General features: G+C 41.3%; 1 protein-coding gene and 1 non-coding gene across 5 annotated transcripts; one reads left to right on the top strand and one right to left on the bottom strand.

Moving 5' to 3' along the window:
• Positions 1-66,701: 66,701 nt before the first annotated feature.
• fign (fidgetin) lies at positions 66,702-142,275 on the bottom strand. Of its 4 annotated transcripts, none has more exons than XM_061842346.1 (4): positions 142,151-142,275; positions 98,872-99,113; positions 98,095-98,129; positions 66,703-74,209 (listed from the first exon to the last, which is right to left on the bottom strand). In XM_061842346.1, exons 3-4 carry the CDS (start codon positions 98,117-98,119, stop codon positions 71,961-71,963), a joined length of 2,274 nt encoding a protein of 757 aa, XP_061698330.1. In that variant the 5' UTR covers positions 98,120-98,129; positions 98,872-99,113; positions 142,151-142,275; the 3' UTR covers positions 66,703-71,960. The 4 variants fall into 4 exon arrangements, with proteins under 4 accessions (XP_061698333.1, XP_061698330.1, XP_061698331.1 ...); XM_061842347.1 differs by lacking the exon at positions 142,151-142,275 and adding an exon at positions 109,128-109,178; XM_061842348.1 differs by lacking the exon at positions 142,151-142,275 and adding an exon at positions 99,894-99,944.
• Positions 130,683-130,755, top strand: trnas-gga (transfer RNA serine (anticodon GGA)). Its single transcript has one exon. It is a non-coding gene; the product is annotated as a tRNA-Ser (tRNA).
• Positions 142,276-144,179: the final 1,904 nt, after the last annotated feature.

The raw sequence follows: 144,179 nt of genomic DNA, 5'->3' as shown, positions 1-144,179 counted from the left end.
ACAATGTGGCCGCCGGGTGTACTGTTGCCCTGATCTGTGTGTGTGTGTGTGTGTGTGTGTATGTTTGTCTTATAATCAATTCCAGGACTCACTCAAAATCCCGTTTTACAGAATTAATGGAGGAGAATTACAGGAGGAATACTTGCTCAAAAACCTGCGTGTACACTCCATGGACGCGTGACAATATGGAACACAAAAGAGGTGACAAGTCCAATGTTATTGTGTGGTTGTATTGTTAAGTGTGGCCTGGGCTACTAGTGGCTAGTTCTGGACGTTTAATGCATGTGTTGATTTTCTCCAGGTACTCCACGTTCTAAAACATGTTTCTTATTGCACACTCTAAAGTGTGAACGTGAGTGTGATTGGTTGTTTGGTTGTGTGTGATTGGCTGACAACCAGTTCAAGGTGGACCTCACCTCTCGACCGAAGTCAGCTGCGATAGGTTGGAGGGATGCAATATAAAATAATTTCATGCACTTTAAGAAACCCAACTGGTCACAATATTGGGTGCACGTTCTTAATCTTAATACATTGTAACAAAATAAATCTGCTTTTACAAAGATAATGACGCAGGGGTGATAAGTATAATGACGATGCATCTGTTAATGTCTTTTTTTTTGTTTGCAGCGGTCAATAATAAACTTTTCATTGCAACAATATTTTGCGAAACGTCAATATAGAGAAACACTTTTTTTAAACAGGTAAATTAGATTTTTCAAGGGTGTGTGGTCAAGTCAAGCTTTGTGAAGTTTGAATGGAAGAAAATCAAATATATATAAGTTGAAAAGGGTTTCTGAAACTGTCAAAACTACCAAGTAATATAAATATATAATTTAGAGTAAATAGTCTTCTTGGATAGGCTTCTCTCTGGTCATCCATAGCCCTAATGAGATAAAGCCTCATACTGTACAAAATCAACCAAAATGTAGTGTGAATAAATATAGACGTGATCATTAGTGTGTGTGCATGGCCACACATGAAGTATATGTCCAAATAAACTGTACCTAATCTTTTGGCTGGTACATGTGCATTTCTGGGTATGTGCGTCAATGTTGTCATATGGTCTGTGTGCGTGTTGATCAGCCAGCAATCCTCCCCCTTATTGCAAAGCAAAGATGAGGGTCGGATGAACAGTCTGATGGCGGGTTATTGTTGTGGAAAAATGAAAGCATATGCACAATTTGCATTTTAATGAGCGAGCCAGCGAGTATAAAACAAACTGTTGAACAGCAACTCTCACGAATAAAGCAGAGGCTTAATTAAAGCGATCGGATGTATCATCAACACACACTCGGCCGCATTTGTAGATCATTATTTCATCAGAAACACTTGAACGTGCTTTTATTTTGGGTGTGTGGTTGTCACATGTGGCGCCACAGCGTTGTGTTATTTTGCAAATCGCCTTTGATTGTGACACGCATGAGTCAGTCATGCATAAAAGGTACGCGTGGCTGATGCAAAGGCCTTTGCCAAACAAAATGCTGTTCAATTAAAACCGAAGTAATGGTATTCTATATAATGGAGGATATCTGTGCATACATAAACTGACAGAAAGGCACCATGGCTCATTCTCTCCTGCTATGTAATTTACTTAATGCGTTTCCCCTCGCTCTTTAAAACACTTGCCCATTCAAATTTGCCATCATAATCTGCGGGACAGAGGACATTAATTATGTTCGTTGGCTGATTGCGGTTTCGCCACAACATCTTTGATTAAAATTTCACACGTTGTAATGATGTGCTTCAGCTCTAGAAGCTGTGAAATGTACTACTCTTGTGACTGCGTCTGTATTCCCGTTCTTTGGAGGTTCGCCTGTTTTATACAGCGTTGACCCAAAATCTTTTTTTTCCTTTTTTTGTGTAATGGTTAATGCACCAGTAAAGTGGTGACTTGTCTTGTGCATCAAGATGATTGGGGCTCCCAATTGTGTGTGCGATGTGGTGGTGGTGGTGGGGGAATTACAAAACAGTTCAGCAGACAGAAACAAAGAAAGGTTTCTCAACTACTGTAAGTGACTCAGTAAGCTGGAGTAATATTAGGATGAAGAATGCATGGCTGTCAGTCTTGTTCTATTGTTTGTCTGTGAGTGTTGATGTGCCATTTGTGTTCATATATCCTTTGCTTTGTGTTACAACACTGCTACATAGATGCTATTTTAGCCCATGTGTTCGTTTGCATTTTTTGTGAGCATTAAGATAAGAACACATTTAGGCCAGGTGTGGCTCAATTGTTGGAACGGGTGGTCAACTGACCGAGGGGGTCAGTGGTTTGAATCCAGGCTCTCTGACTGTTTGCTACTGTCGAAGTCTCCTTGGGCAAGACAAGAAAACCTAAATTGCCTCCCTGTTGGGATTGTAAATGAGAAACCGTTCTCAGGGGCCTTACCTGGTTCAAAGAATTATAATTTAACAAAATGTGTAGAAATACAAATAGGACAGCTCAGACACATTAAAGGAAACACTTTATTTATGTTTACAGAGCAATATACACATCTTAGCTACTTGTTCATTAGAATTCTGCGCAAATTAGGGCTGTAACAAAACTTCTCTCCAGACGTGCGTTTAAATTTCATGTTTGGGAAGTTTAATTAAGCAATAGATTATGTTTTGAAAGGAGCGTTCACTTTAATGAATCCCCAAAGAGCACAGATAAACACTGCGATGGTTTCAAAGCATTCATCTCTTTAATGGATGTGAAAATTGGGGATGCAAATAGCTTGGTGCCTTAGTTTTATTGCACATGGGAATAGTAACGTGACACTTATGTAACCTACATGAGACATAAACGTTAGATTTCTCACTAATGGTTGACCAATTTAGGGACAGAACATGAAATGAACTTAAAACTCTAATTTGAATGGTAATGAAACTTGATTAGCAACAATAAATGTAGACTATTTTAAAACAACACTGTAATAATTAAATCCTAAAATACATCCTCACAATCATGTCAATAACACGAGTATGAAGTGTAATAATATTTCTGTCGTTGCCATGGAGAACCCACATAAACCTGTTTTTAGGTCTGTGTTGCGAGAAGAGCCAGGTCAGATCTGATTTTGTGTGAGAATTAGCATTGGTGATCGCATGCGAGATACAAAATGTAGGCACATGCTAAAATTATTTCATCATTGTTTTATTTTTTATAATGTCACATTTATCATAAAAAACAGTAATTATAAAGTCGGCATTATGACAGACAATTTTGTACATTTACAATAAAAGGCGCTCATTCACAAGAATGAACTCTTAATTTGTTAGTCTTAATTATCTCTTTCCCCAGTTATACAGGAATTATAGAGAAAAGGTATTATGTAAAAACTACTTTGAAAAATGGTTGGTTAAAAAGAACAAGATACAGCAAAGGCTTGAATATGCAATGTAGGGGGGGGGGGCTACAGTGACCGAGCCTTTCTGCAAATAGTTAAAATCTATTTTAAAAAATTACAACGCTCCAAAAGGCGTAATGATTGTCTCATTCCAGTTCCTTTGCACCGAGAACCCACATGATAGCAGAAAAGGACATATTTTGTCGAAGTGAAGCTCCTCAACTGAATGCAACATAGTTCCTTAGCTCACTAACTCAATTCAACATTGTTCCCTGGCACACAGATACCACAAGATGGCGGCAAAGCAATACTTTTGTCTAAATAAAGCTCCTTAACTCACTTCAATATAGTTTTTTGGCACAATGATCCCACAAGACTGCTGCAAAGCAATATTTTGGTCTAAATGAAGTTCCTCAATTGACTTTTCAACATTGTTCTTTGGAACCAAAACACAAGATGTCATTGAATTCAATTATTGCTTCTTCGTGAGTACACAAACAGCAATTAATGGAGGGTAGGATCCAAAAAAGAATATGCAAATGGATGAAATTGCAAATGGCGAGCCGTGAACGTGCAGGCGTTCACCATACGCACATTTCAAGCTAATTTCAAACTTACTGTATTTTCCGACCCCCGTCACATTGGAATAAGCTTAAGTTTGAACATGTAAATACAGAATACGGCAGTCTGTCCTGTGAACATTTCTAAAAGGATGTTTGGCTGCACCTCTCTATTGGGCAGCGGCGAAAGCACTCCAGAGCCAGTCAACCCTGGCGCATGGCGTGATGGAGGAGCGCTACGTGCCCAACTCTCCCCTCTGCAAAGCTGGCTGTTGTTTATCCCCGTAATGTCCATTTTATTGGGAATCTCAGCGAGCCTTCACGCGACCTGCTGTGCTCAGCAGTGTGGAGAAACCAGCGCCGGCAGAGTGGTGGTCAGCGCCTGTCAATCATGATCACAAGGATCAGTCGGCAGCCATCAAGCTGGAGACGCCACACCAATATCTTGCCCGTCTCCCATCTTTTTGTGTTTGTGATAACACAAGCCAGCGCATCACTGCTGGCTATTTATTCCATTTTGATCGTATTTAACATATTACAGACAAGCTGAGAACACGTGGATCGGTTGGGTTTGAAATGAGGACAAAATGTATTATTTTGATGCCCAAGGGAGGCTGCATGGTGCTGTCTCTGTATTGGCGCCTATAAAGAGATGGCCTGCACCGGTGAAGGGAGCAGTCAGAGGTGATAAAACGAAGCATGACAATATACACCGGTCGCAGTAAAACAAACACAAAACATTGATTATATCATCTTTACCGACACCTGTGGATCAACACGCGTCGTGTTTACCTGACATGAAGTAAACAGCACTTGGGCTGGACACTTCTTATCTGCATTTCATTTGGCGCCTTGCTCCCCGGTATACGTTCGTCTGTGACCCGTTCTCGCCAGTAATTTCCCCCACCGCATTCAGAGCAGAGTCTCCGACAGTCAGCTTCATTACAGCCAATATCTTAAATCACCTCTCGTGTGTTTCCCAACAGTTTGGAGCCCGGTCTCCTCTGAACGGCAGTCATTTAGATGTTCCTGCACTGATTGCGAGTGCAGGTGGTAATACATTAAGGGACTGAGACAGCCAGTGGCACAGCGCTGAAAGACCTTTCTCCATTTGCGCTAAGTTTCCCCTCATATTCGAAGGCATGCGTTCTAATTAGGGAAATGGTTTTGACTATGGCCATATTCATATGGGACGGCTCACTTTAAGTTGTCCGACAAGGTTATTTTACATCACATATACTCCAGCGGGTCAATAGATGATGGTGAGGTCGAGGGAATTTCGACAAGAAATTGTACATTAATGAAAGCGGAGAATGGCTACGCAGAAGATTCGCAACTGCATTACTGCTTTTTTTTCCCTTTCCATAACTTAAGTGTACTTCACGAGAGGTGATGTATTGACCGTGAAATACCTCCAAAGTCAAATGCAGGCCATTTCATGTCGTTAGCTGACTTCCAAGTAGTTCTGTTAAAAAAATAAAAATCTTATTGTCAATAATGTGTAATTAATTCTGTCCTTCTCTTGAAAACCCTTGAAGACCCTGCAAAATAAATTCCGAAATTTGTCTCTAAATACAGGACATGTGCATGTTTGATTAAGATGACTGGGAAACATGAAAAAAAAAAAAAACGATACCTATGTAGAACTTAGTTGTGGAGGCACGGCTCTTTAGTGTGACTTGTCGTTGCAGCATGAATCTACTTCAGCCATTGGAGGCTTTAAGCAGTTATATTTACAAGCCATGAGGAAGACATCGCAAGGGTGGACGGCTTCAAATACTTGGGGTCAACAATCCAGAGGAATGGTGAGTGTTGTAATGAAGTGAAGAAATGGGTCCAAGCTGGGTGGAACAGTTGGCGGAAGGTGTGTGGTGTTCTATGTGACAGAAGATGCTCCGCTAGGATGAAGGGCAAAGTTTATAAAACAGTGGTGATACGGATTACAGACGGTGGCTCTGAAGAAACAACAGGAAGCAGTACCGGAGGTAGCAGAAATGAAGATGCTGAGGTTCTCGCTTGGTGTGAACAGGTTGGATAGGATTAGAAATGAGCTCATTAGAGAGACAGGCAAAGTTGGATGTTTTGGAGACAAGATTAGAGAGAGCAGACTTTGATGGTTTGGACATGTTCAGAGGCGTGAGAGTGACTATATTGGTAGAAGGGTGCTGAGGATGGACCTGCCAGGCAAAAGAGCGAGAGGGAGACCAAAGAAAAGGTTGATGGATGATGTGAGGGAGGACATGAGGACAGTGGGTGTTAGAGAGGAGGATGCACGAGATAGGCTTAGGTGGAAAAAATGACACGCTGTGGCGACTCCTAACGGGACAAGCCGAAAGAAATAGAAGAAGAAGAAGGAAGATGCTGGACAAAGTAACATCTGTTATTCCACATTGTAATGATGGTATTTGATTAACATTTGACAATTGGGCAAATTTTGTTTCAGCATCTTCAGTAAATGAGAGCTGAAAGAATGGCTTAGTTTTGAATTATGAAGGCTCACTATATGCATTTGGTGAATGTTTTTTTTAACACTCTATTTGGCAGGGTTGTTAATGCTTCTGGTGGTGTGTTAAAATGGGAAGAAATTAAATTGTACTTTTCCCCAGGATTGACAATGTAATTCGACATTCAAGGTTTGAAGTGCCATCTTGACATTATTAAGCCCAATATTAGTCCAAAGAGAAGTTAACCATGCTGAAAAGAGGATCACCACATATTAAAATATCAGACAGCAATTGTTCAAAAGCAAACACAATATTTTTTATTGGATAGTGCTTTATTAACATTGAACAGTCAGAGATAATATTTTTATTTTTTTAAAAAAGTCATTATTTGAATCAGAGTGAGTTTTAGCTCTCGATGATGAGCTCTTCTTGCAGGTAAAGCTTCAAAAAGCCCCCTGGTCCATTTCCATTCTAGCTTCCAGCGGTGTGAGTGGTATGACAGCCTCTTGGGGCAAAGGGATTATCGAGATCAGGCCTCCCCCAGCTCTACGCCTCTGGCCGAGCCCGTCAAGCCGGCCCAGTCAGTGCCACAAGCTCCCCCCTCCCCCAGTGCCTTTACAGAAGAGCCCACCAGGCGCACACAGAGCAAAGAGGCACCGGGGACCCCTCTAATTGTCCATGCCCTGGGCAGCTCTCAGGCAAGCCGGCATGAAGAAGGCTGCGCCGTCTCCAGGCTGCTCCATCGCTGGGCATTGGGAGACGCTAAGGACGATACATCTGCTCTCGGGCTTTATGTTTCTGAAGCTTCCTTACACTGAAGATGGAAATGGAGATTTTTATTTCTTTATTTTATTTTTTTTGTATTCATGACACAGTGCTCAGTTTAGGCAAGGTTAGAGCTACAGGAGGATCACATTTTTCAACATCTTGAATGAGTTTAATAGATGATTGAATAAAATGTGAAATTATGTAAAATATAAGTCCATCAATCTATCAGTTTATCGTCTGAGCCGCTTATCCTCACAAAGTGCTAGAGCAGGAGTGCCCAGACTTTTTTACCCCAAGATCTACTTCTCAAGCATCCAGCCTCTCGCGATCGACAGGTTGGGCGTGTTGGGGGGGGGGGGTGTTGACATAATTTTTTTTTTTCTTTTTAGAATGACCAAGTCACAAAGATCTACCCACTACAAAAATGCAAAACATATTTATTTTAAAGTATATTGAGGATTCTTTATGTGTAGATGTATGTTTGTGTGCCTAAAGGCTCCGTTACACCATGATGTTCTGGTCAACGTCCTCTGAACATTTCAATCGTACTATTTTTCAGCATTCTCAAACGCGGATGACACATGTGGCGTGTGATTAACGTGTGTCTAACGCATGACTTAAAGTGTGTCTAACGCACGAAAAGCATGTAACAGGGACCAAATAAGATACCACTAAAAACCATTAGCGTGTGCAAACGCGTCATTGGGGCGCGACGAGCGATTTGTCAACGTAAGACGAGTGTGTTGAGCGTGTGACCTATGGGTGACTAACAACAGAAAAGCGTTTTGCTGGCGTGGAAGTTTTACAGTGGAACCGGCACTAAAACGTTGGAAAGTTCATAGTCACTTCAGCTGTTGTCGTGAGTTAGAACAGTGAGCATCATGCCGCCGAGAAGAAAAAAAGTTGGGGCGCGGACTTCAGCAACTAGTGCTGCTAGTAAGAAAGCTAAGCCTCTTTCATCACGAGCAATGTGTTTGGAGGAAAAACAATAGCAGGAGGAAGAGCACGTCCGTGAAGTCACGCACCATGTGACACCCCCTGGGGACCCTAAACACCTTGCAAACCCCAGTGAGGACGGTCCGACAAAGAGACAAATCCCGGCGACCATGGGCGACTACCAACTTTTCCTCAAATGCTATAGGACACTGCCCAGAACGTCATGGTGTGACGGGGCCATTACATAACTGCAGGAGCCAATATTGCACAACACAACATAAATAACTATAAACATTTTTTGTAACTATCTGAGTTCACATTGAAGATCACTAAACGGCACGCGAATGAAAATGCACACCTGGGTTGTGTCACTCAAGTCTGGATTCATCCAACTGCAGTGAGAAACACTCACAATCTGAGATGTCCTTCCACACATCAGACATGGCTTCACACTGCTGTGTAACTATACAGCTGCAGAGATTTTATTGAAGATAATATTTTTAAAAGATCAGAACAACAAGTTAGCTATGCCTCTTTTCTCATCTTTGAAGGACCTCTTGTTATTAACGATGATGCATTGTCATCCTGCTTTTCAGTGGAATGTTGTTGTCGTATTTTCCATAAACAGTTAAAAAATGCCACGACACATTTCACTACATGGCCAGATGAGGCAAACCCACTTCGAAAATGACATCATTAAAAATTTGTCTGCCTCCCATTCCTTACGAAAGTGATACGAAAATGTCTTCTTTAATGTAGCATCCATACTCGTGTTGTTAAGATTTCTTTAGCGAGAGCTTAAAATAGGAGGGAACTCATTGACAGCATGTTTTCCTTTGCTGTCATTGTTTGCACATGCGTGGTGAGCTAAAGGAAAAAAAATATATATATGGCTGATGTCTTTTTTTTTTCTCAGCACGTCATCGCGATTGACCAAATGTGCCTCACGATCGATGCATTGAGCACACATGTGCTCAAGCCTATTCCAGCTATCATCGGGCATAAAGCAGGGTAGACCCTGAACTGGTTGCCAGCAAATTGCAGGGCACATGGAGACAGACAACAGTTGCACTCACAATCACACCTAGGGGCAATTTAGAGTCTCCAATGAATGCATGTTTTTGGGATGTGGGAGGAAACCAGAGTGCCCGGAGAAAACCCACGCAGCCACCAGGAGAACATCTAAACTCTACAGACGAGGCTGGGATCTGAACCCTGGTCCTCAGACTTGTGAGGCCAACGCTCTAATCAGTTACTCCATTGTTCCGCCGACAGTATATGTATATTTTAATTTAATAGGTTTTACTTTATTTTTTTTCCATAGTCACAGTCATGGCCATAGTCATGAACATGTTTGTAGTGGTGCCTAAGTGAGTGTCATCATAATCTAGTGCCGGAAATATCAATTTTATGTAGTGCTTGCCCTCATTAGGTTCACAGCTGACCTGGAGCCTCTCCATCCAGCCGACTCGTCGCCAGTCAACGGCAGGGCACATGCTATGTAGACAAACAGCCACTCGCATACTCCTGCACACCTAAGGACGATTGAGTTTTTAATGAACCTCAAAGTATGTTTTTCGAAATGTGGAAGGAAGCCGCAGTACCCGCAGACAAAAGTTTTTTATTTTTTTTTTTTAACTCGGATCCTCAAAACTGTGTGGCAGATGTACTGACCACTCGTCTACGACTGTACTACCTCAAACATGTTTTTGCCAAATAATTGTAATTCTTTGCATTTAAACTTTGGAGATTAAACAAAACAACGAGCTAAATGCAAATATGAAACATGAATTCACTTTTTATCTGTCTGAAAATGTTTGGAGGAATGTTGTCGGGCATTTCTTGGCATGTTTGCCAATCACTATAATATTTTGTTCTTCTATTCTACTATTCATGTACTGTAGATCCACTTGTTCTCACACAACTGCTTTTCCAAGAACAAGACAGCTCTCCAAAATGTTCAGATTCAATGGAATATGTAATTTTCTCAAGGAGTGTTAGCGCTCTACTTCTATAGGTGTGGTAGATAAGGTGATGGCGGTAATGATTAACACACATACACACACTGACTGACATTTTTGAGAGTCAGGGGAGTTACTGTAATGACTTACATGTGAGACTGTCCAATGATTTTAGGAACCGTGCGTGAAAACTGTCCAGTTAGGCCATGCAGGAAGACAAAGTGAAACAAAAGCCCCAAAGGGGCCGTAGAATGCTTGTAGATGGAAGTATCTCCCGGCTTGTGGATTTGTGGTTATAAGTTCTGTTTACTACAATGATTGTCCTCAATAGGGTGGCCGCTCAACTGGAGCCTTTCTTAGATGACATTGGGCATTTTGGGGATGTGAGAGGAAGTTGGGATTACCCGGAGAAAACCCACACACGGACTGGCAGAATACGCACACAAATTCAAACACTGCAACTCTGAACTCAGCTCATGTCAATGTGCTGCTCCAAATAAGGTAACCATTACGTTACAAACAGCCCCTGAGAACAAAAGTCGGCAAACTCAATTTATGTCATTTTGCAGGAGAGTAATTGTAAGTTTTATGGCTGCGATCAAATTTGAGAAATTGATGTCTTTGTGATTTATATAGCAATGATTACCATTTCTGCATACTTGTTTTTACAGAGCCATTTTGACAAATAATAATTTTGAATTTGGTGCAATTTGATGACTAACAGTCCTTTCATCGACTTCAGTTTCATCCAGTTGTATTCCAGTCAGTATGCTTGGAGAATGAAAACAACCAAAAAAAAATCAACACCACATTGTCCGGGGCTAACGAAGCGGGCGGCGGCAGGCCATGAGTCGATGCGGTGGAGGCCGATAGCTAGGCTAAAGGACGCTACCACCACCGAAGCACGGCTAAAGGCAGCCGGCCCCCGCAGCTCACTCGTCAGACTCCGCGTCGTTCCCGTCTGAAGAACTATCCGCGGCTGCCGCCCCAGAGCTCCCAGGGGCCTTTGTTTACTCACATATGTCGCGCGTAGGCCTCCGAGTAGTCAGACTCCGGGTCATTCCGCCCAAAGAACCATCCGAATATTCAACATTAGTTACAGCCCCTGGTTCAAATCTGTATGGAGGTATTCCTCCGTCTTTCCCGATCAACCGATACTGCCATTTCTTCATCAGATGAGGATAAATCCGAGAAATCAGCGCTGGGCATGTAATGCAGCATTTGGAATGGCATGGTACACGTCACATACGCCCATGTAAATCATGTGACTCGGGAAAATGGCAGCGCCATCTCCAGTTGGAAACGACCTTGATGATCTTAATGGTAACCTATGCAATAGAAAATGGATACATGAATGAATGAATGACAGAAAGAAAAGAAAATGACCTGCAAAAGGTTGAACACAGCATTTAAATGTTATTCAATGTCAGACTTGTGATCGCAAAACTCAGTCCTATATATATATTTTTTTGACATTGTTAAAATAGAGCAGGGTTGTCTTTTCAAAGGCAGAATGCTTGATTAAGATGTCGCTTATTAAATGTCATTAAATTGTCTACCTAATGTTGTCGCTTGTGAGTGTATATACATTTACTGATTCATTACATCGATCTATAATCGTGTGCGTGTAAAATTACCATAATAATTGGTACATTAGTGCTGTGAGTACAGGCTGTAATGAAAAGCATTTTAAACCTTCACACGTGCTTTGTCATTGCGACGCAGTCCCCTTTGCAATGGCGTCTCGGAGCTCGTGAAATGAAGCTGCGTTATGCTAGCGGCGGATTCTGGATGAGGACCGACAAGGCCAACCGTACAAAGGAACGGCCAGACACTTGTCTTGCAGCAGTCGTGGTGGGAGGTGGGCCGCTCAGATCGAGGAGGATAAAGTGGAGCTGCACCAATATGCCCGTTGCCTTTGACGCCCACCGCTTGTTGCTGCTGCGGCGGCCATCAGGCTTGACAAGCGCCGTTTAAATCCGTGGAATGATTTAAAGAATGAATCATATCGTTTATAGAGTTGGAAATCACGACGGCGACGGCGTGACAAGACGGCTGCGCCAAGCTGACTGCATGATCAACCAAATGGAACTAAAAGCAATTATGCACCACAATAACATTTATGTATGCATAAAGTTTTAAAGATTGACAAATGATTGTAATTACCGCGGACGCATTAGCGACATCGGCTTGCACAACCTCCTTAGCGATCCAATTAAAGTCATTTCCTTTTCCTCAAAGCAACATAAACAATGTGGTAGGCATGTGTGTGTGGTGTGTGTGTGTGTGTGTGTGTGTGTGTGTGTTTCACACACGTGAGGCCTTTGGCTGTGTGCATTGGGTTTTCTAATGTGTATTTTCTGATGCAAAAGACATTTTGGGCTGCTATGAGTGGCTTTTTTTTCTGGGTGGTTCGTTGGTGTGCATGAGTTTTTTGTATTTGTTGTGTGATTGCTTTTTTTTTTGTTTATGTGAATTTTAGGGTCTTAGTTTGTTTTTTAGAATGAGTGATTGCTTTTAGTTGTGCGAGATGGCTTAGTTGGTGTCTGAGAGAGGTTTTTTTGTAGATTGTGGGGTTTTTGGAGTGAGAGGGATATTTGTGGTATGTATGAGATGTTTTTTGTGCGAATGAGAGTTTTTTTGCAAGTGTGAGAGGTACTTTTGTTTTGTATTATTTGGTATTTTTGAAAATTATGAGTGGGAGTTTTATTGGTAAGGTGTAACAAAGTTTTTGTGATGTGTGTTTTTTGGTTTTCTCTGAAACGTTTTGATGTGAGTATGTGAGAGTTTTTTTTTAAAGTATGAGTAACAGTTTTTGGGGCCATATGAGTTTTTTTGTGTGTGTGAGTGATTAGTATATTGTTATTATGAGACTTGTTTTTTGTGAGTTTTTTTGTTTCTGAGACATGTTTGTTGCTACGTGTGAGAGTTATTGGTGAGCGTAAATCATTTATTGGTCCTTGTAAGTTTTTTGGGGGGGTGTGAGAGGTTTTCTAGCATGTCAAAAGGTCTTTTAATGTGAGTGAGAGTTTTTTGTGTGAGAGTTTTCTATTTTTACGTGTGTGAGAGAATTTTGTGGTGTGACTGGCATTCTTTTGGTGAGACTGAGAGTTTATTTTGGAGGGCTTTTTTCTTATCGTGAGTGTTCTTCAGTGCTCAAATGGACCTTCTTGTTGGTGTGTGTGTAAGTTTTATTGTTTGAAAAAGGTTTTTGGTCTGTTTGATCGTATGAGAGCTGTTTCGTTTCACGTGAGCGGTAAATGTAATTTTTTTCCCGCACGGCATATTGCAGAGGAACCTGCAAATGATTTGAAAGCGTTAGCGTGTCCTTCATCCAGCGTGGCAGCAACACCGAACAAATATGCCATCTCAATAAAGGCTTTGCAGTCGGTCATGTCGGCCAATCGCAACCGCACCGAGGCGAGCGAGACACTGGCACCTATCTGGATGGCGGCAGGGTAATTATTGCCTGCACATAATAAAATTCTCTTTTCATAAGGTCACTTCGAAAGTGTAATTAAAAACGGCATTATAGATTATTTTGATTGAAGCAATTAAAGGCAAAAGCAAAACGTAATTAAATGGGCCTCTAATAACAGTGTTGGTCAACAGCATTTGTTTTGAAAGGGGATTTGCCAGGCTCCCCTTCACCAACGGCCAAAACATATGCTTCCATTTATGCTCCATTTAGTTCAAGTGTTCTTACCGAGTGAAAGTTTGAATGGGATTTAATGAAATCTTTATCAAGAGTGATAATTGTTAGTAAGAGCTTGATTTGAATTATTATCTTTCTCCATGTGCCGAATTAATGAATCGTTACCATTGGCAATAGCGGTTTATAATTTTGTTAAATTGGCCGCCTTATCAGCAGTCAAAGACTCGGGATTATCGGCGTCTTGACCACGTGGACCGTGCCGAATTCCTTGCGGATGTACGTCTGTTCCCTGCACAAAGCCAAAACGAGAGATAATAACGGAAGGTTAAACTCCACAATTTTCTCTTAAAAGATGTAAGAAGAGCTACTGCACAAATGTGCCGCCGCTTTATGAGGCAAATCAGACCGGCGGGTCTGCGGGGCATTAACATCCACTTGACTTTGAGAGCAGCCCATTTCAGCGGCCAACACATACGTGTGGCTGACGCATCAACTGTGTTGATCTCTGCAATTGTGTCAGCTACCTGAATTCAGATGATATGCTAATGGCGAGAGAAAATATGTTGCCCTTAGTTAGCGTTACAGGCCACTTGCGTTTTCACAAATGTATTTCTCAGATGTGCTTGCATATTTTCTGAAAATCACATTAATAATGTAATTGTCAAGAGGGGGTAAAGGGTACACTCAGGTAAAAGGTAAAAAGGAAGGAAGACATATTCTTTTGGAAATCAAATATGGGTGAATGACACGGAAAAAAAGGTGATCTCTTGAGTGTGCATGTCATTAATCAACATGTGCTCATGAGAATTTAGTGGGGAATTGTCCCCCCCACCCCACCCCAAAAAAAAAAAAGTTAAGTGCTGCACTACCTTCCGAATGGAATATTTTCCAGCAACATGAGCTTGAGTGTGCATGGTTGGGCTCAGTGTGCTTGGACAAACCCCTGCAGCGATGGGGAGATCCGCTGCAACCTGCGACACAAACGCTGCACGGGCTGAAAAAGAAATCAAATCAAATTGCTCATTCGTCACGTGAGGAAGTGAGTGACTGTCAGAAAATGAATGGGGGGGTAAAAATACCCAATAAGTTTGTTTTGTATTAACTGCATTGTAATCACACCAAATCCTTACTTATTTCCTTTAAGTGAGAATGTTTTTTTCACTAAACAGATTCAAAGTTAGTTAATATCATACTAAATCCCCAATTTGGAGAAGGAAAATGGAACATTTAAAAAAAAAAACGTGCTTTCGGTTTGACTAATGGCAACACTTTCTGCTACAGTAACATACGAAATTGTGAAATCCATACAATATCCTGACAAGATCATGTAATTTTTATAAAGCACATTCATAACCACTTTTTAAGTACACCAAAAGATGTTGCTTTTCTGCGAATTATGCTTTTAACACAAGGTTTTTTTTTACCATAAAGCATGGTATTTCCTTAAAATGTATTTTGAAACACTGTATGTATTAGTTTTTCTTGTAATTATTTATATTAATTGGCATTTGTTTTGAACAACATAATACTATGTGTGAGACGGCATTTTTGAAAATGTATTTATAGACAACAACATTTCTGTGAAAATTCATACTGAATTACCAGTTCAGGACATTTGCATAACATAGTGCCTTTAAAAAGTATGTCACCCCCAAAATTTTCTCTTTTTCACTAATGACAGCCCTATGCGTACAAAATCATAAAAAAAATCATAATAATGAAAAAAACATCAAATAAGTCAATTTTCCACAAATTACAGAGCTTTTTTGTACAGAATCCAACTACATCCTGTTGGGTAGCACATTATTAATAAGTGAGAAATGTTAATAATCCAACAACATTCATTCTGGAAATTTATTTTCATAAAGTTTATTTGGGGAACATCGATTTTAAGTGATATAAAAATGCTGTTTAGCAAGTGATCCTGGCAATTTTGTGCACATAGCAATAGTTAAAAGAAATACTCATTGTCATGTTACTGATACTGCAAAGATAGATAGATAGATAGATAGATAGATAGATAGATAGATAGATAGATAGATAGATAGATAGATTAGATAGATAGATAGATAGATAGAGAGATAGATAGATAGATAGATAGATAGATAGATAGATAGATAGATAGATAGATAGATAGATAGATAGATAGATAGATAGATAGATAGATAGATAGATAGATGATGAATCGGTTTTGTAAAAGAAATCCTGCTTGTATTGTTTATAAACATAGGACAGAGACAGCCAAACAGAATCAATTAATCTGTAATGCCATCGAAGGTCAATACATGTGGCATGTGCCACACTTGGGAGGAGGAGAAAAAGGATTGGGGGCGACTAGTGAGATTTGACGTCAAAATGTCCGATTTCCTTTTGTTCCACGCTCTGCCATTGGAGCTGTGAACAGCAGAGGGCAGCTTGAATACATAAATAAAAATGGGATATGTGCATGTGTGCATCCTCAAAAGTGTGCGTGGATTTCCATGTGTGGGTTCCCACTCCTTGTCTGACAGTTGTGGGCTTCTTGTAGGTGCCGTGATCACCGTGGGCACATAGACAGTAGATGTAAAAGAACCTCCCCAAGTGACACGTCATCGGCTAACGGTGGCCTTATAATGTTTGATGGCCCGCTGTCAATTTTGGAAGTCCTGGAAAAAGTGAAGCATTCGTCTGCGTGTGTGTGCATGTACGTTCTTTTTTCTTCTTCTTCGTTTCACTCCATCGTCTGCCAAAGACAGTTACGGCATCCTGCTGGTGGTGGACAAACCTCAAAGACAAACTGTCCGCTGTTTTTATTGTTAAACCTGTGCTCAGCTACCCTTCTTCTATCTTCCCCCTCCCTCCCTCGCTGCGACTCAAGACGAATCTGCCAGCATGTGCCCGTGCTCTTCATCACTGTCAGATGCCCCATGGTGGTCGTCCTCCTCCTCTTTCTCAAACTGGGCACCAACTGCTGGCTGGAATTATTCCTCACCTCCAAAAACTCTCCCTGCCGTTTCCAGATAAATGTGTCTGTAGTGGCCGAGGAGTGTTGCTCATCCATCTTTGCACTGTGGAGTGTTTGTCGAAGTACACACGGGCTCTAATAAGCTACACAGTCAGTGTCAGGATGGTCAGTGTTGACTGGACTGACCACCGCAGTGGAAAAATGTGAGACGGCACCATTTTTTTCCCCTTTTGGCGTTATTGAAGAGAAATGTTCCTCAGCTCTGAACGAGAAGCAGGAAAACGGAATACATCACCAAAAGGAAAGCAAAACCTTCCATTTCACATTGATTTTTCTACAAAATGCTCATAATATCTCAACATTATCATTTTGGATATATGGCAATTTGAAACTTTCACAAGAATCATGGTAAACGTGATTTGCCTTCGCAGGCCATATAAAGTCATGTGGTGGGACGAATCTGGCCCCCGGGCCTTGAATTTCACATCATGGGGTAAAACATCCAAAATTTAACTATCTCCAAGTTCATTGTTAGTTTTGCAACAGAAAGTGAAAGAAAAGAGAAACGATATGTACAACTGTCAAACTGCTGTCATCCAATATTGTATAGTAATGATAATGAACTAAGTAATACATTCATGTTTTAACTGTGTTTGGAAAACATGTAACAATACATGCATGCTGAGCCATCAGACTCATATTGCCATAATTAGTAGTTCTAAATTGAGCAAGAACTTAGATCTGGTCAGATTCATTATTCCAGAACCTCTGAAATAACTCAGTTTTCTATATAATCAATTAACAAACGTTTCGTCATATTAGCATTTTGTGAAAAAAAATACTTTCAATAAATGAATGAATGAAGTCAGATTTCGAGTGATTTCACTGCTTATCCAGCTCAGTTCTATTGAAAAAGTCACTTAATGTGCATTCATCCATCCATTTTCTGTGTTGATTATCCCCACAAGGATTTCAGCATATTTGTGGTCATTTTCGACCTCATTGTCTTTCGTATTTAAGAGTTTTAAAAATCCAGTCAATCGCGAGGCAGTCTTGGTCAATTCCGGGACAGAGTGCCAAAAAAAAAAAAAAACGTCACCCAATGTTCCCTCGAAACTGCGCGTGGGCAATTGTGCACCGCTCATGCACCGTCTTCACAGACATTTTGCATTGTGCGCAAAAAAAATCCAATGCGAATTGAAAGTATAACATCCAGCTATTCAGTTTGTAGCATTTTGCAATGTGATGCAATGAGTGAGGGATGACTATTTGTTACATCAAATGGCACAATTCACATACGTACTGTAAAAAAATAAGAAGCCGCTGGTTTCTTTTAGGCAGCACACGGATCTTTCTCTGACAACGACCGCTGCTTTGCCGCACTCTTTTTCAAGTTTATCTTACACCCGTCCCGTCCCCAAAAGACGTACACTCGTAATTACAAATGTTACAGTACTTTTGCAGCCCATCAATGTGTGTTATAATGACAGCATCCACCACCGCAGCTTTAGTTGGCAACATAGTCTGGGCAAGGTAGAGCAAAGACGAGATAGACATGCTTATGATAGACTTATGTTCACTTTTGCTATTAATGGAGAAATTTAAAGAAAAAATGCTGTTGTTTTAAGATGCAATAACTGTGGTTAAAAAGGTGGTTAAACTGAATGAGATTTTCTGTTTTTCCGATTGGGAAAGGTCTGGTCTGAAGCCAAAGTAGAAAGTGCAGGATGAGATAGTGTGCAATTTTAAAATTCCGCCTGATCCGGGATGAAAGCACAGAAAATACAGTGCACAAAAGTTAATTCTGTATTTTAAATATATAGATAGATAGATATAGATAGATAGATAGATAGATAGATAGATAGATAGATAGATAGATAGATAGATAGATAGATAGATAGATAGATAGATAGATAGATAGATAGATAGATAGATAGATAGATAGATAGATAGATAGATAGATAGAATAAGATATCACATAAAATTGGGAACATCATTATCATCCCCCACCTCCTGTCACGGACGAGACTCGGGGGTGGACCCAAATGCACGACTCAGGTGAGAGGTAAGCAGTGCGGAATACGCCTTTATTCGTTCCAATGTCGGTTACCAGGGAGTCAGTCCAAACAAGCAGCAAGATCAGTAACGGCAGGCTTACGGGGTAGGTCGGGAGACAGGCGTTGGTCGGTACACGGGAGGTAGACGTCAGGAGTACGGTAGTGCGGGAACGAGGCATGAGAGGCAACGATCTAGCAGAGTAATAGTCGTCCCCCGGGTCCTATATGTACTGGGTCTTAATCAAAGGTCATGAGGCGTAGGTGTGCACCTTTAGATTAGCTGGCCACGCCCAGCCCTGGCTGGAATCCAGGAGCATGACAGAACCCCCCCCCCCCCCTCAACGGCCGGCTCTGGACGGCCCAGGAGTATCAGGGTGAGCCGCGTGAAAGTCCCTGATGAGGGAGCGGTCCACGACGAAGCGGGAGGGGATCCAAGAGCGCTCCTCCGGGCCATATCCCTCGCAGTCCACCAGGTACTGGACCCCCCTTCCTCTGCGACGGGAAGACAGCAACCGGCGCACAGTGTACACCAACCCACCGTCGACCATGCGGGGGGGTCGGGGGGATTTGAGCGGAGGAGCCAGCGACGATGTGCGATTCGGGCGAAGTCTGCTGACGTGGAACGTCGGGTGCACCCTCATCGACCTGGGCAGTTTCAACGAGACGGCGACCGGGTTAATAACTTTGGAAACCGGGAACGGGCCAACGAACCTGGGAGCAAGTTTGCGGGATTCCGTCCGCAGCGGGAGATCTTTGGTGGAGAGCCACACTCGCTGTCCCACTCTGAGCTCAGGTGCGGCCCTCCTCTTGCGGTCTGCTGCGGCCTTGTAGGTGCTGCTCATGCGCAGCAGTGTCCTCCGAGCTGCTTCCCAGGTCCGTTTGCAGCGTCGCACCACGGCCAGGGCCGACGGAACTGTGGATTCTGTGACCAGTGGAGGAAACAGGGACGGAGGATACCCATGCACGACATGGAGTGGAGCCATACCTGTTGAAGCGGAGGGTAGAGAATTGTGGGCATACTCCACCCACTTGATGTGCTGGCTCCACGTGCTCTGGTCCCTGGATGCCAGACATCGAAGACCGGTCTCTAATTCCTGGTTAATCCTCTCAGTCTGGCCGTTAGACTCTGGGTGATGACCCGATGTCCGACTTGCTGAAGCGCCGATGAGGTTGCAGAACTCCTTCCAGAAACGGGCGCTGAATTGCGGACCCCTGTCCGAAACGATGTCCTGGGGTATGCCGTGGTAACGGACGACCTCGTCTAATACCAACTGGGCTGTCTGCTTGGCCGACGGGATCTTCGGAAGCGGCACGAAGTGGACCATTTTGGAAAAACGGTCCACTATGGACAGCACCACTGTGTTCCCTTGAGAAGGCGGCAGGCCGGTGACGAAGTCCAGCGCGATGTGTGACCACGGACGAAAGGGGATGGACAGGGGTTGCAACTCACCAACAGGCCGTCGGCGGGAAGTTTTATTGGCAGCACACACCGGGCAGGCGTTGACGAACTCCCTTACGTCCTTGCTGAGGTTAGGCCACCAGAACCTTTCTTCGACCACTGAACGTGTCTTCGCCATACCCGGGTGGCAGACCGTCTTGTTGGTATGGGCCCAGTTGATGACGTCTCCCCGCAGAGATGGGATGACGAACAGGCGGCCCGACGGACAATCCGCGGGTGACGGTGTCTCTCCCAGAGCCTCCTTCACCCGCGACTCGATCGCCCAGGTGAAACCGGCCACGAAGCACCCCGCTGGCAGGATAGTAGCGGCGTCTGAATCCGTGCGCCCTCCCTCGTGGATCCGCGAGAGTGCATCCGGCTTGCCGTTTTTGGAGCCTGGGCGGAAACACACCTTAAAGTGGAAGCGGGTAAAAAATAGGGCCCACCTGGCCTGACGGGCGTTCAACCTCTTCGCCGACTTCAGGTATTCAAGGTTCTTATGGTCCGTGAAGACAACGAACGGTACTTGCGAGCCCTCCAGCCAGTGCCGCCACTCCTCCAACGCGCTCTTGACCGCCAGCAGTTCCCTATCTCCCACGTCGTAGTTCCTCTCTGCCGGGGTCAACTTTCTAGACAGGAACGCGCACGGGTGGATCCTTCCATCCCTGGGACTCCTCTGCGACAAGACTGCTCCGATTCCTGAATTCGATGCATCCACCTCCACCACAAACTGGTTATCTGGGTCCGGAATAATGAGAACGGGCGCAGTAGTGAAACTTGCCTTGAGCCTGCTGAAGGCCTCCTGGCAGGTCCCGGACCAGTCGAAGAGGGTATGTGGCGAGGTGAGCGAATGCAGAGGAGCAGCCACGGAGCTGAAGTTCCTTATGAATTTCCTATAGAAATTGGCAAATCCCAGAAACCTCTATGTCCCTCCTGTTGGTGGGGGTAGGCCACCGCAGCACCGCGTCGACCTTCCCGGGATCCATCCGTATCTCTCCCTCAGCCAGGACAAAGCCCAGGAAGGACACGGATGCCCGATGGAACTCACACTTCTCCATATTCACGTATAATTGGTGCTGCTGCAGACGCCGGAGCACCTCTCTGACTTGTTGAATGTGAGAGGTTAGGTCTGCTGAAAAGATGAGAATATCATCCAGATAAACAAAGACAGATCTGTTCAAGAACTCCCGAAGCACGTCGTTGATGAAGTTCTGAAAGACGGCCGGAGCGTTAGTCAGTCCGAAGGGCATCACCAGATACTCATAGTGCCCTGTGGGGGTGTTGAATGCCGTCTTCCACTCATCCCCTTCCCGAATCCGCACCAGGTGGTAAGCGCTGCGCAGGTTGAGCTTGGTGAAGATCCGGGCTCCCTGGAGGAGTTCGAATGCTGTAGAGATAAGCGGCAAAGGGTACCTGTTCTTGACTGTGATGTCGTTCAGGCCTCGGTAGTCGATGCAGGGTCGCAGCGTGGAGTCCTTCTTCTTGACAAAAAAAAACCTCGCACCGGCTGGTGAGGATGAGGGGCGAATGAGTCCGGCTGCCAGCGAGTCCTCGATGTAGTCCCTCATGGCTTGATGCTCTGGTCCGGTTAAAGAGAACAGTTTCCCTCTGGGAGGAGAGGTGCCTGGCAGGAGTTCAATCGCGCAGTCGTATGACTGATGTGGCGGCAGAGACTTTGCTTTAGATTCAGAGAAGACCTCCCGTAGGTCATGGTAGCAGGAGGGCACTGCGGTCAGGTCCAGGGCGGTACTAGGTTCTGTTAGCCGAACCGGCGCAACTTGAATACCCCTGTCTCTCCGGATAGCGACACAGCGACTGAGACAGTCCTCTCCCCAAGTCTTGATCTGACCCGTGGCCCAATCTATGTGCGGATTATGTTCTTTGAGCCACGGGCTGCCCAAGATGATGTCGCTACTACGTGCGTCGAAGACATGAAAGCTAATACGCTCCGAGTGAGCGTCCGGAAAGCTCATACGTAGCGTCTGAGTGCGATGTGTAACCCGACAAAGGAACTTGCCGTTGGCGGCATAGGCGTGACGAAAACGTTGCGTGGGAAAGGTTGCTGCCCCCAGCTCCTCGACCACGCGGGGATTTATCAGGTTTGCATCCGACCCGGAATCTATGAACACAGTCACAGTGCATGAACGGGAGTCCGTTCCCAAGGTGAGGTGAAGAAGGGACCTCCCTGACCCCGTCGCGGTGTACCGCACACTCACCGGAGTAGCGATCCTGATGTCAGAATGCCCTGGTCGAGTTGGGCAACGGGCGATCAAGTGTCCCAAACGCCCGCAGTAAAAACAGCGTCCCTCTCGTCGCCGACGTAAGCGCTCCTCCGCTGAGCTGCCAAGCCCCTCCACTTGCATGGCTTCCGGTGAAGCTGACAACACGGGTGGGCGGGAAGCGGAAACAACCGGACTGCGACTCTCCCTCTCCTCCTCCCTCAGGCCCTCCATCTGTCTCTGCACGGTGAGGCGCTGGTCCACCTTGAGGGCCAATGGGATGAGGGAGTTAAGCGAAGGCGGAAGATCCATGGCCACGAGGTGACCACGGATCTGTGGGGACAGTCCCTCGTAAAACGCGTCATGGAGGGCTTCCTCATTCCAGCGGCTCTCGGCAGCCCGAATCCGGAACTCGATGGCATAGTCGGACACGCGGCGACGCCCCTGGCGAATTGTCATGAGTGACGACGCCGCCTGGCGTTCCGGAGCCGCATACTGGAACACCTGGGTGAGCGCGCAGACGAAGCTCGCCCATGAGCGGCAGGTCTCCGAGTTACGGCTCCACTCGGCGGTGGCCCATGCCTCCGCCCTCCCTGTCATGTGGGAAATGACGAAGGCGATCCGGGAGCGGTCCGTGGGAAAAGCGGAAGCTTGCAGCTCAAAGTGGAGATCGCACTGCGCCAGGAAGGGCTTGACGTTACCGGAGTCGCCTGAGAACCGCTCTGGTCGAGAGAGCGGAGTGATGGTGGCACGGGGAGGCACAGGAGCGGCCGCGCTAGCTTTGGGAGGCTAGCCACGGTTGCAGCTGGGTGCAGAGCTCCTGGATCTGGTGAGTCATACCCTGGAGAGCAGCCTCTTGCTCACCCAGGCGTTTGCCCTGCACTTGCAGCGCACGGCGAATGGCTTCAGAGTCGGCGGGAACGAGGCATGAGAGGCAACGATCTAGCAGAGTCTCTGTCGTCCCCCGGGTCCTATATGTACTGGGTCTTAATCAAAGGTCATGAGGCGCAGGTGTGCACCTTCAGATTAGCTGGCCACGCCCAGCCCTGGCTGGAATCCAGGAGCATGACACCTCCACTATGTCGTCAGAAGCTCGCGAGAGGCTAGCTGCTTGAAAAGTAGATCGTGGGGTAAAAAAGTCTAAGAATAAAAACGTTTTTCAGTTAGTTTTTTAGTTTAATTCATCAATTCCATTGTTTATAATTATTAGATTATATTTCTTTACTGAAATGATCTATCTATCTATCTATCTATCTATCTATCTATCTATCTATCTATCTATCTATCTATCTATCTATCTATCTATCTATCTATCTATCTATATCTATCTATCTATCTATCTATCTATCTGATGTAAAGTTGGACAAAATCTTCGCAAGTTCGCAAAAGTATAAATCCTGAAAAGAAATACATAAACACACGCACACTCACATATATATATATATATATATATATATATATATATATTTTTTTTTATTATTATTATTATTTTTCAGAGCCGCTTGTGCTCACAAGGGTCGTGGGGAGTGCTGGAGCCCATCCCAGCTGTCAACGAACAGGAGGCCGTGAACACCCTGAACTGGTTGCCAGCCAATTGCAGGGCACACAGAGACAGATAACAGTTGCCGTCACATTCACACCTAAGGCCAATTCATAGTCTCCAATGAATGCATGTGTTTGGGATGTGGGAGGAAACCGGAGTGCTCGGAGAAAAGCCACGCAGGCACGGGGAGAACATGCAAACTCCACACAGGGAGGGCTGGGATTGAACCCTCGACCTCATACCTGTGAGGTCAATACTCTAACCAGTTGCATCACTGTGGCGCTTATATATATATATATAATATATATATATATATTATATATATATATATATATATATATATATATATATAATATAAACACTGGCCAAAAGTGGCTACAATCAAGCCCTAACATATAGTTTTATAGTTTTACATAAACAATTTCAGATTTTATTTATTTAAAAGGATGAAGTTGGAAATGACGAAATCAGAAAAAATCCCCACTCTAGAGAATAAAAAAAATAAAAAATACAATTTTTTAAAACTATCAATATCACTTAAAACTCTCAATGTCAGAATCATCTTTTTTTCACCTAGTATATCAGAAACATGAAAGGAATTTGTATCTGGTAGTTGTAGCCACTTGAGTATGACATCCATGACGACAACAATCAATTGAGACATAAAGACATTGCGGTAACAGTCACGGGCCAATAAGGATTGCTCGTCATGTGGCAATGATGGAATTTTGTATTTTTTTTACAATTGTGCAAAGGATGCAGTGTCCTCTAGCATTTTGAGCAGTGAGAATGCCTACTAGACCAAAAGTCAAGCGCAATGACCATTGTACAAAGGGCATTGAGACTTCAAGGAATGTAGCCGGTTTAAAGTCAGTAGTTGTGTGATTATCTAGGACAATGTTGATTGTGCAAATGTTGCAGATAGTCCTCAATCAATTGTGCAAATGGGGCAGATACAACGAAAGGATTGTATTGGTTAACAAAAGATGGTGCAGCACGGTGAGACTACTACAGTGAACGCACTAGTAACATATGAAATAATAATAATAATAATTGGCCTGGCAGAATCCCCTCCTCGAGCCGTCACCTTATCGTGGTAGAGGGGTTTGTGTGTCCCGATGATCCTAGGAACTAAGTTGTCTGGGGCTTCATGCCCCTGGCAGGGTCACCCATGGCAAACAGGTCCTAGGTGAGGGACCAGACAAAGTATGACTCCAAAACCCCTATGATGACTACAAAAATTGGATCTTGGTTTCCCTTGCCCGTACGCGGGGCACCGGGGTCCCCCTCTGGAACCAGGCCTGGTGGTGAGGCTCGAATCCAAGCGCCTGATGGCCAGGCCTGCACCCATGGGGTTTGGCCAGGCACAGCCAGAAAGGGTAACATGGGTCCCCCTTCCCATGGGCTCACCACGTGTGAGGGGTCGGGTGCAATGTGAGCTGGGCGGGGACCTTGGCGATCCGATCCGTGGCCACATAAACTAGCTCTAGGGACATGGAATGTCACCTCTTTAGCAGGGAAGGAGCTCGAGTTGGTGTGTGAGGTCAAGAAGTTCCGACAAAATATAGTCGGACTTGCCTCGACGCACCACTTGGGTTCTGGCACCACTCCTCTTGAGAGGAGTTGGACTGTGTTCCACTCTGGAGTTGCCCACGGGGACAAACGCCGAGCAGGTGTGGGTATACTTATTGTCCCCGGCTCGGGAGCTGTACATTGGGGTTTACCCCGGTGTATGAGAGGGTAGCCTCGCTCCGCCTGCAGGTACGGGAACGGGTCCTGACTGTTGTTTGTGCTTATGCACCAAGCAGCAGTGCAGAGTACCAACACTTTTTGGAGTCCTTAGAGGGAGTGCTGAGAGCGCCCCCTCTGGCGACTCCATCATTCTGCTGGGGGTACTTCAATGCCCACGTAGCCAATGACAGTGAGACCTGGAAGGCCGTGATTGGCAAGAACGGCCCCTCGATTAGAACTCGAGTGGTGTTCTGTTATTGGACTTCTGTGCTCATCATGGATTGTCCATAACAAACACAATGTTCAGGCATAAGGGTGTTTGCATGTCCACTTAGCACCAGGACACCTTAGGTCGCAGTTCAATTATTGACTTTGTGGTCGTGACATCGGACTTGCGACTGCATGTCTTGGACACTTGGGTGAAGAGAGGGGCGGAGCTGTCAATTGATCACCACCTGGTGGTGAGTTGGCTCCAATGGTGAGGGAAGATGCCAGTCCGACGTGGGAGGCCCAAATGTATTGTGAGGGTCTGCTGGGAACGGCTGGCAGATTCCCCTGTCAGAAGGAATTTCAACTCCCACCTCCGAAATAACTTTGCTCACGTCCCAGAGGAGGCGTTGCGACATTGAATAAGAGTGGACGATGTTCCGCGCCTCCATTGCTGAGTTGCCGACTGGAGCTGTGACCTTAAGGTGGTCGGTGCCTGTCGTGGCGGCAACCCACGAACACGTAGGTGGACACCAACAGTGCTGTCAAGCTGAAGAAGGAGTCCTATTGGGCATTTCTGGCCTGTGGGATTCCCGAGGCAGGTTATAGGTATCGGCTGGCCAAGCGGAATGCAGCTTTTGTGGTCGCTGAGGTAAAAACCCAGGCATGGTAAGAGGTCGGTGAGGCCATGGAGAACTACTTCAGGACGGCTTTGAGGAAATTCTGGTCCACCGTCTGGCGTCTCAGGAGTGGGAAGCAGTGCACTGTCAACACTATGTATATGCCGCTGCTGACCTCAACTCGGGATGTTGTGAGTTGGTGGGAAGAATACTTCGACCTCCTCAATTCCACCAGGCAGGCTCTTCTATCTCTGGGGTTGAGGTCACCGAGGTAATTACAAAGCTCCTTGGTGGCAGGGTCCTGGGGGTGGATGAGATTCGCCCGGAATTCCTAAAGGCTCTGGATGTTGTGGGGCTGTTCTAGTTGACATCGCGTGGACATCGAGGACAGTGCCTCTGGATTGGCAGACTGTGGTGGTGGTCCCCCTTTTCAAGAAGGGTGACCGGAGGGTGTGTTCCAACTATAGAGGGATCACACTCCTCAGCTTCCCTGGTAAGGTCTACTCAGGGGTACTGGAGAGGAGGGTCCGTCGGCAAGTCTAGTCTCGGAATCAGGAGGAGCAATGTGGTTTTCGTCCTGGCCATGGAACAGTGGACCAGCTCTACACTCTCACCAGGATCCTCGAAGGTGCATGGGACTTCGCCAACCAGTCTACATTTGTTTTGTGGACTTGGAGAAGGCTTTCGACCGTGTCACTCGGGGAGTCCTGTGGGGGGTTCTTTGAGAGTATGGGGTACCGAATCTCCTGATATGAGCTGTTCAGTCCCTGTAGGACCACTATCAGAGTTTGGTCGGACTCGTTTTCGGTGAGAGTTGGACTCTGCCCAGGCTGCCCTTTGTGATTTTGATTTTGTTCATAACTTTTATGGACAGAATTTCTAGGCACAGCAAAGGCGTAGAGGGTGTCCAGTTTGGTGGCATCAGCATCGCATCTCTGCTCCTTGCAGATGATGTGGTTCTGTTGGCTTCATCAAGCCATGATCTCCAGCTCTCACTGGAGCTATTTGCAGCCGAATGTGAAGCACCTGGGTATGAGAATCAGCACCTCAAAATCCAAGACTATGGTCCTCAGTCGGAAAATGGTGGCGTGCCCTCTCCAGGTCGGGGATGAGATCCTTCCCAAAGTGGAGGAGTTCAAGTATCTTGGGGTCGAGTCCACAAGTGAGGGAAGAATGGAGCGGGAGATAGACAGACCGATCGGTGCAGCATCTACAATGATGCGGACTTTGTATCGGTCCGTTGTGGTAAACAGGGAGCTAAGTCACAAGGCGAAGCTCTCAATTTACCAGTCAATCTACGTTCCTACCCTCACCGATGGGCATGAGCTGTGGGGCATGACCAAAAGAACAGGATCCTGGATAGTGTCAAGCCGCTACTCCTCTGCATTGAGAGGAACCAGATGAGGTGGCTGGGGCATCAGATTCGGATGCCTCCCGGACGGCTCCCTGGTGAGGTATTCCGGGCATGTCCCACGGGAAAGAGACCCCAAGGGCGACCCAGGACACGCTGGAGAGACTATGTCTCTCGGCTGGCTTGGGAACACCTCGGGATCCCTCCGGAAGAGCTGGAAGAAGAGGCTGGGGAAAGGGAAGTCTTGGTATCCCTGCTGAAGCTCCTTCCCTCGCAACGCGACCCAGAAAAGCGGTAGATCATGCATGAATGGATGGGCCTGGCAGAATGTGACAACAAACTCAAAGCAAAAATTGACAGCATGTTGCAGTCGAATCTTAAGTGAGCTGTTTAAGAAGTCAATTCCGAGGGGGAAGAAGCTGTTGAAGAGCATGCTAGTTTTGCTTTACATTCTTGCCTACCCGAAGGAAGGAGTTAGAAGAGTTGGTGACCAGGATGTGGATTTTGTCTCCTCTTGTCTTAGTTTGCCCTGCATGCAAGTCCAGGAAGATGGAAAGGGGGGTACCAACAATCCTTTCAGCAGGTTTGATTGTCCAATGCAGTCCAGACTGTGATGGAGATACACAGCACTGATTCGATTATTGCTGTAGTTAACTGTCTCAACAGCTCTTGTGGCAGGACATGCTTCCTTAGTAGCCACAAGAAGTATATCCTCGGCTGGGCCTTTTTGAGGATGGAGTTGGTGTTGATCTCCCACTTCAGGTCCTGTGAGACTGTAATTCTGTGGAACTTAAAGGTCTCGGCGGTTGAAACAAACCCGATAGTAATACGTATATGATTAAAATGAACTGCAGGAGAAAAAATAATGCCCTCTCTAGCCCCATCTCGTGCCTCTAATTTGATTTGCAAAAAATCTCTACACCTAAGGAGAAACAACCAATAAGAGACAAAAGGTTTCAATAACAAGGTTTCAATCATTTCTATTTATGAAGTGTAATTAAACTGTTTATGTGCATTTGTTGACAAGATAATTGAGGATATCTGACTAAATAGTAACTGTAATGCAAGACGCTAGTGCTAATTGGCCCAAGATGTGTCTTGGTTGGTCCGCCATTATGGTGGGTGATCCACGATTGCTACGTATGACTCACCCTTCCCCTTGTTAAAATTTATTTCCAAAACACAACTGCGGGTGTTGTGTTCAGGTACCACGATGACATATTGTGACTATAAACTTCATTAAATGAGAAAAGCACCTGCAGTACAACTTGATTAGCAGCTAAATGGAACGGCCTCCTATATAAAACCTTCAGTTGATAACTGGTGATATGCGTCTTGCCTTTTTCTGAGCAAATCTCAGCCAGTCACGATTAATATGCATTTTCTTTAACGCGGCCAACTTCATTTTTGAAATGGTTTTGTAATTAACAAGTACTGTAAGCCAAGCTTTAAGATGTCACATTTATTGTATTTTCATATCTCTGAAATTCAGTCCTGAAACAGAATGATGTGTGTTTTATAGCAGCTGTGATAAGAGGCTTACGGAGTGAAAATCTCTATATAGATCATTTGACCAACGTCTTTGGTGGCCGCTCGTTAAATTGGTTTCACCCGCATATTTGGGCCTTATTTAAAAGATATCTTTGAATAATGGTAAGCAGTTTAGCTCATCTGAAAAGAGAAGGGTGATGCAAATGAACTCCATTTCACTCGCTTTTGTTTAATCTATAATATTGTACGTTTTCCGCAGCCCTTTTTTTTTTCCAATGCAGTTTATAGCTTTTACATTCTAGCATGGATTAATACAGCTTAGGCACACCTATCTTGAATTTAAGTCAGCCTAGAACGCCTTGTTGCGTTACAAGGACATATGAGCGGACACATTATTAAGTACACCTGCACAATCTAATGAGCTCTGCTATAACTTTTACCACACACACACACACACACGAAAAAAGGCATTTGCAAACATAATAATGATGGGTTTGGACTGACAGGTATTTGATTTGTGTCTGCATACATTATACGTTTGAAGGAAATTGGCGAAAATGTGAAAAGAGAACTATGTACTACTGAATTGAACTTTAAACTGTTTTTTTTTTTTTTAAATCAATTTTTTGTTGCTGATTTTAGGGCATGGCTAAAACAGCCCTTGGGTCGCTTGCATGAGTGGCCCCTGCCTCACTATAGAAAAACTTGAGCAATGGCGGCTGATAAAAAGAGGGCGCTCTGGTACTGCCCCAACCAGTGAACCTCTTTGAAGACAAAAAAAGGGAAAAAAGTAATTACTAATAAAATGTGTGTGTAATAATAATAATTGGAAAAACCTTTTTAAAGGGTAGAGTCAGAAGTCTGTTAGCTTGCGAGCTTGGTGGTGGCTAGCGCCTCTTGCTAGACGAAGTAACGTAGTTTTCAGGTGGGTGTGATTTCACATCTCCAGCGGACACGCCCATAGAATTTGAGAGCGTCGAGAATTGCTTGATTTTTCACAATTTTGAAGCCTCACGTTACATACTTAATTTTGTATAAACTATACAAACTTGGCAGGGTTGTTAAGAAACTCTTCTCTGTGGTGGGTCAAATTTGTAAGGCATTTATTAGAGGAACTTTAACATTATGTTTTTTAATGCGGTTTAAGTATCCAAGGCTCTACAACAGATTTTTATTTATTTAACTCCGTGAGAGAAATATATTCTGGATTCTGATGCAATGCCCAGCAACCACAGGCCTAAACATATTGTTAGTAAGTAACAACTTTCTTTGTAAAGTCATGCCATAGATTGGATTAGATTGTGCCTAATCTAGGGACTAATTGTGTGTATTATATATCCATTGCTTGGATTTATACATCAATGAATAAAATATGACAAAGCAGAGCTCCTCTCAGAAACTCATTAAGATGCTGCTAATTCCATTAATATTTATTCAGATGAAATATTTAAACATGTCTCATTATGCTACTAGTAGTCTCTCCGAAACCGTTGCTGTCAATACACAAATGTGGAAACAATTGAGCAAAAACATTTTTTTTTCCACTCAGTCCAATCAAGACGTTAGCAGCCTGAACGCTGGGCAGGTGAGATTTAAACGGCGCCGTATACTGACTGTGTTTAAGCTTGTCACGCTCACATCTGTTTGGAATAACAATGTGCATCTGCTGACAATCACTATATGTGAAGCAGCTGTACTTTGCGCAAACACACAAGAACCGCAGGAAAATGTCTTCCAAAATGTAAACACTCAATCAGAGACAGAGAGCAGGCTGGTGTATTTAAAAATGAAAAAAAAAAAAAAAAAAAAGTCCCACTTTTTTTTCTAAATCAATCAGAAAGTTACTTATGATGAGTACATTTTAAAGTTCAAGGTTTTTTTTTTTCAAACAACCGTGATTACAAACAATCGGCATTTTCATGAAAAGGCCAAAATGACAGAATTCTCATCTGAAATTGACTTAACCTTTGACCCCTCAAATCACAATGACTGCTAATGTTATTTACTAACATCATCTTCCAGTAAAACGACAAAATTGTTGTTGAATTTGAATGTAAATAGAAAGCTCATTTTTGAAGAATTGCTTACTATCTGCCAAATTGCCATCAGTCATAAAGAAAGTCGCATTCATGAATCCGCAATTTTTTGTTCGCATTTCCATGCAAAATAATGACTGCTCCCATACCAAAAAAATGAAACATTTATGGTCACTTGAGGCACCGCTCTAGACCTACATGTAAAATCAGCCATTAGTGTCATTTGAGCCAGAAGCTACGCTGCATTATGTTTGTTTGCTAACAAGTCTTGTGACAGTTACACTTTGTGCCACTTACTTAATATTCTACTATCACTACTATTACTACTACTATAAATAATAACACTAATACTACAAGTTCTAATAAAAGAAAGAATAATAATGCTATCGTTATGATTTTTATGGCATTAAAGTTTTGCCACTCATTTTCAGGCAAATAAAATAATATGGAGGGCCTTCATTTTGACACCTGTGCATTAATACTACAAATCCCAAAACGCACTCCAATAGTGTACCACTAAATAGCATACAAAGATTTAAAAAAAAAAAAGATACAAAAAAAACCACTTTTTTTCCTTTTTGTGTTTTAGGAACTTTGTTGTTTTGAATTGTTACATATTCTCCAGCATAAATATAAAAAAAAAGGAATATCCAGTCATCCCATATCATCACACGTGTGAATGATTTATTGTTAATGACAAAATATTAGCTTGAACCAGGACCATGACTAATGTCATGTTAGAGATTCGTCTCTTTCCATTCATTGTCATCTTCTTCCTTGTTCTTGTGCACTGCAGATTGCGTCAAGGAGCACTTTTTTTTTTTACCTTGGAGGTCGGCGCCCCTGAGCTATGGTTTTGTAGTTCATTCTGAATTATTATTAGATAATACAATTGACCATTTCACTAATTTGGTTTATTTTGTAATTCTGAATTGAGGTTTACAAAGGTGAACGGTAAGATATTTTTCAGATACTCTTATTTTCCATTATTCCTTTATTTTTCTAATTTCGTAATGAAAAAAAAATAGAGAAAGAAATGGGATTGCTTACTTGACACTCTCATCCGAAGTGGTCAGATCCTTAAATGGCCTCTGTTATGTTGGTAAAGGTTAATGCATATTTTTATTGTATATCTCTAACAAGTGACCTATTCAGTTAAATTTGGTTTGAAAGAACTTCAGTTCCAAGCCATCCAAATGTCACTTTTCAGACCCTCAAAACGCGGCAGCTGCATTCACGTATTTGTAAGCATTTCAAGCACCTTAACACAGAATAGTTGTTAAATTGTACTTTATCATATCAAATCTGTATCCAAATATTTTATGTGTTGGGGGAAGTGGGGAGGGGGGGTGAAGGGGGTGTTTGAGCGGGAAGCATTTTAGCCCGGCCGAAAAAAAAAAAAAAAACAAAAAACGCTGGCTGTCAACAGAGTTCCCGTCATAAGCGGCAGTACCATCCAGTGCCTGGAGCGTGTGGCTGTTTACTCTTTTTCAGCCAGAGCACATTCTGGCAGCCGCACGCATGCACACTGGCCGAGGTCAAAGCTGTCACTTCAGAGGGCATTTTGGAATCTCAGCCGGTGCTGGATAATGTGGGAGTGCTCCCTACAATCACCCAGATGTTTTCAATCGGCCTCACCCTGAAAAATTCAGAGGACCACTGGAAGCCTCCTTTAAAAGTCGGAGAGAACGCGCGACTGATTAATTGAAACCTTTGCTGACACCTTAACCTGGAACTCTGCGTTTTTAGCCTCAACTCGTAACCTCACATTTGCATTTTTTTCCCCTCCAAAAATTAAATACGGAAAATTCTTTGCTGATAATGAACCATTTGTGCACCATGAAACTGATTTTGCCTCTTTTACGACATGTTTCAAGGACAATAATGTTATGACATTTTTCCTAGCACTAATTAGAAGAATTCTCTCAATTAGTGGTGAAAAGAGGCAGAGTGAGAAGTGGGCAAAAGTCTTCGTCCAATGTTGTTTTAATGGCCTTTTTTTTCTTTTGATGAAGTAAAACACAAACATTTAACATATTACACAGCCCCAAACCTTGAAGAGTCCTGGTTCACGGACTAATGAAGACTCATGCACATTTTCTTAAACTCTGGGAAAACATTTATTTTATAATTACGACCATAGAATCGTTAAGGACCCAAAATAATTTGTTATTGGGTTGTGATTGTGTGAGTAAAACACTGTGATCTATTTTGTAGTTCATGATTCTTTTTGGTTGTGTTAATTTAATTCCCGTTATGTTATTTCTTGTTATGAGTTGCACATTTAAGTATGTATAAAACTTCACAATTGACTCTGATGCACTAAATAAATAAACCTTGGAAATAAATATCTTGCTAGGTTTACTATACACTTAATATTTTTGTGGAAAGTTGTGCTTTGTTCAACAAATGTGTATATAATATTATGTTAACTTTCTGATCTAAAAAAAGGCAATTATTTCATCAAATTTTTAATTTTTAATAACACATTGAATTTTTATTTAGATATTTATATTACAGTGGTGCCCCAAGATACAAGTTGAATTTGTTCCGTGACCACGCCCGTAAAGCAAAACACTGAAATCATCATTGCCCATTGAAGTGAATGGAAATGGCATTAATTCATTCCAACTTTAAAAAAAAAAAAAAAAAAAAAAACATATTTTTGTACGTGTTTTAGGAAAATAGCACTCTATAATTTAATTGAGTTATTCATTAAAACATTACAAATCCATTCATTTTCCAAGCCGCTTATCTTCACGAGGGTTGTGGGCGTGCTGGAGCCAATCCCAGCTATCATTGGGCAGGTGGCGGGGTACACCCTGAACTGGTTGATGGACAATCCATTAAAACATGGTAACAGAATAATTCTACATCATTAAGACAATTAATAAAATCATATCATAGATATGGATCTAACATACATGGAGCTGATCACAGCTAAGCTCCGTAAGGTGGAGTAATATTAACTATTTCGCAAGGGTTAAAGAACCTATGCCTGTGATTCTCATTATATAGTTTGTTTTCATGTGTTGCTCCTCTGTTAGTGTTCAATTATGTGTTTATTTGAGTGATTAAATTCAGCGTAACAGAAAACAGGGTTGATCAAGTTGATCTTTGGCTTATTGTGATAAAAGCATCCAAAACACATGAGAAATGATCTGAATTGCTGGGGGGAAAAGTTTCTTTAATTCCTGCCACTGTCACGCTGACATGGTCCACAATTCATTCGGAGTAGAGTTGTTGAATTGTACTGCAGCAAGTGAAGTGCATCACAAACCTTGGACGTCGCATAGCAGCAGGCGAAGGGTCAATCCGAACACTTTTTTTGGCCAGGAGCCCTCGAACATGTTAATCCCACCATACTAGTGAGCGTCATTGTTTCCAAAGAGGGCATGAAAGTCACGTTTTTCCTCCTGTGCCACAGAAACTCAAGATAAATGCTTTGTTTCATTGTGTGGAAATTACAGCTCCCCGCGCAAATAAATAAATAAAACAAATGTGATGGATGACAATTTTTAATTCTATATACTTGCACTTCACAGAGCATAAATGAATCATCCTTGACTTCACCACAGCGAGACAAGGCGTGCCTTTTCCACCAAATGCAAATTACTACAATTTGGAGTGTTGTATTCAGCGGGAGACCGTCGCTAAATGGTCATACAAGCTTGTCACAGATATTAAAATAAATTATGTCTGATTTGAATTTTAGTCACGCCACATTAACTAATAGAAAGTTATTAACATTTCAAAAGAGGAAGGGAGGAAAAAAAGCTTTTGCCTGCAAAATTAACGGTGGCTGGGCTGACCTGCGTGCCATGCAGCCTGATCGGCGTAATGACGGCATAATGGCATATTTACATTAAAATCTGGCCAGCTAATATGGGATTCAGAATGGGCGCCTCAGTCAAGGATTATTTAGTGTGGCCCGGTGGCCTCCCGCTCAGTGTTTGAGTCTTAACTTCAATACAAAGTAGAAAGTTCTCATTTCATGACTATTTATGTGCTTGGTCTCTGTGGCTTGTTGCCTCTCTGCCATCAGCACCCCCCCCCCCCCCCCACATTCCAACCCTCAAACTTCTCTGTAGTTCCAACCGTTTAGCTTTCATCTCCTCTCGCTTTTCCCGCTTCGGCCTTTGAAGGCAATTATCTTTACACTTCACAAATGTCAAAATCCTACTTCCGCTGTATCTTGACGAGCCTTGTTGGAATGATTGAAATTCTTAACCGCAAAAATGGGCGGCTGTGCTAATCTTTTGACGTGGCGCTCTTTGAAACAAGAGAACAATTCCCTTGAATCTCCTATGTTGCTTATTCATCGCTCATTCGGATCTCCCAGTCACCCATTCATTCCTTCTTCGATAGCGCCTTTCCTCACTCGGAGCCTGGGTGAGCCGGAGTCTACCTCAGAGGACTTTGGGCGAGGCAGAGTCCACCCTAGACTGGTCCCCACCCATTCACGTGGTTTAATAAAAACACATGGATGATTCCGATTGCTCAACTGACCCAACATTCATATTTTTTAAATGTGGGAGGAAAAACCCGATGGAAGTTCTGGAGAACACGCAAACAAGATTCAACCTCAAAATTAAGACACACCACGCTGGAGGGTACACCCTGAACTGGTTGCCAGCCAATTGCAGGGCACATAGAGATAAACAACCACACCTCAGGACAATTTAGAGTGTTCAATTAATGTTACATGTTTTTGGGATGTCGGAGGAAACCAGAGTGCCCAGAGAAAACCTACACAGGCACGGAGAGAACATGCAAACCCCACACAGGTGGGGCCGGGATCGAACCCGGGACCTTGGAACTGTGGGGCCAACGCGTTCCAGCCGAGCCACCGCTTATATGTACAGAGCTGGGAAAGAATACTGGCCCCCTTCTCAATTATTTTCCCTTTTTCTTTCCCCACTTTATTATTACTTTACTAGATCACAAATGACAAAAGACAAATCTCACCCAAACAAACTTAAGGCTGCATTTAAAATTGTGATTTCATTTACTAAGGGGAAAAAAACCCGTTACCTGTACCTGTGCGAAAAAGTCATTCACAAGCCCCCCTTAAATAGTGCATTAGCTATGGCTAATCACAATTTTGGGTGAATTGTAACAGGTCTAGAGGCCTGTTCAGTCAAGAAATCACCTAAAGAGAATCTGATTTGACCAAAGTTCTAAAAAAAAAAAAAAAAAAAAAAGCTTCAAGAAAATATCACAATCTAAATAAATTCCAGAACAATTGAAAAATAGTCATTGACATCTTTTGGTCTGGAAAGGATGACAAAAGCCATCTCTAAACATTAAAATTTTAGCAAAGCATAGGGAGAGCCATTATCCTCACACGGAGAAAACAAGAGAATAATATTGCGCCTGCTGACCAAAAGCAACATAAAATTCTGTCTTACTTTTTGGGGGAAAATAATTATTCTCGAGACTTTTGGGAGAACATTACATGGACTGATAAGAAAGTCGAGCTTTTTGGAAGATGTGTGTAAATTATATCTGGCATAAATGTAGCACATCATTAAAGAGAAAGAACATCATACCCAGAGGTCAAACATGGTGGTGGTAGTGTGATGCTCTTGGGGTGCTTTTCTCCTTCAGGACCTGGACAACGTGCTATGCTTGATGTAAGCATAGATTTTGATTTTTAACAAAAAAATATCCTTAGAATTAGGAGAATGTTAGGCCATTATTTTGTGACTTCACACAGAAGCGTACTTGCATTCTGCACCAGGATAAGAATCCAAAACACACCAGCAAGTCAACATCTCAATGGCTTCAAAAAGCAAAATCAAGGTTTGGGAGTGGCCTTTTCAAAGCCCAAAATTGAATCTGATTGAAATGGATTGGCATGACCTTAAAAAGCCAGTTCATGCTTGAAAAGCCTCCATGTTTTTCTAGATTCAAAGAATTCTGCAAGGAAGAGAAGGCCAAATTATATCCACAGAGATGTGAAAGCTTGAAAATGAAAATCCTTGATTTCAGTTGCTGCTGCTGAGGATGGCCCAAGCAGTTATTAGCTTTAGGGGGCCATTACTTTTTCACACAAGGCCAGGGAACACCGAATAGTTTTTTGCCCATAATAAATTGAAATCAACATTTCAAAACAGCATAATAAGTTGACTTGGGGTCGATTTGTCTTTTGTTTGATGATATTATCCATTAAAGTGGGGAAACTATGCAAAGCTGTAAGAATACCACACACACACAGAAACACACATAAACTGTCTACACATTGCCTCCGTTTGACATTCTGCAGGTGGGAGTCGGAGCGTCTTTAAAAAAGGCAAAATGACAACTTCTGTTGAGCATTGTCGCTCGTTTCCCAGGCCGGATTCGACCCGACCATCTGCTCCCTTGCTCTGATGGAGCTCCGCTTTTGGCAGCGCTCGGACTTGCGCCGTCGGGCTCCATCTCAAAGGACAACCACTATCATCAGATTTCCGTCGGCCCCTAAAAGGGAAAAGCAGCTAGTGGCTCGGCAAGAATGTGCTGGGAAGAGGCGGGAGAGATGACAATAACACGCCATCTCGCCGGCAGCCAGATACTGTCACATTACAGATGGAATCACTTCACAAACGTGGAGAATTAATATCCTAATGAAGCTTGGAGTGGCCATTAGGTTTGTGTAATGTGGCTCCAGGGGGCTGGGATGGATGTCCGGCAGCTCTAGGCCCTTATTTGTGCACAGTCACCTCAGTGGTGCCTTTTATTAGGGGGGCATTAGAGGAAGAGCAAGCCAACGGACAGATAGCGTTTTATTACTCTTGTTCCCAGGGAGCCATGCTCTACCTGTCACGGGAACACAAAGCATGCTGTGTTACTTCATTTTACAGCTAAATATCTCTTTTACAAATGTCTCTGCCCGTGTAATCTGCTCAGGCGGCCCCTCGCGCGCGCCACGTGGTGCTCGCAAAGGGGCCCGCAAATGACGGAGGGGCCCGCCACGCCCACTCCTTGTGTCAAAATAGTTGTCATCGGCTGCAGGCCGGTGCTGACAAAAAAAAGATCAATATTTGCTCACAAATAAATGGCAGTGAGATGGAGAGCACATTATGTTCAGAAAAGAGTCTTATGTTTTGTTTTGTTTTTTTTGTGCCCATCAACATGTCGATTACATTTTAGTGAGGATGAAATGGGCGGGTCAGTGTGACTTGCAGTTACTGAAAGAAGTAATAGTAATAGAAGACATTAATAAAAATGTGTACATTCTGACACAAAATAATTTACACAGTACAATGTTTTATAATGACAAGAAGCTCGTTGGCACTTTGAACATAATGGCGGTTGTAATTACCATGGCAACTTTTGTTTGTTGTCATGTTGTGATAAGACTAGCATCAAAGCAAAAACACTAAAATGCATTGGAAACACTTAATGCTGTTGCGTATAGTATACCAAGTGTTTTGTTTATGTTTCACTGCATACGTTTATTAGACAGACTTTTTCTTTTTCTCTTAACAACCTGCTGAAGAGCTTTTGTATTTACCGCACTGACATACTGTAAATAATACTAAATGAATAAATAAATTACACCCCACAATTGAAGACTGTGAAACTACTTATCACTTAAAAAATATATTTCACATATGTAATGTAAATATAATCCTTTGTACGGTTTCGCTCTTAACTATGACTATATTAAGATCCAAATTAGTAATATAGTAGCAATTAAGTGTTCCTTCGGTGCCGGAGAGAGGGGGATAAAATGTTAAACTTTAAGCACATTTATTAATTAATAAATATTAATAAATATGAAATTAAATAAGTACCCAATAAATAACATGCAAACAAATTCTTTCATGAGTTATAGATTAGAGGAAAAACACGTGCATCTTTGAGATTGTTAATTTCAGGTATGGTGTCCTAAAGAATTGATCAGATTGGAGCAAAAATGATAAAACATTTACGATGAAATTTAAATATATAGTAGAAGGGATGGATTTAAAAAAATGGTAGATAATTACTTTTTACATTTGAGTGACTAGCTTTTATTGTTAGATTTATATTTTAAAATGTCGCTATTGACAAACTTAATGATTGCGGTATTTAATTGAATAGTTACTGGCAGAAATTGTCTGATTCCTTCGATATAAGAAAAAAATTAATTACTCTAATGTCTTGTATTTCTTATGATATTACGATTTGGATGTTTTGGACAATTTTATATACAAATTTATTTTACCACAAACAAATTTCAATTCATAATCAAAATCCCACAATGTGGGAAAATACACGCAATATAAATATGGGGAAAATAAATGAGGTAGCAGTGTATTTTTTAATTTATTTTACCTTTAGACATTATTTGTATCAATATCAGATTAGTATTATCGATTGCAGTTTGAAATTTACAATAACATCTGAGGGGTCCACGTGCGTCTGGCTTAGTTAGTGATGAGGATGGGCAAGACCAGTTTTTGAAATAACACCCGGTTTGTCCGCGCCATTGGTTTGCTTGTTGTTTGTGGGTGGTTTAATTTGTGTAAGTGTGCAAAAATGAATGTACTGTAACTCTATTTCCTGTGTAACTGCTCTTACACTGTGAATTAATACACTACACGTTCATCCCATTTTCCATCTCGTCTTGTGGTGACAGGCGTGTGCCTGCCTCTGCTTTTAATCTCGAAACAGTTTCGGGGTATGATTCGCTCTCCTCTGTCACTTGGCTTTGGCCAAGAATTCATTTTCAGTGGGTCAACTGTTTCAGAATGTCATCTTTGACAGAACGCAGCCGGCACAATGAATACCAGAGAAGACATGGTCTGCCTTTTTTTTTTTTTTTTTTTTTTTTTTTGATGCACAGTCACAAGATCTCCATGCACAACTAGGCTCACAGTGTCCATGTTAAAATCAATACTTAATCAAAACGCTCCTCACTCATGAATAACAACAACAGAAGTGTTGGGAAAAAAATAGTATTGGAGGGTGACGGGTATGCTACCACAGTCAACTAATGAAGGTTATGTAGCATGGCAGAATGCAGTAATTGCAGTGCACAAGTGAGGTATTAGACAGGATGTGGCTAATGGAAAACAATCACATTTAACATGGCTCCTTGGTTGGAGCTGCTCAATAAGTGAGCAGCAGGCTGGCTCGTAGAAAGCGGGGGGAGGCGATGTGGGAGGGGTCGTGCTGAGCGGGGTTTTAATGTGATCGGACTATAACAGACAATCTATTTACAGTGTGCTCTGGGGAGCTAATAAACAAATGTTGAGTAATTTCAGCCAGCAGTAATTACCCTTGCAGCTGACAAGGAGAGCGTGCTACTCTCTCCTTCACCTCCGCCTCAGTCCAGGAGGTGCGGGCCGGGCTCCTCCGAGCGCACCTCCTCTGTTCAGAGAAATGTGGCTGGTGGCCAAGCAGTCAAAAAGCACAGCATCGTTTGCGGCGTCCCGCCCCGTATGCGATTCCACCGCTCTGGCCTGAGCTGAAATATAACAAATGGTTAAATGCGCGGGATTTGTGAGTCGAAAGCCGTTTTTACTCTTTTTATTTTTTTTACTCACTGGGAAGTGTTTGAACATTTCCTACATAATCCAATTAAACAGAAACTCAGGCAGCAGAAGTTTAACTGCCTTTATGCTAATTAATATGTGTGCACATTTTCGCTCCCTTTAGCCACATGCTATTGAACTCTAACCCCATTTAGAAATCAGTGGAAAGCAAAGAACAAATATTAAGTTGGGGGAAGCAGAAGAAATTACGCCGCAGTTTGGATAGGCAAAGAGGGGCAGCAGACATCTTTATCCGAGGAGCTCAGCCGTGATCCTTCAGCAACGGTCAAATAGATTTTTATGCAAATACGTGCCTATCGATCGCTGAGCCTTGCTTTTCACGGAACAGGTCGCAGAGGACCTCATTTAATTAGTTAGAGGTAATCATTACAAAATAATCAGTGTTTACATCAGGAAAAAGATGATGGGAGACCTATGGCGTCTCTGCTTGGATACACTTTAATAATGTGGAATTTCAATTTTAGAGTGAGCCGCCGCTATATCGTAATTCGTCATCCACGCCGCTACTATATCACAGATTTTCGAGGAATTTTTGTTGATGTTTTTTTTTTTTTTTAAGTATACTGGCAAGTCAACACTTGGGACTCTGTTTTCGGGAATAGTACAAATCTTGGCATAACTCTGTGTGGAGGCAAACTAGACCTGGATTTGGAAATTTGGACCAATCTACATCCAGAACATTTGAAATGAATGTCTGCACCGGTTTGGGTGTGTTCACAGCCGAGTTTAATCCTGTCTAATGAAAGTTGTTCCATTCATTCCCTTTAAAAACAGTGCCATAGTCTTGGATGGTAACATTTGTATTGCATACGCTGAAGAGGATGCAGTGACCCGTACGTGACTTGGGGCATTGAACATTAGCAGGCAGCCTGGTCCATGATTATTAATCTCTGGAAACTTAAATATGTCCACTGACTTCATGTACTGTATCTACCAATAATCGTTCTTTTCACCTCCCCACCCCAATCTCCACACTGCCGTGTCGGGGGATAGTCTTTTATTGGAAAACGTCTTTAAAAGAGGTTTAAAGTGTCATTTTATTGCGAAACCAGACTATTCCAAGAAAATGGTTTTCTTCAAAAACAGAAGTCTGGTATTGGTAGTCAAGTATGTTTTCTTAATATTATTGTTGCCATTGTTGATGTTGTTGGTGGTTTTATGTGATATACTTTATGAACATGACAATGGCTATCTTATAGCATATATTATACTTTGTTCCCTTAACTATGAGTTTGTGATTGATACGATCAGGGCTTGAGATTATTTTTTTTTTTTTGCTCACCAGCCACTGTGGCTACTGGTTTCCCAGAGTTACTACCCACTCAACATTTTTACTTGGCACAGGGGATTTGGGTGGTATGCTGATGGAACTTTTTGCTAATCAAAATACATACCTAGAAGAGAATAAAACGTTTTTTTGTTTTATAATACAAGTTCCCAAGTGGTGAGTGCAAGTGGTGGTTTTACCCATCACACCTCAAATTCACCCACACCTGGTGGGTTGACGGGTGTTAATGTCAAGCCCAGGAGATATCGCTGGCTGCAGTATCATGTGAATGACAGTTGTATGTTTCTAAAATAAAATCCTTATTTTCAACAAGTCTTACCTACAAAATGAGTTAGGAAATGCACTATGGAACAATAGCGTAATAGACAGTCTGCTTATTGTGGCTCTATTTTTGTCTAAATTGCGCTTGTTGACTTTTGTGCTTGAATTCGTTGCAGGGAATAGAAAATTGTATTTTTGGTCACAAATTAACAGAATTTTCAATTCATTCTCATGGGGCAAAATATATATACATTTGATTAGGGTTATGGTTAGTTAGTGTATCGCACCGGCCTCAATAATGGAGATGCACCCTGTAGACAATTCTAGCAAAGGCAGCTACTATTTTGTAGCTAATGTGTGCAGAGAAGCATCACGGTCCAGCGGTGTTATGCTCTGTCGCAGCTTCCAGTGCATTAGCCTACGTCCAGCCGGCCACCCATCCCCCATCTTTTCTGACCAGTATGGCACAAACAATGCCACACATCACATCCCTGTATCCTCCCCAGAATAACAAGGAGGGGAGAGCGGGGAGCACACGGGTGTGAGGGGGCTGACAGACGGACGGTGAGCCAGCCTGTCCCTTACACTCAGACAGGCAGATGTCCCTCTTTCCCATGCAGCGTGGCCGGCTGCTGACCAGGGGGGAGCCAGGCGGCTGCTGAAATGAAGAAACTTGAGAGCTCCTCAGGGGGGTGAGCTGGTCATTTGATGTCCAGCACGAGGGCAGGGTGAGATACTGAATGAGCTGAGGGAGAGAGAGGTAGCCTCTGCAGTCTGTCACAAAAGGCCAGGCTTGACGGCTGGGAAGGAGGGAAAAATACTGAACACAGCCACATCATTACTGCATCACCTTTATTTTTTTTGTGAGAGGAAAGGATTGTAAAGCTCATGTAGGCTTAGAAAAACAAAGGTCCAGGTTGTGATTATACACAAATTTGATCAAAATATCTCAGTGTAATATGATAACTTACAATCAACAGTTTTATGCTCGTTAATTGGCTGGGGGAAATCAAAATGTTGCCAATGTCGCCGCCTTCAGATACAAGTTTAATTCATTCCTCGACCAAGCTCGGAAGTTACGACGCTTGGATCTCAAACAACAGACCTGATGTCAGCTCTGGGTGGTTTTAAATTCAGATTAAAACATCTTTTTCCCCCCGCATGCTTTTAAGAGCATTTCTACTTTTAAACTATATTCCTTGCACTTTACACTTTTATTGTACTTTTTTCTCTCTGTTTCAAATGTTTATTAGCTGTTTTTTTTTTCATTGTTTATAAATACTTTCAATCATGTGAAGCACATCGAGTTAGATTATGTATGAAATGCATTACATAAATAAATTTGCTTTGCTACACAGACAAAAGTATTGGGTCACCTGGCCTGGAAAATGGATGAAACTCTAGTACAGTATGCAGCTGCCCTCCGGATCTTTCCAGCGAGAAAATTTCCGCTCTTCTGGGAAGACTTGTGCCCATTTCACACTGAACTGATGCCAGTGCTGTTTTAGAGCTAGAGGCAAATTACAACTGGTGGGTGATTTGATTATTTTTGTTGTTGTTGTTGTATGGAAAAGGCACCCACTATGAGCTGGAAAAACTAGTGCCAGGCTAGCATCACCGCTTTACTGGCCCATGGGGAAGGCTCCTCGTTCAGCCATTATTTGAGGGCGAGAAACCAGCAAACTCTGGTTGCACGGGGGTTTGTAAAGGGAGACGCGTACGATGATCGGATGACGTTATACTGATGATGTAATGAGCTTAGCATATTTGTCTGCGTGCCAGTGTGAGGCCAAATTTGATCCAAAAGTAAACACTAGCACTGAGGACAATTCGAGGATCAGAGGTTAAGGGGTGCTGAATTTCAAGGCTTTCAAAGATTTATATACTAAACATATATACACACACACACATACATACAGTGTGTTCAAACGGCAAAAAATGAATTCATTGGATTTACAAAGACTTTGTAATGCGTTGTCATTTCTGAGGCAAGGCAACTCATTTTGATACAGCAGCACCTCTGCATACACATGTATTTTGTTGTTAAAATATGTTTCAATCAAGGACAATATACTGTAGTTATGTTCTTCTAGCTTTTTTAAAGTGGGGATACAGTAAAAATAATAAATAATCTCTGCCATTTTAGGTGTGCTGGGACTCATTTTGTGGATGATTGTATGTACTGTCTTCCCATCCATACTCCATTCCAGCAATACCCAATAATAAGTTTCTCAACCATTATGTTTCTTTTCTAAGAGGGATTGGTATTGGGATCTAAATGCAACACCCGAACACAATTAGCGATTTTGATTCACTTTCGCAGGGCACATAAAATGATGTAGTGGGCCGGATCGCGTCCCGGGGCCACTGGTTCGGCATCTGTGTTGTAGACCTTTAAAGTGATCCATTAAGCTAAAAAGACTCTGACAGTAAAGCTCCTGTATGTGGGTGTTTTAAATACACAACATGCAATTCTCTATATTATCTTAACTTCAACTGTAAGTGAAAAGCTTGAAACCTCTTTTTCAAAGAATCGTTCATTCTCTGCCAAACAGCTGCTCGTTGTGAATTGAGTTAAAGCCCCACTGACACGAAAAGCATACTTTTTAGTTTGTTTTATTTTGCCTTTTTGTAACTCCCGCCATGAAAATCCTTTCAATGAATTTTAATTTGGGAGAAGACGCTTGAAGTGACGTTATCAGCCGACGCCCACTCAGGTGGTCTCGTGTCTTTATACCAGATTTACCTGCGAGAAGGTTGCTCTTTGTTCCTTCGTGTTAGCCAAAATGCCGGCTCATTGGATTGCTTGATATTACTCGAACACTCGGGAGGATGGTTTTACTCGTCATACATTTCCAAAAGACCCAGTTTGTCATGAAAAAAGGATTGCACAGGTGCTAAGCACGAGAGCTTTGTGGGTTCCAAGTAACAGGTAGGTGTGTAGAGAGCTACTAAAAATAAAAACCCAATAATTTGGGGGGGAAGATAATCCTCTCAGAACATAACAAAAGTTCCACGTAAGTAAATCAGGGGTGCTAAATGTGTCAATGTGCATGGCTTCAGCAGCGCCTCATCTGCCGCGGACGGCTTTGGCGGCGCCATGTCCGCCGCGGATGGCTTCGGCGGGGTGGCCCATACGTACTGTCGGGCAGTCTGTTGTTAGTTACAAGTGATCCGTATGTCATCTAAATATGGCTCAAAACAATAGGGTAATATTGCCCCAGTCACTTCACTTGATTGTGAGATGTTCTCTTCTTTGAAAAGAGCTTCCGTCTCCCATAGCAGGTGCCTCTACGTGTTTTCAATGGCAAATGACCCGGTGTAACATCTGCTGATGATGTTGCAGGGAATATGGCTACAACTTGGATGGCGAATGAGACTTCCACAACTTTGCGCATGGATGACACACTCTCCGCTATTTTTCCGTATAGACATTGAAGTGAATAATGTTATATGTATTTTTCATTACAATATCTATTTTACAAGGTAGATAGGGATGTCAGTGGGGCTTTAAGTTCAGTAATGCCATCTAGTGCATACATATCAAATTATTGCTCAAAAATCAAAGCAAAACAGCCACAGAATGACAGCTTGAACTTGTAAGTTCTTCTTGGCAGGAACTGTCAAATGCTCAAGGGAGGCGAACTCTGCATTTAAAAAAAAAGCAACTCACCTGATCCACGTATCCCAGATACTATTTAAGTACTTTGAACTTGAGCATCATCAGTGCAATACCGTCTTTTCTTTCCTACCCTCTACCAGATTCGTTATTGCAGCCAAAGGAGATTCCTCTGCCAGCTAAATAGATTTTGAGATCAACCACTCCAAAATGCCTCAGTGTTGTAATTAATAACCGGCCATGCGTCACACGTCCTTCCTGCAGCCTTGCCCCACGTCTCCCAGGTGACAAAAGACCTCGGTCACCAGACGTTGGACACCGCCAAGCGCTTGTTTCCATTTTTTGGAGACAGCGACAACGTGTGTGTGTGTGGTGTGTGTGTGTGTGTGTGGTGTGTGTGTGTGTGTGTGTGTGTGTGTGTGCGCAAAAGAATGAGGGTGCTTAGGGTGCACAAGCCATTGCTATGTACCTTTCATCTTGGAGGAGATTTGGAGAGGTTTCAGACCACAGAGACTTCTTAATTCTCACTAATTCATTTGCGTTCCAGATTCCCCGGGCCCGGGATAACCTGAGAATGATAATCAACCCGCGAGGGGAGTGGATGGTCCCATGCCTTAGAATGTGCTCGGAATAGATTCACATAATCTTTACTGCTCAATCGTTTCTGGAGAAAACTCTCATTAAGAGTGATTTTATTTTTTTTTTTTTTTTGGTCTTGAAGTGTCCTACAAGTTGGCGAGCTTTAACTTTGTCTGCAGATGCCCCACCTCCTTTTCTGACACAATGGCTAGCATTAAAAGGCATCAATGCAATACCGATGTAACCCCAGGAAAATAGATGTGACCATGTTGTCCATTTGAAAATCAAACTTTATCACAAATATTTATCTGTGAGTTGGACATAGAGAATCAGTCAATAAACTCTGCCTAGCAGCTTCTGGAAAAATGAGATTCATCCAAACAATATATTCTCATCATAAATGGGAGCGCATGATATTTACTGTACATTTATGGATTCAAATATGTCATTTCAATATGAAGCAACAGGAAGAAGGCAAACTAAAGGCAAATAGCCCAAAGGTTTTTGAATCTCCGAGGTCAAACAAGATTTAGTTTAAAGTTGCACAAAACTTAAGTTTGCTTTCATCTACGACGTCGTACAGTACAGTGGTGCCTTGAGATACAAGTGACTCGACTTATATGTTTTTCGAGATACTAGCCGTCGATTGGCCGATTGTTTTGTTTTGACTTGCGATACGAAGTCAAGATCCAAACACCGCATGGCGGCAGGTAAGCTAACTCACTTGACATGAGAAGCAGAAGTTTGGCAAGTAACATTATTAAATATGCGGTTTGAAATCTAGGCTTCAAGCTCTCACTCCTACACTCAGCCGGAGGTATTGCCACTACAAGTGAGGTTTCAATGATGGCGACAGTATGATTGTTTTTGAAAACTTTGAGCATCTAATGCATGATGTTAGCAACAAATCAGTAGCGCAGTTCAGTTGAGTGGCTTTCAATTGCTCACAATTCGACAACGGTTGTCCCTTGTTGACTTATCATCAGCAACTCTTTTCTTCCTTTAAGAGATTTTCTGCAGGTTTACAGGTCTGACGGGGAGACTGCAAACTCCTGTGTGAGAAAAGGCAGGAGAAAAGCCGCCTCACTTCACGGCTGGTCTCATCTTTGGTCAGACAGAAGTGAGCTTAATTCCGGGGGTCTGCCTTTGGGAATTTCAAAGGGGAAAAAGCTTTGAGTGACGCCAAGCTTGAGCTCCCTGATGTTGGTGAGATGAATGAAAGCGGGGTCTAAAGGCGAGAGGCCTTCTCACACTCCCACATCAGTGGAGGTCTTTTAAGATCTCATCAAGATAATTATATATATACTGCTGGAATACTGTATTGGCGGCAATGTTTCATAGGAGTCACCAAGCCAATCAAGCCTCTGATCGTCACATTCGACGTTGATGTTTGCATTATGTTAAAGCAAATTATGAAACCATTTCCAAAGTAGTAGAGTGGTTCTCAAACATTTTACCACCAAGACAATTAATTCGCTCTCCATATACCAGTACAATCAAAATTAACAACAAATAAAGGAGTGTATTAGGCTTAAAAATCAGAAATGACACTGACATTATAATCCTCAATTTGTAACATTAAAAAATATATATATTATTAAAAATTGTATGGTGGGGGTTGGAGTTGCTGAAGGCCAGGTTTTACAGGAATATAGTTGAAATATTATGAGGAAAAAAATAATAGAATAGCTGCGATTAAAGACAGAACAGTACAGAAACATAACAGAAAAAGAAGAAGTCATTTTTATTGGATGGGAACAAAGTAAAAAAAAAAAAAAAGAGAAATTTTACAGTAACAAAAATAAAAATGTTTCATGGAAAGTCTTAAGTCTTTTGTACCTAATGAATGATTCAATTGAAATGTATTGAACCTAAAAGGTCTATAAATAATCTATGAAAGTAAATAAAAGTTTAAAAACAAACAGTCCTTGAAGAGTCAGTGCACATGTATTTTGTATACATATCCATCCATCTATTTTCTTTGCCGCTTATCCTCACAAGGGTCGCGGGGCGTGCTGCAGTCTACCGCAGCTGTCAACAGGCAGTAAGCGGGGTACACCCTGAACTCGCTGCCAGCCAATCGCAGGGCACATGGAGACAAACAGCCCCACCCACAATCACACCTAGGGGCGATTTAGAGTGTCCAATTAATATTGCATGTTTTTGGGATGTGGGAGGAAACAGGAGTGCCCGGAGAAAACCCACGCAGGCACGGGGAGAACATGCAAACTCCACAGGTGGGGCCGGGATCGAACCCGGGACCTTAGAACTGTGAGGCCAACACTTTTCAACTGCACCACCGTGGCACCTTTTGTGTACTTTGGAAGTATTTCCATCACGTACCACACATTCTAGATGACTCCCTTAGTCCAATACAAAAAAAAAAATTGTGTTTTTATTTTGTTAAATTAGTATTTAACTCAATTACGTGATCATGTCTTAACATAAATGACTATCGTTATCGATAATATCATTTAGTCGGTAATTTTAGCATAATGGTTATTTCAGAAGTGTGTAAGAAATTGGCAGCATTGCTCAGTACCTGAGAAAAAGCTCTCAATTTCCAAAACGTTGATGCGTCCTGAGCTACAGGATAATTTTGGTGCACTCTGGATATTGTTTTATGGCTAGCAATCATACTAACATGCCCATAGAGTTATGTACACTGTTTGTATTAACAATGCCGCAGGTTGGCAAAACAAATTCTAGCATTTGCCAAGGAGGTTTTCAGGACTAAGCAAAAATAGCTAAACTTATTTGTACAAAACTTTTGGAGTGCGGGGCAAAGGCCAAGGGAGAAGCTAATAAAAAAGGTTTTCCTGACAAAAAAAAAATGGACAAATCTTAATAACAAAATGGAGACATCTGCAGGAGTTGGCATGTGTGAAGGTATTCAGTTTGGTCCTGATCCAATGTAGGATTTTGCTTTCTTTTGTGCCTTTTGACTTTTACAAGAAAGACTCGAGAGCAGAAAACATCCCAAAAAGATTCATCCGCCTGCAATTGGCTGGCGACCAGTCCATGGTGCACCCTGTCTGTTGCTCAAAGTCAGCTGGGAAAGGCTCCACCTCACCCGTGACCCTCATAGGGACAGGCACGAAAGAATGTAGATGAAAATTAATTCGAACAAAAAGTAAAACGTTGGCCAGCGCGGAGTAGAGTGGTTAGCGCATCTGCCTCACAGTTATGACGTTCAGGGTTAGAATCTTGGTTTGGGGCTTTTGTGAGTTTATTTGTCCTTCCTGTGCTTGTGTGGGTTTTCTCCAGGTACTGAGGCAGCCTCCCACTTTACAATATGATTGTTAGGTCAGCCGCCTACTTAACAACACCACTGAACCATGGACCATCATATGAAAATTGCAGCCGGCGATTGAGCATCGCACGTCACAACACGCTATATCCATCTATCCATTTACTGAGCTGCTTATGCTCATGACGATCGTGGGAGTGCTGGAGCTGTCATCTGCCAGGAGGCGAGGTACACCCTGAACTGGTTGCCAGCCAATCGCAGGACACGTTGAGACAAACAACAGTCGAACTCACAATCGCAATTTAGAGTACCCCAATTAGCACATGTATTTGGGATGTGGGAAGAAACCAGAGTGCCCGGAGAAAACCCACGCAGGCACGGAGAGAACATGCAAACTCCACTTAGGCGGGGCGGGATTTAAACCCCGGTCCTCAGAACTGTGAGGCCAACGTTATAACGAATTGCATCACTGTGGCGCCACAAAAAAAAAAAGACAACACACAGTACACTGTACTATCTAATTTTTTTAGTGAACCACAAAAACATGGCGTGATTGTCAAAGAAAAAGGGACTTGCCACAAAGAGGAAATTCACTGAAAAAACATTGAATATGCATTAAGAGCTATATCAGCCTGTGCTATACAGCGAGTGAACCACAAACCACAAATTCAAAAAAACTGACCACAAATTTCATAAAAATTCAAACAATTGACCAGATATGATGAGGAATACTTGAATAGAAATTTGTGTTTATTATATATCCTAGGTGCTGTACATCCACAGAAAATCTATTTCTAATTGTACAACCAATAATGGGTCCAACTCCTTTTTCCAAGCCCCCCCACCCACCCTTCCTAACCCCAAATTAAGCGTTATCAGTGCACTGATTGTTGCATCGGAAACTAACAAGACCGCCCTAGTCTGACACATGATTAGGTACAGCAAACAAGTCTGAAATTGATGACTCAGTCTCGGGTGACAGGCGAGTCTGTTTCTACGGTGACAGTATCTATTAAATATGACTTATTTTCCCATCTTAAAGAGAGCCATTTGTAATCTGATTACATCCCCGGATCTGGATTCGCTCACATCTGGCAGTCAGCCATGCGAGTGAAAGTGGGTGAAGGGACGCACAGAACGGCAAAGCGAGAAGAAGAAGGGAAAAAAATGCTTGGGGCAAATCATTTCTGCCAGTATGCTGGCAGCTGCACTGTTGCTGTCATTTCAATATGTTTTTGTGCACCTCAAGCTCGGCTACAATAACACGACGCCTTGCTTATGTCATCACATTTTGACAAAGTTCTCAATTGCTTTTGACCTTGATTTAACCATCAGCTTTCTAATCTTTTTTTTTTCTTTTCTGTTGCAGGTAAACACATATATTTACTTTACAGTGAAACGGCCCTCAGATCTCATCATCCAGAAAATTCACTTGACATTTTTGATTTTTATTTGGCTTTTTAGCAACAGAAAGGACAAAGAAAAAACAAGAAAACAGTGATTCCCAATGATCTAATTCTACTTAATTGGTCCGAAAATGAGTGTTAATAGATATGATGCAGGTGTTATCATGTTATATTCTTTGAAGGTTGTTAATATGACATTAAGAAGTGTCTTGTTTCCCAGACGGTGATGAATAAACAACATTCTCCAGTCTATATCAACCCTCCAGAGTTTGACATTTGTCTGTGATTTTCCTATCTGTGCTGGAAATGACAGTCTATGGAACAACATTATAGTGACAGATAGAACAATTAATGCTTTTCCACTCGATGGCAAAATGGGCACCTTCCACCTGTTGCCATGCAGACAACAGAATGTGTATTTTGTGTACAATTAAATAGACCTAGAGTTTAGTAAACTTGTGAGATCTATGCTTTTCAGTATATAATATATAAATACATTTTATGACATTTTTCTAAAAAGTTTACAAAAGACAGCAATTTGTAGCATTTTAATGAAAGGATTATCATCTATCTTGTGGACACCCCAGCATTTCGGCCATGTTTGTGTTTGTGTTGTGTATGTATATATTTTTTTATCATTATGGAAAGTGCAGTAGTGCACTTTGAACTTAATGTACAACACACTACAGCAGGGGTGACCAGACTTTTACCCCAAGATCTACTTTTCAAGCAGCCAGCCTCTCGCGAGCGACTGATGACGGGGGGGAATGATGATGTTGATGATGCTTCCAAACCGTTTTAAGGTTAATGTTATGTTGCCTCCTATAATTAAACTACAGAATTAGCTCTTTGTGCACTGTATTGTTTGTGCTTTCATCCTGGATCAGGCTTTGCCAAGGTGGAATTTTAAAATTGCACACCATCTCATCCGGCACTTTCCATTTTGGCTTGAGACCAGACCTTTTCCACTCGGAAAAGAGAAAATCTCGTCCAGTTTAACCACTTTTTCTTTGATTATTCACATACTCCAACAGTCATTGCATCTTAAAACAACAGCATTTCTTTTTTAACTTTCTCCATTAATATTGAAAGTAAACATAAGCAGCATGTCTAGCTCGTCTTTGCTCTACGTTGCCCAGACTATGTTGCTAACTAAAGCAGCGGTGCAATTACGAGTGTACGTCTCTAAGAGCGGGGGTGGGTGTGTGGCGTATGGTAAACTTGGAAAAAGAGAGTGTAGTGGAGCAGCGGTCATTGTTAGATAGAGAAAGTTCCATTTGCGGTCTTAAAGAAACCAGTGGCGGCTTCTTTTCATTTACAGTACATTTACATTTTACATTTTACAGTACATATTGGATGTAACAACCAGTCATCGCTCACTCATTGAATCACATTGCAAAATGCCAGAAACTGAATAGCTGTATGTTATACTTTCAATTTGCATTGGATTTTTTTTTTTTTTTTTACTGTGCGCAACGCAGAATATCTGCGAAGAGACTGCCTCAGCGGTGCACAATTTCACACGCGCACATTTTAGAGGGAACATTGGCTGACGTCTTTTTTTGTTGGCACGCCCTCCCGCAATCGACCAAGACTGCCTCACGATCGACGCATTGAGCACCCCTGCACTACAGTTTTCTTGGTTTGCTCCTGACGTTGCATCCGACTCATAATCTGAAGCAGTCAGAATGAACAAAAGGAAGATTACAGTAACAATGTTATTGCAATAGTAAGTGCCAGTGGTGGAGTAATGTAGAAGTAATGAAGTACATAAGTAGACATTTTAGGTCTTGAATGTTCATTTTTTTCTGATGGCTTGTTACCTTAACTTTATTTATTGAAGGCACCTTAAGTATTACAACCATTGTATTTTCAGACAAGAATGTCTTTTTCTGCTTGAGTTCAGTGTGTGTACTTTTGTCACCTCTGCTAAATAGCGCAAGTGAGCTATCATATTATATTCTGTGAAGGTAGTCAATATGACATTAAGAAGTGTCTTGTTTCCCAGATCGTGATGAATAAACAACATTCTCCAGTGTATATCAACCCTCCAGAGTTTGACATTTGTCTGTGATTTTCCTATCTGTGCTGGAAATGACAGTCTATGGAACATGTAAAAATGCCATGGCAGATGTGAAATCAATTTGCATTTCCCCCAGTGCCAGGATAACATGGCCCCTGTCAGAGGACTCTGCAGATCTGCCGGCGATAATGACGTTCTCGAGGGCGGCGTGCGCGCCGGGAAGGATGAAAGTGAAAAAGAGTGACGTTCCGTGTTTCCCATGATTGCCTTGACTGGGCGGCGAGTGGCGAAGGAGCATGTGCTCGTCTATCTTTGCTCCCCATTAGCTCCTCTTGTTCCATGCCGAGGGTGGGGGGGAGACACACATCTGACCAGTCAGCTCTTTTCTCTGTCACAGATGCCCCCCCCCTCCAAAACTAATTAATTAAATACCCCCCAGTACAGGTCACTCAATTGAAGCCTCTAAATTTGCAACGACCTGCGTTAGGACTTCAATAATGACCATTAATTATACATTTCATAATTAATGTGCTAATGAAATATCTGGTATCAAACAATTATGCAACTTTTGATGCTAACCATTAATTGCTGATGGTAATTAATACACTGATTAAAGGGACGATAACTGACCCAAAGGCAATTAATATGAAAAAAAAGTGAACTCACAGAGGTGGGTAGTAACAAGCTCATTACTCCATTACATTTACTTATGTAAATTGTTGGATGAATTGTACTCACAGAGTAGTTGCACTGCAACATACTTTCTAGTTTTTCTTGAGTCGTTTTTTTAAAGAAGATATATATACTTATACTATATATATATATATATATATATATATAATATATATATATATATATATATATATATATATATATATATATATATATATATATACACTACTCCATTACATTGACCTCAATTACATACAATTTTATCAACAGTGGCCTCTCAATTTTTTATATGCCCTCATTTACGTATGATTCAGTTTTCAATTTTGTCTTACTTTTGTAGTTATGCTCAATAAGAAAAAAAAAATCACAAAATATTTTGAGTGTATCAAAAACTGTTGTGAAACTGTTATTTAACTGGATACATTTATTTTGAAGGCCCGACGTTTGACAGGATGTTACAGCCATGTTGCCCCAGTTTGTCTGACGGTTGCCTAGCAGACCGGAAGGCTTATTATTGTCTTGAGTTGTTAATAAAAGCTTGGATTATTTTTGTGGAATACACTTTTTTATACATTATAACAAATTCCAAAGTTCCTGGCATTCGCTAGGTAGACTAAACACAATACAACTCACACAAACATCCGTCATTACTGAATATCCCATCAAATCTTCAATAAAAGGAAAAGTGATGTCTAATGTTCATTTATCCACTTCTTTAGTCTTTTATATTTATGTCAAGCTGTAAAGATGTAATCTTGTCAATATTGTTGAAGGTCTGAAAGGAGATGGTTCGATTTTCATTATTTTTTCTATGGCAAATGTTTCTTTGGATTTTGTGTAAAGTTTTAGAATGGGTCAATAGCATAAACAAAGGTTAATAATGTAAACTAAGGTTTCACTGCATTTTTGCATTTTTTTTTTCATGAAGAACAGCTGCTTTCATCTGTGCCTGTCTAAGAATGAGATTTCAGCCTACAAGAACTTCACTTTGTTCCTCATTGTAGAAATTGTTTTGCGCATTCAAAAGTTCCTGTGGGGAAAAATAAACTACCTGCAATGTGTGTCCATGATTTTTTTTTCAGATCTCATATTGCTGTACATGTTCAATATGATTGAATATAAATAATTATATCATTAATAAACTTGTGTGGTTTCACAAGCTTAAGGTTAAATAATTTTGCACTATTTCTTATGGCTCAATTCGCCATAATTTGTCATTTTTATTTTAAAACACGTTGGATTTAAAATGAAGTTGTTGGAAAAGATTCTAGTTTACACTTTCATTTTTTATATTTTGTTCAATTTGCCATTCATGCGCTGATAAAAAAATAAATAAATCCATCAGCGGTTACTCACCAGTTCTTAGTACTTGAGTATTTTTTTTTCCACACCATATTCTTGATCACTCTTACCCAAGGAACATTTGGAGGACTATGTTTTAAGTTTATCCAACAGGCACACTGGTGATGATAAGCAGTACTGAAAATGGATGGATGGTAACACTACTCTTACGGGAGTACAGAATTTGGTTTCTATATGAGCCGGGGCCACCGCACATAGCCTGAGATCCCATCATGTTGTTTGGAAAAAGACCAGGCACACTAACAATCTGCCTTGACACCACTTTGTGAAAATGTGGCAAGGAATTACTGCATGTGAATGGCGGCAATCAAAAATGTCAGTTCGCCACGTTTGGAAGGCCATGTTATGACGTAAAATTATTGCGGTAAAAAAGAAAAGGCGAGCAGGCAGGGGGGGCACAAAAATACACAACATAAATCTAAACTACATCCGCCGGTCATTTAGGTTTATTGGATCCACTTAGTGCTCATCAGATGGTGTAAAACGGAAAATATAGACTTTTATTTCCAACTGCTTGGGCCAGCTATTTGACCCGAAGACAGACAATTTCACGTTCTATATTGGCTCAAATTGCAGCCTCTCCTCAACTAGACAATATTGAAATTAATCACTGGATGTATCATTGACTTTCCCATTTTTTTTCGCCTCAGGACGAAAAAAAAAAAAATACAGTAAGTGGTGGGACAGGTAACTGTGATTACCATTGATCTTGTCGCATTTCTTCACTTTGGGTCGGTTCGGGATACAATTTGATTTGGTTGGTTGCTTAGTTGATGTAAAAGCAGCATGGACAATGATCTGAACAACCATCCATCCATCCATTTTCTTTTCCGCTTATCCTCACAAGGGTCGCGGGGAGTGCTGGAGCCTATCCCAGCTCTCAACGGGCAGGAGGCAGGGTACACCATGAACTGGTTGCCAGCCAATCGTGGGGCACATGGAGACAGACAACAGTTGCACTCACAATCACACCTTAAGGCAAATTACAGTCTCCAATGAATGCATGATTTTGGGATGTGGAAGGAAACCGGAGTGCCCGGAGAAAACCCACATAGGCACGGGGAGAACATACAAACGCCACACAGGCGCGGCCAGGATTGAACCCGGGTCCTCAGAACTGTGAGGTCAATGCTTTTACCAGCTGATCCACCGTGGCGTCTGATTTGAACAAAATGGGCTTTATGATAAGGTTTAGATACAGCAACCCCTGAGAAGTGATGAGCGGTAGAAACGGCAATAGACAAGAATTTAGCGATTCCCATTCCATTCTCGATATTGATTATTGATCCAATTCCTTATTGATTCTGTTATAAATTCTCATCAGGTGCAGGCAATAAATAATACATAAAACATATAATATCAGTGGTGTGATTATTATCACATACAATTTAAACAATACATAATACAAATATGCTAAATTAAATAGATAAACAATAAATATAAATACAGTACAATAAAACACAAATATCTCGAAGGAAAACAACACTGATCCCTAAATAGTATTTCAAATTTGTCCTCACAGTGACAGAGCACTGCTGTGCTGCTGATGATATTTTATTCAACTGTTGCATGTTTTTGTCATGTTATTATGGAAATATTGATTCTGAATTGACCCATGTGATTTTTTACGTAGGACAGTTTTATGCTGTTATGTTGCGTTTTTATTCAGCATTGAGGGTTTCTATAATTGATCATTGGACTGATTAAACAAGACTCAATCATACAGTTTGTTATTTTGTGGGATTGAGGTAAAAAGGAGATTAATGAGGAAGAAATGATGCAGTTTCTCATATATTAGTGGAATGAATGAAATATGTGAGAACCCCCCACCCGGCCCCCATGAGCACTTTGTCTGGCCAGACAGGAAGGAAGTACATACAGGCATGTGGAGTCCCATTATGAGTTGTCTTTAGGAAATTCACACAAGTCGGGTCAGCATGTCAACTAAATTTTTTCCTCGCTCATGCGGAAGTCTCGTTGGGTTCATGATTCAGTTTTCTATTAATCGGGCTCTCATTATTTTGTTCCCAACAAAATTACATTATATAATCAGTCAGGACTATCAAATAGAAATTTAAAGTCACCGGGATTCGTCACGTGTCATATTAACAAACGTTCTTGTGGAAGTTAATTGCGGTGTAAGTTTAGGAAGATTTGTAAAAATAATAATAGTAATAATAGCTTCATATAATTTAACATGAAAGCTCTTGTTTTGCTTTGACCTAAGAGCAAAATTTGAGACACAAGCGCTACATGGTAGCAGTGGACTTAAGTCACTTTACATCAAACAGGAGTTTGGCATGGAGTGGACAAGTCCGCAAAAAAAAAAAAAAAGATTAAACTCAGACTGGAACAGAATTACATGTCCACACTCTTATTCCCTCACTCCAGGTCCCTGAACTACCCGTCGTATGGGGGGCGCAGGGGTCCACGGTGGGCGTCATGTCAAATGAATACAAAATCCGCGGAGCGCAGGCAACGGGGCAGCTGGGCAGCCGGGGTGCCAGGTTGAGACATGGGAACCGGCGCGAACCCTTTGGCGGCCTCGAGCAGGTAGGACCAGAACCAGACCAAGCCGCCATGGTGTCCTGGATGAATTCGCTGGGGACCCGCAGCGGCTGGCTGAAGTCGAGCTCGGCGGACGAGGACATCAGGTCCTCCTTGGGGGCGCACCTGAGGCCGAGCATGACTATCCAACCAGTTGCCGTCCATCAAGCCGGTGCGTGGGGTTGGCTTCATGGAGTGGTGGAACCGCTCGCAGAGACCGTTCGCCTGTGGGTGATAGGCGGTAGTGCGGTGCTGCTTGACCCCCAAACTCTCAGTGATTGTGTTCCAGAGTTCGGAGGTAAACTGAGGCCCACAGTTGGAGGAAAGGTCGGGCGGGGTCCCGAAGCGCGCAACCCATGTGCCGATGAACCCCCGCACGTCCGACGATGTCGTCGAGGAGAGGGGAAGGGCTTTGGGCCAGCAGGTCATCCTGTCCACCATGGTGAGCAAGTAGGTGAAACTGTGCGAGGGAGGAAGCGGACCCACCAAGTCGATGTTGACGTGGTCGAACCTCCTCTCGGGGACAGTGAAGGGCTCTAAGGGGGCTTTTGTGTGGCGATGCACCTTTGCACGCTGACAGGCCATGCACGAATCGACCCAGGCCTGCACATCCTTCTTAAGCCCGCGCCACACGAACTTCTGGGGCACCAGCCTCACGGACGGTTTCCTGGCGGGGTGGGAGAGGTTGTGGACCGCCTCGAAAAGAGCCCAGTTCACAGGGACCAGTGGCCGAGGCTGGCCAGCCGAGAGGTCGCACAACAACCTGACACCCGAGTCACCAACAGCGACTTCCTCCAGGCGCAAATCCGTGTCAGAAGTCTTGAGGGCCTGCACTCTGTGGTCCGACGCCTGGTCTGCGCTCATGTGGGAGGAGTCGAGACCCAGATGCACAATGCCGACAACCGCCCTGGAAGGGCAGTCCGCGACCACATTGGATTTCCCGGCGATGTGTTGGATGTCCGTCATGTACTCTGAGATGAACGACAGTTGGCGTTGCTGGCAGGGGGACCACACCTCAGCCACCTTGGACATGGCGAAAGTGAGGGGTTTATGGTCGACATATGCCGTAAACTTACGGCCTTTCAATAGGGTACGGAAATGGCAGATCGCCAGCCAGAGGCCGAGGAGCTCCCTATGTGTGAATGTGCTGTATTAGCTTTCCCTGGGGACCAGCTGACGGCTGAAAAAGGCAAGGGGTTGCCGACACACTGTTCGAATACGGACTTAAAGGCGTAGTCCGATGTGTCAGTAGTGAAAGCGACAGGGTCCCCGTGGGACGGGTGGGCCAGCATAGCGGCAACACTCAGCGCGGCCTTCGTGGCCTCGAAAGCTTCCACCCTGTCCATTCAATGTCCTGGTTGGGGGCCTTGCCTTAAAGAGTCTCATTAGGCGGGCGCATGGTGTGGGCTGGCCGGCGGATGAACCGGTGAGAGAAAGTCACCATCCCCAGAAACTCCCAGAGTCCCTGAGCCGAGCGAGGTCAGGGAAAAGCGGAGACGGCCTCCACCTTTGACGGAAGTCGGGCGTCGCCGTTTTTGTCGATGAGGTGTCTGGGGAAACTGGATGGAGGTCACCCGAAAACATACTTCGCCGGGTTGATGATCAGGCCATGCCACTCGAGTCTTGCGAAGAGGTCCCAGAGGTGCTTCAGATGTTCTTCCTCCGAGGAGCTGGCGATGAGGATGTCGTCCAAATAGACGAGCACAAAGCGCAAGTCTCTGAGCACCAAATCCATTAAAAGATTGGGCCGCGTTTTTGAGTCCAAACGGCATCCTCAGAAACTCGAACAGGCCAAACGGTGTGATTACAGCAGTCTTGGGAACATCTGAGGGGTGCACGGGAACCTGGTGATATCCACGCACTAGATCGACCTTGGAGAACAGGGTTTTGTCCGCCAGGTGGGCAGAGAAGTCCTGAATGTGTGGAACAGGGTAGCGGGCGGGTGTAGTGGCGTCGTTAAGGCGGCGGTAGTCACCGCACGGTCGCCACGCGAGGTCCATGGGCTATCCGAGCGGCGGACGATGTCCAGGCGCTCCATGTTGGCAAACTCGGACTTAACGACATCTAACTTCTCGGGGTCGAGCTGTTGGCCTCTAGTGTGAATCGAGGGGCCCTTGGTCTCGATGTGGTGCTCGACCCCATGCTTAGTTGTGGCAGAGGAGAAAGTGGGCCGTGTCAAGCCAGGGAACTCAAAAAGGAGGAGTTGATACTTGGTGCCATCTGAGAGTGACCTGGAGAGACGGCCATAAGTCGCCTAATTGCGGACACAGGCAACCGAGGAGAAAGTGAGTGCGTCCACCAGACGGCCCTTCTTAACGTCCACCAGCAGCCCGTGGCCACAAAAAAAATCAGCGGCGAGGAGAGGGAACGAGACATCGGCAGTGACAAAGTCCCATGTGAAGCGCTGACCCCCGAAACACAAGTCCACAGTCTTTATGCCATACGAGCGGATAGGGGAGCCATGAGCGGACAGTGGAGATGGCCCCTGATTCCCGCCAGCGGCGTCCTCCCCAGTGGCAGTCAGGACGCTCCTCTGGGCGGAAAGGAATTTGCGCCAGGGAAGGGTGTCCTTGACGAACAGCAGCTGGCTCTTCGTTCCCACGCTCACGGCCACTATGGAGCGTGGGCTTTGGCGTTTCCCGATGCGTCGTAGTTGCAAGGGGCGTGTCACCTCTTCGCTTTCGCGCCAAAACGGGCGTGGAAGTAGCACAATCCTGTGCCAGCGCGGTCGTCAGTGGCGATGGGGCCCCTGCTGGATGGAACCCCCGCGACCGGGGGCGAGTAACTGCGCGCCGGAGCCAGCACCTCAGGGAAGAAGCGCTGTGTGGCCAGGAAGAAATTGACGGCCTCCTCTGCCGGGGCATGGGGTTCAGTGACAGTACTGTTAGCGAGCGCCGTCTGAACATGTGTCTGAGAAACAGTTCCATGAAAATGAAGTTGGGCTCCTCCGCACCCAGCAGGTTTAGCATCATTTCCATGAGTCCGGAAGGTTTGCTGTCCCCCAGTCCATTAATAGCCAAAAGACATCGGGCACACTCTGGCCGTGAAAGCTCGAAAACTTTGAGGAGGTGAGCCTTGAGCCCAGCATATTTAGCTTGGGCGTGGGGAGATGAAACTCACTGTTCTGGCCGGCGTTGAGCTGCCGAGGGCTGAGACAACGTGGGAATAACGTGTAGTATCATCCGAGATCCCGTGGAGAGCGAATTGAGCCTCTGTCTGCGTGAACCACAATGCTGCAGACGTCTCCCAAAACTCCGGCAATTTGAGGATGGCGGTTGCCATGTTCGGTTCAGTCTCGGAAACGCTGGGACTGACGTCGGGGTCACCAGTGTAGCGCCGAAAAAAGGGAGTCGGAGGCGGAGTGTCAAACACAGGAACAAACCTTGTTTTAATGGTAGACATCAACAGACTAACCACATTACAGTGGGAACTCACGACTTCCTAACTCCGGAAGTGCAACAACAAAAACAGTCCGTGTGGAACCCCACAACCCAACTCGAGGTACCGCACCTCAACAACTAAACACCACAACATTACAGCAAAGAATTAATCATCATACCTAGTGTTTCATTCTTTATATTTAATTTCCTTATGTTCATTTAAAACAATAATATATGGTCTTATTTTCCTTTTTACATTATTGTTGTGTTTTGAGGAGGCTGGAATGGTATGTATTGTGTGTTAGCATGAGGCTAGCAAAAGGCAAAGCCGTATGGTTCTTTTGAATACACAACCTAATTCTTTTTGGTTTATGTTTAGTTTGACAGTGAAAGGTCCACTGAGGGGAACTAAACAGCTTGAATTCTCATTTTTAATGAATTATTCACTTTTGCCAAACCCCTGCTTGCTGTGAAGTGACTTAAATTGAGGTTAGAGGGCTTGCATCGTGAATTTTTGCTTGGAAGTCAAAGCACAGCAACAATAATAAAACATCTGAACAACAAGTCGTATCTCTAAAAACGGAAAGTTGGGTTACGCCTATCACAAACGCACACAAAAGCAAACTTGAAGGTAAGAGGAGGGTTAAATCTTAGCTAAATAATGTCAAATCATGCATTTTTTTTGTGTGGTAAGTCTGTTGTCTTACAACAGGACTCGCAATTGCGCTGTTTTGTCTGTCGCTACGATGAAAATGCCCAGCGCTTAACATTCTCGCACGATTTCCTCCTAAATTCTCCTGAGAACAGGTTGAACAGTGCATTAGGACAAGCCAGTCATGTATATTACAGGGTCACACTTAGAATATATGAAGGAGACAAGCAGATAATGAGATTTCTCGGATCTAATCAACCTTTTAAATACCTGAAGAGGCGCAGCGATGTGTCGATGGCCTCAATAACAAGTCTCAATTTGTCCAAAACATCATTTGATCCAGTCTCGTCGGCTTCCCCCCAACCCTCTCACGCGTGGTTTTTCCGCAACGGTACACACGCGCGGAATTCTGCAGGTCCGCGCGGTTTGTTAGCACTCGAGAGATAAAACTTTACATGTTGCTCCCAATTAGCACAGCAGTGACCATGCGCTGTCTCCGTGCGCTGCTTTTTCTTCTGAAGAGGGCCAATTTATGTGAAGACTCATGAGAATGTGAGAAGGGAGGAAGATATGGACTTGAGAGATAGTGTGTCTGAGGCAAGAAGGGTGAGAGAGAGAGAGAGGAGAGAGAGAGAGAGAGAGAGAGAGAGAGAGAGAGAGAGAGAGAGAGAGAGAGAGAGAGGTAGAATGGGAATGAATAGCTTAAGCTTCCATTCTGAGAGGAGAGACAGGTCCTATTAACATTTAACAGCATTTGTGCAACTTGGTGCCGAGGTTATGATGCAAATGAGGAGAAATTAAAAGTGGCCAGAGGTTTGTCATTGATGGATTGCAGGCTGGCAGTGCTGGCACTTCCTAGTGTCCATCAGAAGAGATTACTGTGTAATTAAACCTTATTTCTGGACTCTCCCGCCGCATAATTACTTTGTGAATGCAACCATCATCTAAAAGCGATGAAAACGCTTTAGCATTTAGCGGAGCGCTTCCTCGCGCGGCTTGTGTCAGATATAGCCATCAGACGGAGCAAAAGAACTGTCACTTTTAATAAGAGGAAAAACATTAAATGAAACAGTATGCTTATTATGGGGAAAAATTAGGCTTTAAAAGTCCTTTCTGCTATTTGCATAATTTATGCCCCCACCACCCCGTCATTCACACGCGAGCTGCGAGCTTTGGACAATCCCCCCCCACACTCACATTTAAATAGATTGCACATTTAAGGCTACTTAAGGAAAATTATCACTTTGCATATTTTAATTGTTACGAAGGAAGTGATTTGAGAGAGGTCTGTGGCTCATCCTCTTGAGCCATGCGGTTTGCGAAGCTGTCTGATTTGGCTGCTCGGCGCTGCAGCTCGCCAGATAACCTCCGAGTTCACGCGCATCCACTCCAGTTTCATCAGAATGCAAATGAAGCATAGAGCGCTGTGGCGCGCGGATCTTTGATATTTACAAAATAGCCACTAATAACTGGAGTGTAATTTGTTTGACTCAACTTTACTTTTCTCTTATCGCCACTGATTCGCTTTTCAAGTCCAATAGCTCGTGTTTAAAGGGCACGTTCGCCGCTAGCCTTTCAAGAGAAGCATGTGTACTGTCTGGATGAGGAGATACGCGCGGGGATGCACTCGATGAAAGCAATTGGAGTCAATGAACGACAGTTGAATTCCCACATTCACTTGTATTTTGTTCTTGTTGTGCAGATGGCATTCTGAAAACATATTACGAATAACATAAGTCTGATGTCGAGACCATTCCACGGTATTTGTCCACACCCCTCAGTGTAGTAGCAATAACATGCAGTGTTGGGGTCTACTGGTGAGATGCAGTGTAATCGAAAGTAAGAGTATCCCCCCCCTAACCAGCCTATTTTTCATCTGCTTAAAGCAATTATTAATGTTTTCGCATAAATTGACATGTATTATTTTCAATGCCCCCCTGCCCCTTCTCATGCAATGGACTGTTCCATCTTCTGACCATGCGGAACGACCAAAGATTTCAACCTTTTTCACAGTGACACCAAATGTGCTTAACTGACAGCGACAACACCAAGAGTCAGATGCACTCGCCACTAGTAGCAGGCCAGCTGTCACAGTCACGAGCCTGCACTGGAGAGTGACACGAGTGACATCACGAAGATGTGAGTGTGGAAGTGGCGGCAATGGTTTAACTAGATTAATTGGCCTTTTTATCAATTTCAGTAACAGCACTGAGATGATTTAGATCATCATCCTCAAGAAGGATTTTAAGGATTTAATCCAGACCAGGAAAAAATGTAATCTTCTAAAATTCACAATTTTTAGTTGAACTGTAACATATACGATAACCCTTAGCCCATTGATGGCGTAACCATTACATGTTAGCATCAGGCTACCTAGCTTTATTCAATGAATTTTTATGGTTTAGTTGAACATTTTGGTGTTTGAATATACGTTGAGTTCTCTTTTTGTTTCATGTGTCAGATCTACATGAAATAAACTGGTGGTGTCAAATAAGCAGACTTTTCCTCTAATTTGTGTAAAGTGTTTGAGCGAGAGTGAGAACAGGCACTAAAAGGTTAAGCAAATCCTCATCGTAAAACAACCACTATGAAGCCAATGCTTAAATCAGCATTGTAACAATCTTTAACTGTCATACAGAAATAAAAACAAAACAATTATATATATATATATATATATATATATAATATATATATATATATATATATATATATATATATATATTATATTAATATATTAAAACGCAAGAAATGTTGTACTTACCTTTTTATTTTCAACAGATGCAGAGGTGCCACAGGTGAGCATCTTCATTTTTTTTTCTTCTCGAGATTAGCTCATTGTCCAGGAAGCCACGTTGTACTGAGCAGCCAGGAAAAAGGCGTGGACCACTTTCCCAAGTCATAACAAATTCAGTTTCGGTTTGAAGGTCAGCATAAAACTTTTGTGATACCTTTCTGTGGTGAGGTCACAAAACTAAAAATGCCAAAAGAAACTTGTGGGGTGTATCATTTATGATCACTGGTGAAAGGCTATGCATGATGCCAGTCCAACATATTTTTTACTGAACATGTGGGTTGAACTCTTTTTTTTTTTACAACTCCATAAGATCCACTGTATTTCAAACATTTATCCGAAATTAAAAATGTTAAAACAATAAAAATCAATGGGGCATGACTGAGACCTCACTTCAATTACTCTTTCCCTTACAAATGTTCTTTTGAGCTAAAAATGTTAAATACTTAATATTAGTGGAGCTTTTCATGAGAAAACAATAATTTCAATATCATAATGGTTTTCGCTTTTGTTATCGTATCGTAAGGAAAATATTTTTATTTTTTTAAATCTCAGGAACATTTTTAAGTTACTTACTTTACTACAACTACTGCGACTATGTTACTTTTTTATCGTGGGAGGAGGGGGCTCACAGAAATCAAATCTAGCTCAAAAAGAAAAAAACCCTGTCAATACCCTCCCAAAAATTTTAGAGATGCTTTGTTGGGAGGGGGGGGGCATTGTTAAGAAAAGCTATAAGTTGTCTCTATTGAAATAAATTATTTACACTTTTTATTTTTGCAAGATTATAACAAATTTCTCTGGTGACCCCCGTTAGATGAAGGTAGTTTTTAGGCTGTTTTTTTGCTTGCATAAAATATTTACTCGGATATTTTCCTCTTTGTTCAGTATAAATGCCACCCTGTTGCATTGTGAATGAGATCAGTTAACACATAAAACCACAACTCATTATTGTCTTAATTAACATGACATAACATTTAAAGAGGCACAACATTTTTATGTCTTGGACTGAAATATCATTATTGACTCGCCTCTTTCAGGCCTTACTGACAGTGTTTTTCATTGAAAGGATAAAGCCATAAAAGCTTAATTGGGAAATCTATTAAGTGGCTTTAAACAACATTTATGGACGATGTGGTTATGGTGGTTAAAGTATAAAATTGCAATTAGTCTTCTAAATTAGCTGCATTTACTCCATACCCATACTTTATTGAGTGCTATTCAAACTAACAATAATGAGCAAGATGTATACTTTATGACATTAGATAGCATTCTTATTTTTAGATTCAGAAAGTTCCACCATGTGGGTTATTTGATCACAAAATAAAGACTGTGGTTCTTTTAGACAAGAATTAAATTCATTTCATGCTTAAAATCAAAACAATAGTACCATAAATCATGTTTTACGATTGAAATGAATGGAAATGTCATGAATCCATTCCATACATCCCCCCAAATATGAACCTACCAATTGCAATTTTTTTTAAATTATGAAAATAGCATTCCATAATGTTCAATTCAATAAAAAATAATATCATATTTAAATGGAATTTAAAAATCAAACAATGAATGAATCATGATTCAATCTTAGTGACTCCTGGTGTTTGTGTGTGTGTAAGGGACTTGCCTTCAGGGGGCAATATAATGCTGACATGAAGAAAAATTTAGACAACTTTCACAACTACTGGAAGTAATTCAGGCAACAATTATACACTGCAGTAATGTTGCTTCACGCAGATGATAAAAATATATTTATATATGGCTGTGAGTATTGTGATAAAATATCAATTTCTTCAAGGGTAATAATGCAGTGAGTATCTCTACATTTTTTTAACTCTCTATGATGTTGTGGATTGGGTGTTAGCATTAAGCTAAATGATGCTAACTGAAGCCAGTTAAAAGATCTTGAAGCTGCTTTTTGGAGACTTGTCCACTACATGTGAAAATGCAAAGTCAACTCTTTCTTTTAATCATACAAGAAAATTAAAAAAATCATCAGATGTTCAGGAAAAAATGAGACATTTTTATTTCGTATTTCAAAAGCCTCAATAAAATTAAAATACATTTAAAGTCACTTTACTATGGCAATACATACACACGTATAAACATGTATGTGGTGCTTTTTATGTACCGTATGCTGTAGGCTGTAAGCAAATGTACAATAGGTACAGCTATGTGCAAGTTCATCGTCTGTACATAGATAAGAACAGTCCAAATGTGTACCCACCCTGTACACTTGGAAATTGGCACATCCATATACACTGACATAACAATAGTTCACATTGGATTGGATTTTTCTTGGGTGGGGGGGAAACTCACATCTTGTAGTCCATAACACTTTTTCGTGGGGAATGAATCCAATTATACTTTCTTTACCCCCCCCCCTTCTGTGATTTGCAGTAGCCAGTGTAAATAAAGACAGTCTTTACGAGGTAGACTGTTCAGTTCCAAGGGCACATTTTTTATTCTTTTTTTTTATGTTGCTGACTTTCCATCTTTTTTTTTAATTCCACAAATGCATGACAATAATCAGAATAATAAAAAAGACATACAAACTACATCTACGTTATGCAGTGATATGAGGTAGAAATGCATATAAAGAAAGATTACCGGCTCGAATGACATACCTTAAAGGACGGAAGCAAAAGTATTCAATGAGCAAAAAAGACAAACAAACAAAAAGAAAAAGCAACACCCGTGAGGATTGATGTGCTTATCAAAGATTCTGCTCAAGTATCGCCGGTCACCACGGGCCCTTCTCGGCGTGTCACCCTTAATAATGAATGACAAATTATAATTCTAACATTGACAGCAGGTGAAACACACCCATCCCGTTTGAATAAATATGTGACTGTCCTAATTTGAGATGTGATAACAATCAAACCCACACTAATGCAACTCCTTAGCCTTGTGCCATACTTAGAAATTATTTGCCTTTTTCAAAAAACATTTTTTTTTAGATATTCTCCTTTTATGCGTACATCACGCTGTATGTTCTTGAACCTTATTTTTGAGAAAACACATGAATTCTGTGCTTTCTAATGGCACTTAGGGCTTCTTGTCTCCTACTTGTCAAATACAAGCTTGCAATAATACATTAAAATTGCCAGCCAAGACTACAGATTTGTTAACCTTGCTAGGAAAAAGATTTAACTGTATATGTTCAATTTTAAAAAAAAGGCAAAGTCTGTTAAAATATACTGTGCCACAATACTAAACATTGCCAGATGAGAGTGTAAATAAAATAAAGGTGTCAATTTCAAAATATCATGTACATGTACCATAGCTGTTTTGAGCTCTAACATTGTCAAAAGAAAGCTATTTTACTTTGGCCTCATTCAAGAAAAGTGCAATTATTCATAACATTGTACTTTTTTCTTCATGTTTTTTTTCCTCAACTAGTGAGTGATCCCAATTACTAGTTTTCTGCAAAGTAGAATGAGTCGCATTGAAAAGACAAAAAAAAATACATGCGAATAAGGAAGAAAAAGTCAAAATATTACAAGTGTGAACATGCAGTATGCCTGTGTTAGGATGACGACAGCTGAGGAGGTTTTCAACTGAAACATGTCACAAAAGAGCCAATTGTGACTTCTTGCAACGTTACCATTTTTGCTAATGGTCCCGCTTTAGGTATTCAAACTTCTTTTCTTTCCAATGCAGCCCCAACAATCCTTAGCAGTTACTACACTATGCAGCAGTAGTAGTAAGACAAATTTTATATTCATGATTTTTAGTCTGTTTATGATTATTTTTAAATATATTTTAACATTATGCAAATAAACACACAATCAGCTTTGGAAAGATGGTGGATTCCTCTTCAAATATCAATCATGAAGAAATTGCAGTGATACACACACTAATATACATTCTACTTAAGTGAACACAAAAAATATATAAAAATTATTTATAATAATGAGAAATGCCCATGATGATGCCCAAGTTGATCTCAAAGGGCACGGAAAAGAAATGCATTCTGGATTATTGTGTGTACTTCATGAAAACGTATTTTAAGAACAGAATGCACAGTAAAACTACACATCGGTATCACGAGCTTTGTAGCTTCTCGTGTGGTTCTGAGGCCACACATGCAAGGAAATTAAATACAAGTCCTATAAAAAACCTCTCTAGGACTGAATTCAATTGTACACAACGAACTAAATTTTTTTCTGACAGCCTCCATCAAACCAAATTCTTGGGTGGAATCTCATTAATGCACAATGACGCGACGTTAGTGGAGCTATATATTGATAATCATCTGCTAATCGTAAAAAGAAAGAAAAAACACAACAGGACCTCTTTGAAACCAAGTTTAGTGCAACAGAACGACAGTGCTATCTACTTCAGTGCCTTTTTTTTTTTTAATCACTGTGCGAGTATTTCGTGTTGTCTCGGGCCAGAGGACATCATACATTCAAATGTGCCAAACTCACTTGTCAGACGCGCGCTTTCTTTCATCGCCAAAAACGTTGTTTGGATTATGTACCGCTTAATAACAACAAACAGGTATAAATAAACGTCTAAAAATAAGACTTTGTCACATCTTGCCACTCGCCCTCAAGTCAAAGGAGTGCCACTCAACTCATGGATGTTACATTTATAGACTGAGACAGTGTCACAGCGTGTCTTCCATAAACATTCAGCTTTTTTTCTCCGTTTGTTTCTTTCAAAGTAACCAAGCTGTTAAATTCGGAACCCGATCTACATTGTGTGATATCGTTGGGATAAGTGATGATACATTGGGGCAAACATGATCACTGGTATTCCCCTTTTATAGAATCATTTGGAATGAAATTGGAAAGCTCATATAAAGTGGATATAAAAAGTCTTCACACCTATGCTCAAACGGTATTTTTTTTTGCAATATAAAAAATTAGACTAAGATAAATCACTGCAAAATGTTTCCACCGTTAATGATGCATATGACCTGTACAAACAATTAAAAAGTCAATAACTAAAAAGAAATGTCCGTAACAGCCTACTAGAACATCTGAGATTGATTTGGGGTTAATCAAAATCACTTTAAATGGTGGCAGTCAAGTGCTGACTCCTATTTTACAAGAATTGAATGTGATGGGAGAATTCTTTAAACAGGAACATCCACAGTTTTAGGAGGGCGTGCACAGTCTTGCAAACAATCATCTGAGTTTATTTTTACAGTCGTCTTGAAATATTAAAACAAATGAGTTGAGCTTTCCAAGTTATAGGCCACACTAATGCTCCCAAAAGTTTTCAGATGATTCATCCTGGTCTCGTTTTCTTATTTTACAAAAAGGTGACATTGCAACAGGGGTGTGTAGACTTTTTTATATTCATTGAATTTTGCACTCACTAAAAAATAAAAGTTAAAAAAAAAAGATTTTTTTTTTAACATTAGCTGCTGTCATACATTTGTCTTTCATAGATAACTAACAAACTGAGGTAGAAAAGCAACTTAGGAGATACATAATCCTTCGGTTTCATTAATGATAAAACAGCAGCAGGATGGAATGAAATTGCTCCGGGCATTTTTTCTCGCTCAACCCCGAGATGTTTGTCTGCCCCTTTTTCAAATTCTACACGGCTCTCGTGGTGAGACGTACAGCTGAGCCTCCAAACGACGCAACTCAAAGACCAGAATCATGGTGCATGATTTTCTACGTGATAGCGCCTTGAAAATAACTACGGAAATCAGCCGGAGGCAACAATTCGAGATAAATAACGGTACCATTCTCTTCAAAGGCAAATCTCTAATCATAATACAATGTTCCATTTCAAGGAAACGCCACAAAGCAGATTACTATTTGTCTTGGAAATAAATCAAAATTAAATATATACATTCATTCTAGAAACCATCTCATTTCTCACTTGCTGAGGTATTACAGCCATTTGTGGTCGCTTGATACAATTTCAGATGTAAGTCTTCTTGTGGGGTGTCGTGTTAGAAATGTTCAACTAAGCCCAAAATGGTTCGTACCCTTGCAAAATGTGGTGTTAAACTCCTGACCAGGTTTTGTTTGTCTGGAAATTACACAAGACGAAGAATCTGCGTCAGAAATTAGGATTTCATTATTTTAGTTTATAAATGAACCATACCAGTGATCTGATCAACACGCTTTTGAGGAAACGCAAGCTTTTGCAGCATTGTGAAGAATCCTGTGATTGATTTTTCTCTGGATGTTGATATATAACTTAATATCGCAAAACAAACTCTTTTTTTGTTTTTAATATTTTCGCATAGTTGCCACTTTAGTCCAGAGCTGAAATGATGCATCAAATAACTCCTACAACTTGATTTACTCAAAGCCGAATCTCTGCCTCGGAGCCCGGCAGTCATCATTTTCTCACACAGACAAGTTTTACTGCACTTGCACGTACCACTCCATTTACAAACAAATGATGGCGGTGAGCCAGGAGGAAGGTTTTTCAAGGTCTGGGATCATTTTACACTTAGGGAGGAAGAGGAAGCAGAAAAGGTGTGAATAATATTGGGCTCAACTGTATTTGATGACTCTACCTTAATCACTTTTCCTGAGTTTTCAAAATTAAAAGAAAACATCGGATGGTCTAATTTTACATGTAGGTCAAACACTGAATTACAACTAACAACGATTACATAGTAATTTATTGGTTAAAGTGAAGCCACATTGAAAAATAATATTCACTCTATGTTGTATCTACAGTGGAAGAGCGAAAAAATACCAACTTGCTTGACTCTTACTGGACCAAATGAGTAGGCAAAGTATGTGTATGTAAATGTTTTTGTTGTTCCCCATAATTAAATCATTTACACATACAGTAAAAATATGCCAGAAGATGAAGCGGAAATTATGCCCATAAAATTTAATTTAGCTCAAAATAACTGTTCACAAAGAGCACACAACAGACACAGCTGTTCTAATGGAAAATAGAAAGCATTTTTTTTTTCATTTTAAAGCTTTTGTTTTTAATCGCACTATTAGCACATGTCACCAATGAAGATTTTGAGGCAAAAAATGAAAATTTAAACAGCACCACCTCAGGCACTTGATAGCAACTAAATCTCAAAATCAGCAGTATCGTAGTTTAGTCATATATATGTATTTATATACAAAAACAAGAAGTGGGGAGTGGGTATCCTTTACAAGTCTTTTCGTGAACAAGTAACTCCAGCCATGTACCAATTTATCAAATTATGGGTTGCTCAATTTACATCTAAAGCACTCAATGCCAAACCCTTGACTATATCAAGAGCTTTCATGTGGTGATTCTTCCAGCCCAGTGGATGATAACGCCCACCCCCCCCCCAAAAAAAAAAAAAAAAAACTCTTTTGAGAAATCATGATAGAAGCATCTCATTGATTTCCTTGACTGCAACCAAACATTTTATTCCATTCAGTGTATGTGTCAAGTTCTTTTTGTGATATGCTTGGCTGGAATTTACAAAACACATTGTCGAAGTCTTGAAAAGCCACTGGTCTCATTTGTCTTGGGTGGATACTCGACAGGTCGGAACCGGGAACGCCGTGGAGAGTGCCCACCACGGCCTCTTGACAAAGCTGAACCACGTCCAGTCCTGAAAAAGCTTCTGTCCTCTGAACCAGTAATGACATCTCTTTGTCACTAAGACAGTAGTTGTGTTGTGAGAGCACTTGGCTGATTATCTGGTGTCGTGCTGTCCCGTCAGGTAAGGGAATGAGCAATCGCTTGGTAAAGTACCTCCTTAGGGACTCCGGGATCTCTTCGGGTTTACTGGTGGAGCAGACCACAAGAACGTGGTCCTCAGCTGAGGACAAAATACTGTCGAGCTGCATGAGGAGTTCAGCTTTCAGGCGACTCACTGGGCTGTCCTCGCTTAGCTGGGCCGACAGGAGGAGCTCCACCTCGCTGATGAACACCACCGCTGGTTGGCGACACCGAGCCAGCAGGAAAGAAGCCTGAATGACTTTGTCTCCCTCCACCAACCATTTGGTCACCAGTGTAGAGCTGCTAAGTCTCAAGAAGGCGGCCCCCAGCTGGTTGGCCATACAGCGAGCCAGCAGTGTTCTGCCCGTTCCCTGAGGTCCAAATAAAAGAAGATTGCGAGGTAATGCGTGAAGTCCATTGAACATATCCGGCCTTAAAATGGGCCACAGTATCTCCTCCTTGATGGCTGCTTTTGCCATATCGAGTCCGGCGATGTCGCTCCAATCAACCTGAGGGCACTGCTGAAGGATTTCTGACGTCACCATGTCCACCAAGTTGGGATCGCTGTTCTTCAGTTGTTCCTCGGCAGAAAGGATGGACGAGGTAGGCGTACCGACATCGGGCCCCGTTAGGGAGTGAGGCAGGTGCTGTCTGTGTTCTTCGCTTTGTTCGCTCAATATTGGGGATCCAAACTTGCTGTAGGGCTCACCAGCTCGGAGGTCATCCACGGAGCTTTTAGTCGATCCGAAGGACGGGGGAGTCAGAGCCCCGCTAGGGTGTATACTAAATTTTCTTGGCTGATCGGAAGATATTGTCTGTTTGGTTGTCTTGAATGCCAAAGCGGAGGCCTCAGCATTTCTCTCAAAGCCATTGCCCCTGTTGGAATCTGAAACACTGCTGTCCGCTAGTCTGTACATGGGACTCTGAGAAGAGCGCTGTTGGTTGTAGTTGAAGTCACCATAGCTGGAGTCCACTTCTCCATGTCCACTCATGTAGAAAGCCTTTCGTTTTAACGAGTTGGATGTGCTACCATTCAGAGGTGCCGGGGCAATCGGTGTATGATTGTGGGACTGGTAGGTGTAGCCGGGCAGAGTGGAGGAAGGGATCGGAGTGGGCGCCGCAATGCCGGACGGCAGATAAGCAGAAGGAGGGGGCACTCCCCCGGGGCTATAACCGGGGGCGACAGCCGTTTGAGAGGGATACCCTGTTGGCGGATAATTGTAGTTGGAAAGATTTGGAGACGCGCCATTGTAGCTCGGTACTAAGGTGGGGGGAGGAGGCGGCGGCGGCGGGGGCTGTAAGAGCCCGGCGCTGTGCAAAGGAGAGGGATGTGGAGAAGGGAGGGCTGGGGTTGTCTGGCCACTGTAGCTAGAATGCAGGTAGGGGCCGTTGTAGCCGGCACTGTATTCCTGAGAGGAAAGGCTCGAGTGGAGAGTCGTGGCCGTGTGGCTCCCGCAGTTACTGCTGGAATAGCTCGGCTCAGACAAGCTGCTCGCCACCCCCGGGGAGCTGCCTATGCTAGCTGACGCATCTGTAGGGGGTAGGGCAGCTGTCATTCCAGCTTTGCTAACAGATATAACATCTGGAGCACAGTTCATCGGGTAAATCCCCTCCTGCCAGGGCTCATTCTCCGACTTTCGTCCATTCAAGAGTCCAGTAGTGCCTTCTGAGTAGGAACAGAGAAGGGCTCTTTCATTTGGGCCTTCGAGGATCCCGGAGTACTTCTCTGCATACTTCTTAAGCAGGTTGGAGGCAGTCAGAGCGGAGATATCATCGTTTGCCCACGCATACTGGTACGTTCGCTGTAAGTGTCCCCGGTAGGCCTCTACTTTGTGCGCCGGAGAGCGGGTAGTGGATGAGATGTCAAAGTGTTGTTCTGCCCATTGTGTGTGCTCTGGGGTCCACTGCATCTTTAGACCTGGGTGTCATGCATAAGGGAAACACATGTCACAATAAGCATTCACTATTATAACTTATCAGCTGTGAAAAGAATCGTGTACTTTTGAATCTACACAACTTGGAAATTTTCCAAAAATCCATCTACTGTATGCTCAAGCCAGTGTGTTCTTGTAACACGTTTTAACACGTTAGAGGGCATGTACTGAAATATACAATTTGTAAATTTTCAATTCTTACTTGTTCTTATGCTCTTGTTTCTTTTTTTAATTTAAAGATTAATAATAACAAATTGAGAGTTTTTTAATGAATAGCAACTGGAATGATACGTTTTTCAATGTGCAATCTGCAAGGAGAAATAAAAGACTTTCACTGCCCAATTGAAGTTACAAATATGGTTCCTTGCCCACTAAAGGGTTAAATACTGGCAGCACGGCATTCACACGTGTCCCATGCGGCCAACAAACAACACAGCAGTAATGCAACATGCATTGATGAGGATGTGCGACACAACGCTGTGCTGTAATCCACCCAACACGGTGCAGAATGACACAGACGGACATTGCGGGTCAGTCCATAATCCAACTCTCATCTGAAGCATTCTGAGACAGTTTCAAATCTGCTTGGAGGAGCGCAGCAAAGCAATCTTCCTTGGCAGCGCTCCGTTGCTTTCATCACACAAACCCCTCAGCCCAGCAGGAATTACATCCACATCAAGTCTGCCCACTGCTTCCCATCCAGAGCGAGAAAGGGGGGGAAAAAAAAAAACACATGCTTGACTGCGAGCGTCTCTCGGCCTATTCAGCCTTGAGATGTGAATGACATCAAGGATCAAGTTAAACCCCGACGTCAATGCGCAAATAAATGTTTTCATGCATGTGGTAATTTTTTATTTTATGTGTGTGTGTGTGTGTGCGTACGGAGGGGGTATTATCTGATGATTTACACCCTCAAAGAATAGTTAATAGGCCGCTGCTCAAAATAGCCTCACATATCATGTGGAGGACGTATCCAAGCAAATGTTTTATTTCCAAATGCAATTACTGCGCCTTGACCCGGCAGGTATTGCAGTGCTGAATTCCAGTATTGCAGTATTTGCAGCGTGTCCCTTCACGCGATTTAAGAAGCACCGGGCAGCTGCAGCTTGAGGCGGATGACAAGCGCAGTTATTGTCTGGAAAGAATAACGGATGATTCCCTTCCCCGTCTGACTCCATCGCCATCATTGGCCCACCCACCACACCAGGAGCTAATTAGCAGGATTACGCTGCACTAATTGTGTTAATTTACAAGGTTTTAGTCAAAGAGATCCACGCTACGCCTTACATGCTTGTCAACCATCCAAGCTAATGATGAAGGGGGAAAAGCCCAAGGCAAAAAAAAAAAAAAAACCTGGCAGACAAAAACAAGCACAAGCTACTGAGGAGGACAAATGTTCAAATACATATAGAATACAAAAGAATATAGAAACAAATGTGGTTGATGTAAATTGTCTTGTAAATGTGGGTGATGTAAATCGCTCTAATAAAAAAAGGGTAGTTTTGGCGATTGAGATAAAACATTTTATTTGAAGTAAAAAAAAAAAATTTATGGTTAAAAAATACCATAAGCAAAAAAAAAAAAAATTCCAAGTGAACTATAACACAGTATAAATCAACAAAATCAGTTTAAGAAACTTCCAGAAAGATATTCAAGTTCATTAATTGGGAAATCTCACAAACAAAAAGAAAATAGTATCAGGGAGGTTATCATTGAATACTTTCAATATCACTCTCTCAATTATTCCATCCATTAATTGAAAACAGATTCAAAATGATTTTGGATTAATGTTCATTACAAAATCTTTTTTTTTCCTGACTACTGTTTAGAAACTGTTTCTTATTTGGAATTATTTATTGAGTGACACGTGTGGGAATTATGTACTAGCCAACTTTTCTTTCAAACTTCTAGCCTACTGATTAATGAGAATGTTTGCAAATCTCTTATTTGGATTCAAGACAAAGATAATACCTCAATTTCATGTAGAATGAGAATATTTGAATATATGAGATGTTAAAATCTGAGCATTTGGACAATTTGAAGTTAAACCAAGTGGCACGGTGGAGCAGCCGTAAAGTTTTGGCCTCACAGTTCTGTGGACCGGGGTTGAAATCCCGGCCCCGCCTGCTTAGAGGTTGCATGTTCACCCTGTGCCTGCATGGCTTTTCTCCAGGCGCTCCAGTTTCCTCCCACACCCCAAAAACATGCATTAATTAGACACTCTAAACTGCCCTTAGGTGTGAATGCGACTGATGTGTGTATGTGGCCTGCGATTGGCTGGCAACCAGTTCAAGGTGGACCCCGCCTCCTTCCCATTGACATCTGGGATACTCCCACGACCTTCCTGAGGATAAGCAGCTCAGATAATGGATGGATGGGTAATTTTATAATTGATTGATTGTTGCACCCGAACTGAAAATGATCTGGTTTGCAACAAAATGTTATGTTCTTCAAAAAATTCATTCTGGTTATGGCTTTTGATATTTGACATACTTCGTAAAATAAGAGATGTTTATGTCCCTAAAGTCAAAGTCCGTTGGAAATATAACTAAAATGTTCTATTACGTTCTTCTATCTCAAGTTACGATTATTTCAAATATCAGAAACAAGTAATTTCATCGCAAAGTATTGTTGAGTACGAAGCCCTCCAGTTTTTACCATTTCTGCCATCATCCACTCAAAGTAAATTAGTCAGCATGTACGCGGCCAATTCTGTACGTCTCAATGGAACCAACACCATACGTCTGCATTGCTGTAAATATTATGCTCTCAGCTGTCTTGACAGCTTTTGAGTGTTTATCTCAACACAGGTTGTCACAGCGTTAACTCCTGCCAACACTAGAACACGTCAAAGCAATTATTGTATTATTTCTGATGTGCTCAAATCTTCTCCCACAGATTAGGTGGAATGCGGCCCGTGGCGCGCGACACTCGGTGAACCGAGAGTATCAGCAACGGACTTGGTCGAAATCGTTCATTAACACTCAAGCCACATTTCGTCAATAGCAAAATTGCACGGGCGCTTATTGAGTGCGATTCCTCTGTTATTGTTAATGGCCGCTGAACAGTATGCCACTTAAGGCAATCAAAGAGGGGCTACTTGCAAAGTGTACTTGTCCTCCATGAGCATCCAGTTTTTCACGTAATGAACCATCCAAGATGATTACCTGCAGCCATCACGCCGCTGACACTCTCCATGTAGGACACAAGCACAACACAAAGGATTTTGATTTGTGGAGCAAGATTAGATTTTATATTGAATGAATTGAAGGTAGATTTAATGTCCGGGCGCCATGGGTGAAATGACTTAATTAAGTAATTTCCTGTTATTCATCAAGTCTACAATTTTAAAGACAATGCCATGACTTCTTTTTCATAGAAGACTACGGATAGCAAATATAGACAGTACGTGTACTTAAAATACAGTTTAAGTATGCACACATGCCGTGCAGACGCTTCCATTTTTATGTCATCGGTTCGCTCAAATTCAACATCCACAGGTTCCTTTGTTTTATGTGAGGAGCTATAATTAGATTCAACTTGTGGAATTATCACAGATACCCTGAGGGTGGAAGATCACATTCCACTGATCAGCTCGCATCAAATAGAGGCTTTGTTAGCACATCCTGCTTGACAATTTCAATTTTTTTTTTTTTCAAAGTTTTCAAGAATGTGTGAAATCAAACACTGTATGGACCAACTGAAATGCATATTGCCTCATCTCGGAAATAAAGCTCCTTTATTGGAAATAAAAAAAAGGTGAAGGTATTTTATACCAAAACATACGCTTATGTTTTGACACATGCATTTGATACTGTGATCGCATGGTGATATGTGACACTCCGGTGTTTAATTTCAGGTCCAGTGATCAGCATCGATGAAACAGAAATGTTGACCTTTTGGGAACTATTAATCTGGTAGCCAAGACCGTTTTTTAAGCAAACAAGAGTGGGCCTCCACTCTGTCCATCCAATTTCCCAGTGTGTAAATTGGACCGCCGCTTGGACAATTCTCTATTCATTACAGTGCGGCTGAAAGGAAGCACCGAGGTGGCAGAGCCGTTTTCTTTTCCTTTTTCTGTGTGTGTGTGTGTGTGTGTGTGAGAGAGAGAGAGAAAGACGCATATGTGCATGTGTGTGCGTAAGGGGGAGGGGGAGAGAGAGAGAGAGAGAGAGAGAGAGAGAGAGAGAGAGAGAGAGAGAGAGTGAGAGAGAGAGAGAGAGAGAGAGAGAGAAGAGCTGGACTTTCCTTCCTCTGTTTTTGTCTTGGGGGAAGGGAGTATTGAGGGAGATGGGGGGAGGGAAAGCTGTCATAATTGAAACGTGGCCTAATCAGAGTCATTACCATTTTTACCAATTTGCACCACCCAAGATGCTTATTAGGTAACTGTGTTTAATAAGTGCTTCTTTAGAAAACTAACTGTAATGAGCTCTTTAAAGTCAGACTGGTGCGTGACTATGCACTGGAAGCCAAACCAGTCTTGGGGCTGTGCAAGAAAAAAAAAATAGATAGCAATACGTGATTTAAAAAAAAAAAAAACAGCCCGCATACAGTGGCGCACAATGTCATTATTAAGCTTCACAAACTCTGGACTTCACAGCACACAATAGACCCCACTGAGGCGGCAGATGAGCTGAAAAGTATTTATAATTACTGATCATTACAATCCTTGGATATTCATCTCTGGACGTAAACATAATTACATGAGCTTTTGCTTTTATTCCACACACACGGGCCACTCTTGACAGGCGTGCAAATATTGCCGACAGACACTAATTACATCTATGGTTAAAAACGAGCTCCTATTCAAATTTACTGGAGATATTCGAAGAGAAAGGGTGGGGCCAAACATTCTGATACACTGCGAAACGCTATAATCAGTATCTCATTCATGCCACATATTAAGTTAAGACTACTTAAACTCCACGGATAGCTCCACGAGGCAGTAATTCCAATCTTTAGATAGCAGCGTGCCATTTAACCCCTCATTTGGAAAAGAGATGTCTTCTTCATTCCTAGTATTTGCACGCCTACTGTCCATAAATTTCACAGTCTGACCACCGTGCTGATTAATGACTGCACGTCTGCACACGATCAAGCACATTGATCCTAAAGGCCTGTCCATACCAGGATAGCCACGATAACAATAATGACTATGACCACATCATCTTCAAAATCAGTCCCCGGGCAACGGGATGACTCGATTCCTTAGTTTCAGAACAATATGATCGCAGAATAAATCATATGTGATGCATTCACATTTAAAAAAACACAATTTAGCATTCACATGAACATATCAATGGTAAAATAAAATGGTGTATCCAGTTAATGTGACACATGCTGGTGTATCAATTTCTACAATTTTAATTTACAGTAATTAATAATGAGCATAATGAATATCAATAGGTAAAGTCTATTTACATTAAAACTTTTCTGGTGTGTATGTTGTAGTCATATTTAGGGTATTTATTATTATACTGCAATGCTTACACTTATTTGTATACAGTATGATTATTACCATTACATAACAGCTCTTGATGTTCTCTGTTTACATTTCAAAGTCTAATCCTATATGCTCAGCGGGTTTGTGGATGTATTGACACGAGGGGACAGCATTTTAAGGAAATTCACGCGATGGGTAAAATGAATGATCAATTATTCAAGTATTGAGAAAATATATAGATAGGAAGTGTGACAATATTGGAATGTTTGGTTGTGTTCGTCTGACTCTGTGATACATTTGTGCATTGTGTTTGTTTTCTGCTGTGTCCTTTGAACATTGATATTGGATGGAGACACACACTGCATCGTAGCAACGCACGTTTCCATTTTGCTTTCTAAAAAGGAATATCGTCAACTCTACATCCATGTTGACCTCAGATCTGACTCGACTTCAGGGCAACATTATTCTACTTAAGACAAGAGTGGTATCAAAACATATCCAGAACGCCCAGAGAGATTCTCCCACACCATTAAAATAATATTCAACGATTAAAACCCCTTGCTCATTTCCCCCCATTGTCTCACCTCGTCAAGGAAATGTGGTCATTGGCCCATTTCTACTTTCAAATAATAACATTGCACAGCAATACATTTCTTAATTCCATACACCAATATATCATTGATACAACAGTGACACACAGTAGAATGTTGCAATAAGATTGGCCTAAAGAACTTAACCTTTTGCTTTGATCAACAGACTATATTAGAGCTGATTAACAAGGTGTGAATTTTTTTCCCCTTTCATTCATGTGCCCAATTAGGGAAAATGTGCCTTATAAGTGGTTCACATTCAAACACATGGTTCATACGTCATTATTTTAACATCATTGCCTTTCAGTAACTGCGGCTTGCAGGTCCAGTTCCCAGGTTTGTCTTTTTTGAGTTCAGTCCCTGAAAAGCCGTTGGACATGTCTGATGTAACCTTGCTTACGGCACTCGCATTTCATCAGTGGTAATTATCATCTGATGCCCAAAGCTGTAAATTCACCTAAGTAACCACACTGGTAGCTGAGCTTATAAAGACAATTGTTATATTATGTCCGCAGCAGTAGAAGAAATAACAGTCATTACTAGCAGTGAGGTCTTGTGTAGATTTACTTCAATCTTCTGTCTCTTAATCAAAATTCATAACGATTAGAGCTCATGAAATTCAACTGAAAGTAACAAGAAATATCTTCAGCTCCCTTACTTTTGTGGAATGTTATTTGCTTTTCAGCCAACAAAAATAAATTCAGTGAATGCACGTCTAACACCAACACTTTTGATCATTAGCCTGCAGCAAAGTATGTACAACTCTTAAAAGTTGGCTACTCGAGGCTACCATTAACACAACATGACAGGAGTCCTGGCTGGTGTACAGCTAAAGTAAGTCATCCATAATCACCATAGCAACGGAAAATCTTTTTTTCCCCTCATCGGTACCATTTGACATGACATTGAAGCTTTTCATTTCGAGAAAAATCAACACATCGACATCAATGGCCACTGCCCATCACTCATCGTGAAAGTTCATTGGTAAGTTTGCATAAACTAACTGTAGTTATATTTTACTGTGAACAGCATCTTTCTAAACATGCCTGTCACTAATATAACGTACAATTGTACTGTAAATTTGTGAAGTAAGTAAAGGATTTATGATACTTGGTCCTACATTTCCATTTGTTTCATTGGGAAAAATACATTTAGTAAAAATTGTTGGTCTGTCATGAGACAGATGTCATCACAGTTGTCAAGATTCTAACAAAAGTATGTGTACCGGTGCCTTGACAGGGTTGATCACACCCGTAATTCAAATAATCTTTCCCTATTGAAATCAATGGAAATGTAATCAAAGGGGAAATTCACAGTGTATGCAATTTGTCATGTAATATGTACCCTATTTTGACAATGTGATATTAAATCCTCTCTCATTTAATAGTGTTTTCATAATTACGAATTTTCAGGGGAGCTGCCATTTTCTTCGAGTCACATGACTTACGTGCGCGGATGTGACGTGTACCGTGCCGCAACAAAGGCTCAATTACATGGGACACCATTTATACCTAGCGCCGATTTTTCGTATTTATCCTCATCTGATGAAGAAATAGCAGTATCGGTTGATCGGGAAGATGGAGGAATACGTCCATACAGATTTGAACCCGTGGCTGGAATTAATGTTGAATATTCGGATGGTTCTTCGGGCGGAATGACACGGTGTCTGACTACTCGACATAAGTGCATAAACAAAGGCCCCCAGGAGTTCTGGGGCGGCAGCCGCGGATTCTGACGGGCGAGCTCCGGCGGCGGGCCACGAGCCGACCTTCCAGGCGGCGGAGGCCGTTAGCCCCGGACGCCGAAGCTAGGCTAAAGGCCTCCGCCGCCACCGAAGCTCAGCTAAAGGCCTCGGCCGCCGCCGAAGCTCAGCTAAGGGCCTGCGCCGCCGCCGCCGAAGGTCGGCTAACGGCCTCCCCAGACGCCGAAGCTCGGCTAAAGGCCTCCCCAGACGTCGAAGCTCACCTAACGGCCTCGCTGGACGTCGAAGTTTGGCACGTGGCTCGCGGCCCGCCGCAAGAGCTCATAGCCTGCCCTAAACCCTAAAGTACTGTACTTTATCAAAACATAGAGTAATAATGACATTAGATCGAATGTAAGATTCAGATAATTCAATGCGCATTGTGCTGCTCCTTCTGGTGTGTACTTTGGCCAGCAGTGGAATTATTATACATAAATACTAACAAAATATAAAGAGGAAGACGGCCGCATCCAAGCAGAGATAATATGAGTAACTTTGATTGAGTTTTGCAGATGAAAAAAGATCACAGGCCTGTGTGTTTCTTGCTACAAGTGGTCTTCATAAAACAAAATGAAAAAACAAGGTTGATAACTACTACAACCTCAATACTAGTTTTGTGAGCTTGTCTAGGCTGTTTCGTATTGTGTGTCAGTTATAAGCTAGCGTACATAATGGTCTGATTAAATATGTGTAATTCTCTTTGTTTGATGTTTATGTTTAAAGTGACCTTCAACTGTGAGAGAAATAAACAGCTTCAAGCAAGCACTTTGCCTCACTTTGAAGAATTGTTAGCAACTTGCTACACCGCTGCTTGTTGTCGGTTCGCTGCTACCATTGTGCACGAATGTAAACTCAAATTTTTGCTCACAGCTCAAGACAAAATATCAGCCGTAGGATGGGTAATATCTTAAACAAACTTAGAAGTTGAGGTACCACTGTACATTACACTTCTCACTAGATGTTGAAAATGTGTTGGCTAAAATATTGATATGTAACTTTTATATAGTTCTTCAAATTCTAGTCCACGAACTTAAAATTCACACATTCTCATACTGCACATTTTATTTAGTTGAAATGACGTTTTCATATAAAAGATAGTAATGTCAACATGTAGATTCTGTGCCTTTCTTTCAAATAACCTGTCCTCTGCACTGTGATTAACTGGTGACCGCTTGGTGCTGTAGAGCACTTTTTCCCCGAAGTCAGCTGGTATAAGCTTGAGGATCCAGCAACCCTAAATATGATAAGTGGCACTGACTACAGATTAATCTCTTGTCCTCTTAAGCATGACGGGACTTTGTGGTCGATAATAAACTGTGATTGATTTTTAATGTACTTAAAAACACAGGTGGCTTTTTAATTTTTTTGTTTACCGTATATAAATCTGAGTTCTTGGTGGAATCCCCCGGATATTTTAACACCCCCGTGAGGTTTCTTGGCGGAGGTAATAGTTAAGTATGATGGCTTGAGGGGAACGTGTATTTCTCAATTTCTCCTTTAATGCAGTAAATCAGGAGGTTGAGAGAGTGGGTGAGCTGTCATTTCTCAGTTTCAGTGATGCTCATTAAACCATGACTCTCTGGGCCAAGAGGCCCCCGAGGCTACGTCTCCCATTACAACCCTCAGTGTGGCTAAATCCACACAAATGCTCAAAGAACAGCCTTTGACACGCAAGTTCACTGAATGCAACTAAGAGACAATTGGAAGAGGCAAGGCTCGTGACGTTCCATTGTGCACGTTACGGACGACGACGCAAATGACTTATCGGCGAAGACAAAACAGCCGTTGAAGTCAGGTAGTCGGGGTTTAATGGTGGAAAATCCAGTAGAAGCAATGATTTTTGGAGACCTCAGTGGTTAATCTGCCTCTCGAGGGGTTACATGCTCACACAAGGGGTTCCTACAGACTCCAAGAGTAGAGAGGTGCATTGTGACCTTGCTACATGAAGCCTTATTGACCAAACGCTACTCACTAACATCTTTATTCCCAAACGAGCTGTTATCCCTCGGAAAAAAAGCCCTAATCAAAGATGCCCATGCTAAATGTAAACAGGAGGGGGAACAGGGGGGGAGCATTTTGTGGGATATTCCAGAGTTCTATTCTATTTAGTAAGTGCTGACGTTTACTGTAATGAAGCAGTTTAATGGCGCCAGGAGGCAGTCGTCTGATGTACAAACCAAACAGGGGCAAGCCTCATTGGAAATGAACAGGTTATCTCGTTCACTGATCCCATTCCCAACCATTACTTTTTATAGCCGCGTTAACCTGGTTAGGATAGCGGGATATCGCCTTGTAAAGGAAGCTCATCCTTCACGGTGTGATCACGGGACGCGCGTCGGGCTGATGTAAAAAGAAAGTGTTTTCACAGCCTTTCCCATTACCTCAACCTTCATGTTTTTAAGGCGGAATATATTGGTGCAGAAGGATCGCATGGCTTGTACAGTACAGCTTTGACCGCAGTATGAATTAACATTTGATGTCTGCGACTGCATTCATACACCCGCAAGCAAGTATGCAATAAATATAACACGACGCTACCGAAAAAGTGAAGTTATAAAAGAAGATGTTTACCAGCTTTTGTGCAAAAAGGGATGTGAAACATTCCGCGTCTCAAAGAAGGTTGCTTGTCCGACACGGGCAGGACAAAAGGTGAAATGAGACAACTGAGGCAATCTTAAATCAATATGACATGGGCATCTCTCAGCTAGATTTGTCTAAAAGTTACTGATGGGGGGGGGGGGGCGTTCCGGTGAGGCCAGAAATATGAACTTCTATACAGAAAACTCAGTATACGTCAGTGCTTCAGAGTAATTATGGTAACTTTTATATTTCATATACTACTAATTTGATATTGCACTTGTATAAAAACACTGGAACAATATTTGAAATAATCTGAAAGAAATCTTATTGTTTGAGTCACTTAAACTGCTATGTTTTAAGTCTACCCATAGCCCGTTTTCATGACCGAGAGAAAGGCTTTGAAAGAGAGCTCAAAGTGCTAATTAGACTTATCAGTTAAACAACGTGAAGAAAAGATGGTGGCCGCAAATCTTCAAAGAGCCGAATTGAAATGAGGAAAGGAAAGGAGGGGGCTAGGAAAACGATGGCCGAGCATTTCTTAAAGGCTATGAATAGCGGGAAATGTTAACCTGTGTCAAATATGAAATGTGTGGGAGGTAACGTACCAAGTCTTGCAGCATTAAATGATGTTTTGACAGTTCTATTATGATCATAACTACGATTCATTCTGCGGCTCTGCCAAGGACAAAATGTTGATAGAAGTAAAAACATTAGTGGAAAAATTTGAGAATTTTTTTTTTCATGTTTGTCTGTGATTAGTATGGCAGTAACAAAACCCCAAGGTTCAGATTCGATTTGTATCTCAATTTATGAGTCACAGTGTCACACAATGTCCATGTGTTTTTTTCCGTGACAAGCAAATAATTTGGGTCAGCGGTTGGAACAAACTCTGTTTCAGTGTTGAGGTGCATTTCGCAGTTCTACCATTTCAAAGACAACACAGGTTTGTGTCTTAATTATTATATTTATTTACTTTCAATTAATAAGTCATTGGTCTGTAGGTATAATGCAATTAAATGCTGGTCTGTGCTGCGATATTGTCTCTTTAGGAATCTTTCCACATAAAGATCCATTTTTTATGTCACTTATCCTCATGGGGGTTGGAGTGAGCTGGTTCCCAGGCGAAAGGCGGGGTGCACCCTGGACTGGTTGCCAGACCAATCGGAGGGTACATAGAGACAAACAAAAACAATTAATAATTCAAACTCACGTTCACACCTAAGGACACATTAGAGTACCCAGTTACCTTTACTTGCAATGTGTGAAGAAGCCAGAGTACCGGGAGGCTATGTAAACTCCACAAAGGTATTCAAACCCCAAACCTCAGAACTGTGAGGCAGATCTGCTCACCACAAGACCATTACATAAAGACGTAGAAGGCAAATTCATTAATATTATGACAATGTTTATGTGATTCATCCTTGTCTCTTTACACTCTATTATCCAGCACAACAACATGTGGTAAAGGTCCTAGTGGGCAGACCGTTTACAATAATCTTCCTGTGGCTGATGTGAGCTTCCTTGATGAAGTGTGAAAAGAATCTAAATTTACCATTCCGTTATGTGCGGGGCAGTTTGTACAGTCTCGCTCATTTGGGTATGCACGTAATAACAACAATATTCTGGCGGGTACGTTGTGAGTTTCAATCATTCCGGGTCAACTACCCAAGTAGCTTCCATACGAGCAGCCCCGTGGCCATGGAGGTCTGGAATCTACCTCCCTCCTGGCCGGGTGACGTTGCATGTTCTATTTACAGACCGAGGGTTGAAGTAAGGCTGCGGGGAGTGTAACACTGACCCACATGACCTGTGGCCTAGAAAAGCTGCCTGAAGCGCTGCACAACTCCTTGCCCATTTGCCGCAGCCTTTTCAAAGCCAAAGAAAAAAGCTCTTGCGCTGTGTATGCCTTTTCTTGCCAAATGATTTGCATCCTCTTTTTTTTTCTTTTTTTTTATTCACGCCTTTGACTTGTTGTCAATGTATTCACGGCTGCCGCTGCCTAGTCTCAAGTGGGTATGAGATGGGAAGTCGGGCGGGCGAAAAATGCTTTACTTTCAGGCCTTGTGTCTGCAGGCCACACGTCTGCAGTCATCTGTCACTAGTTTACATACGTGCTATGACACTTTGTCTCTCTGTGGGAACCCATTGTCACCACTTGGCCGCCAGCAGAGGCTGACTGGGTGCTAGATGGGTCTCCCCCAGGTACCTCTAGGGAGCCACATTAGGCCTAACTGACAGCCTGACAGCAGCGCACACACTCACATGCACTCTATGCCTGGCCCGGGCGCCAGATCCTCTAACAGCACATCAACTGGCAGGGTCCCAAGGCATGGCACGCTTTGCATAAAGCAGTGTGTTTGCCATGCACCACCACTTTTTTTTTCTTTTATTATTATTATTTTTCACCCCTCCAGCCTCTTTGTGCTCTGTGTACGTTTTGAAATGAATAATGGAAACAACAGAGCTGATGACTCATGGGATCCATTTTAAGATGTGGAAGAGGTAGACAATGAAGAAACAACAACTAAATGGATTTACTATTGGTCTCAATAGGACAGATATTTTGCTAGAAAAGGCCACAAAGAAATGAGAAGGGACAACAACCTTTTGAAACCGCCAGGACATCGTCAGCAGTTCACAAGTCAAACTGGCATCACGGATATCTTGGGGGACTTCAGTGCAGTAAGCATCGGAAGTAGGAGTGTCAAACAAATCTTTGGTCCTGGGCAACATTCTAGTTGGGTTCTTTTTCACAGGGTCATTATGCAAACATGCAAACTCCACATATGCGGGGCCGGGATTTTAATCCCGGTCTTCAGAACTGTGGGATCAATGCTCTAACCAGTTGTTCCACAATTCCACCACTATAAACTTATTATATTTTTTAAAAAAAAGTTTAAATCCACACCTCATCTCAGTCCATTGAGCTATTTTTTTTCTTTTTCAAACATTTTTTCAAATATTTTAAGTGTTTGCTAATTCTATGATAACAAACAATTGGTTCAACTACTTTTCCAAATTATTTAGTAAAAAAAAAAAATTACCAGCAATTTTAGCAAGACACAAATAGAGGCTCATGACATGCTTTAGCAGGATACATAAATTACATGACAAGCCTGATCTGACACCTGTCATCCAAATGATTACTTAGACATGGATTTTGCATTTTGTGGTGTTTTTTTTTTTTAGAATAGGATTTGATGACACCCAAAGAAGAAATGCAACAACACCCAAAAGTGGGAAACGCTCTGCTCAATACAAGCTGGAAAAAGCCACAATACATTGACATCAGTACAAAATTGCGAATGAAATGAAGAGTGCAAAGTCAGCTATGTTTCGTGAAAATGTGTAGCGAATAACCTTCCCGACACAGCGGCCTTCTGCTATGCTGTGCATCTGTCATGTCACAAAACATTTTTTATGACTCTCCACCTTTTCAAATACTACAGATCTTTTTAATTTTACATGTTTAGGACAGTTACGGATGTAAAATTGTTCTATATAGCACGTCTACAATTAAAAAAGGCAATGGCAACATTTTGACACTAGGATTTTTTTTTTTTTTGAATGGGAAATCTGAATAAATATGACATTGATCACTCAAGTGGAAGGACTTTGTTCATTTTAAAGGGCGTACTGTAGTTCATAGGTAGGCCAGTGGGTGTTTTCCAAGTGTGTTTGTCTTTTCTCAGCAAAATCTCAGCCTGGCATATCAGCCCCTCATCACATGATTCTCCGCGTGGAAGTGAGCGAGCAGGCAATAGGCCGATGTAACTGCAACAGCTATTTCAGACTGTGCCAAGTCAACATTACTCCCGAAGGTGATTTGTTGTTAATGAACACAAAAGGAGCTTCAGCCCTCTTTAAGCGCCAACAGTAGATGATACTGAAGTCTTGAGTGCTAATTTCTTATATGTTTTTCTCTTCTTGTTAAATTAATTTAATTCCAGGTGGAGTTTAAGAGCCACAGTCAAATAGGCCACATCCAAGACTAATAATAGTAATATGAATAATACCGTGGGGTCTTAAAATACGAGAGGCATGACTTACAATCTTTTCAAGACACGAATGGTCATTTGTATGATTTTTTTTTTTTTAGTTTTGACAGAGCGCTGTATGTTGGTTGTGAAGTTAACTCACTTCATAAGAAGCAGCACCTGACAGATGGCAAAAAATGTTTTCTTAAAAGGAAGCTGTTTATTGCTACTAACAGTTTAAATTTGCTGTCAAACTAATCATGAAAAAGAGAATTAGGCTTTCATTTTGTAAATTGAAAGCAACCACATAGCGTCGGTGTTTAGCTTTTTGCTGATAAACCCACACGACACCCGAGGCTAACAAATAGCATCATTGTCGCTGACATTTTAACAATGTATTTTTTACCACAAATGGTTAAGAAACACACTGACAGGTAAAATAACATTCACAGCCATTTATTATTTATCCTCTGTGAAGAACTATTAAGTTTACTGTGGCTTATTGAGTTGTGTCCATCGCCCCTAACACTTCCATGTATTGTACTAGCCGTTGGCAGCAAAGACATGCACAACTGGAGCAGCACAATATTCATAAAATTGAAGCAAAAAATGTGGAAAAATGTAAATCATTCTTTAGATTGCATTAAACTATGTCATTGCTGTACATTTGAATAAAATGTCATTTTTCTGATTAAAATCCAAAATGTTTGCATTTGTTTTATGGGGGGAAGCTGGAATGGATTCATGGCATTTCCATTCATTTCAATAGTGAGTGTTTTGCGTTAGGAGATGAATTAAACGTGTATCTCGGAGAATCATTGTAATACCTCACTTACAAACAATATTTGTGATTATAGCAGTTGACTAACACAGCTGCTTCCAGCCTGATAAGCTGGTCAGCGTGAGAGCAGAGTGACACAGTGCTGGCTGCTGTAGTCATGTCACAGTGTCACTGCAGATACCCGCTGCCTGGCTGCAGTCGAACGCCTTAAAACTACACGACAGCAAATAGGAGCCTTGCCGTCCTCCTCCCCCCTCCTTCCCTCCTGCGCTCATCACATTCCTCGTCTCCTCTCCACTCCGTCAGGCAGAATACAACCCCTCCGCCCCCTCCTGCCCTTCCCATCCTTGGCACCAGAGCCTCTCCCCACCCGCCAGCGTCTGGCATTCTGCCGACCCGGCGTCAGGTGATCTGCTCTGCGCACGATGAATGAATTGTTAAGGACCTCCATTGCTGCCATCTTTCCTGACCGCTCCAGCTACATACATGCAAGGAGTGTGTAATTCAAAAGAGACCCACCATCTAATAGTTATACATAAATCTGGATGAATAACAAATAATCACTTATCGCCAAATGCTTTAGCATATGTGCATCAAATATGCAGATTTCTAGATGCATATGTACAGTATATAAGTGTTTATATGTCACTACAGTATATTGAGGATTTAATGGTTTAGTGGACCAAAACCTGAAATTTGAAATGTGACTTTCAAAGGTGCAACATCGACAACTAATCAATAATTAAAATAAGTGACAAATATTTGCAAAACATCTTCATCGTCTACAGACCTTTCATAGTTTAAAATTGTGGAGATGCTTGGAATTTTATCCTCGCAACAGGAAATATTCTCAGATTTCAGCAATCCTTCACAAAAGTACAAAGATTATCTTTGTGCTTCATCCAAATTTGATATTTGCACACACCCCAAAAAAATGCTTTTATTTGAACAACAAACAATGATCAAATTTTTTTGTCTATTTTCCGACACAATCCAAACCAAACTGGTGAATGAATCAAAATCAATTTATTGTATGTTTTTCCCATTTTCTGCACTGTCATTTTGAAAGAATGCCCTGTTTTTAAATAAAGGGATGGAAATTAAAAAGTTTTTTCCATCTGATTCATTGATTCATTGAAAAAACACAATTGACAGAATCATTAATTATTCTAGCAATCAACAGATGAACAGATGTAGACTGAATACATTTTGAAAAGTAACTGCTTTTGAACCTGGAATAGTAATTTTTTTATCAGACAATGTGTGCTACATGATTAAAATGGACACCATCACAAGAGAGCCAATGTTATTTACGAAGAATGAAAAGGATGAAAATATATTTAAAAAGATGGTAGACAGGCTAAGATAGAAATCCATGCAAATATTTCCAACCAGTAATCAGGGCTTTCAGATAGATATTTCTATGAATTATTTTGAAATAAAAAAGGCTGGAATAAAATATTACATTAATTACTTTACATTTATTCCTTTTCTCCCTGAAATTCTTATGAGACATTTTTGGAACATAAATGCTTACATATACTTTTGTCAAAAGAGACTAAATAATGATCGTTACTTTTAATTTGACCAATATCACCGCAAACTGAGGCCAGTGATCGTCGTTTCTGTCCTTGCGTGCATATGGTTGGACGCACCAATGTGAAAATGATTTCATAAACAGGTTAATACTTGCATATATGTATAGTAATCACTGGGTTGCATGTTTCAATATGCTAACTGTGACATGTGCCGCCATGGCAAGATGAAATGAGCGACACTGATGATGCTACATTAAGTCCACCGCACCCTTTGTCTGCAAAAAATTAATTCAAACTGAATTGCTGACCAAAGTTACACTTTCGAGCTTAAATTCAATTTGTTGACGTAAAGCCAGAGGTATCGCTCTCAGGGTTTGAGCTTGTTGAAAAGAGTTCCAAACACACGCTCTCAGGACTTGCATATAATGAAGCTGACAAGTGTGGTGAAATAGTGATGTAATAGCCTGTGCTGCCGCCGCCGCTGCTGCACGGGCTTTTCAGCCCGGCAAGAAACGGCGGCCTCGATTGCCAGATTAGTCCGAAACCATATTGTGAAAACACAGGAGGAATTTCAATACGGCCAAATATTGAGTTTTCTCTTATCCACTTGTGAAAGGCTTACCGCATTCTCCCAATACAAAACTCCCCAACAGCATGCAATAATGAAACACCTTGAAAGAAGGACAGAGGAGGAGGGGAAAAAAAAGAAACGCCTCTCTTCACCAAGGTTACTCAATGATAAGCAACTCAGGCACACAATGATGGCAAAAAAGAGCTGGCTATTATCAAAAAGTCATAGAAGTAGAGATTTGGAGAGGGACTGTAAATAATTTGGACAAATACATGAACAATAATGTTTGTCTTTGTAAGGTGTTCAAACATTTGCCACTTTGGGCGAATCAACATAAAAATGTCACAAAATATTATTGTGTATACCATAATAAGGGGAGTTTCAAACAGCATCAATCTAGGCCTCGTGTAAGGGCACCCACACAAAGATGTTGGTCACGAACGCGGCATGCTGTGTAAATAATGAACAAAAGCATACTGAGGTGATGAAACAGATGATTTAGGAAGGGGAGGAGACTAATAAAGTCTCGCTGCCTTGCACCGGGGATATGATAATTACAGAGGCACCTTTAAGAATGCACATGAATCTCCTCCAGATCCAGATTAGAAGCCACATCGCTAAACCTAGTTCGGTCCGCCTGGGGATTGTCTATTCTGGCCGATCCCCAGTAGGCATGCGGCTACCTTGACTCCTTTTGAGATGAAGAAACATATCGAGTAAAGGAAAACGAGATGAAGCGTCAATGTGGCGACAACAAAGCAGCCCTACAACGTGAACTACAAGCATGTTGCTCTCGTGCGTAAGACGGCCACGCGTAAGCACGCCACACATCACGGCAGAGATGGCAATAACATCATGGAACGTGTGCTGCAAAGATTAGCCGCTCATAAAAACAAATAGAAGGAGACAGAAAGGGAACAAGACATTCTGTGCACCCTCAAGGTGGTTCTAGGGGGGGAGTGGTCGGCGATGGGGGGGTTGGTGACAAGCACAAAGAGAAACAGACGCACAGATGCTCGTAAAGTGCATGAAAACATTATCAATGACAGGCTAATGTGCAATTAAAATAGAAGAAAAAGAGAAATACAGTGGAATATCCCTTAAGTCATGCAGTATGGGGACATTTTCTGGAAAAAAAAAAAAAAAAAAAAATCTGGTGGTGAGAAAAGTGTTGCAGAAATTTACATAGCAATTTATGGAATATATGGTAACAAGAATCTAAAGTTTCATCCCAAAAAAAAAAAAGCACAAATACAACCACGACCACCAATCGTGCATTCATGGATGATGTCATTCTAGACCAGTGAGTTACAACAAGGAGGGACCCGTTAAGAGATCATCAGGGGTGCCGGGAAAAATGATCTAAAATAACTTCATTTCACTTCAAAACTATGACCCATTAACTACAAATACATCCGTGTTGTGTTCATCTATCTATGCCAGCGACTTACAGTGACAGGCAAACAAAAGAAATGCTATTTCAACCTGTGTATCCACCTGTTGCCGTTCATAAAAACAGGTCATGGCATCCTGTTAATATATTTAGCTTTCAGTTAAACTTCCAAATAAGGTTGGGACAGACCACAACAGACCAATGAAAAGCTCACACTGCTTCACACCAGAGAGAATCCAAAAGTGGTGAAGTGGAAAATTCCACGATTACCATTGAACCACAAATGGAACTTATTGCAACAGTGAGAAGCGATCTGTCTTCGCTAGTACAAAATGAGAAAACACAATTTAATTTCAACATGCAGATGAGAACCACATACATATACACATTCACGAATAATTGATGTAGCCGGAAGCATACTGGCTAATGAATAGCACTAACATGATCAGGGGATGAACAACAATGTGGACTTGAAAATCATCCTCAACAGTGCATACCTACCGATACGTGGTAGAGATGCTATATAAAGTATATTGTAGAAATGTGGCATACGCTAAGATTTGGAGTCTACTAAAAAATGGGATAACATAATATAATATAATATAATATTTGCCTCCGTTTGAATTCGACGGCCAATAAGAGATGCATTCAAAACTACGTGAACTACAGGAAACTATTGTTTTTTTTTTCCTGATTTAACTGTAGCTAAAAACTGCTACAGTAAGCCTCCACGACAAGCCGAAAAACTGTAAATGAATGATTTTGTAGTTTTTTTTTTAAATCAATTTAGCTTTCCTAAAGGACCATACAACTCATTCAGAAATACCGTGATTATCATTTTTATAATGACATTTATATTGTTATATACACCGCTAACATGAAACAACTTAATTCATAGCGTGTTTACGCCATTTTACTGAGCTCAGTGCATACTCTCAGTAAAAATACTGCCAGGGATCTACACACACATGAATAATTTTAGGAAGAGCTATAAAATTGAATACTTCTAAGGTAACAGTATTGATCTGCAAGGGATTGTGTAGTTTTATTACACTTGTATGAAAACATTACCTGAACAGTTAATAAAGCAGTTATGATGGTTTGAATCCAAAACACACAAATTCCACTTGCATCGTATCCGAAGCGTCCCACGATGGAGTGTGTAGGATATCAACGCATCAACAAAACTATGCGTCGAGAATGACTAATTAGACAACCTGATTCGCTTTGTCTGCCCAAATCTAAATCAAATGTGTTTCTTCTCCGAGAGAATATAACATGGAGACACATGGATGGTTAAAAAAAAAGGATGCATTTCAGACCCTGTGCTGTCACTCAGAAGACAAATAAAAGAGGAAAAAGGTCTGAGCGGACAGTTGCATGTGTCTAAATGAGATGGTGGGAGGATGAGGGAGGAGGAGCGGGGTTAGAAAGAGAGGATGTCAAGGATTCGCGGTCCTTCATCTTCGCAGTAGAGCAAACACATCCCTCAGTGTAGCAACAGACAGCTGCCTCCACTTTCTAACGCGGCCCAACTTTAGATCACTGCAGGAATTGTCAGTGCGCACAGAGATAACATGGAGAGCGGCCACCGGGGGAAACAACCGCCACGTAGAAACAAGGTGGAACAGAGAGAGGAGGAAAAAGAGGAAGAGGAGTCAGGGAGGAATACATTGATGGCCGCTCTGTGGTGTGTCACGCTCCCACTGGGGACTTTCACTGCTTTTTGTATGAAAATGAGGAGAGCCGGCGTTTAACATCCTGTCCTTAAAAATGACAATCCTGCGCTGATCTCACATGATGTAGTCAAAGGGCTTCATGTCGAAAAGATCTATTTCCAAAGATGAACACTGTATTGATTTACAACAGCAACATCCCAAGGGCTGTTTCTTTCCTTTTTTTTTTTTTTTTTTTTTAACGCCACAAGGTAATCACGAGCCGCCTTCCCTTGTCACCATTAGTGCACATACATGGAGTGTCAGTGTTGATGTTTACTGCTCCCTTATAGCGACGCTGTGGGCCCGCACTGTCAATTTACACCGTCACTAATGGTGTTACACACTCCCCATTATGGGCTGATCGTTTAGAGGGGGCTCACACACGCGTGCCAATCAAGTCAGAGGGGAATCAAATGCGCATGTAATACACAAACTCATCTATGATCGCATATTTCCACAATAAAAGCACCACACGCTCACACGAACACAAAAGCTACTAAAAAGAAAGGTCTAAACAAACATAACGCTCTAAATGATAAAGGTGATCAACTGACAATATGGTCAATGTTGTTTTTAGATGGTTGCATAATGTCAGTGTCAAACGATTGTAGTAAATAGTCATGAAAATATATGTATATTAGACAACCCTGGGTTCTTTAGTTTCAATGACTTGTTCAATTAAATATACATTTATTTGGACAGATATAAGGATGACAGCAAAAATAGCTCATAAGAGTATAATTTAAAATCTTATGATAAGCCATTTTCCACCATTTTCTTCATTTTAATTGAAATTTTACATAATTTGCTATGGGATTGTTCTGCCATGAACAGCGCTTTTAGACATTCCACATTTTGTTTTTGTTGTATTCTTCAGGTAATGCCACTTTAGTGGAACAAGGCATTAAAATGAAGCAGAAATTTAAGAAAGAAAGAGTGGGCTGATATTATTTTCTACGGCTATGAAATGCATTTGGATATAGCTCTTGTGGTGGATATTAAATTTGCCAAAAATGTCACTGGTGTGTGCATTTTGTTAATCGTATTTTCTACGCTCGTGCAAAAACTGTTGCAATAATAATGAAATTATAATTCCATTAACACCTTTTTTCTTTTCTACAGCTGCTGTGTAAGATCTCAGGTCCACCGAACACTGTGGCCAGTGACTCCATTTTGTATATCACAGCATTTTAAGCCCCCATATTTCCTTTTACCGCTCTTATAATGTTTGATTATTTAGCCACACAAGAGGGACAAAAAATAAGAAAGACTTCTTAACATGACGCAGCCCGTTTTTCCAGCAACGAACACCGACTGACGACCTTTACAATGTTGTGGCCACTACTGTGAGGTGAGGCAATACGCACTGCGTTCATTAAAAGCATTTCCGGCAATTTAAATTGTCGCACTTTGCAGGTTAGTACATAAATAATAAATAAGTTAATAAAGCTTGCATTTTCTCCTAGATAGAAAGGGTGTGGATGTGGGAGCTGGGGGCAGAGGAGGTGGAAAAAAAAAATCACATTTCTTCTTCTCTGACTATATAAACAAGACTGGTAAAGCAGCAAACGTGTAATAGGTATACAGTGCTCAAAGTCGCTCATATCAGCTCCTTGTCCCCGCTCAGCTGCAGTGTTTGAAAGTGTGAACGCGTGTGACATTCAGCAGAGTGGGAGATGAAAACAAGGGGCGAGCGCTCTGTCATCGCATTACACTGCCGAGCTTCATATCGAGCAACAACTTGGATTAACATCTTAATTTCAGATGTGCCACAGCTGTCATGCACACTGGAGGTGCCTGAGTGAGGTTAAGTAAGGACCTGTCACCTATAAACACTACAAGGGAACCTCATAAAACCAGCCCTGTACTCGTGCGCTCACTGGACACGTCATTGGTACACAGAGGCGGTCTAATTGCACCCAACAAAATTCATTGAATCGATAAGAAAGCCTATATTAAAAAAGAAAAACAAAAACGAGAATTTATTCACAAGTGCTACTGTGGCTGTAGTTTGTAGTGCTGTGTAACTGCAATCTATAAATAAATAAAGGAATACAATACCAGTACAGTGAGGTTCTGCAATGAAGAAAATATTGTTTGACCGTGCCAATGTACTTGTAGATTAAGCATTATCATCTTTACAAAGATGGAAATTGATAATGTGTTATTAAAGCCGCTGGGTGTATTGGAAGGTACTTGAAAATTGAGTTATCAAAAAAATAAATATACTGTATTTTTATGGCATACACTGCACTGTTCTTTTTCATATTTTTTGGGGGGGTATTGGGGTATTTATTGAAACCAAATAGTATATTTAACATTATACAAAGACATCCAATTACTAAATGCAAACTGATGGTAAAAATTTGTGGGGAAAAAAAATGTGTGTGCTGTAATGACATTTTTGAAGTACAAATAATCGCCTGCACATCATTAAGGAAGTCATAGAAATAATATTCGGAACAACAAATTCAAAACCCACTCTAGGACAACACATTAGAACTAAACACTCCAACATAATGGATGTACTTTTTTTTCCACGTCGTCACTGAATGACGGCTGGTGGAATGCTGGTTTTTTTTTTCAAGAGGAATGAAAACATACTTCAGCTCATTGCTGATGATGCTAATTTCCTCTGTAGAAGCAGGCGGAAGCATGCAAATGAAATGTTTGAATACAATTAAGTGGTTTGGTCTATGGAGGTGGTTCACTTAGGACAGACTGTTTGCTAAAGTACACAACCTATGCTCACTTTGTGTGTATGTGTGCGTGTGTCTGTATTTCTCCCGTTTATTGGTTTCTCAAAATCACCGTCATATCAGTAAAATAGGCTTGTACTTTTTAATTATGTATCTTTGCAAAACTGAATGTCAAAATCTGTTAATGATATACTGTATATATATGTATGAATGTAGAATGTATGCACCACAAATGTCGAAATAATACATGTGATGCATTTTTTTGTTATGACTAAATATTCCAGTCAGCATTCTGTTTTCCCCCCTTTGTTTTAATTAGAAAATACATATTGGTATAATTTAAACACTTAAGCCTTTGTTGAAATGTTAAGGGCAAATACACCATGTACTTCACGTTTCACAATTAAAGCACACTTCATTAAAATGTTGTACTTTGACGTTGCATTAAAATATCTTCAATAAATCCGTTCACGTGAATTATATCTGAATAAATGGGGCAGATGACAGTGGTGTTTTGCCAGCCAAAATGAGAAAGGAAAACTTCAATTGCACCAGTAGCAGAAATATAATTAAACACGGTTCTAGTCCTTTAGTCTTCCTAATGGGCTGTACTTGGAACCTAATTGATAGTGTCACATCTATTGATTATAAATGGAACATGACTTTCTGCAAAGGTCTCAACTGTCACATAGTGTATATTTGAAAAATAAATGTGTGGGGGGGGGGGGACTTTGCGTGCACACATACACAAATGCAATCCTCTTGTGTGGCTATAAAAGGCAAAACATGAAATAGAACAACAGAGATAACAGATATTAAGTTCAAAAGGGGGACGTACCATAAAAGCTGCTGCTAGTAATCATGTCTTCACGCCTGGAAACGAGAGAAGGAAGACAGCAGATTCACAACGTTCACCAGGTACAATTCCAACGGGTTGCTTCTCATTGCAGCCACACTCGATTTCCTTTCACAACTTTCACATGTACACACATACACAAAGATTCCAATAAAAAAAATAACATTAAAAAAAACACCGCAAGGCTCTCTGTTGAGTCCACGCAGATGAGCGTGTAAGCACGGGAAGTCGAATGAAGGTGTTTAAAAAGAAAAGCGAGAGAAGAAGAAGGCTGCACAGGAGTGTGACACTTCTTGCAAGAGCTGGATGAGACACACTGAGGATGACATGAGACACACACGGTCCTCATGGCGCCCATTCGAGGAAGAGCGTAATACCAACAGCGCCCCCCCCCTCACCCCAGCCCCCTCCCGTTTTACTTTTGCCAATATATTACTTCTAAACAGTTCATAAACGTAGTTAGCATCCCGACGCCTTTTAATGCGGCAAGTTTTGCGTCCGCTTTGCCCCTCGCTTTTAAACCAAGGTGCACAAACTTGTTGTTCAAACTTATTTAAATGCAGACGTGCGTCATCATTCTGCAGCGCGTCGTCTTGTCATGCAATGTTTTTTTTTCCTCCTCTCCCCCCTTTTTCTTTTAAGCTTGCATAGGCACGCACAACAATCGAATAGATAGCAACAGACCTGGAGAATCGCGTGGAGCGTGTACAAAAATATATGTGGATAGTCTATATATCGCGGAGGGAGGATGGAGCTTACCTGTGTAGGTGACAGGGCGGCTGCGGGCTTTTACGCGAGCATCGATCCGAGTGCGGCGGTCTGCTGGTTGTCGCGGAGCGTTAGAGGCTGCGGGAGCCGCGGCTCGACACCGGAGAGCATTCCAAGTTGCTGCGAGCGAGACTGACCAGTGGCTCTGCCATGTTGGAATTCCAAGCCCTTGGACAGCTGCTCGCTCGGCCGACTAGAGGGGAGGCAGGCACGCTGCACACTGCGCATGATCCCTGCAGGAGAGAGCCAAATTCAAAGAGGAGCCCCTAATGAGCTGCGCTCTCACGAGGAGCCTCGATCATGGCAACGCTTCGCCCGAAAGACCCCCCCCCCCCCCACACACACACACACACGCACATTTTCATATTTGCATTGAAACCGTGTGCATACGTTGTAGTTGACGCAGGACTTCAAGTGGCTCTGCAACACGGGAACAAGACACGTTTATAGCTCTCAGAAGAATGTACATCGGGCAATAAATCTGTAGTATTGTTTTAGCCCATAATCAGCCATCATGGAAGTGAGACTTTCGTCAAGATGGAGGAAATTATGAACAAATACCAGTTCATGTTGACACAAAACCTTCATGCTTCCTCTGCAACAAGGCAAAAAGGAAAAAAAAGTCAGAAAAAGCCTACTAGAACAGCTGAACTTTGTTTAGGCTTTAATCAGAGGCACGTTTGGCAGCAAGTGTGAGTCGAATCCCATTTAACATTAATTTGAACATTTGGAAATCAAATTTGACTTTTTTGCAATTCTGAACGAAGCCGCATCCCCATAACCCAGAGGGTGTGCACACTTGTGCAATCACATTATCTAAGTTGTTGAATTTTCCTTCACCTCTAAAAAGATTGTTTTGGGTATATACTTCACAAATAAGAGTAATTTATTCCACAAAATAAAAGAGCATTTTAAAAAGGGGCGTCAACTTTTTAATATCCACTGCATCCCTGTGAGTGATGATGTATGCATTGTTTGTGTGTTGCTGCTCCCCTCACGATGTCGCAGTTCACCTCTTGTGGCAAAGTTGTGTCGCAAAATCCCGACCAACATCGAGGTCTCCTGCAAAGATGCAGTATAATTTACTGAAGGAAGAAGTGGCAGGGAAGGTTCCCAAATGATCTGCAGTCATAGTCGTAGTTCCCACAGAGCACAGAAAACATATTGTTGTGTGCTGTTTGTATGTATTGCTTCTCTGTGTGTGCTCAACTAGCAGTTGTTGGAAGGTTTATAATTACTGTAACATCCACGCTAATCTCCAGTCACGCCTGCTATTTGGGATCTTCATAAAAGATTACTTATATTACTATCGGTATTACGATACCACACACTCACCGATAACACCCACAGTCTCGAGCACAAGGCTATTTTGTGTCTTATTTACAAAATACATAAAACTAAATAGAGCAACATTGAAATGAACTAGTGTGCGTCTGTGTGCACTACTGCATTTGTATGAGCATGATAATATGAGAATATATATTTTCTTGTTTACACGTGTCTTTTAGCAGTACAACACAACATACTCGCTGTACAAATACTAAGCTGAAAATTGTGCTGAAATATATTTTTAATACTCTCCCCCAGAAAGGTGGCCACAATTTTATATCTGACTAAGTGTTAGTATACGTCATTATGATTCAATATTTATTTCCCTTTCACATTGGACCGGGATGTTGCAGCGCCTGCGCCTCTTCATTACGTGTCGGTGGCCTTGACAGAGGGAGGTAATCTCTTCTCCTTTGGGGCAGCAATGCAGGGAGACCCTGGTTAGACACATGATATGAGCATCGGCACCAAATGTCCCATTATGCCTTCTCATATCCATAGCCAAGGCCCTAAGAGTGATGCATTGATTCAACCTCCGCCACTCCCCTGGCTGCACCATGCTAATTCAAACTCGATGAGGTCTTCAGAGAAATCCGACCCACGAGGCGGGACACCGCTCATGCGGCTACTCCAGACAAAGAGGTCCTCCGCGTGCACGTTTAATCGTAGATCCTATTTTATTAAAAGCTTGAACGTAATCGCCGTATACGCAGCTTGCGCGTCAGATGTTGGTCAGTACAGCTGCGGATTGTAAAAACGGAATCATTGCGATGCGCTTCTGTACATTAATCCACAGTGCAACGGTGGCCGAAGCACGTACGAGAGCAGTCTGAGGAAATCTCGCCGTGCTTAGAGGTCATAGTGAAAAACAACAGCAGTGCATTTCCAGGTGTAGGCACAGCCATTGTCTGCTTCCTCATATGGGCATGTTGAGACGGTGCCTTTGTCCTTGTGTCAGCAGGCAGGACATTCTAAATTATTTTGCTCAGCTGCCTCCCTGAACCCTTGCTACGGCACGTCAACGCACACATCACGCCGACACCCGCGCACACGGCTTTGGAGATCACAGTTCATGTCCATCACGAGGCGGAATCCTGCTTGAGAACACGTCAAAAGCTTGGTGATTTCAAGAGGATTTTGGGGGAACTTCAATTATGCTTCCACACGACCTGACTAATGTCACATGTGATCACTTAAGGGCGTAACATTCAGTGTTTTGTAACATTTAATTAAAAATATGTAAATAAATAAAGGACAGGCATAATAATCGATTAAGTTGATTAAGTGACCGTTAAGAATTCTATTAATCGTGTGGAAGTGATCACATCTTGAAGCAATTAAGGCAAAATTGAGGCTACCTCGTAGCAACCACCCGAGGCAGCCACCGAAGCTGGAGTTCCGTACTGAGAGAGATTCTCACAAAATAAATCATAGCTAAAACAGAACAATGAATCGATACTCAGTTGTAATTTCCCGCCACAGTTGAACATGAAAATACTACTGTAGTAATGCAGTATGAAGTAAATGCCGTCAATAACGTCACAAAAGCAAACTTCCATTGTTACCGGTGGTTAGCATGACCTCTCCTTCATCTCATGAGTTAATATGACTCACATTCACAATCAGAGTTCATCATTCAAGATCAGATTTTTTTTAATTCACTAATAGCAGCTACTAATGTAAATCTTATTGGGCTGTCGATTTTTCCTTCAAAGCTGCCAGAGTAAGCACAGATACAACACATCCACTCAAGAGTAGTAGTTGTGCACATTTTCTGCATGTAATTTTGGGCTATTTTTGTCCTTAACAACGTACTTTGTACATTTATGTATTTTTTAAGTATAGCGTTTGATGCTATAATAGTATATTATATTCAAACCAACTGCTGGCTACAAATTCCGTGTGTTTTTTTAAATATTCAGCAAACAACATCCCTGATTGCGATTAAGACAAAGGCACTATGATTTTGTCCTTAAATGCTCATTTCTAATATTATTTAAAGATGTGTATCCAAGTGTGCCCATCTAGCAGGACTTGAAACCTTAATAGGGCCTAGCTTAGCAGTGAATAGCAGCCACAGAGGATAAGCTACTAAATCTTGCAATAAAAGCAATGTGATTTACAGTAAATTCCACAAGGCTGACAGTGCCACAGCTGAGGGCATAAACATTCCTTTCAATGCTGTGCCTCAATCCCGTCCGCTGTGAACTACAATCACGCAGGCACGCCGCTCGGCGCTCCTGACTTTGATAAATCGCTAGGAAGTCTTACTGTTGGCACAAAACTACAACTTGTTCACTCGCATTTCTGCATTTGTCCCCACCTTTTTTTTAGTCCACGTGCAAGTGCAGTCATCTGTCATTGATTGATTAGCTGTGAGCAAATCTCATTTCGACTCACATTTCAGACTAGACTGTATTATTTATAGGAGCTCTATATCTAGGAATAGGGTCATTTTTGGTAAACGTATTTCCCTATTTCCCTGCAACACAGGTACTAAAGTCCATTCCATTGCTTGACCAGCAGTAAAAGAGATTAAAAGTGGAAAGCTTTGGTAAGGTTTCACTTCCTTAAAGCAACAAAATCTAACCATTTTACCAGAAAACGGCAGTTCCAAAGTCACTTTGGTGGAGACTGTGTGGTAACAGGGGGAACAAGATCACCATCACTTCCATTAAAGGTAATTCACATGAGGTATCTATAATTATAACATAGTTTATAGTATACATGGATACAGGATACGCGTAGTGTTAGCATCAGTAACTGTAATGATTTTCACATGCGCAGTTTTAAAATTTCAAGACAGGGACTCGATGAGGTGCGTTGACTTTAGAACTCCACAATTACGGTGGTAGCTTGAGAACAATTAATTGGCAATTAACTGTTTTGTGTGAGAAAATCACAAATGCTACGTGAGTTGATGTGAATTAGCTGCCGCTAATCGTAGCCGACGTGCAGCCAGAAATCCTCACGTCGGCCTTCAGCGTATTCACCAAACTCCGTCTTGTAACAGTGTGAACAGAGCAGGACTTCAAATGAAATATTATAGTTCGTGATAAGCTTTCGCCAGTCCTTGATTATTTTCGTTTGACCATACATATTTTGCTGAGTGCCTGTTCTATTTAAAGCAGTATTTGACACCCAAATTCCACTGGTTCATGGCCACTTAACCAAACACATGTTTATAAAGTTTGTTGTAAATAGGGTGGCATTTAGTCCAATACATTTAGGCACATAAATAAAAAAAGAAATGTTTTGTTGGTTGTACACTATTGTTATGGTCAATGTTATTACCAGGGGTTGAAACGGTCTCCCGATGGACCAATCACAATCACCTTTACATCTGCAAAGTTGTGATGAGTAACAAGGTTAATTATACGTTATTTGACGTTAATGTAATCCCACTTGAAATATAAACATAAAGTGTACTTTTGTGATTACAGTAATAAATCAGCCTTGGTGACGGTTCATTTGTGAAGCGTGTCAATGACGTGACATGATTTTAGTAGAGGTCCCCATAAAATGTAGTCATAGAAAGGCGACCATTGTGTTACTGCCTCAGACGCTATGGTGGCATCAAAGCTAACCGAATATCCCACACATCAACATAATTATAGAAAAATACAGTATTATATATCATCCAGAACAACCTATATCCTTTTATCTTACAATTGAGAACTTTCCCAAAATTGGCATCAGCAGTATCATACAAGGTCTTGATTTCAGACATCCATGAATTGCGTCTGAAAATGTAGCATTTTCCATAACTTTTACTGTAACCTGCTCTTTTTTTATGTCCTTTTTTTCTAATTAAATTCTTTCCTATTGGGAGAAAAGTATTGAAATTAACCCCCCCAAAAAATCAGATGAGGGTTTTCTGTGTTCAGAAATGAATCAATCATTGCAATCATTAAAACATATCTATTTTGAATGTGATAGAATTGGTTGACAAATCAATGTGGTAAAAGTGGTTTGTATTGATTAGTCTTTTCAGTAGATCCATTTTAATTAAAATGTAAGAGAGTGCACAGCACTGATAGCAACTGAGCAACAGTTCTATTTTTTTTTTTACTTGTGTTTTAAAAAGGAAAAGGCATGGATGAGAAATGCTTGCTTCGAATAACATGAAGAATGGAATTAACGCCTTACACCATATGAGGCATTTTCTATTTCAATGATAATAATATTAATTTAGTTACATGTTTCCCAAAAATTGTGTGAATATGAACAACCGTGCATGCATTTTAATCGAGACACTTAAATGATAATTATTCCACTCAGGCTCAAACGTAGGTAACAAATGGAATTCAATCAGTGTCCGTGCATAATGATGGTCATTAGAAGAAGGAAAATAATAATGACATCCTCTCTGCATTAAACCTGGAGACACTTTACACAATGATTCTGCCGCCATTATTGATCTCCATGGAGATCAGCGATTGTCACTTCTCAGCATTATGCTTGAATGTTAAATACAGCTCATTTTGTTTTCCTGCCAACCATTTATCCCAACAGTAAATATTTCATTAAATATACTTCCCTACTTGAAATCCTTGCTCTCATTTGACATTATTTCAATTTGGTACATTGCTGAAGTTGCCACTCCAGTTCCCACTTTTTCCTCTCAGTTTTGTAATAAATAAATAAACAAATAAATAAATAAATAAAAATAGTTTGGATTTACTGAGTTCCAAAATGTATGTGACTACGAATCTAATAGTGAGTCTTGCCACCCTCTCGTCAAGTATAAACATAAAACTTAGCCGGCAAAAGCCAAATGTTTGAATCAACACTCATTTGCCAATTAAGGCTCAAGGCTGTTTTCCTGTGCAAGATTTTTCATGCAAAACCAAAACACATTTTTATCAGCACGTACGACTTAAATTCCAGTCTTTGTTCATTCCTGTTTAGTTGATTATCCCAACAGTTGCTTCCACTTATCGTATGCTAGACGGTATGAATTGAGGCTCTCCAAGACAGCTACTTGGTCGAATAATTAAATAAGATCTCCAATCAAATGATCCGTGATTTGCATGCCGTCTGTTGCCAACGAGCTCCATCTGTTTGGCTCCGAGAGCTCTGACACTCTTGCTCTTGTGAGTGAGACAGCAATAATGTAATTGTGGATGTGACAGCTACACCAGATGATGCAGGGACTGTTTAAAAGTCTGATCCAAGACATACTGTACAAGCACTGTGTCATATGGTTGGCAAGCTTGACCAAAAAAAAAAAAAAAAAAATAATAATAATAATAAAAGATATGGCACCATAACAGCAAAGAGTTTCTCTTCTCGTGATACATTGTCCCTTTTTGTGGATGTGTGCAACATAAAGTGGAATTCAAGCACCGCTGCAATACAAAGTTACTGTAAATAATTGAAAAGCGGGAACCAAGCATGGGACGGGAGGTGGGAGTGAAGGACAATAGTACTTGTGCCAGTTTGGCCCAGCGCCAGTGGGCAACGCGGTGCTGGACTGCGCACTCAGAGGCAGGAGAAACTCAAGGCTGAGTCAGTCAAGACAGGCGTCCCTGCTTTGATGGGTCTGTCATAGCAGGCGGGGTCTGCCTTCAGCGAGGGTTCAGGTGTTCTCCATCAATACATGCTGCTATCCCATGTCAGGGTGAACCTTAATGAGATCCAGTACACGTGCTGCATCAAAGATAAGAATAGAGTGAACCCCCCACTACATGCGGGGTATACAAAACGAGGCCGGCCGCAAAACAGTGTGAAAAACATTTCCCAAAAAATGAAAGCCCAGTTCAAACACCATTACAACATACCAAGAATTTAGAAAATTGGATGATGGGTTCTAGAGCAATTTTTTTTTTTTTTAATTGGAGAGCATTCCCATTTTTGGGAAACCTTTTTGTGTGATAATATCAAGAATAGATCTGATCAAGTAGGCCTTCAAAAAGAGAAAACATCCATCCATCCATCCATTTTCTTTGCCACTTATCCTCACAAGGGTCGCGGGGAGTGCTGGAGCCTATCCCAGCTGTCATCAGGCAGGAGGCAGGGTACACCCTGAACTGGTTGCCAGCAAATCGCAGGGCACATAGGGACAAACAGCCACACTGACAATCACACCTCGTTGGCAATTTAGAGTGCCCAATTATTGTTGCATGTTTTTGGGATGTGGGAAGAAACCGGAGTGGCTGGAGAAAACCCAAGTAGGCAGGGGGAGAACATGCAAATTCCACACAGGCAGGTCCAGGATTGAACCAAAGACCTCGGAACTGTGAGGCCAATGCTTTACCAGCTGTGCAACCATGCCGCCAGAGAAAACAGAATCATTTTATTATTCCTCAACATATCGATTGGACTATCTTTTCTGCTACTGTCAATTTCCCGTTAAAAATATCCTTCAATAACTTCATATGGACCGAGATTCTGAGGGATTCCCCAAGTGCCCACATCAAAATCATGATTCTAAATGTCATTTTAGTTATCATTTTAAAAAGCCTCACTTGCCATAAAAACTCAACTTCCATCGTACAAATTGAAAATTATTCATGAGAATTGTGGGCCTTCGAAAAGGTCATGGACTTTTGTAATCAATAGTTTTTTTTCCCTGCATTTATATGTAATGGAGGATTTTAGAGTTGTTTATGAAACTATCAAGCTACCAATCTGCTTGATCCAACAGCCGAATAGGAGACACTTAAAAAATGTAATCTGGAGGTCCTTATCTTCAAAAATTTAGATAGATTATCTACTGTATTTATCTACAGTATCTGCCTACCTCGACTCCAGTGTCAAACAATCTATCCATCCATCTTGTCTAATGAGCTGTGGCAAAATTGCATTTCATTTTTTTAAAGCACAGAGGTCTACCATTGTTTTGGGGAATGTAATTCAAACCTAAAGCAAAAGGATGTGTAAGAAAATTGGAAAAGCAACCAAGTTGCCAAACAACACCAACAACCACAACAACAACAACGACGTCGGGCCTCTTCCTAAGGCACTCTCACTCTTTCGGGATCTCGCCAGAGCAACACCGTGATGTGAATTAAATGTGAATAACGCGCTGCTACCATGCCAACCCTGTGTAAAAAATTCCACTCGTTATAGAAAACTTCACATTCTCTGTTTGTGCTTGTCTACTTTGGTCCTCATGTACATGGTCACTCTCACCAACGCTGAGCCCCCAAGGGATTTTCTTGTATAAATAGCAATACCTGTACACTACAATTAGTTTTTCATTGGCATATTCTTTTTGGAAGCATGAAAAAGGGACATAGGGACAAGATGGGAAATCTATTTGCACGCATACGTGTTGACACTCAGCATTGAGAAACAAACCCTGATATGACAAAAGTCGATATACAGACACATATGCCATATGCTCACTTGTTCAAACTCTATTGTACAGAGAGGACAACATTGTCATCGTCGCATTGTTTAACCAACATATGTGAAAGAATTACTTCAGCACAAGAAAAAAAAGGTGATAGAAATGGGCCAGCCTGTTTTTCTAACCTCACTACACAACTAGAATATTATTTCAAGCCACTTTTTGTGTAATTTCTGAAGTCGGAGAGGGAGAATTGTATGGAGCTAATCCTTTTCCACAAACGCAGAATATGTTGTTTGTTGCTCATTTCTAAAGCAGTAGGAGAACATATGTAGACAAGCCCACACATTTTGCAACTGGCCTCGTGGAGGTTACTACAATGCTAACGACCAATGTAATCCCTCTAAAATCTTTTGGGACACGATGACTGTGTATTAAAAAGTGCAACACCAAAATGAAATTTGTATATGGTGGTGCAATGTTCAGTGCTACCTGAACGTGTCATACTTTAGAGGAATGTAGACTGTACGAAATGTATTATTTCTGACTGATGAAAATTGTTTAGTATATGATCGTTCTGGCATCTGTGAACAGTTTTTGAAAGGCAAGTGGAATTTTCCTTAAGATTCTAACAGGTGCCATATTACAGACTTTACAGGAGTGAGGAAAGGTACAAACCAATTACTTGTGAGTTAAACTATACCATGTGACCTAATCGTCCAATCAAGGCTACGCCTCATAAAGGCGCACATCCTACACTCGAATATTACCGTAAGTGGAGTAAGGACATTTTTATAACCATCTGATTTGTTTAAATTATTTTATTCCTTTATTAACTGTTTATACAAAACAATGCTGTTTTTATTACATAAAAATGCGTAGCCAACTTTTGTATTTTTGGAGGCGCTGGAAGGGAATTGTTGCATTCAATTCATTTTAATAAAGAAAATTGATTGGCTATATGAGTAACTTCTGTTGTCAGCTTGGTCATGGAAAAAATGTTTTCAAATTTCAATAGGCAAAGAAAACGGTACATCTGTATTTTGTAATTTCATGACTTATGAATTACAACAACAACAGTAAACAAAGTCTTCAAGTGTGCCTCTCAATAACAAACCATAAGGCAGCTGAAAAATAGTTATTTCATTTCCATTTGAAAACCATCCACTACAACAGTAGTGCTGTTGATCTCTGTTTCTGTTTGGCATTAGTTTGAGTCAAGTAAGAATGTACTGTACAAACAGTAACCTATGTAGTATAAAAGAAATGTAGATGTCATGAACACAAAACTGTTGAACAGATTTAAAATAATAGCTTCTGAAGTTTTCTTTTTAGTTTTGTCAAAACAAGCATTTACAATCTATTCTATCCACTCATACCACTTCTTTATTTTTTTTAATGAACCTGTCCTATTCAGCTCACTCACTCTTACCACTTCTTAATTTTTGATAAGCCAACAGTCAGTCAGACAGTGAGGACCTTCGTAATAAAATATTGTTTTAAAACACTCCAGGAGCATTTAAGGATTTTTGTTTTTGTCTCTACCATCGAGTCTTATCCTAACGACATCAGCCAAAGCAAATCTACTTTGTACAAAAATTATTGCAACAAGAAGTGCTACCTTTTCACAAGTCTCTCATCCTTGTTGAATCTGTCTAACAGCAGCCATGCGTCCACTTAAAATGGAAAGAAAGAATCCCAAGAGAATCAAAATCTTCGTCAGAATTCTTCAAATGTACGCTGGCACCTCCTACTGGACTGGAGTGGAATGGTATTAATGTCAAATTGCATCAGTTTTACTAGAATTACAGTGGCCCCGAAAGGGACAAGCCGAAAGATACTTACTTACTACAGTAGTGACCATATACACATTGAGGAAAAATACACAAAAATACACTGTTGCATTTATATCTAGCCGTTATTTTTATCATCACGCTAGTGCACTTTGAATTAATTTGGCTTACTTTATGGAAAATCCAGAATAGAATCTTCTCATGTTCTTGACCTCTTTCCACCGCCATTGATCAGTGTGGCTCTTTGTTTGAAATATTTGTCAAAAAAACACACAAAAAAAAGCATGTATATATGGCGCCATCTTGTTCATTATGTCGACAGTAACACGTAAGAATTCTGAAGTTTTGCGTGACTGAGAAGCAAAGGTTTTCCAAATATTTTCATTATCTTCCTAAATTTTTTCCATTATAGCACATTCTTTTAAGACAGTAAAATACGACATGATAGACGACTTTTCTATATTGTGCATTTTTCACTTTTTGCTGGTGTGCCCAGAATCTAGCTCTGTGATAAACGGGTTCATTGTTGTTTCCATCTTGTATGACATGTGGAAATTCAGATTACAAGGTTCCACTCAAACATAATTAAGCATGGCAATCTTATTTCGTGATCTTCTTCATCGGTGTCCATGAATTGGGCAAGCAATACAACTAAAAGTGTGGCAACGTCACAAGCTTTTAATATCCAAATGAAACGCTGATTGCGGGAATCCTCAACATGTCTCCTCAGATCCATTCACAGGCGGCCGACTTAAGGAAATCAGACGCCAGCACAATTGAAGTTACGTTCATTTTGCCAGGCTTTCGCCTTTCCAAACAGCACCAAGACTTCCTGATCGGGTGTAATCCGCAGCTTTCACACACACGCGAGTCATTGAGAGCGATGAAGTCCCTTCTGTTTACTCACGCCGAACCAAATGATCTTTCACAAGTAGAACACTTCAGTTGTGAAATGGAATTTTCCAGGGTGTTCTATTCCAAGTCTATTTCTCCCTTGGCTTTACCAATTCCCAAACTGGGTTCAGTCGCTCACAGATAATGTCTGTGAGGATTGAGCCGGGCTCCTCTGCTGTTTTAATGGCCCGGGGGAAAAGGTATTTGACACAAGTGTCGACCAAAAAAAAAAAAAAGTCCAGCACGTACACACAATCCCATTTCTATTTAGTCAACATAAATTAATAGAATGTAAGTCTTTCACAACAGCATCCTATTCATTCAACTAATGATAACAATCTTGTTGCAACAGTAATTTAAATTATATAACAGATAATTTATAGTGGATGGGTAGATTCTAAAAACATACTGTACAAAGTAAATTACTTCATAAAACAGCAACTTACTCACTCGCATGTTTGATTTACAAGGGAATAAAGCAGCTGATGGGTTTATCTCCTTGGTTGATGACAGCGTTACTGCTTTGCTTCATAGTTATGATAAATGGTTGTTGTAGGAGGGCTGCATTTACTTTGTAGAGTCATTATGAGAATATTATGTATGAGAAAACAGTCATTAATATTCATTATAATTGCAAACCATCGAGCTGAATGCTGATGCGCTCAAACGCCGACACAGGAGGACTTTTTACTCTGCCTGTAGTCCTTGTTGTATCAATACATGTGGCACAAAATCCATGATGATATAATCAGATTTTTACCTTGACTAGTGAGGAGTCATTCAACTCGGCGGTGATAGCCGTATGTTTGCCAATCTGGCACACTTTTGTGAAGTCTGCTTCATGAACTGCACTTTATTCTCTGAAGGATAAACTGTTCTTATTCTAGTATATAAGAGCCCTGATTTTGTTGGTGTCTGGTAATTGGAGCCATTGTGAAGGAAGGATCACTGATACATTTCCCAGTCTACGTGTGAATGAGGCTGTAAAGGTCAGCCCCTGTTCTAGCCTCCATCCCCCAAGGGCCCTCAGCGGTAGGGGCCAGAGAACACCACAAACAATTAAACGTGTTGCTCCTCGGAGGAGAGCAGCCGGACTCTTGTCGGCTGGTGAAGTTTTATTTATTTATTTATTTATTTATTTTACCTCCGCGGGCTGCTGTTGGTCACTCTTCACAGCAATAATCGGGAAGTCTGAGCAATCAATACGAGCGCGACAGCCTCAGCCTCCATTAGCGCCGACATCCCTGGAGTGCATGATGTATTCAAGCTCATGCACAGATTCACACGGGAGGGCACCAAAACGTGGAAGGCGAATAAATCGACACATTAATTACTCCAAATGTACTCGCAAAAGACATTGTAATTAAAAGGAACTGTATGTAGTAATTGTGGCAAAATTTTTTTTTAAAATAGTACGCAAATCAATGCGGAAAATAAAACTGCCCTTTTACAATCTCTCACTTTAGCACTTTTTTTTGGGAGGGGGGAGCCCATACACTCTAGCGACACTCTAATGCCATTGTTAAGAAATGCTTAGCCCATCATAGGGAAATTATTATTATTTCCTAAGGTAAACTTACTTCAAAATGAACACCAAATACCTCACAATAAGACATTAAAAAGAGATAAAGAAAATGTTGGACTTAACTAAATGTAATTCTGTATTGTCATAACATACTTGAACTGAATACTACGTCAATTGAATGGATGTATTTTTCATCTGACGTTACTTAAATGAAAACATTTACAGTGGTTGGCATACCAGTGACCCAACTTATGAGATTTTGGAGGTATGAGTGGTCATTCGGCGAATTTTTTTACTTGTGAGCTCACGTAAACTTCCAACTCATAACAGAATATGAAGAAGTTTGGCAGATAGTGAAAAAATCCTCCAAAAGTAGGCCTCAAATGTTTAATTCCCTACCCAGGTGAAGTTTATTGTCAAACTAAAAGTAAACAAAAAGAATTACAGGTTGTGTATTGAAAACAAACAAAACACCTTTCCCTGAAAGGGACACTGGGGACCATTTTTAGTTGTTTACTGGTTAAAATGCATGTCTGAGTTTATATATTTGTTGTCATTGTTGTATTATGACCTCTGCCAACAATCTTGTGAGCAAAGAATTACTGTACAATTTATTCACCCAAAAGAGTACCATGACAGTCTGCCATCTTGAAAATGTAACAGCCGTAGGGAAAAAACATCACCAAATGCAGAACAACAATGTCGTTACATTGTGACACTATGGTACGCTTGCCCACACATACATTTTTAAACTATGTCCATCTATCGATGTGATCACAACTTTTTTTCTGAGGTTTAAATCTCATCCTATAATTTTTTTTTAATGCGATCTTAAGGCGCTGTGTTCTAAGGCACTGAGAACATGCAAACTCTCCACAGGCGGGGCCAGGATTTGAAGTGCGGTCTTCTGAACTGAGGACCCACCACTCTAACCAGTTGCAACACCGTGTCACCAGGCAAGACATTGTTTGATACATTTTCTTAGAGGAGTAGAAATGTAAAAAAAAAAAAAAAAAAAGAAAATGTATTCCTCTGTTCGATCGTACATTAAAAAAAAAAGAAAAAAGCTGAATTTGTGGTGCAAAATCTGGAATTTTGACCTGACCTGATTCCATAGCGCACGTGTGTTATTATTTGTTCTTCTTCACTTTAACATGCACATTTCTCCACTGTGAGATGAATAAAGCATGATCTTTTCCATTTAACATGACTGAATCCTTCCATGTAATTTTTTTGCCCCTTCCAATAGAAACTAGTCTTGACCTACTGTCGAGTGTCGTATTGGATTTTCAGTCCCGCATATAGATGAATGAAACTAAATAAAGACCAGGTTTTATCATATTATCCCATTTTTAAGTGGAAAATTCATTACTAGTTTGTTTTGATAATATTGGTTATAAGGCCACTGAATATTGTATAGGTAAAGTTCCTCTTTTTCGTATTTGAGTGGGGCTTAAAAAATTGAATTGTGTCCTTTGCAAAGATGTTGGTTTGATAAAAGGAAAGCAATTGTAAATGTGAAAAGAACTCAAGGTTGGTGTAGCAGCCGCTGTTTTTCTTTGACATTGTCATCATCGCTACCTTTATCACTGCATTGAAAACGATGTGTTGAATGGGGCTCCAAGGGTGTGCACCATGTTTTGCACGAAGCAGATAATGTTTAACAAACTGTTCTGCATCGTTTAGTCAAAACCAACGATACTTTGCTACCTTAGCAAGACTTTTTAGATAATGCGTGCAACTGGTGTAAAAGCCTGCATTCAGGTGAGACATTACTTTTCATTTTGCATCTGTTAAGTATGTCGGTGAATGTCTTTGTGGACTCCCCTGCAGGTTGAGATACTTTAATTTGTCGAGTGACCTTCCTACACAGCAATTAGCTGATGAGTTTCCCCAGGCTTTGGATCAGTATCATTAGGTTGCAATCACTGCAAACACAGGGAAGATCTTCAGAAGAGGATCTAGCTTGATGTTCAAGCACCCTTACCTTATTGGACAAATTACAATAATAAAAAGGTTTTTTTTTAAATAAATATTACAAGTCAACTTTTAGAAGTCCAATATGGAAGACGTGAGAAAAAGTTCTAAAACAAACGTTATGTCAAAGATTAACTCATTCACTGCAGTGCATGTTTAGCATCAAGTGGAGTCCATATGTATACTGCCACCTACGTATGCAGTCGTCCTGTAAGTATTAAATATGAAATATCTCCTGAAGAAAATGAATCAAGTGAAAACAATATTTTTCTAAGAGCACTTGTGTTCCATACAAAAACAAGAAATGACAAAAAACATGTTATGGACATATCGCCTGAAGTTAGCTGGCTCCAGCATTCCCATGATCCTTGTGAGGATAAGTGGCTTAGAAAAACAAAAATAGAGCTTTTTATCAATTCCCACATACAGTATGTTTACAGACTGCAATAAAAACTTCAAGGAAAAGAACAACCTGCCAACTTTCAAGCATGGTAGAGGATCCATAATGCTGTGGGGCTGCTTTGCTCCATCTGGTACTCGAAGCTTGACTGTATCATAGGTATCATGAAATCAGAAACTCGTCAAGAGATTTTAGAGCAAAATGTCTTACCCAGTGTACGAAAATGTTTTTTTGAGGCAAACATCATAGATCCTCCAACTAGACAAAGACCCGAATCCCACATCCAAAACCACACAGGAATTGTTGAACAGGAAACAATGGACTGTTTTAAAACAGACAGGGATGGATGAGTCCTGATGTAAATCCAGTTGAAAATCTTTCCGGGGAGCTGAAATCTGGCACTGAGGGAAAAAAATCCTGCAACTGTTCAAAAGCTTTAACAAATTGGTAAGGAAGACTAGTAGAAAATATCACCCGACAAGTGTAAAAAGTTGATAGATGGAAACAAGAAATATTTGGAGACTGTCATCACTGCCAAAGGGTGAACAACCAAATATTAAGGATCAGTGCCAATATTACTAGATGTGCAGTTTTCTGTTTTTTTTTTATTCCTTTAAAATTCCCTTAAAAATGTTTACCACATCTATTTTACAGTTCTCAGGACCAGGGTTTAAATTCCGCCTGTGTGGAGTTTGCATGCTTTCCACATGCTTGTGTGGGTTTTCTCTGGGTATTCCAGTTTTCGCCTACATACCAAAAGCATGCGGTATGTTAACAGAAGAGTCTAAATTGAACATTGGTATGAATGTGAGTGCAAATGGTTGTTCTTTTTTTATAATGCCTTGCAATTGCCTGGCGACCAGTTCAGGGTGCACCCATCTGTTGCCCTAAGATAGCTGGGATAGGCTCCAGGACGTCTGCAATCCTAGTGAGGATAAGCGGAACGGAAGACGAATGTTTGGTGGGTTCTGTGCTTACATTGTCGCATGACACAATATTAATTTTGGTCTCCATCAAAAGCCTCTACATCCACCAGATGACTACATGGGAAACGCTTAGTAGTTTGAAAATGGCGGGCAACGAATTAGTTGATGAAAATTACTGGCTGCACACTTACATACACAATATTGCATACACATTGCGTTTGCTGCATTATGTTATGGCTACACATCCAGCTGTTCTCACAAATATAGTTGCATTATGATGATGCATTATAGCTGCATTATACACATATACACATGTATGCAGTAAATTATCCCTAAATAACCAAAATACCCGTTTGTCAATTTATAGAGAATGGTGTGTGCTCTGCTTCTAAGCACTGCACTCTTTGTGCATGGTGAGAGCGTCTGACTTAATATCCGAACGTACCCAGAAACCAAGGGAAACTCGAATCGGTCCGTGACTGCATGATGTCAATACAGGAAGGAGTCTCTCTACTAAACAAGACTGTGACCAAAAACTTCAAGGGTCTTAAAGCCGGAACTGATTGAGCTGCGTGTGGAAGACCTCAGCGCTGAACCTTCACCGATATTATTTCTCTCTGTATTTTTCAAAAAAACCTGTGAGAATTTTCATCCTGCCTGATTATTGAAGATTCATCTTAACCAGGTAGTAGGGACTCAAACGGTCGTGAGGTTGAACCCGGGTCGCGGTTGTCCTTTGTATTTTGCACCTCTAACCATTAATAATGGCCAATAGCGTGATGCGGCATAGTTACCCTACTTCTGCTGTCCTCGTTTAAGATCAAAATAAATCATTTAAAAACATTGTTTCCACTATTAGTTAACCTATATCCTGTACAACTAAAACTAAATGGGGCGTGTGACTGTGTTGAATGAAGAAACTCATGTTAAATGGGAGGAGGAGCCGGATGAGATGGTTCGGGTATCTGCTTATGGGATACCTCTTGGACGCCTCTGTGGTGAGGTGTACCGGGCATGCTCCACCAGGATGAGACCCCGGGGACGACCCAGTACACGCCGGAGAGACTTCGTCTCTCATCTTGCCTGGGAACGTCTCAGGATCCCCTTGGAAGAGCTGAAGGAAGTGGCTGAGGAAATGGAAATCCGTGAAAAAGGGCAGGTGCTGGAGCACTACTTTGGGTTTATGTATGCATGTACCCATCTATCGCCATACTGTTTCCTCTGTAGTTTGTAGTATCTTTCGGGTTGCCCGGACCATCAGCCTTGTAAGCAAAATGCTTTAGCATCTCCCTCTATGCCTCCATTCCAAGCAGCAAATGACCACGAAATTCTGTGGCCATTTTGAAGACTTATTTTGGGACAAAGGCGCCACTCACAACTAACAGCAAAGCTGATCTTCTTTAGCCGATATCAACCAGATGAAAATAACAGTTAGATCGGAGCAATACTGAGTTTGTCAGAGTTTTGATCAAGCTCCTGTAGTGTCTTGTCATATAAATTGTTATATATTCTGCATCAAATGTTTTGGACATACACTTCAAGTGTCAATAGTACAAATAGACGTACATTTAAAAAAAAAAGTACACTTCCACACAAAACACAAAAAAATACCAAGGGCATATTTACCAAAGGCATCCACTGGGGCTAGTGTAAGTTTTCATAGTTTTAAGCAATCAAAATAAGGTAGTTGGGGCTCGGCTCAGAGAGTATTTACCAACTGAAAGTCTCCTATTGTTCAAATCAGAACCAAAATGTGTTGTTCGCTGCATACTGCAGGAAAGGGAGTGTGTTAGATCATGCAGTTTAGGATAAAATTATTGTGGTTCTGCTAAGAAATACACTTTATCTCACTGGTGGAAAATCTCTCTTTCCAACTCAGTACTTTCAGTACTGACCCCCCATGGCTGAAATCACCAGTTGAGCAACAGTCTGACACCAGCAAGTCATTCTTGACAGTCATCTGCCAATCATTTGCACTAAACCGATTAAGCATTTAATGCAAAGTTTTCAATTAAATTTCTGTCGACAAGCTAGAAGATGGCAATCCAATTACTGTAGTTGCTAATGAGCGTTTTGCAGATAAATCTATAACTTTCGTTAAAAATAAAATAAAACAATGCAATTTTGAGCAGATGTTTTTTTTTTCCAAAACATAATAAGCCCACTAATGACTTAAATAAATGATACAAATCACATTTGCTTTTGTGTTTCGCCATATACCTTTGGCCTTAGGGTTTAGAGGGAGACCAACAACAGGGTGCACTCATTACTGACCAAAACAACATTATTACTATTGTTTGTGCAGTTATGAAGCTGGCCATCTTTGTTTAAGCGACAGATTGGGCAGGAGAATTGTGGTACTAATAGATTTTGTGCAGACATATTTGCTGCTGGTGGTATCAGACAGTGACACATCTGTAACCCCGGTCTCCAGCCTGTTCCACTTAAGGGCAACACTATTGGGTGGCGGCGGCGCTAAACAACCCTGCTGTGGTATTTTTTCCAGCAAGCGAGGCTGTCATTACAGCGTTGCCATGGAAAAGATGTGTCACAAATACAGTTTTAACAAGGGTGTTTAGCTCAGAATGCCTCTAAATGGGCTAACTGGGCCTTGCTCCATCGCTTGTGTAATGAATTCCATATCGGCTTCTTTCCACAGTATATAGGACATATCTAATTGTTCTCATGATGTGGCGACTGGCAGAAGCTAATGGACAAAGCACATTGCATCCGCCCACTGACCCCCAACCCTCCAACCCACCTGAGTTTTGTTCTTCTTTTAAAACCGCAATTATCGGGCGATTAACACGTTGATTCTACCGCAACAGGGTGTGCTGTGAAAACGCATGTTGTTTCCAAAGGCACTTGGCTGGTTACCATCTCTCAAGGTGACAGAAATATTGCAGATCTTGCACGACAGTGAAGGGCGCCGGACAGGCCGGGCTGCGTGTGGCTTATGAATGTGAAAGTCACTGCAGTTTGGCCTTCCCCTCTGTTTTTACTGCACCACGCCAGCAGATCAGCTTTACTCAGCAGATTCCTCTCCAGTGGGAAACACAGGCGGCTGCAGGTGGCTGAAAACAGTCTCACATGGCTAAAGCTCTACTGTCTTAATGTTAATTATTGATCAGTTGATCAAGAGAGATGAAGAGATTTCTTTCTTTTTTTTTTTTTTTTAGGTGAGAGCTCTGACTTCTCTAGTGAGAGCTGCCAAAAGATCAATACTTTCAATCATGCCAGAGAGCTCTTGTGTCAGTCACGCTGAGTAAGGTGATTACGATTGAGTCTTAAGACAATGAAGAACTTCACGGGGCTTCCTCAGGCACACTCAACCTCCTCTCAGGGAGCCTGATGAACTCAGACGGGCTAAATAGACCTACAAAGCACTTAAACGTACACCCTGAGAGGCTGACACCGCTGAGCTTCAGCCAAACTCAATGGTTCAAGCCCGTGTGCAAACACAATGTGCACTCAAACCTCTAAGAGACACATGAACAAGATGTTGGTCAATCTCACTCTGAAGTGTCTTTGGTGTCCTCATCAGAATCACTCAGTCGTCAGGAAAATGTAACAAAATAATGAAAGTCTAAGGTCAAACATTTGCACGCATATCAGTACAGTGAAGAGTTCTGTTAAATATTTCCTTCATTATATATACATATATGTATATATATATAATTTTTTTGTTTTTTTATTGGGTCTTTGTGATTTTGGCATGTCCCACACTTTGCTCTGCAAAATACAGTGTGCGTAAGTACTTAAATGATGTCCATTGCCAAAGCCACTTATCCTCACAAGGGTCACAGCAGGGCAAAAGGCAGACTACATCTGAAACTGGTCGCCAGTCAGTCGTTGGGGAAATAGCAACACCACCACTGAGCAGGAATCGATCCCATGTTGTCGCCTGTACCAAAGTCAGGCATAAACACCACTACACTATCAGTAACATACCTCAAATGATACTATATGAAAGAAACAATAGTTTTATTGTCCACAACCAGTTACTTGATGTCATTTCAATCATGTATATTCTATTTTTGTAATCACATTAGGCATTTTGCATGTGTCCCTGAAGTTGCCGCTTACCCTGTTGTTATGGGGTAACTGCCCCTTTAATCGGTGACATTTACAGCCATCATTTTGACCTTCTTCAATAGAGGCTGAAATAGTAGGTCGTTGCAGATTCAATATTTACTTATGTTTTGTGGGGTTAATATGTCTGTTAGTTTTGATATTGTGACATTGCAGTTTCTCATGATTAACAAATCCGCTCTGTCACAATGAATACAAAAAAAATACAAAATGCATACAAAAAAATTCTGAACTTTTCAAGTATATCTGTTAAGCAGTATACAGTCAGCTGCTTGCACTTCATATATATATCGATTAAAAAAAGTGTGTTTGAACAATATGGATTTCAAACATCTAGTCAATACAATGAATATGGAATTCAGTGGAAAGTGTTTTCTTTTTTATAGTTGAAATGGGGATCAGACTTAAGATCTGACATTTTAACTGGGTAAAAATTGCATCGTGCGAAAGAAGGATATTACTTTCATTTATTTTGCTAAGTAACATTTCAATGAAACTAAGTTTTTATCCATGTGTAATGTGTAATTTCCTTCCATTCAGCATAGTAAAAATAGCAGTGCACATCATTGCATCTTTATAATTGATTAAAATGTGATGGCTGTAGTGAAATCCTGTGTCGAGGATATCATTTGAGATGGAATTTTGTGGTGCCTCACTTTATACCTTATTGCACTACTGAGTCCAAAGAAAGGAGGGGAATTTCTTGTATTGGAACAAATTGAAACGTTTGTGTTTCAAGCAAAAACCAACAATATTCACCATTTCTAACGGCAGTGAGACGTTGCTTTGTCTCTGCTTGCAAGGGTGGAAACCAAAATCCACTAATAGCTCAGTGTTGAGCATCGTTCTGTGTCTTTACCATTGCTCCAAGTGTGACACCAGCTTTTCACAGAGCAGGTGACTTGTTAGTACTCTAAGCAACAATGGGAACAGATGTGTCCCTGACAGTGGATGGATGGTCAGGGTCCATCTGGTCAGTGCAGCCCTGGACAGGAATGATGAATACAGCTTCATCAGTGAATAGCTGTCATCAATCGCGGGCCACGGCGATAGCTGGTGACAGCCACACGCCAGCGCCGGGTCCCAGGTGTGTCGAAGAGAGAGCGGACGGGCTCTGGAATGCAGGTTAATCAGCCAAGTCTGAGCCAATGTTATATATTGCAATGTAAACTGAATGCATTACAAAGCAAGTGAAGAGCATTCCTTTGTATGGCTGGTGGGCTTGTTCTTTGACAGAAGCTTTGGTCTTAGATTTATTTCAATGCAGGTGCTGTTAGCAGGCCCGAGCGCAAAGGACGAGCACTGAGCGTCTAGACAAGTCATGGCTCCACATTGTCTTCCCCGGCGGTCCCAAATGAAATGTGCTGCATCCTTGTCTGGCTCAGTGCATAGACATGAAGAGGTACTAAAACAGCGACCTTGCACAGCGCCATTCTGAATATGTTATGGCCCCCGCTTTCCTTGAACTGTCACAACTTTAAATCGACCACTTCTAACGGTTTCATACACCGCGTGCTCATCTTTATGCAGGACAGCCCACCTGCTTTTAGCCTTGAAGGAATGCTATATTAATACACTGTACATACTTCCAAATGTTGTTTAAAAAAGACAAATAGCCTAAATAATTGCGACAAATATCACCCACCCATATGGCCAGGAACCTTGTGGTGGGTGTGTTGTTTGCCCTCTGTGTCAATGAAAAAAAAAAAGCACTGAATGTCTGACAGGAAACTGCAGCTAAACCTGGGGGACGATAAGGTATAACAAATATTGTCTAAAGCAGTGGTACACAAAGTTTTATTGCAGTGCCCCCCTTTTGTAGATTAAATTACCCTACCCCCACACACACACGCACACACTTTTCCTATACATATGCATAGGCTTAGTTTGCAAGAATCAATAATCACTGCAGTGGTCACTTTTACAGTTGAAAAATCACACTGGTGAGTTTATCAAGCCACCAAGAATAAACGTTTTTTTTTTCCTGTTCAATTTTAATGTCTTCCATCATTTCAGTGGCTGGTGTGGGTGTGTGTGCTCAGTAGTAAAATTAGCTCCATCTGCTGGGTAAAACTTAATAATGAAAAATGTTCATTGTCTCCAAGCCACCCCCCCACCCCACCCATCATAACACTAGCTCCCCAGTTTGAAAACCACTGGTCTAACGAAAATAACAATTCAGTTGACATTTGAATGCAACTCTAACTGATTCAACGATGTGATTAAAAAAAATTGAGCGTCAGACAATTCTTTGTATTTGAGATTTTATGACTACTATATATTATTTCACAATGATTAATTTAAAGTCCCTCGAAGTGAAACTAAATGTTCTCTAAAGTTAACCGACCACAGAGAAATCTGTTAAAAACTTGAAAAAAAAAGAAGTTAAAACAGTATATTATGTAGTATGTGAAATGAGGCTTTAAAATCCTGAAAAATCAAGCCCTTATCGTTGTTGTTCTCAAATGCTGTGGCCTTGTCCGCAGAATGTTTGAAACCAAACCCAACTGAAAATCGAATTCCTCTAGCAACTTTCTTATGCCCAAACATGTAGGGACATGTTTGAGTCACAGAAATGTATTTAATTAAACCCTCCGGTGGTTGGAATGTCCCACTGGGTTGTCACTGGGCTTTTCACGCTGTGACAAGAGCTGGTACCCAGCAGCTAGCTCACAAGCTAACTGCAGTATTTCACTGTGTGGTTCAAGTTCCACATAGCTGGGGAAGAGTAACTCATGTCAGACACCCAAATGCATCACTGGGCACTGATTTGAACCCAAATCCTCAGAACCGTGAGCCAGATGCACTGGCATCCACCGTGCCGCCTAGTTACTTCTAAATCTTTTTGTTTTCAGCAACTATTTTGAAATGTATAACGGATGTAGAACACTTCTTACTTCATTCACCTGTTTTCAATATACAAAGCAGATTGCCCAAGAGTTTAGCTCCGAAGTGCCATTGCATTAATTTGTCCGACATCAACAGTCAGCAGTAATCTCAATCTCACATTACTGTGTGGATTACGACAAAAGATTTTTTTTTTTTTTGTGGATGGGTGTCAACAAACATGGAGAAACTTGAAAAATAAATTGAACTTGAAATTCCTTATGAGTGAAATCAAAACATGATTCCAAATTTCCCGGCTCTTACTGTGGGATTCGCTGGATGGCAATGATCAAGGCGAAATCTTGTAAATAAAACACGTGTTCCGTTAACTGGCTCATTTGGACTGGCTATATGACAAGCTATTTTATTCAACCCTTTTCAAGCGAGGATTAGACACCAAGAAGTAAAAGAGTAAACAATGTGTTGTCAGCGGAATGACTGATGAAGTCGCTCACCACTGTAGGCGGATATTTGTCGTGTTAGTACAACTGTATAAAAGTGGAAAGGTGCTGATGACCAAATCACAGACCTGACTCATTATATATATTATACATACATACAGCATATACAGTGAAGGAAATAAGTATTTGAACACCCTGCTATATTGTAAGTTCTCCCACTTTGAAATCATGGAGTGGTCTGAAATTTTCATCGTAGGTGCATGTCCACTGTGAGAGAGATAATCTAAAAAGAAAAATCCAGAAATCACAATGGATGTTTTTTTTAAAACAATTTATTTGTGTGATACAGCTGCAAATACGTATTTGAACACCTGAGAAAACCAATGTTAATATTTGGTACAGTAGCCTTTGTTTGCAATTAGAGGTCAAACATTTCCTGTAGTTGTTCATCAGGTTTGCACACACTGCAGGGGGGATTTTGGCCCACTCCTCTACACAGATCTCTCGATCAGACAGGTTTTTGGGCTGTCGCTGAGAAATACGCAGTTTCAGCTCCCTCCAAAGATTTTCTATTGGGTTTAGGTCTGGAGACTGGCTACCCCACATCAGAACTTTGATATGCTTCTTACGGAGCCACTCCTTGGTTTTCCTGGCTGTGTGCTTCGGGTCATTGTCACGCTGAAAGACCCAGCCACGACCCATCTTCAATGCTCTGACTAAGGGAAACAGGTTGTTGGCCTTCATACAGTGCAGTCATCCTGCCCCATGTGCAGAAAAACACCCCCAAAACATGATGCTACCACCCCCATGCTTCACAGTAGGGATGGTGTTCTTGGGATGGAACTCATCATTCGTCTTCCTCCAAACACGGTTAGTGAAATTATGACCAAAAAGCTAAATTTTGGTCTCATCTGACCACAAAACTTTCTCCCATGACTCCTCTGTATCATCCAAATGGTCATTGGCAAACTTAAGACGGGCCTTGACATGTGCTGGTTATAACAGCGGAACCTTCCGTGCCATGCATGATTTCAAACCATGACGTCTTAGTGTATTACTAACAGTCACCTGGGAAACGGTGTTCCCCAGCTCTTTTCAGGTCATTGACCAAGTTCTGTTGTGTAGTCCTGGGCTGATTCCTGACCTTTCTCAGGATCAATGAGACCCCACGAAGTGATAGCTTGCATGGGGCTCCACTCCGATTGAGATTGACCGTCATGCTCAGCTTCTTCCATTTTCTAATGATTGCTCCAACAGTGGAACTTTTTTCATCAAGCTGCTTAGCAATTTCTCCGGAGCCCTTTCCAGCCGTGTGGAGTTGTACAATTTTGTCTCTGGTGTCTTTGGGCAGCTCTTTGGTCTTGGCCATGTTACAAGTTTGATTCTTACTGATTGTATAGGGTGGACAGGTGTCTATGCAGCTAATGACCTCACACAGGTGTATCTGATTCAGGATAATACATGAAGTGGAGGCAGACTTTTAAAGGCAGACTAACAGGTCTTTGAGGGTCAGAATTCGAGCTGATAGACAGGTGTTCAAATACTTATTTGCAGCTGTATCACAGAAATAGTTAAAAAAAAATCATACGTTGTGATTTCTGGATTTTTCTTTTTAGATTATCTCTCTCACAGAGGACATGCACCTACGATTAAAATTTCAGACCCCTCCATGGTTTCTAAGCCAACAACCTCTTTCCCTTAGTCAGAGCATTGAAGATGGGTCGTGGCTGGGTCTTTCAACATGACAATGACCCGAAGCACACAGCCAGGAAAACCAAGGAGTGGCTCTGTAAGAAGTATATGAAGGTTCTGGCATGGGCTAGCCAGTCTCCAGACCTAAACCCAATAGAAAATCTTTGGAGGGAGCTGAAACTCTGTGTTTCTCAGCGACAGTCCAGAAACCTGTCTGATCGAGAGATCTGTGTGGAAAAGTGGACCAAAATCTCTTCTGCAGTGTGTGCAAACCTGATGAACAACTAAAGGAAATGTTTGACCTCTGTAATTGCAAACAAAGGCTACTATACCAAATACTAACATTGGTTTTCTCAGGTGTTCAAATACGTATTTGCAGCTGTATCACACAAATAAATTGTTTAAAAAAATTATACATTGTGATTTCTGGTATATTCTTTTTAGATTATCTCTCTCACAGTGGACATGCACTTATGATGAAAATTTCAGACCCCTCTATGATTTCCAAGTGGGAGAACTTGCAATATAGCAGGGTGTTCAAATACTTCTTTTCTTCACTTCTTCTTCTTTTCCTTTTGGCTTTTCCCGTTAGGGGTGCCACAGCGTTTCATCTTTTTCCATCTTAGCCTATCTCCTGCATCTTCTTCTCTAACCCCAACTGCCCTCATGTCTTCCCCCACCACATCCATAAACCTTCTCTTTGGTCTTCCTCTCATTCTTTTGCCTGGCAGCTCCATCCTGAGCACCCTTCTACCAATGTACTCACTCTCTCCCCTCTGAACATGTCCAAACCATCGAAGTCTGCTCTCTTGAATCTTGTCTCCAAAACATCGAATTTTGGCTGTCCCTCTAATGAGCTCATTTCTAATCCTATCCAACCGGCTCACTCCAAGCGAGAACCTTAACATCATCATTTCTGATACCTCCAGTTCTGCTTCCTGTTGTTTCTTCAGTGCCACCGTCTCTAATCCGTACATCATGGCCGGCCTCACCACTGTTTTGTAAACTTTGCCCTTCATCCTAGCAGACACTCTTCTGTCACATAACACACCAGACACCTTCCGCCAGCTGTTCCATCCTGCTTGGACCCGTTTCTTCACTTCCTTACCACACTCACCATTGCTCTGGATTGTTGACCCTAAATATATGAAGTCCTCCACCCTCGCTATCTCTTCTCACTGTAGCCTTACTCTTCCCCCGCCACCTTTCTAATTCACGCACATATATTCTGTTTTACTTCGGCTAATCTTCATTCCTCTCCTTTCCAGTGCATGTCTCCATCTTTCTAATTGTTCCTCTGCACGCTCCCTGCTTTCACGGCATATCACAATATCATCTGCGAACATCATGGTCCAAGGGGATTGCAGTCTAACCTTATCTGTCAACCTATCCATTACCACTGCATACAGGAAGGGTCTCAGAGCTGATCCCTGATCCAGTCCCACCTCCACCTTAAATTCTTCTGTCACACTTAAGGCACACCTCACCATTGTTCTGCTGCCATTATACATCTCCTGTACTATTTTAACATACTTCTCTGCCACTGTAGGTATGTAAATATAGGGCTTCAAGTGAGGAATAAGAGATAGCAGCTGATAAATATTTAAATTCTTCCAACTCCTATTGAACATGTACAGTACATTGTGTATGCACCCTACATTACAGCAATACAATTACATGACGACAATGTGGTCCACTTTTTTTTATTATTCTTTACTGACCATATCCAAACAAGTCAGCACAAGGCATATCCATATATCTTGTGTTAATTTGCTTGTATATGTAGCGTGCATACTATAGCTGTACAGTTGTATTAAAAAAATGTAAAAAAGAACTTAGTTATTCAACATAAAGAAGTAAACACAATAACCCGACCTTCGATATGAGATGCATTCTCAGTGGAAACCATTGTCAAACACCCCCTTAGAGATGTGCCTCTAGGTGAGTGTGTGCATGTAAAGGAGTTATAGTCTCTGACAGTCCTGGTTTAGTTGATGTGGTGCTATAAGATGTTTCTCTTATAATGGGTTTGCTGGGGGGGGGGGTGACTGATGTTTACATTAAGCAACAATACTGGCTCAAATTGGAGTTAATTGCTGAAGCTTTTGTACAAGGTGCTATTGAATGACAAGCAAGTCCGATTTACAGATGTTTACATGTACAATTGATGGGATTAAGAAATAGATTCCCAACTTGCACTTACAGATTTGTTGTGTTCACATAAAGGTGACTTTAACCATTTGCAAGGGTGCTGTTTGAAAGCATTTCTATAGAATACAATGCAAACAAACTTTTTTTTTTTTTGCCCTTTTATATCGTCATTGTCAGAGTATAGATTTTTTTTCTGTATTGAATAAATTCACTCATCACAAAATTGGTACACCTACACACCTTTGAATGACATTCAACTCAAGAGCTGAATCAAAAGCTTTGCACTTACAAAGATAGTGAAAATGGCAGCATGGAGCTCTACCAAGGTTGTACCTTGAACAAAAGCGACTTGTGTTAACAGCTCACTTCCTGTTTCATGGCAGATGAGGTAAAATGACAGCATCAAACATTTTTGTTTTTTATTCAGGGATAACTATAATGATTGTTACTTGAAATCAATGGCAAAAATACACAATATTTTCAAAATTGAGTCATGTCGTGTGTCAATTTATGATCCCAGAGAATGACTTAAGGTAGTGAATTAAATATTTAAACTGTGTATAATGTAACCGACCAATGGCTTAAACCCTGATTTTAAAGCCGGTACAGTATATTTTTACAGATCAATTGTATTTAACTTTAAAGTACAGTACAGTACATTTGGATTTGTTAAAGTCCTTTTAAATGGACCTTTAGTGGACAACCTATTCAAAGATTTTTTTTAACCTACCTTCCTTTATCCGCGTCAATCCCCTCAGTCTTTTTTTTTCCCCTGACCAAATCCATGCTTATTCCCCCTTATTTCCACTTACATCCATTTGAGCCATGGTAATCTTTTTGAAGTACTGTATTTTTTTTCTCTTTTGCCCTTAAATATTTAGGTACAAATTGCAATTAACTCAAATAAGCAAAACGATTTAATGCAACTGTTATTTTAGTGCAGTTGTTTTCGTAAATTTGTCTTGGGTGCGATGCTATTGACTGCACAGCCACATTGTCTTATTATAATAATAATATCTTTTGGGAATAAAACCTATGCCTTGTTTTGTGGTGAATATTTTGGCCTACTATGCTACCAGAGTTTAATGTTGGCCTTTGTGGTAGTACTTAAAGAGCCAATTAATTTTTTGAGTGGGTACTTCGTGGTGGCGTGTAACTTCAACGAGTTCACATGCGTTGACGACTGTAACTTTCCTTTCCCACATGTGCTGACATTATTATATTACTTGTCCTAAATTTACAGTAAAGGTTTACCATAAAAAAAAAAAAAAAAACAAAAGGACAAAAAGTACAGCGGGACTTAAACACTGACAGACACTCTAATGTGTGATGGAAAAAACAAACATAACTAAAAAAAAATGATGTTTTGTGGCATTATCTAACCACTGTGAGGATTAATACTGCCAAGGTTTTACCACTGTGAACTGCTGCAAAGAGAGGCTGTGAAAGCTGGCAGAGACATTTTTTTACATTTCTGCTGCCCTGTCGTTTTCTCTGCAGGGTGTCTCCTGGGAAAATCAAGGGAAGGGGGGGGGTCGCGGGGAGTGAGGGGTGGGGGGGGGCCTCTGGCTGCAAACACACACACAGGCATCACATCTCTAAAAGGCATCGCAATGTCGGCTCACTGATGCTGCTTATGTGTGATTAAGCATCTGCCTCCAAACAGCCCATACGTCTGATGACCCTGTTGGTGTGCATCTCTGAGGTGTTGTAGCACTCTCTCTCTGCCTCAACCTTCACCCCCCACACCATGTTTTTCCCTCTGCAGCTCCCCACCCCCCATAACCCAGATGCCAGGGACGACTGTCTCAACAAGAATCGCTCCCATGTAAGAGGCAAGGCACTGCTTTGTGAGGCTGCCCGAAACTGACATTAATCCACTTTTTCTTCAATAGACTGACAAGAGCATGGGATGGGTGGTGTCACACTTTGACAGTGGAGAGGGAAAGTTGGGATCTGACAGGCCTGCTAAAGCACTGCCGCTGCCTGTAACAGCCAGAGAAACACAAATTGGAGATCCAGGGGAGATGATCTGTAAAGAACGTGCACGCCCGTGGTGTTAAAGTATAGCTGACTCAAAAAAAGGGAGATACACCGGACAAACAAAGCCGTTTGATAGGCATGTGTGGCTTTAAATACTTTTTTAAGACTGGCCAACCACCAATAATAATGTTATGTAACATAAGCCAGGATTTGTCAAAAATGAAATTAAGTAATCATATAATTAAAATGTAGTTTTCCTGTGAACTAGAAAAGTGTGCTATACTAAGTCAATTTAGCATTTGTATTCGATGTATTGTAAACATCACAATACACCAGAATAACATCAAATCAGTGACCCCTGGCATATTGTGGTTTATCAGTAGAGTGTCACATTGTGTCGTGACATTCCAGACAGCGCTGGACTCTACTGGATATACAGTAGTACGTGCAAAAAGAACAAGCGGGAGAGAAACTTCCAGAGACCAAGCTGCTGCACCCTAAAAGTCATTTGCACGGAGCAGCACAAATATATTTCCTCAGAGGATTGTTGTATGTGGTTTGAATGTGTTCCAGCTGTGTGTGTGTGTGTGTGTGTGTGTGTGTGTGTGTGCGTGTGTGTGTGTGTAAAAATAGCATTTGCTTGAAGGTTTATAACTATCATAACAACCATGATAATTTCCATTAGCCCATCTATGGGGTTTTGGGTTATATGCAATCATTGAGGAAGTAGACTTTAATTTGATGACATTACAGTTTCCGAAACAGTATAAATATATGTGCAATTCTCTACTGTTTTATCTGTAAGTTTTACAGATAGTGGTCTCATGGCCTGTAGATGGGATGATTTTAAAAAAGTATAATAATGATGATGCATTTGATGAATTGTTATGAGTGTCTATAATGAGTGTTTATAATTCATTTTAATTTCTTTAATGATTCAGAGGGTTAGATGTCCGATGTTGAAATAAGTCTGTCATCCGCCACACGTGGCCGAGAAACTCCTTGCATGTGCCCCCATCAAATGCCAAAATTGCATTCGATAACCTGTGCCAAAAGGTTTGACATGGTATGAAGAGCCGCAAATTTACACAAACTTTCTGACACCAAAATTTTACTGCGCCAAGCACATCTCCAAGGGCACACCCTAACAGCACCGACAACCCCACTTTAGCACTGACGGTCTTCTAAATATTTAAAGATGCGGAGCGAGTCTTGAGCTTGCACAGCATCTGAATTATGGTAATATAATATATTGTTGATTACAGTCATTTCCTTCACTCTCTTTTCAAGGTTTTGAGTTTTAAAGGTTATGAAACCATTGCTTCCACTGTTGTTCTGAATGAGTTTCTTAGAAATCAATTTATTAGATACTGATTGGTAAATGACGCCAATATCTGTCATGCTAGCAATATTTCCAGGGTGAAGATTCCAAACTGTTCTGTTTATAATTATCCAATGAGGGATGTAACACGAAGGAGGTAATGTGCTGTGTAATATGAGGCCACTCAGCTGTTTGTCAAGTGAGTGTGCTTCACATCTTGGCTGGCTTCAAACAAAAACGTTCCATCTCTTTGACATCTGCAGAAATGTTGAGTTTCACCAGGACGCCTCAGTATGTATCAGACCATGTGGGGACAATTGTTTTATTAAGAGGAATTTGACCAGGTCACATGCAAAGATTAATTACATGCTCTATACAAGCAATTTTCTTCAGACAACCAAATTATGCAGCAACATAACTCAATTTTCACAACACCTGTGCAGCTGCTTGGCTGCAATTATGCGAGACTCCTGGTCCGTTTAAACCCAGTCGTTTACGTGATTACTTTGAAATCTGTCATTTGATTATACACTCATGGGCCACGACATTGGGTATATCGGTTAGCTAATCTAATAAGCTATGTAAAAAAATATGCATCTAATAATATTTATGCATAGAGATACTTAATAACACAAGGGTTGCTTGACCTAATTTAAATGATCAACTGTGGAAAATTGATATTTTTTTTCATCAATTAATTTTATTTTATTATTGCAATGGAATGGACCAAAATAGCGGTATTACATCATGGAACTCTTCTTGAGACCTCAAACTTGTTGAGACTGAAAAAAGTTTTCTCTGGAGGTCCCTTTTGCCTCAATTCCTCCAAGACATAATTAATTAATCAATCCATCCATGAAGTCGACAAGATTGTAGATCGAGTCAGAACACACGAATGTCTTCATTTTTTTTTTTTTTTTGCTTATAGCCCGTAAGGCACAAGTTTGCATGTCATCTGGGGATCCCCATGATATGATATGACATGATGTGAGGTATTAATTGCCATTTTAGCGCTCCATTAGTTACTTATTGAATTATTTACCGTTTTTATTTTCTAGTCACGAGCTGACAAAATTTGAGTGAGATATGACAAATCCCTTACAGCCATTTATTGAATGGTACAAACAGTCAAACAGGCCCTGTAGCTCAGTGGTTAGAGCACTGGTTTGGAAAACCAGGGGTTGTGGGTTCGTATCCCACTGGGGCCTCCACTCCCTGAGAAGTGTTGCGTCAGGGAGGGCATCCGGTGTAAAAATTGTGCCAAACATATGTATGTGTTTATCTGAAATGACACACTGTGGTGACGCCGAAAGAAACAAATACAGTATGGAATGTTTTGCAAAGACGACTGTCAGCCAGAAGTCATGCACAGAATCTCACACGGACAGTAATCGGTTATTTTCCTGACGTCACGCAGAAGACAACACCTCTGGTGGTGGAGGGGGGTGTGGGAGTAGGGGTTGGCATTGGGCCCCTGCTGGCTCCACCAGGTGGCCAGTTGTCAGGGCGCCTCGGTGCAACCGGCAGACCATCCTGGGTCCCTTGGTGTGGAATCTGTCCCGTCTACCGCAATGCACTCAGGGGGACCCTGGGCCCAATCTCACCATCAAATGTTTGGGTGGGGTACTCAGCCTCTTCAGTGCAGGCACAGCAATTACAGGACACTTCTGTCAGTCTCTGTGCATGCGAAAGGGTGTCGATTCACCTGCATGTGTCTGCAGGCATATACCACTGGGACTCTTTTGCTGGGTGCGGGGCTACTCACTTATTGTGACAAATCACTGGTTATTATGCAAATTGCTTGGGTATCCCCTCACTCACACTCTCGTCCAATAGACTTCTATAATTCACTTAGTCAAGCCCACCACACTTCAGTTGGACATCTGGGTTCACAACCCTTGTCCTGCATACTTCTTCTCCTGTCCTTGTCCTGTCCTAAATTGTCCTGTCCTTCCCTCACAAGGTGTAGCACGACAGCCCCATGCAACACTAGTATCTAATGTTTCATTGTGTTAGATTTACTTTTTTTTTCCTGTTTAAAATCAGTGCTTTGTCTTTGTTTTTCTCTCCCCTTTAGAAACTTTGTTCTGTTTGACTGATCAATTCTGATTCGCAATAAACAATTATAATACTAACAAACCACAGCAGCATCTTAAAAATTGCACTTCGACACAGTAAAACTGTTCCGGCATAAAAGGGATACAGATCCTTCAATCTGCCTGATCTAAAAGCCAAACAGCACAACAACAAAAAAAAAAACACACCGCTTAAAGGCATCACATCACAGCCGTTGTTCTTATGGCTCACCTTGATTCCTTTACACTTTTGTTACGTTTTTACACTGCTGTTTTTTTATGCATTAAAAACACAAAGATGTATTTTTTAGGATGAGAACGAGTGCCATTTTATTTTACTCAATGTTGGTTTCTGGTATGTGCAATATGTGCGCCTGCACAGGGGCCAAAAAAAGAATATATGAAATGTTTTTGTTCTGGCATTATGACATGTAATTTATTGGTGTTTTTATGGGGACTATGCACACAATTGTAGAAATATTACAAGAGTTCAAGGATTTTGCTGATAAACATTGAAGTGTTAAGTAATTGAGAGCAAGGAAGTATGATACGGTGTTGGAGAGGGAGCGATTTATTTGACAATTGATCCCAATATTTTAGTGGTTCAAGGAGATATTCTGGTTTGTCATGTGCCTCTAATTGCATTGAAATAAAGGGTTAGTGCTCCTTGGGTGATAACTGTACATTTTTCAGTGTGGCGTTAGACTCCATACCCTGTGGGAAACCAACTACATCAAGAGCTTTCCTAGCTGCACAAAGACTAACTCTGAGCTGATGGGGAGAATCAGTTGAGTCATTTGGAGCCCTTGCATATCTAATGTGCGGGTGATGGCAGATGCCTTCATCCTACATTAAAGTCACCCTATGAGAACGAGTGGCCTGCGAGAAAGGACTACAGTAAAACTGACAATGGCAGCTCTGTTTTTTTTTCTACATTTATAGCGCCCAGCAGGTGTCAGCCACAGCAGTCGCTCAGCCCCCAATGACACCCCATGGCTGGCCATCTCTGACGCATGAAAGAGAAGCGAGGAGATGGATCGGGCTGGGTGGGGGGTTTTAGCTGCCGTCTGGGATTAGGTACCTGAGTCTAATCTTGAGGGGCAGTGGGCTCCAGTGGCGGTGAACTATTTTCTGGGGGAATTTATCGCTGCCTCCACCAGCTGATTATTTCCAGATTTTAGTTCTGCCTGAGCGGAGATCTGCACAGTTTTCCCAGCCGTGGTTAAGAGTTACACTTAGATGAGTTGCAAGCAGGCGATAGCACTAGCCATTCACTAAATGTTAGCATTTCAATTCTAAAAGTGTAGGGAGTAAATGTGGTAAGAAAAAAACAAAAAACCAAAGGCATTCAGCTCTCTGTGCCTTCCCCCTTCCACCCGTGTCAGCACTGCTCTGTCTACTCTTGCTCATTAACCTTGCTTGTTCTTCCACTTCATAGAACTGCTAATATGCCCACCACCCCCAATGCTTAGAAGTCTCTGGAACCCTTTGAATGAGGGTAATACATGCAGGCATTGAAATACTGGGGAGACAGTTGCCTCCACCAGAAATCACCGACATTAACCACCCAATTCATTAAGTACACCGACACATGAGATGCATAAACCAATCTCATCAAGATGGATGGTCTTCTTTACTTCTTCCACCAAAATAAAAATATGAAGGAAATAATTGTTCAGTAAGTACTAGCTAAAGTGAGCAAATGCTTAAATTTGTTTTATATATAAAACTGTAAAAGTATAGTTTTAAAAGCAGGCAGTGAAGTAGTTCAGTAATGTAGTTTAGGAAGGATAACTGTCAATGCTGAGGGGCAGTGCAATTTTGAAGAGTAGGATTTTTAAAATGATGCATAAGTAATTGGGAAATATATACATAGTAATAAACGTGGATCTTTATTTAAAATGTTTTTATTTAAAAAAAAACATTTAGGCTGCATTATTTTCAAACTCTTGTGTGCAGCTATCGTGGAATAAAAGCCCGTTTATGAACAAAACAGAACAGTCCTTTGAAAAAAATGTCTATTCAAATGGCCTTTCCCCCATTCACGATTTTTGGAAGACGAGCAAAACACACAAGATGATCAAGACAAGAAACAAGCACCCATATTTTGTTCAATTATTAAAAGCCGACAGCCTTGGACAAAAAGTGGAATGTTTTGAGCATGTGGTTGAGAATAAAAGTATAATTTTATAGAGTTACAGTCAGATTGATGCATGCAGGTAAATATGAATCAATACATTACTTATTCAGCTAAGTTGAATGTCAACAATATCTTAAAAAACTAGGAATATAGAGGTGACAAACAAACATTACCAATTAAATTGAATCATTTTATTAATAAATTCCAGCGCCCCTTCCCAAAAAAAGAGGAAAATAGCATTCTGAAATATCAAATATCAAAACATCTAGTAATAACATAATGAAATTGAATATGAAGAATTAAACAGTTTGTGCATCATGATGAATCATGAATCATCAATCATTGTCATGCTATCTGATGTCTGCAACTTGGTCACCTGGTGGCAGTATAATAAATGTGTGGAGACAACTGAAGCAGAGGTTCACACAACTATTGCAAATAATTTGCATCTTATGGTAGCCATTTTTTTTCAAAGACGATAAAGAATACATCCCTATGACTATTTTTAAATTGTCTGTCGACATGTGGTGCTGCATCATTTGTGTTCAAACAGCCATTCCCCAAAATCTTATAACAGTCATATAAATGCTAGATGTTAGCCTGTCATAGTGTGTGACGTCATAATGCACATTCATACCCAGCACGTTCTCCCATTAGCTGGTATTTTTCCTGAAGTACAGTGAAGAAAATAAGTATTTGAACACCCTGCTATATTGCAAGTTCTCCCACTTAGAAATCATGGAGAGGTCGGAAATTTTCATCGTAGGTGCATGTCTACTGTGAGAGAAATAATCTAAAAAGAAAAATCCAGAAATCACAATGCAAGATTTTTAAATTTTTTAAACCAATATTAAAATTTGGTACAGTAGCCTTTGTTTGCAATTACAGAAGTCAAACACTTCATGTATTTGTTCACCGGGTTTGCACACTCTCCAGGAGGGATTTTGGCCCACACAGATCTTCTCTGGATCAGATAGGTTTGTAGGCTGTCACTGAGAAACACAGAGTTTCAGCTCCCTCCAAAGATTTTCTATTGGGTTTAGGTCTGGAGATTGGCTAGGCCACACCAAATCCTTGAAATGTTTCTTACAGAGCGATTCCTTGGTGGCTTCAGGTCATTGTCACGTTGAAAGACCCAGCAACGACCCATCTTCAATGCTCTGACTGAGGGAAAAAGGTTGTTCCCCAAAATCTCACAATACATGGCTACGGTCATCCACTCCTTAATACAGTGCAGTCGCCCTGTCCCATGTGCAGAAAAACACCCCCAAAGCATGATGCTACCACCCCCATGCTTCACAGTAGGGATGGTGTTTTTGGGATTGAAGTCATCATTTGTCTTCCTCCAAACACGGTTAGTGGAATTATGACCAAAAGTTAAATTTTGGTCTCATCTGACCACAAAACTTTCTCCCATGACTCCTCAGTATCATCTAAATGGTGATTGGCAAACTTAAGACGGGCCTTGACATGTGCTGGTTATAACAGGGGAACCTTCCGTGCCATGCATGATTTCAATTTCTCCATAGCCCTTTCCAACTGTGTGGAGTTGTAAAATTTTGTCTCTGGTGTCTTTGGACATCTCTTTAGTCTTGGCCATGTTACAAGTTTGAGTATTACTGATTGTATGGGGTGGACAAGTGTCTTTATGCAGCTAACGACCTCACACAGGTTTATCTGATTCAGGATAATACATGGAGTGGAGGCAGACTTTTAAAGGCAAACTAACAGGTCTTTGAAGGTCAGAATTCGAGCTGATAGACAGGTGTTCAAATACCTATTTGCAGCTGTATCACACAAATAAATCGTTAAAAAAAATCATACATTGTGATTTCTGGATTTTTCTTTTTAGATTATTTCTCTCACAGTGAACATGCACCTCCGAGGAAAATTTCAGACCCCTACATGATTTCTAAGTGGGAGAACTTGCAATATAGCAGGGTGTTCCAATACTTATTTTGTTCACTGTAAATGCTAATGAGATTAACTGGTCTATGCAGATTTAAACCTCCCCTCAGACCCAAAAGGAAAAAAAACGCAAAGTCGTGTCCATACGAATTGATTGCCAAACAGTTAGTTGCAACTGTTGGTTACCATAGGAACTAAACGAACTACACACTTATGCCCTGTTATTACAATTAACCCATTTCACAGCTCGTTGTGATTGTGTTGACTATTATTTAGCCGACAAATTGTATGCGTAATTTGAGTGTTTAATTTTTTTTTCTTTTTTTCTTAATACAGCCCCTTCATGTGATGATCTTGTTTTTAAAAAGGCAATTTCCCTAAACAGTGTAGTGTCAGTGGCTTCAAAATTGTCTACAATTAATTTTGTTCCAAATTCAGCCATGTAATTTTAAATTAATTACCGTGAAGTTCAAATACTAATTTGATGAAGGATAGACTGACTTGGGCCACAATGGATGACTGGTTAGCATATCTGTCTCATAGTTCTGAAGACTGAGGTTCAAATCCCAACCACACCTGTGTGGAGTTTGCATGGTCTCCCCATGGCTGGATAGGTTTTCTCCTGGTACTCGAGTTTCCTCCCACTTCCCAAAAACAGGCATGGTAGGTTGAAGAAAGACTCTGAAATGCCCATAGGTGAGAATGTCAATGGTTGTTGTCCTTTTTTCTGTGCCCTGCGATTGGCTGCCAACAAGTTTGGGTGTACTCCGGCTCCGGCTGCTGCCCGAAGATAGGATGGCAGAGATAGGCTCTAGCATGCCGTGACCCAAGTGAAGATAAGCGGTACAGAGAATGGATTGATGGCTAGATAGACGTGAACCTCAAATTAGTTTTCTTTTGTTTTGTTTTTTAAAAAGAATAAATCTTAATCACTTTTTCTGCAATGCAGTTCAAGTTATGAAAATATGTAATACCAATAGCCGCTCGAAGGGCTACTTCTATTACCATGACAACAAAGGAGAGGTCCTAAAACTTTTAAACAGGGATACTCACACCGCTCTCGTCTCAGCCTTAACAAACGAAATGTGGTATTGCAAATCATGCTAACATTAACCAATCCACATGTGAGTCTAGTAAATTATGTTATCCCCACCCCCACATTTTGGGAATGGTACCATAAAGTAGATTGTGTGTGTCTATATTGTAAGACATCTTGGTCGATATAGATGTTTTAAATCACATCATTTGGAGAACATGGAGTTTACTAAGAAAGCACATTTCAAGGTAAGGTTAATTAATTTTACAATTGGCTCAAACATGTTTTGTATCTAAGTAAAATGTCTAATGCACACATCAACAAGAAAACCCTGGGTTTCTCTCAGAGGTCTGAAATTAATTAAGTTTAACATTAAAACACACACAAAAAAAATCAATCTCTATCTATCCTTCCATCATTTTTAAAAAATGAAATAACGTTAGATGTAACGTAACCGAACAGCTAAAGAAAGATTAGCCCATCCTGTTAGAAATTGTTCAGAATGTTAAAAATCCATCCATCCATTTTCTTTGCAGCTTATCCTCACGAGGGTCGCGGGGAGTCCTGGAGCCTATCCCACCTGTCAACGGGCAGGAGGCGGGGTACACCCTGAACTGGTTGCCAGCCAACCGCAGGGCACATGTTGACAGACAACAATTGCACTCACAATCACACCTTAAGGCAAATTAGAGTCTCCAATGAATGCATGATTTTGGGATGTGGGAGGAAACCAGACTGCCCAGAGGAAACCGACGCAGGCACGGGGAGAACATGTAAACTCGACACAGGCGGGTGCGGGATTGAACCCAGGACATCAGAACTGTGAGGCCAATGCTTTACCAGCTGATCCACCGTGCCGCCTATAATAAAAAAAATAAATAATAAAAATACAATGGATTAAAAGACAACATCATAAGTAACCCACATTTTGGAGGTTGCATTAATGGTGGAAAAAGTTTTGAAATGTATGTATGTAGCTTGGTCTTTTTTTTTTTTAATCTTAAAAAACAAATTTGAAAATGGGTGTGTTGACTAAAAAAATATCTATAGAACTCTGCTCTACTATACCCATTTGATCTCACTCAACATATTAAAAATCCAACTCACACTCAAGATCACATCTTAGAGTGACATTAAGAATATGACTATTTTTGACCATTTTTGTGTATTTTTCAAATTAAAGATTGTCTGAGAGTACTGCCACTAAGTTTATGTGGACTGTAGATGTACCACAAACTGTGAATGCTGAGAAAGGTGATGAATCTTTGAACAATTTCACCTTGAAAATCTCAAATTGTCATGAATGCTGTCGCTCATCTAAAAACTAAGAAACTTGAGGTGACCTAGAACACTTTGAAGGAGCATGATGATGGTCAAGAACTCTAAATCAAAGTGTAGGAAAACAAAACATAAGGGGAGAAAAAAATTAAACTTGAAATTGACTGGCTTCCACAGACAAAGTCTTTCATTTTAATCAAAAGTTAGTCAGGGCGAGACAGCATCACTTTTCTGAAATCATCAATAAGAACTTCATTATTACTCGCACTCTTTTTGCTGTGATTGACAAGTTCACAACAGCCTTCACCAACCACCCACCACGCCCGTATCAGATAGTGCCAGAACTCCTGAAAGCTGATAAACGCAAAGTATTTGCTTAAAAAAACAATCCATCAGGTTAAATATCAACACAAATCAGCAAAATGATCAAATGCTACCACATCTGAAGCCACCTCGGGACAACTCTATTACCATGTGAGAATTTGATACAGTTGACCAAATAAAACTGTAGAGAAAACAGTTCAGCAGCTGAAGCCATCAACGAGCTGATAATGATATTTTTTTTTTAGTGAAGTAAGAGGTTGGTGTTCATGAATATCTGGACTCACTGTCTTTAAAAGCCAAAGACCAAGTCCGAAATCCTGGTGTTCTGATAGATTCCGACCTGACTTTCCACAGGCATATCAAATCAATCACAAAAACTACCTTCTACCATCTAAAGAACATATCCAGAGTGAAGGCTTGCATATGTCAAAGCTAGTTAGTAGAAGCTCATCCATGCTTTTATCTGTAGTCAACTTGATTATTGTGATGGTCTTTTGACAGGACTCCAAAAAAAAATGCATTCAACAGCTGCAGCTCATTCAGAATGCTGCAGCTCACTTTCTGACCAGAACAAAGAGGTCAGAGCATATCAATCCAAAGTCTAAAATCTTTACACTAGCTTCCAGTCAACTTAAGAATAGTTTTTAAAGTTCTGCTACCGGTCTATAAATCACGAAATGGTTAGGTCCTGAATACACGGACAAAATATTTATGGAATATAAACCTAGTAGAAGATCAACTGACTCAGGTCTCATAGCGGACCAGGTCCTGCGCTATTATTCTGCACACAAATGGAATAAGTTGTCAACAGAAATGACATCAGCCCCAAGTGTGAATGTTTTTAAATCCAAGTCTTTCTTTTTCTCCTGCTTTCGAGAGTACTTCCACTTTTCAGTGATATTTCTTGCTGTTTTAATTGTACTTTACTTTAAAATGTTTTTATTTTTGTATTCGACTGTGTTCACTTGAGTTACCTTGTGTATGAAATGCACTACACAAATAAATTTGCTCTGCTTGGACTTTTTACATCGACTGTCAATACCACTGCAATCGCCCCCCAAGAAGTTTAGTAAGACACAGGAGTCTACTGCTATATTTTGATTCAGAATTTGCAGCCCCTAATACTTGCAGATTTCAAATGTGAACAATAAATTATCTTGCAATGCACTCGTTAATCTCTAACAACTGCAAAGATTACTGTTTATTGTTTTTACAAATTAGTTATAAGTTAGATATGACCAAAATGCACTGAGGAAACAACCACACTATGTTGTCCTGGCCAGTACCAGCCATAGTGACACCTCTGACTTGGAAAAGAATCACAGTACATTGGCGCTCCAGTATAAAAGCAAACTACACGCAGGAGACCCGCAGTGACATCAGCACGGTCACTGCACAAGCGAGTATAAAAGAAGCCTTAACTCCTGTGAAAATGAGCATTTAATGGAACCCCATGACTTTGTTGTCATTTTAATTTCATACATATTCGTTGTGTTACTTAAGTAGAATGACAACCTTTAACAATTACCCAAGCTTGGAACACATGCTATGCACTACACTGTCAGGGGGCTGGGTGCTGTCGCAATTGACCAGCAAGAACTTGGGTAATGAAATTCTCTCCCTTTTTTTTTCTTTTTGAATTCATAACATTCTGACAGTGACAGTCAATACTTACATTATCTTTACTCAGGAAGAAATTGAGCTCCACGACGATAGAACGCAGGCGTGCGTATTTTCCAACATTACTAAACTCACTAATAACCGAGATCTGGTTCATTCAGCAAGTGCAAGGATTTTAGGTTTATTTCTAAGGACATTGTTTTGTTCTGTCTCCACACAATGTGTGACCATGGGTGTTGTTTCATTATGCTTTGCTCAGTGAAACACATACGGCTAACTGACTTGAGTGGGTGCTCTGACAAAAGAATCTAATTAGTAGGTGCAGAAGACACGGGGAAATCAGAATGACCCTACAATGATAGGACAAATACGCCTACCGAAGCTTCAATTCTCTCCTTACTTAAGCATCAAGCGTATATCAAAGCTCTTTGTTGTCTATTCATCGCCATTTGATGGCACGTTCAACACTGTAAAACCCTCAGCGCTCGCTCTAATGATGACAAAGGAGGCCAATGTGGCAGCGGGATCCAGGGGAATTTAACAAAATCCTCATTTAAAGGTCTAATAATTAAGATATTGATTAATTAGTACTACATTGATTTACAGTCACACTTTATCAAACCATGACGCTCTAATTACAGTGCCATTATGCCACAGGCTGACCTACTCCTTTTTTGTCACATGTAATGAAAAAGCATTTCTTTAACAGCCTTTTAAATTTTTGACCTGTAAAATTTTAATGGGGACTACGGTGGGTGTTGAATGTGGATTGGCAGTAAAGTCATGGGTGGCTAATGTCTGTGAGTCTGGTTAAGTGGCTGTACACACACCGGGGGCTGAAGAACCTCTCTAGAGGGATTGGTCAGGATTGCTCTGCTTCAACAAATTAGGATCCAAAAAAATACATTTCATGGTCATAACAAATCGTGGCTTTTGTAGTGTTTACATTTCAAAAGGGTGAAAACAGTAGTGGTGGACCTGCAACATGTTTTGAAGATGCCTCGGGAGCAAACAGCAAAAGTCATCGCAAACATGGTGTGTGCGTGGTGGTTAGTTAATGAAGAGGTGTTGAACAGGAATTGAATATGAGGTTCCACTCCAGTGACATAAAATGGCACTTCACACACTCAGGAAACCACATTTTCCTCCTGAAATTCCAATGGGGACATGAGAGCGTGGTAAAACCATCAACGCAGTTTTGCCTAAACATTGGAAAGGATCAGGGGGTTGGGGGGTGCAGTCTAGGAATGTTGCGCTTTACGTGGTGGCCACTTAGCCTGCTAAGTATTAGCGTGGGGCATTTTCATCAACCCTCCTTCCGTCGGTATGCAAAAACAAAAGAGGCTGAAAATATTCAGCCTGACTAGAGGATGTGTTCTCCTTCCCCGACATGGTAAACAAATGAAATTAAAACTCCCTGTTGGAGTTTAACACAATTCTTATGAATTGAAAATATAAATATAAATCATAAATATGCACCTCGGTTATTTAATCACACTTGAAATGGTAACTGAGCAAGAAAAAAAACGTTGCCTTACTTGGATTTCAGAAAGAGGACACTTGGAGGCAGATAAAAAAAAAATGAAAAGTTCAACTTCAATATAAACTGCAAAGACGCATGCGAGGGCTTCACGGTTAATTTATTTTCTAATCGTGTTCTCATCAATATCCCTGTCCAGTGTGTAGCTTACGAGCTTTAGCCTCGCCTCGACCTTCAACTTAAGAAACAGGGTCCGCTCGATTTGCTTACCCTCCTGTCGTGTGGAGCCGGTGCTACTTTGTGCACACCCTATAAGTGTTATGTGAGCACAAACAAGTACTTCTTATGTATAAAATAACTATTTTGTGCCTACAAAGTTGGTCCACCTAAAAATGTTTATTGCAGTAGTACGTGCACTCAAAGTTGGAGTTCATGCACACGATATAGCAGTTTGTAAGAATGAAATTGGTTTTTTTCCCTTTCTTATGTCATGTTTGGGGCTCCACAGATTCCTATTACAACAGTAAGTAAAAACATGACCCTCACACCAGGTTTCTCAATGTGTGCTACCAAATACAATACATGTATGTGAATTTGCTCTTCAGAAAAACAAAATATTTAATATATTGTTGTATCAGTTAGTATTTCTGTTTGAGCAACTTCACAATGTGCACACATTAGCAATAGGTCAGCTAGCCAAGCATGGCAGAATAAAACTAAAAGTTTCTCAGCACATACTCACCTAGATGTAGCCAGTTATCAGCACAGCTTCACAACACACTCAATCCTTGCATTGGAAGAAAGATATGTTATTCGGAGCAATGTGAAAATCCAACATTGTATTTTAAAACAAGCAGGGGGAATACATTAGCTTGTACTCCATTTGACAACCAGACATTATCTTCAGTAGAGCTCCAGAGGGGGTATTTAATACCGCTGTCGTGCTTGGCACCATCTAGTGGCCTGGCGCATCATTGCACTTATAATTGGACCGTTTTATCTGGCGGAATGAAATAAACAGAAATCAGGCTATCTGATTTAAAGACAGATAATTTTACATTAAAACTGATAGTATCGTAGTCGAAATTTGCACAGTCAATTTGTGCTTTTTCCTCATCAATATACACATGTTCGATTTAAAATACATTTATAATAAAGAAGGAAGTCCATCCATCCATTAACTATACCGCTCACCCTCAAGAGGGTCACAAGTGTGATGGGGCTTATCCCAGTTAACTTTACCCAGTACACCCTGGACTGGTTGTCAGGGAATCGATGGCATAACACATAGACACAGACAACCATTTACAGTCACATTTACAGTTATGTACATTTCTGGAGTCCTTCATTAACCTAACATGTTTTCGCAGCTCGTGCACGTGACGCCGTCACCGTTTTCACGGGGCCATATTGCCGGTCAAACAGAGCTGCTTGACACTGAGGGAGACATTGAACCGGAGCAGAATATTCAATGTCCGAGATCTTTTGTGCTGTTGGTTGTCACAACAGACGAGACAGATATTCAAAGAGATCATTTTATGGAATTCCAGCTGAAAAGACCGGAAAAGATCGATGGATTTCAGCAATTAAACGTGATGGATGGTGCCCAACCAAAGACGCACGACTGTGTAGCGATCACTTCATTTCAGGTAGGAATTATTCTTCTCAATCTCAAAATACCAAGAAGCATTTATAATGCCAGGTTGAGTCATTTGAATAAATAAATGAACCATCTGTTACAGAGAGGTTTACGGAGGTAAGCATGTGGCAGCAGTACGCTTCCGTGTATGGAGGCAAAAAAGATGTTTCCAGTCATCGTTGATGAATGCTCGCTTGTGTAAAACCAAGGGGTCATTTATTTAAATATTGGTATTTATATTGAAAAAAAATCTGAGTGGGTATGTGGGATTTATTCTTGATGGAGAACAGATCCAGCAATGGAGTATTTGTATGTGTCCAGCCTTTTATATGCTTTCGAACTTTTCCGTGTAAATCTGAACGACTTACTCACCAGATACATGTGTAGATCCAGTTGTCCAAGACAAGCGGAAAGAGGTTAACAGTCCACTTTCTTATCGGTGAAAACATCAACTTCGGCATTAAATATGGATCCTCTATGCCAAGTGTCTCTATTTTTTCCACGTACCTTCGTTTATTATCACCTTCTAAATGTTTACAGTATCGGACAAAACTCTGGGTGTTGTGCTATAGGACATATTTTCGTTTTGTCTCAACAGAATTAACTTTCAACAATGCTTTGTTAGACTGGCAATAAGCGATGTCACGTGATTTTATGACGTAGGTACACGAGCTCTATATGTGAGGTGAAAACGTGCGGAAGATGCAAACTCAAAACTGGAAGGCCGCAAGTGGGCGAGCCTGGACTCAAACTCAAACCTTGAACTGTGATTACTCACATCTCGTAAGTAAGAACATATTGTTTAAATCTCATTCTATCTCATTAGGAATGCACATTAGTTTTCAGCCTCTTCTACTTCTTTCTCTGTTTTGCCTCCCAACACCCTTGCCACACAGCCACACTCCTCTTCCTCTTTATTTTCTTTGGTCGTTGTCCCCGTCCCAATGCCTTATCCTTCCATTGCCAGACATTGCAAAATTGTGTTTTTCTAGAGAGAGAGAGAGAGAGAGAGAGAGAGAGAGAGAGAGAGAGAGAGAGAGAGAGAGAGAGAGAGAGAGAGAGAGAGAGAGAGAGAGAGAGAAGAGAGAGAGAGAGAGAGAGATTGAGAACACCTCCAAAATTTTGATTGACT

Source organism: Syngnathoides biaculeatus, chromosome 14, assembly GCF_019802595.1.
Source record: "Syngnathoides biaculeatus isolate LvHL_M chromosome 14, ASM1980259v1, whole genome shotgun sequence".
NCBI classification, from domain to species: domain Eukaryota; kingdom Metazoa; phylum Chordata; class Actinopteri; order Syngnathiformes; family Syngnathidae; genus Syngnathoides; species Syngnathoides biaculeatus.
Note: the sequence above shows the minus strand (reverse complement) of the source record. Positions and strands in the feature narration are given on the sequence as shown.

Excerpts from the sequence above, each read along its gene's own strand:
- fign (XM_061842346.1), bottom strand. The coding sequence starts at position 98,119 with ATGATTACTAGCAGCAGCTTTTATG. Across the intron at positions 74,210-98,094 it reads TACTAGCAGCAGCTTTTATG|GTCTAAAGATGCAGTGGACC; the intron begins GTACGTCCCCCT and ends CATGACACCCAG.